General features: G+C 51.7%; 15 protein-coding genes across 18 annotated transcripts; 8 read left to right on the top strand and 7 right to left on the bottom strand.

The window, feature by feature from the left end:
* Positions 1–29,394: 29,394 nt before the first annotated feature.
* KRP23_10731 (Anaphase spindle elongation protein 1) lies at positions 29,395–31,723 on the bottom strand (the record flags this gene model as incomplete). Its single annotated transcript, XM_067881217.1, has 12 exons — positions 29,395–29,553; positions 29,633–29,772; positions 29,845–29,969; positions 30,041–30,081; positions 30,154–30,405; positions 30,476–30,544; positions 30,607–30,741; positions 30,819–30,932; positions 31,007–31,084; positions 31,150–31,236; positions 31,298–31,393; positions 31,454–31,723. 12 exons carry the CDS (start codon positions 31,721–31,723, stop codon positions 29,395–29,397), a joined length of 1,566 nt encoding a protein of 521 aa, XP_067741484.1.
* A 267-nt stretch (positions 31,724–31,990) lies between these two features.
* On the top strand, positions 31,991–32,848 carry KRP23_10730 (40S ribosomal protein SA; the record flags this gene model as incomplete). Its single annotated transcript, XM_067881216.1, has 1 exon — positions 31,991–32,848. The coding sequence occupies one exon, from the start codon at positions 31,991–31,993 to the stop codon at positions 32,846–32,848; it is 858 nt and encodes a 285-aa protein (XP_067741483.1).
* A 395-nt stretch (positions 32,849–33,243) lies between these two features.
* Positions 33,244–35,724, top strand: KRP23_10729 (uncharacterized protein; the record flags this gene model as incomplete). The annotated part of the gene is made up of 5 exons (XM_067881215.1): positions 33,244–33,734; positions 33,806–33,938; positions 34,008–35,405; positions 35,483–35,635; positions 35,704–35,724. 5 exons carry the CDS (start codon positions 33,244–33,246, stop codon positions 35,722–35,724), a joined length of 2,196 nt encoding a protein of 731 aa, XP_067741482.1.
* A 237-nt stretch (positions 35,725–35,961) lies between these two features.
* On the top strand, positions 35,962–37,263 carry KRP23_10728 (Twinfilin-1; the record flags this gene model as incomplete). The annotated part of the gene is made up of 5 exons (XM_067881213.1): positions 35,962–36,333; positions 36,404–36,622; positions 36,684–36,837; positions 36,907–37,025; positions 37,099–37,263. 5 exons carry the CDS (start codon positions 35,962–35,964, stop codon positions 37,261–37,263), a joined length of 1,029 nt encoding a protein of 342 aa, XP_067741481.1.
* A 201-nt stretch (positions 37,264–37,464) lies between these two features.
* Positions 37,465–38,271, bottom strand: KRP23_10727 (Signal recognition particle 19 kDa protein; the record flags this gene model as incomplete). The annotated part of the gene is made up of 1 exon (XM_067881212.1): positions 37,465–38,271. The coding sequence occupies one exon, from the start codon at positions 38,269–38,271 to the stop codon at positions 37,465–37,467; it is 807 nt and encodes a 268-aa protein (XP_067741480.1).
* A 344-nt stretch (positions 38,272–38,615) lies between these two features.
* On the top strand, positions 38,616–54,311 carry KRP23_10726 (Titin; the record flags this gene model as incomplete). 2 transcript variants are annotated; one of them, XM_067881211.1, is made up of 2 exons in its annotated part: positions 38,616–45,717; positions 46,678–54,311. In XM_067881211.1, 2 exons carry the CDS (start codon positions 38,616–38,618, stop codon positions 54,309–54,311), a joined length of 14,736 nt encoding a protein of 4,911 aa, XP_067741479.1. The 2 variants fall into 2 exon arrangements, with proteins under 2 accessions (XP_067741479.1, XP_067741478.1); XM_067881210.1 differs by lacking the exon at positions 38,616–45,717 and having other exon boundaries at positions 48,288–54,311.
* Positions 54,312–56,244: 1,933 nt separating this feature from the next.
* Positions 56,245–65,758, top strand: KRP23_10725 (the record flags this gene model as incomplete). 2 transcript variants are annotated; one of them, XM_067881209.1, is made up of 3 exons in its annotated part: positions 56,245–60,809; positions 61,791–62,654; positions 62,810–62,846. In XM_067881209.1, 3 exons carry the CDS (start codon positions 56,245–56,247, stop codon positions 62,844–62,846), a joined length of 5,466 nt encoding a protein of 1,821 aa, XP_067741477.1. The 2 variants fall into 2 exon arrangements, with proteins under 2 accessions (XP_067741477.1, XP_067741476.1); XM_067881208.1 differs by adding an exon at positions 65,726–65,758 and having other exon boundaries at positions 56,245–64,731.
* A 3,539-nt stretch (positions 65,759–69,297) lies between these two features.
* Positions 69,298–78,360, top strand: KRP23_10724 (Titin; the record flags this gene model as incomplete). Its single annotated transcript, XM_067881207.1, has 1 exon — positions 69,298–78,360. The coding sequence occupies one exon, from the start codon at positions 69,298–69,300 to the stop codon at positions 78,358–78,360; it is 9,063 nt and encodes a 3,020-aa protein (XP_067741475.1).
* Positions 78,361–78,433: 73 nt separating this feature from the next.
* On the bottom strand, positions 78,434–87,128 carry KRP23_10723 (Titin; the record flags this gene model as incomplete). 2 transcript variants are annotated; one of them, XM_067881205.1, is made up of 2 exons in its annotated part: positions 78,434–84,516; positions 84,596–87,128. In XM_067881205.1, the coding sequence occupies 2 exons, from the start codon at positions 87,126–87,128 to the stop codon at positions 78,434–78,436; spliced, it is 8,616 nt and encodes a 2,871-aa protein (XP_067741473.1). The 2 variants fall into 2 exon arrangements, with proteins under 2 accessions (XP_067741473.1, XP_067741474.1); XM_067881206.1 differs by having other exon boundaries at positions 84,596–85,259.
* A 3,908-nt stretch (positions 87,129–91,036) lies between these two features.
* Positions 91,037–100,556, bottom strand: KRP23_10722 (Titin; the record flags this gene model as incomplete). Its single annotated transcript, XM_067881204.1, has 2 exons — positions 91,037–91,069; positions 92,064–100,556. The coding sequence occupies 2 exons, from the start codon at positions 100,554–100,556 to the stop codon at positions 91,037–91,039; spliced, it is 8,526 nt and encodes a 2,841-aa protein (XP_067741472.1).
* A 12,928-nt stretch (positions 100,557–113,484) lies between these two features.
* KRP23_10721 (uncharacterized protein) lies at positions 113,485–113,955 on the bottom strand (the record flags this gene model as incomplete). Its single annotated transcript, XM_067881203.1, has 1 exon — positions 113,485–113,955. The coding sequence occupies one exon, from the start codon at positions 113,953–113,955 to the stop codon at positions 113,485–113,487; it is 471 nt and encodes a 156-aa protein (XP_067741471.1).
* A 1,707-nt stretch (positions 113,956–115,662) lies between these two features.
* On the bottom strand, positions 115,663–119,754 carry KRP23_10720 (Serine/threonine-protein kinase TIO; the record flags this gene model as incomplete). Its single annotated transcript, XM_067881202.1, has 2 exons — positions 115,663–119,538; positions 119,602–119,754. 2 exons carry the CDS (start codon positions 119,752–119,754, stop codon positions 115,663–115,665), a joined length of 4,029 nt encoding a protein of 1,342 aa, XP_067741470.1.
* Positions 119,755–123,028: 3,274 nt separating this feature from the next.
* On the top strand, positions 123,029–127,120 carry KRP23_10719 (Serine/threonine-protein kinase TIO; the record flags this gene model as incomplete). Its single annotated transcript, XM_067881201.1, has 2 exons — positions 123,029–123,181; positions 123,245–127,120. 2 exons carry the CDS (start codon positions 123,029–123,031, stop codon positions 127,118–127,120), a joined length of 4,029 nt encoding a protein of 1,342 aa, XP_067741469.1.
* A 1,707-nt stretch (positions 127,121–128,827) lies between these two features.
* Positions 128,828–130,123, top strand: KRP23_10718 (Rabankyrin-5; the record flags this gene model as incomplete). Its single annotated transcript, XM_067881199.1, has 1 exon — positions 128,828–130,123. The coding sequence occupies one exon, from the start codon at positions 128,828–128,830 to the stop codon at positions 130,121–130,123; it is 1,296 nt and encodes a 431-aa protein (XP_067741468.1).
* Positions 130,124–131,283: 1,160 nt separating this feature from the next.
* KRP23_10717 (Glyceraldehyde-3-phosphate dehydrogenase) lies at positions 131,284–131,757 on the bottom strand (the record flags this gene model as incomplete). Its single annotated transcript, XM_067881198.1, has 1 exon — positions 131,284–131,757. One exon carries the CDS (start codon positions 131,755–131,757, stop codon positions 131,284–131,286), a length of 474 nt encoding a protein of 157 aa, XP_067741467.1.
* Between the last annotated feature and the right edge of the window lie 10,289 nt (positions 131,758–142,046).

The following is a 142,046-nucleotide window of genomic DNA, read 5'->3' as shown; positions in this document are numbered from 1 at the left end:
GAATTAACAATGCTGAAAAGCAGGTTGGAGCGACAAGTTCTGAAACGAGAAAAATGTATTCCTCAACGACGGCACGAGCTTGGAGAGCGAAAAGCGGGCGTATTCACCGCGAATTAGCTGGCGTGGAACCTTGTTGGCGAAATAAATTAATGCTCCAGACCGCCGATCACCGGTGCTCAGAGAGAGCGGAGTTGAATCAGAGCTCCGCCCCTTGTCATCATCCGCACCAGCGCTTGCCTCCGCTTTGCGCTTGGACGCGGCCTTGTCTGATGCGTCGCCAAGGTTGTCTGAAGCTGCGTTGTCGATCTCCGCCGTCCGCTTCAGCTGAGTGTCTGCCGATTCCTCCATAACGACGTCTCCATCATGCGAAAGGTTGTCGGGAGCACCATCCGCTTCTTGCGATGCACTGGGCGTGGCTGAAGACATGAGCGCTGTGGCGTGACGCGGCCCAAGACGAAGGTTGCTCGATGCACGAGAAGATGTGTTGCCGATCAAGTGGAAAGTTGGAATGTGAGAATGGCTGTGGCAAAAGGTTGGCCGCAAAAATGAGTTTGAAGGTTTTGGACCCGGAGCGAAAGGGTGAGAAAGGTGCTGAGCCCGCGCAAGTTGCCGAGCAACGGTAAAACCACGTTCAGGCTCAAGCCTGCTCCTATCAGTTCCAGACATGGTGCCTCTCCTCGGAAAGTTCCTCTTTGACAGACCATGACCGGAAGGGACGGTTGACACGAGACTGAGTGCAATTTCTCGGTTGGAATCAATGGGTGACTAGTGACGTGGATATATGCTGATATTTGATTGGCTACTGAAATTTTTGAGTACTGGTTATGCGCATTGCGCATGTTGAATGTGGAATTCGGCTGTGTTCCGCGGAGCGGATGCGCTCAGGCTTTAAGATGGGCCCCCCAGATTTGGAAGGTCAGATTAGGCTCCAAACAGCCTGAAACTGGATCTATGTCTGAATCAACCCCGTCCTTAAGCGGGTTAACCCAATGGAGTTGAAAATGCCTATGTGAATGTATCACATATGGTGTCCCGCCTTGCCTAAAGCCTGAGCGTGTGAATGTCCGTGTACCCGGAGTGCACCGTAAGTCACCAGACGCCAGACAAACAAAAAGCCCGTTGAAGAAATGCCGTGTGGATACTCACAATGAAGTATGATTTTGGTCATGAGACCTTGATCACATTAGATGTCTGAACGCAGATGTCTGAACGCGGATGTCTGAACGCAGATGTCTGAACGCGGATGTCTGAACGCATGTATTATACGTGCTCAAGACTATCCTGTACTGTGAGGTCGTACACACTGGTTTCAGCTAAATGTCCAAGTTGAAGAACCCTGAGCGTGAGTCTGAAGTATCTACGTTCAAGAAATTGGAACCTGAAAATGATGTTCAAGGTCAAGTAACTTGAAAGTAGGTTTGAAGAACCCACGTTCAGACAACCCAGAACCCAATGCGAGGATTTGACTCCTTGAAGATGGAAAGTGAACCCACGAAGTGACAGCCAGTATACTCAAGTCAAGTCAAAGTCAGAAGGTCGCCAGGAAGAACACAGAAGAACACAGAAGAACACAGAAGAACACGGAAGAACACGGAAGAACACAGAAGAACACAGAAGAACGAAGACAGACAGATACCCTTTACGAAGAAGCTAGCGATGGCTAGCAAAGATAACAATCAGAGTTCGTTTAACCCCCTACTACGCAAGTCGCTCAAAGTAAGTGAGCTTCTGACAAGCAGGACACGGGTCCGCCGTTCAGTTAAGGGCAGTTCGGTGCGGGGCTCTCTACAAGATTCAAGCCCAGTTGCGAGGGGATCATTCACGTAAGTATTTGACGTGATCCTTGCATTCCCTATATTAGTTGGACCCGCTGCGCGTACGGTAAGGGCGGGGTTTTCATTTCATATTAACAAGGCCTTCTTGGGTGATAGTAGCAGTCATCCCCAGGAATATTTGATAGACTGCGTTTGAGATAGGATTGTATTGGTGTGTATTATTTCCCTCATCTGAGGGTGGTGCGCGTGTGAAGAAAAGGCTTCAGGATTGACCAGTATCCTGGATTCAGCCTTAGTTGACTGGTGTTCAGACCCACCGTTCAAGGGTCTATAAGAATAAGTAACGGCTGCGTGTTGTATATAACTCTGTATTTGTATTGGGTATCTGAAAGTGGTGTTTGTTCCGAGTTCTCGATACCGGTTCCAGACATTGGAGAAGTGCGTTCAGGAAGTGGACGTTACGCTCAGCATTTTCAAGGCCTATTTGTATTTGACAACTCATTGTGGTGATATATCCGGGCTTCCCCCGAAGCAATCGACGCCGATAGGGATTACACAAGGTGCCACGCCACTCTGAATCACGGTTTCAAGGAACCGCGTTCAGGGTTTACACCCCCCCAGGCTTAAGTTTCAGGACTAAGTCTAGGCTACCGCTATACACTTGGGCGAGAAAGTTTCATCGACTTCGTCACATCAGCGTGATCGTCCCAGTCGCTTTGATCTGATTCAGCCACGTAAGCACGGACACTTCGCATTACCGTTTGGACCGACCGCTCTTGCTGGCCGTTAGCTTGAGGTCGATATGCTAGGGTTGCTCGTTGCCTGCTACCCAGCATTTCCCGGAATCGAGTAAAAACTTCACTCATGAACCTTGGATCCTGGTCGTGCCTCAGCATTGAACTTGCTCCGAAACGCCTGAATACACATTCCTCGTAAGCCTCAGCAACTTCTTGGGCAGTGGTCGAACTCATGGGCTTGCACATCACGTAGCCTGAAAATGAATCCTGAAACAGGAGCAGAAAAGTATTCCCGCGTTCAGATTTGGGCATATGGGTAACAAAGTCCATTGACACTAGCTCAAACGGGCGCTGAGGTTCGATATTTCCAGGTGAAGGTCCAGAATTAGGAGGTCGTCCCTTGGCCGACGCACAATCAGTGCACTCTTTGACAAAAATCTCCACATCAGCGAACATACCTGGCCAATAAAACTCTGCACACAATCGTTGATACGTGCGAGTTATGCCTTGATGCCCACCTTGAAAATCCTCGTGCACATAGTGCAACATGTCTGGACGCAAGCTTTCAGGAACAACTAATCTCAGCTCAGACTCTCTGTTACGAGGGCGTCCCTTAGTTTCTGCAGCCAAGCGGTACAGCACTTCTCGTGAGTCCAGAACGTAGCAATCCGCATACTTGGCAAGTTTCTTGACCTCAGATCGGGAAAATTCATCCAACTCGCCTTTCAGATAGCTTTTTATCCGCTTGAAGAAAGCGTCACCATCTTGATGAGCCTTGATTCGGCGCCAACGTTCTGCCTGGTACTGCAGTGGTTCCAAAGGTTCAGCTGATCCTGATTGCTCGACCTGAGATCGCGTAAACGCTGCTAGAACCTTGGCCGCAGGAGGAAGAGGACTTGATTCAGATTCAAACTTCAAATCTTTATCTCCAGTCAGAGTCTCAGTCGGTTTCATGACTTGCTCAGGGATCTTTGATACCAATTGCAGATGGAGTCGTTCATCTTCGTCCTCAACTCGCCAAGACTCACCCAACATCAATGTTTTAGACGTCAGATAATCTGCTGCTTGATTGTAGAAGCGCTTGACGTGTACCAGTTGAACTGACTTGAACTTGGCTTTGAGGGCTTCGTATTCGGCAAGTCGGCGCTGAAGGTTCGGAGTATTACAATTTATCAGGCCCTGAGCTTGCTGAATCACAATTCTTGAATCACCAACTGCAATCAGGTTCTCAACGTTGCGAGACAATGCCAGTTTCAGGCCATTTATTAGCCCATGATACTCAGCATCATTCACAGTGACATCCTCCAAGATAAATCCTTGCGCATCCACTACTTCCCAGCCGGGCAGCTGCCACAAAACGCATCCACAGCTGCCTTGACGTGTTGACGTCTTAGCCGCACCATCGAAGCTCAGCACAATACCTTCATACTCAGCATCAAGCATTTCCACACTAACCGCAGGTTGTTGTTTAACATGTCCTTTGGCCGGTATCAATTCTTCTACCACAGCATCCAACTGTTCTCTCGGCGTGATACTCGCACTCAGAATAGCAGCTAAACCATCTTCATCTCGCTGAACCTTGTGTATTTCAAGCGACCATCGCGATAACTCCAACCCCCACTTCAGGTGTTTTCCTTCAGTTGAGCTTGAAGCTAACAACCATTTCAGGACCGAGTACCGTGTATAAATCTTCAGTGGAAAACCCGTCCCAAATATGAGTGGTCGGAACAACTGTAGCACTCTGAGAATCGCTAACACCTCCTTTTCAGGAAGCTGATACCGTATTTCAGACTCGTTCAGTATTCTCCTAGTGAAGCGCACAGGTTGGATCTTGCCATCGTGCATCTGGCCTAGTACAGCACATGCCGCCCAGGGATTCGCATGAGGAAGGATGATAAACGGCTTGGTCCGATCTGGATGTCGTAGCATAGGAGTCGACACAATTTTACGTTTCAGGATCTCAAACGCCGCTTTTGCATGTTCAAGGTCTCGGCCCGCTCTCACTTGTTCTTCGTTCAACTCATACAGCACAGCAGCCACCACAGGCAAGTCTTCAATGAACTTGTGGTAATAGTTCAAGCTTTCTAGGAAAGACTGAACTCCCTTCAACGTAGACGGAAACGGCAACTCCTGGACAGACTTCACAATCTTGGGTGTAGCTCGGATTCCTTCAGCGCTGATTTCATGTGACAGATACGGGATGCTCAACTTGCCAAACTCACTTTTCGGAAGGCTCACTGAGATGTTCCAATACCGCAATCTGAACAAAAGCGCGTTCAAGTCATCACACAATACATTCCAGGTTGGAGCACCATGTGCGATGTCATCAATATATGAGCTACGCCCAAGCACTGGACCCATCTGAGGAGGAGCCGGTATGTTACGTTTGAACACAGTCATCTGCTCCGTAAGAATTGGTAGTTCAACCTTGTCAAGTTCAGGACCTTCAGCACATGTGCGTTCAGGATCCTGAATCTTGTCCCGTTCAGCACTTGGAACGTTCAGGTTCAAAAACTGCAACACTTCTTGGTCAACCAAAGCTTCCTCTTCTGGAGGCAGGCGCACAAAACCCCACAAGCAATTGTTAATCACAGCTTGATACACTAGAGGTGCATTCTTGAGTCCGAAGGGCATTCGTATCCATTGAAAGTGTCCAAAAGGGCAAATGAACGCTGAGATCAATTTCGCGCGCTCAGTCATGAGTACAGCCCAGAAACCACTAGCCATGTCGAGACTCATAAACCACATCGCAGATTCAAAACCAATCAACAAATCATCGATCAGTGGCAGAGGGTATCGCGACAGCTTGATGAATTCGTTCACCAGGCGATAATCAATACACATCCTGATGTCCACTCCATTTTTCTTGAGAACAATCACGATCGGCGAACCCCAGTCTGACTCGGAATGCTCAATCAGACCCGTTTCAAGGAGTTTCTTGAGCAACTCGTACACCTTGATCAACAGATGTGGCGCAACTTGACGTGCACGTTGAGACACTGGGCGTGCATCTCCTACATCCAGATCACACACAACACCTCGCGCTGGAGCTGGAGCTGGAGCCGCATTTCCGTCTCCCAGAAAGATCTTCCGATGTCGTTTCAGGATTTCCCTCATCTTCATTTCCATCTCTGTAGTCGTGACTCCTGAGACGCCAACATCCGCATCTTCGATCTTGCATTCAGGGCTCAAATCTTGGACCTCAGGTAACATAATCAAATGTTCACGTAGCTGAGCCATAGCCTCACTACCTTCCCGGATATAGACAGGTGGTTCCAGATCCAATTCTTCAGCTGACACACGCATACACCTCGCATACTCCTCTTCTAGTTTCTGCACAGGCGTACTCGCAAATCCTTGAGCTGAGAAACCTTGAAACTCATCTTCAGACTGACCCTCCCTCAGGCTCTCATTTTGAGTGATATCTTCAGAAAGTGAAGGTTGTCCAGTGTCTTCCTCCATTACCAGCACTCGTTCGGAATCATCACACTCTTGAACGTCTGGTTCAGGGCCTTGGACATCAACTTCTTTCACCGCTGATTCAGTCTGCGTTTCAGCGTCCCTGGTCCTGGATTCACGCTTGGCTGGACAATATGCTCGTGAATTTTCTTCAGCAAACGTCACTCGAAGATTTTTCGGCCTGGGATTCGTGCGAACCATGTTCACCACAGCAGTCTCAGGGGTCGACCTCATCATGATCTTGGATGGCCACGGATACTCAGGGACCTGAGTGCTGGGGTTCTGCTTTCCAGTCACCAACTGCTCAAGACGCCGAGCACGCATCTGAGCTTGGGCAGATAAAGTGGTTTCATAAATCAATTGTTGCCACTCCTGATACTGCCTTTTTCCAGGTCGCACAAACCTTCCTGAGCGTGGGAAAAAACCATGTTCAACCACTCTTGCAATCGGTGTACAATTATCGATCCAGAGCATCTTGTCCGAGATATTCACCACCTTAACCGCAGTGACCCAAGACCTAGCCGCGTAAATGACCTGAGTCACCCACCGATCACCACGCCCAGCCCACACAAGTCCACGCTGAGGGTTCAATCGACCATAGTCAACACGAACCACTGCACTTTCACCTGGGCGTAGATACAGATTCTCTTTTGGACACACCGGCAAATCCGCGCCTATATAATCCTTGGGAGAAGTACCATACATCAGCACCGTCTCTTCATCTGGAAGTTGTAACAGTCCTTCTCGAATCGACAGCCTCACACCAGCGCTGAACATGAAATTCATGCCCAGCAACACATCCACTCCTTCACCAATATTCGCCACCCAAATTCGAAAAACATAAACCAACCTGGGGCCAAGAGTAATCTTGACCTCAGCATGAGCTGAAATATACGTCGGAACACCTCCCAGGCCTAAGACCTTCATCCGTTTGTGCGTCCAGAGCTTGAGCTTGAGCTTACGTGCAAAGTCAAAACTCAGCATGCTCACAGATGCACCGGTATCCAGGAGGATACTAGTCCGACAGTCATTCACGGCTCCATGAACCGTTGCAATCTCATGCGTGTCTTCAGGTTCATGATTCTCCCACCAACCATAGCGTTCTCCAGGCTTCAGCTGATATTCCACAGGAACTTCGACGTCAGCTAGGTCTGAACGCACAGGGTTGAAGGTTGAATCTTGAACTGCAGTCATACAGTGTTGGTTATCTTGATTCTTTTTCGATCTTGGGCCAACATACGCTAATACACACACATCTGGGGTTTTCTTGAGCCCGACACGTACTGGATCCCCATCCAGCGGGCTTAAAGGTTTAACGGCTTCTTCCCAGACGTATATGTGTCTTCACGTAGCTGGTCTTGAACTTGGTCTGGCAACTCCTTGAGCGTGCCTTGACGAGCATGTGCTTTCACAACTTGAAACGCCTTCCATTCTTCACACAGGATTCCACGGTGAAACTGGCCACAGTCAGGACACGGCGTTACTCGGCAGTTCTTCGCAGGATGACCAACTTCATGGCACTTATCACAAATGACTTCTGCCCAGCAGTACTCCTTCGAATGTCCATGGCGACCGCAACTCTCACAGGGTGGAAAATGTGGCGAATATCCTGAGTGTGCATTGTCTGAACGCACATTTTGCTGATTGTATCCAGGTCTCCATCCGCCATTCTCCATAGCTCGATAAACGACGTTTGAGACATCTTCCAGGCTAAGCATGGGTTGTGTTTCAGAGTTGACAGGTTCATTTTGCCGAACACCACGTCCCTTGGCAAGCACTACCTGTGCAGCAGGAACCGACATTTTCTCCTCCGTTTCAGATTCTTCAAACTGGACATGGTGAGATACCTCCAATTCTGATTCAGGATCAGCCTTGGTAACATACGTTCTGCCCATCTTCCGAGACTTGTATCGCGGTGATTGAGCGTTGTTATGATATTGCTGCTTGGCCGGTGGCGTGTCATATCCTTCTTCTCGCCAAATGTCCTCGCTACGTCTCAACGCATATTCCATCTCGCTCATGCTCTTGAATGTCTGGCCTTGCAACGCGGTCTTCAGCTGAGTGTCCTTCAACTTCTTAATGAAGCGACGAATGTGCCTCTCGCGAGACTTGGTGGTCTTCTGAAACTCCACCTCAGCCTTGACCGCAGCAGCGTTGAGCCGATAGAAAAACTTGAGCGCGGATTCTCCTGAACGCATCTTCATAGTGTAGTAGCGCTCCGAGTAAGAACCAGTTGTGCGGCAATACAAGGTCTTGAAACGGTGTGTCAACTTCTTCCAGTCATGACGAACATGGTTAGGCAGCTGGGCATACCAATCTCTGAGAGCTGATGACATTCTTCCTCTTAGCTGTCTGATCTTCATCTTGTCTGGCCACAAACCTTGATCCGCCATATCAGTGAAACGCTCCCACCACCCAACTCGGTCTTCGAGAGATGCATCTTCATCAAACTTCTCAACCGCATTGTAGTTAATATACGGTCGATAGGTCCAAATCGTTTGACCATCTTTACCCGTCGTGGACATAGTGGTAAGGTTTGGACCCGCCTCATCACTGGAGCTACTGTCTGAATCACTTGAGCTTGAATCATCATCATCTGAGCTCGACAAGTCTGAATCAGATTCATCTGGATCTGAAGATGGAGGATCTGCACCTTCCTTTTCCTTCAGCGGAGATTTCTTGAAACTCGTTTTCTTGACTGCACTTTTCTTGACCGCTGATTTCTTGGATGAAGTCTTCTTAGGCACAGATGACTTGGATTCCTTGCTGGAACCTTCCGCTTTGACGACTGAAGTGGTTGTGGTCAGTTGAGCCTTCGTCCCTTTCTTCTTTGACGGTACCGACTCTGTATCAGGACGCACGGCATCCTTGATTACGTCACTGACCACTGAACTCTTGGTTGCCGAATGGGGTTCAGCTGAGGGTTTCTCCATTACCGGGGTTGTCACTTCAGGGGATGTGGTCAGCTTACCAGCTTGAATCTGGGAGAGGACAGTTCGGAGATCGCGATTCTGGTCGGCCAAAAATTTCTGGCGATTCAGTGCGGACTCACGTTCTTGCTCTCGCTCCAGGTTCAAACGTTCCATGGCTTGCTGTACGCGTTCCAAGCGCGCATTCAGATTTTCATTCAATTCCTTGCCACGCTCAGCTCGCTCATTCTCCATGTGAACACGTTCAGCATCCACTTCGGTAAGACGTTGTTGCCAAGTCTGCTCCAAGTTGTGTTGAACAAGCTCCCGTTCACGCCTCAGCTGTTCAGCATTTTCAGCCTGCAAACGTTGGCGCTCAAGACGAGTGGTTTCCTCCAGCCGGGCAGCTCCTTCTTCATGAGATTCAGGCGCAGCTTCTTCCGTCTTGGGAGCAGGTCGTGCTAACGATTCTTCAGCTGCTTGAGCGCGACGTTCAGCCTCCATCCGAGCTTCTTCGATCTTCAGCAAAGCTTGTTCAGCGGCATGTCTTGCTTCCTCGGCGCGAGTTGTGCGTTCGTTCAGCGAACGAATCTCAAACGCAGCACCCTGAAGCTGTCGATCCATGTTGCGCTGCATTTCCAGCTGGGCTTTATACTGCCGATCGTGAAACGCTTCTTGCTGCTCCTTGAGTTGGGCAACTGCTTCCTGGTGCTGACGCATGATGTTCAGGGCGACTTGTGCCGCTCCGGATGAAGCTGAAGAGTGTGAACCTGACCGACGTGATCTGCTTGTGCAACTGGACTTCGTCCGCGTTGAACGTGCAGGTGCTCTAGCACTCAAACTTGATTCGCTTGGTGCCGAGCCTGAGCCTCCGTACTTGACCGTCGATCGCGCTTGAGAGTGTCTCGGTTGAGAAGCGGTTTCAGCATCCTGAGCGCCAGCACTCTCTGAATCAGCCATGTCGACATCATCTTGATCCACCGAGGCAGGTCGAGCTGGGATCACCGTACGCGTCACCAACGCTCCACCATCATATCCTGTACCTGGATACCCCTGAGACTGGATTGCCATCATCACTGGGACTGATCCTGAGTGAGACATATGCGCTGAGGCTGGGTGCCCCAACGACAACATGGATGAGCTGGACGAGCTGTCTCTGGATGTCTGCGTTCCTGGTGACGTGTCGTATGCGGTTCCACTTGAGGTGCCTGAAGGACCAATCACACTTGGGACAGAATCGGATATCCTGCTCGACGCGTTCAGAGTTCCTGAACTGTGGCTGGTCATCACTTGATCCTCAGTGTCAAATCCAACATCTCCGGCTGGACGCAATGAATGATCTGAAGGTGTCGAGATGCTGAGCGGACGAGGAGGTCTACGCTGAGGGCGCTTCGCTTCAGGTTCACTTTCAGGGGGACCCCGAGGACTTCTGAGCACTGTGATACCCGCGAGTCGACATAATGAAGCAAACGAATTCCCCAGCAGCTCTACTTCGTAATCCGACATCAATCGATCTTCACTTTCACCTTCCGCGTTCAGCTTCAAAATGGGTTCGTACTTGGTCGCATTCAAAACTTCAGACGGGTTGAGAACATCCGCGTTCGGGACAATCTTGAACGTCAAGCCAACAGTGAGTTGTTTCCACTCCAAGAGCTCGATCGTGATCAGCTGCTGAACTTCCTCAATCACCGAGCGAACGTATCCAACCTCAATCTGAGAGGCCCTAGTGCGATACCAATCTGGGACCACGTTGATGAACTCAAATCCAGCTTCAAAGAAGAGAGTTTGCACGAGAGCAGCACATTCACGTGGAGTCATCCTACTTGGAGAAACCGTGACCGCAGTCAGGTCTTCAGCAATTCCAAACGTCCTCCGCTCAGGGTTCAGCTCGACGATCCAGGCAGCATCCAGGTTTGGGAGAGCCATACGGTGCCGCAGGTAGTCAGACGTCCTCATCGCTGTTTCCAACCATACCGAGAAGTCCAGTGCAGGTGTTGGCCACTCGTATACCACATTCGGAGGAGTGACCAACCCTGAGCGCACTTGTTCCCAGCGATGTACTTGTCGCGCGATGAACTCCTTCGACGTGTCTTCGCCCCGTGCTGAATCAGGCTCTCTGGCCACCAACTCTGAGTTACTTTCCACATTCAAGCTTGAACGCGGATCCGCGTTCAGGTTCTGGTGCGCAGATTCTTCACTCAGTGTGCGTGTCGGTGCCGTTTCAGGCATGGGTGCTAAGTCGTGCGACGAGGGATCTTGAGACGCTGGTACTGGACGCAATGCGTCCCTGACATCCTTAGCTATCAATCGCTCCACAGGTGACTCTTCCTTGGCATGACTTTCTTCAGCAAGCTCTTCTTCTTCTTCAACCGGCAGCAGAGTGTCCGAAACTCGATCTGCTGCCGGGGTCTCAACCTCGTTGGCGCCTCCCACAGACGCCTGTGCAGTCTCCATTGCCTGAGACTGCTCCACCGAGATGCGTTGAGGCTTGACCTCTGACCGCTGGTTACCAGTACCAGCTTCCGCAGTCGACATTACGTCTTCCGCAGCTTCCGGTTCGATAACTGCTTGGTCTTTAGTTTCAGCCTTCTTCGCCTCTCGCTCTGCCTTCATTCGCGCACGTCGTTCTCGGGCGATTGTGTCCAAGTCCTTATGCTCTTCTGCAGGCAGTCCTTGCGCTCGGCGCGACACACGTGTTGCTTGTCCGCCGTCTCCACGTCCTCCTTTCAGTTTGCCTCGTCCTCCCGCCATTAGAGAGTAGTTAGAAGTTAACGAGACCCAACTAATCAATTCCTACTTAATATAAACAACTCCGGTGAAATCCCTGGTTCGAATCCGGGCACGCGCACCAGTTGTGACGAAGTCGATGAAACTTTCTCGCCCAAGTGTATAGCGGTAGCCTAGACTTAGTCCTGAAACTTAAGCCTGGGGGGTGTAAACCCTGAACGCGGTTCCTTGAAACCGTGATTCAGAGTGGCGTGGCACCTTGTGTAATCCCTATCGGCGTCGATTGCTTCGGGGGAAGCCCGGATATATCACCACAATGAGTTGTCAAATACAAATAGGCCTTGAAAATGCTGAGCGTAACGTCCACTTCCTGAACGCACTTCTCCAATGTCTGGAACCGGTATCGAGAACTCGGAACAAACACCACTTTCAGATACCCAATACAAATACAGAGTTATATACAACACGCAGCCGTTACTTATTCTTATAGACCCTTGAACGGTGGGTCTGAACACCAGTCAACTAAGGCTGAATCCAGGATACTGGTCAATCCTGAAGCCTTTTCTTCACACGCGCACCACCCTCAGATGAGGGAAATAATACACACCAATACAATCCTATCTCAAACGCAGTCTATCAAATATTCCTGGGGATGACTGCTACTATCACCCAAGAAGGCCTTGTTAATATGAAATGAAAACCCCGCCCTTACCGTACGCGCAGCGGGTCCAACTAATATAGGGAATGCAAGGATCACGTCAAATACTTACGTGAATGATCCCCTCGCAACTGGGCTTGAATCTTGTAGAGAGCCCCGCACCGAACTGCCCTTAACTGAACGGCGGACCCGTGTCCTGCTTGTCAGAAGCTCACTTACTTTGAGCGACTTGCGTAGTAGGGGGTTAAACGAACTCTGATTGTTATCTTTGCTAGCCATCGCTAGCTTCTTCGTAAAGGGTATCTGTCTGTCTTCGTTCTTCTGTGTTCTTCTGTGTTCTTCTGTGTTCTTCCGTGTTCTTCCGTGTTCTTCTGTGTTCTTCTGTGTTCTTCTGTGTTCTTCTGTGTTCTTCCTGGCGACCTTCTGACTTTGACTTGACTTGAGTATACTGGCTGTCACTTCGTGGGTTCACTTTCCATCTTCAAGGAGTCAAATCCTCGCATTGGGTTCTGGGTTGTCTGAACGTGGGTTCTTCAAACCTACTTTCAAGTTACTTGACCTTGAACATCATTTTCAGGTTCCAATTTCTTGAACGTAGATACTTCAGACTCACGCTCAGGGTTCTTCAACTTGGACATTTAGCTGAAACCAGTGTGTACGACCTCACAGTACAGGATAGTCTTGAGCACGTATAATACATGCGTTCAGACATCCGCGTTCAGACATCTGCGTTCAGACATCCGCGTTCAGACATCTGCGTTCAGACATCTGCGTTCAGACATCTGCGTTCAGACATCTAATGTGATCAAGGTCTCATGACCAAAATCATACTTCATTGTGAGTATCCACACGGCATTTCTTCAACGGGCTTTTTGTTTGTCTGGCGTCTGGTGACTTACGGTGCACTCCGGGTACACGGACATTCACACGCTCAGGCTTTAGGCAAGGCGGGACACCATATGTGATACATTCACATAGGCATTTTCAACTCCATTGGGTTAACCCGCTTAAGGACGGGGTTGATTCAGACATAGATCCAGTTTCAGGCTGTTTGGAGCCTAATCTGACCTTCCAAATCTGGGGGGCCCATCTTAAAGCCTGAGCGCATCCGCTCCGCGGAACACAGCCGAATTCCACATTCAACATGCGCAATGCGCATAACCAGTACTCAAAAATTTCAGTAGCCAATCAAATATCAGCATATATCCACGTCACTAGTCACCCATTGATTCCAACCGAGAAATTGCACTCAGTCTCGTGTCACTGAACGTTTGATGTTTGCCCTGAACACGTCTTTTGACGCCACCCGGTTAGATACACCATTTTACTTGGTGCATGGTTGGGATGCTCAAGGGACGGTGTCAGCAATGCTTGGACCCAAACCTTCAGGCGTTGTTGAACGTACCGCTTACGAATGGCGTCGGAAGTTACAACGTGACTATAGCTACGCCCAGGCCTGTGCCAAAGACCTTCAGATAAAGGCGAAACGACAGCGCTCAGTAGCTCAGACGGAGAAATGGAAGGAGTTGTCAGAGCGTCTCAAAGCCGGTTTCAAGGTTGGCGATGCTGTATGGCTATACATCCCCAAGGTGCAGACTGGTTTGAGCAGGAAGTTGGCTCATATGTGGCATGGTCCGTTCAGGATAGATGAGATGCATGATGATTTCAGAGTCAAGCTGAGAGTCACCAACACTGGATATCGGGTCAACCCTTGGGTGCATGTGAGTCGCCTGAAACCGAGAGCTTTGTTCCCGAAACGTCCAGTTGAAGCAATCGAGTTGGACGAGGATGATGATTTTGACACCGCTTTGTTACCCGAGGACAGCTGGGAGGCAGACAATCTGAACGACGAGTTTGAAGTTGAGAAAATTCTGGATCTGCGTTGGAATAAACGCACTCGAACTGCACGACGCACACGAGAGTATCTCGTGAAATGGAAGGGCTATGAAGAACCAGAATGGTTACCAGTTTCGCAACTGAGTTGTGGTGCTCTCCTGTATGAATTCAATCAAGGAGCTAGAGCGAGAGCTCGCTTCAGGACCATGCAGGCAGGAGATGATCATCCCAGAGCATAAAGTGCCCCGAGCACTTGTGCCTGGATGTAGACCGCTGACTTTGTGAAACGATTGAACCTGAAACGGATTTTCATATATGTACCCTGAAGTGATGAACATGCTGAACGTGAAAGTGAGAGAAACCTGAAACCGGAATTGAAGAACGGATGACTCTGGGGCAGTTGTGACTCAGACGCGATTTTTGAAGTGAGTGTGACTTAAAAGAAATGGAGTCCAGAATTAACAATGCTGAAAAGCAGGTTGGAGCGACAAGTTCTGAAACGAGAAAAATGTATTCCTCAACGACGGCACGAGCTTGGAGAGCGAAAAGCGGGCGTATTCACCGCGAATTAGCTGGCGTGGAACCTTGTTGGCGAAATAAATTAATGCTCCAGACCGCCGATCACCGGTGCTCAGAGAGAGCGGAGTTGAATCAGAGCTCCGCCCCTTGTCATCATCCGCACCAGCGCTTGCCTCCGCTTTGCGCTTGGACGCGGCCTTGTCTGATGCGTCGCCAAGGTTGTCTGAAGCTGCGTTGTCGATCTCCGCCGTCCGCTTCAGCTGAGTGTCTGCCGATTCCTCCATAACGACGTCTCCATCATGCGAAAGGTTGTCGGGAGCACCATCCGCTTCTTGCGATGCACTGGGCGTGGCTGAAGACATGAGCGCTGTGGCGTGACGCGGCCCAAGACGAAGGTTGCTCGATGCACGAGAAGATGTGTTGCCGATCAAGTGGAAAGTTGGAATGTGAGAATGGCTGTGGCAAAAGGTTGGCCGCAAAAATGAGTTTGAAGGTTTTGGACCCGGAGCGAAAGGGTGAGAAAGGTGCTGAGCCCGCGCAAGTTGCCGAGCAACGGTAAAACCACGTTCAGGCTCAAGCCTGCTCCTATCAGTTCCAGACATGGTGCCTCTCCTCGGAAAGTTCCTCTTTGACAGACCATGACCGGAAGGGACGGTTGACACGAGACTGAGTGCAATTTCTCGGTTGGAATCAATGGGTGACTAGTGACGTGGATATATGCTGATATTTGATTGGCTACTGAAATTTTTGAGTACTGGTTATGCGCATTGCGCATGTTGAATGTGGAATTCGGCTGTGTTCCGCGGAGCGGATGCGCTCAGGCTTTAAGATGGGCCCCCCAGATTTGGAAGGTCAGATTAGGCTCCAAACAGCCTGAAACTGGATCTATGTCTGAATCAACCCCGTCCTTAAGCGGGTTAACCCAATGGAGTTGAAAATGCCTATGTGAATGTATCACATATGGTGTCCCGCCTTGCCTAAAGCCTGAGCGTGTGAATGTCCGTGTACCCGGAGTGCACCGTAAGTCACCAGACGCCAGACAAACAAAAAGCCCGTTGAAGAAATGCCGTGTGGATACTCACAATGAAGTATGATTTTGGTCATGAGACCTTGATCACATTAGATGTCTGAACGCAGATGTCTGAACGCGGATGTCTGAACGCAGATGTCTGAACGCGGATGTCTGAACGCATGTATTATACGTGCTCAAGACTATCCTGTACTGTGAGGTCGTACACACTGGTTTCAGCTAAATGTCCAAGTTGAAGAACCCTGAGCGTGAGTCTGAAGTATCTACGTTCAAGAAATTGGAACCTGAAAATGATGTTCAAGGTCAAGTAACTTGAAAGTAGGTTTGAAGAACCCACGTTCAGACAACCCAGAACCCAATGCGAGGATTTGACTCCTTGAAGATGGAAAGTGAACCCACGAAGTGACAGCCAGTATACTCAAGTCAAGTCAAAGTCAGAAGGTCGCCAGGAAGAACACAGAAGAACACAGAAGAACACAGAAGAACACGGAAGAACACGGAAGAACACGGAAGAACACAGAAGAACACAGAAGAACACAGAAGAACGAAGACAGACAGATACCCTTTACGAAGAAGCTAGCGATGGCTAGCAAAGATAACAATCAGAGTTCGTTTAACCCCCTACTACGCAAGTCGCTCAAAGTAAGTGAGCTTCTGACAAGCAGGACACGGGTCCGCCGTTCAGTTAAGGGCAGTTCGGTGCGGGGCTCTCTACAAGATTCAAGCCCAGTTGCGAGGGGATCATTCACGTAAGTATTTGACGTGATCCTTGCATTCCCTATATTAGTTGGACCCGCTGCGCGTACGGTAAGGGCGGGGTTTTCATTTCATATTAACAAGGCCTTCTTGGGTGATAGTAGCAGTCATCCCCAGGAATATTTGATAGACTGCGTTTGAGATAGGATTGTATTGGTGTGTATTATTTCCCTCATCTGAGGGTGGTGCGCGTGTGAAGAAAAGGCTTCAGGATTGACCAGTATCCTGGATTCAGCCTTAGTTGACTGGTGTTCAGACCCACCGTTCAAGGGTCTATAAGAATAAGTAACGGCTGCGTGTTGTATATAACTCTGTATTTGTATTGGGTATCTGAAAGTGGTGTTTGTTCCGAGTTCTCGATACCGGTTCCAGACATTGGAGAAGTGCGTTCAGGAAGTGGACGTTACGCTCAGCATTTTCAAGGCCTATTTGTATTTGACAACTCATTGTGGTGATATATCCGGGCTTCCCCCGAAGCAATCGACGCCGATAGGGATTACACAAGGTGCCACGCCACTCTGAATCACGGTTTCAAGGAACCGCGTTCAGGGTTTACACCCCCCAGGCTTAAGTTTCAGGACTAAGTCTAGGCTACCGCTATACACTTGGGCGAGAAAGTTTCATCGACTTCGTCACACATTATTTCTCTTTAATATACATAGATTTTACTTCTAAGGAATGCAAAGGTAACCAAGCGAGCTTGGACACGTAGCTCAAGTGGCAAGAGCACCGCGTTTTGTGCGGATGGACACGGGTTCGATTCCCGTCGTGTCCATATTTTTTAGTTTAAAATGTAGCATTTTAATGCTAATTATAACCTGCTGCAGCAGTGCACTACCCTATTCATTGTACACTGCCGTTCGCTTAGGACATGAGCGATACGGTAGACCACTAGCAAAGCCTTCCCAGATGACCAAATAATACAGAGAGTTATACACAATATACAGCTGCTACTTATTCTTTTGGACCCTTGAGCAGTGGGTCCGTACACCAGTCTACTTGTGTTTCACCTGGAAGACTGGTCACTTCCAGATGCACCCTTGTTGCGCACCACTTCCAGTAAGGAGGATTTATAACTCCTTCCAGAAGATAACTTTCAAATATATCCAAAAGGAAAACCACTTCCGGATCACTCAATATACAGTCCTATCACACAGCAGTCTATTCGATCAAATTCCGGGGGGGTGACTACTAACAACCTCCTGAAACGGCAATTACTATGAAATGGGGGGTCTAGAGGACACACTCCCAACTGAAATATGAAATAGGACAGATTACGTACGGATGCGCGTCACTCGTTCACCGCCTAATTTGGTAAACGGCAATTACTATGAAATGGGGGTCTAGAGGACACTCCCAACTGAAATATGAAATAGGACAGATTACGTACGGATGCGCGTCACTCGTTCACCGCCTAATTTGGTCTTACGCCTTTCGGAGAGTTCCACGGCGGTCTTCGCGATCACGACGCGTCCAAACGCAGGCTGGGTAAACCCGGGTCCCCGGAAATCACGGCGGCTTGTCCGGCGTTATCCTAGCGTGCTTCCAGGCCAACTAATAAGGGCCCTGGAAAACACTTGCGCCCTTGGTGGCAAAACGAACTCTCTGTTATTTTTAGTCTCTGCTAGAAGTCTTCTGTCAAAGTCTCTGCTGGAAGTCTTCCACATGCACATTTGTCTTGGTTTCACTATAGGGTTCTTTGGCGTAATCAGCATCCGGGAGGCTGACACATCCTGGTCGCAAGCCGGCTCTTCGTGCATAACATATCCGGCTGGTCGTCTTGGTCGGTCGCTAATATCTTGGGCTTTGTATACTGGAAAATTGGAAAGGTCTTGGTGGGTACAAATCAGGAGCGTCTGGTCGGCCTCCGCACCCACAACGTCTGGATCATCTGCGAGTCACATCAGAAAGGAACTTTCGGAAGGCACACGTGACTTCCGGAAGTAACTCGACATTGGGGGGACTTCTGGAAGTCACTTGGTCTCAGTATGCTGTGAGAACTTGAACCAGTTCTCCGTTCATCCTCGTTCTTCCCTGTCGCGCGCACTTCTGGACCAATCATCACTGCGAGTGCTTCCATGGGAAATGGGAAACGACGCTCGGACATTTTACGTCCAGTCGCCACGTGTCAGTCAGCTGTAGTAAAAGGTAAAAAAAATCGTCCAATAGGGGTCAGAATCGACAGTTTGGCATTTTTCAATCCGTGGTATGTGCTCAATCTCTCGTAGGAAGATGCCTATCAAATCCAGCATGGATCTTGACTCTGCGGTCGTAGGATTTGCCCATACAACAACATGGTAAAGGAACACCTCAGGGAGGAGGATTTATTCTCGCTTGACCTGTGGCTCGAGCACGCCCCAAATTTTGAGAAGTGCTTTGGGGTGGTGAAGAAAACTGTTGTCGGCAAAGAACAGGGCTCTAAAATGAATGGATTCATAGAAATGACTGCAGCGCTAAAGAAAAACAGCAAAGGCCGTTTTAAACTAGCCGGGATAGAGCCACGGCTAGCTGCCAGCAGAGGTGCTGCTGCTCGTGGTGTGCATTTTGGCGACGTCGAATAGAATACTGCGTTGATGCAGTTGTCAAGGGCATGCAACGATCGCTTAGAGATCCGTGTGAGCTGCCTGGAGTCATCGGCCCTGAGCGTCATAAGAGCAGCGAAGCGATGGTCAGCATGGGGGGAGCTGAGGCGGAGTGAGAGGTATCAGCTGGACTCAACAGATAGATACGTCGCAAACAGGTCCTCAGCCGTTTCATTGTCTCCAGCAGAAGGTAGGCCGCATATGAGGCGAAGCGACTTGGCAGTTGGAGAGATTGAGCGATTTGGAGGGGACTGATGGCATGAGATCGCGTTTGAAGGAATCGCTATGGAAGGATTGTAGCTGTGTCCAGTTATGGCCAGTTATGTCAAGGTGTGTCCGGTTGTGTCCAGAAGACATCCACCTCCGGCCCGAAGTCGACCTGATGAGTATGGCGTAATCATTTATGCCGATCTGATCAAGATCGATATTGAGCAATCATTTCGATACGTGATCTGGTCCAGATCGACATGCGACAAACATTTCGATACGCGATCGGCAATCACAATTATAGTGGGTGCAATGGACCAATCTTTTCGACACGGTACCGCGATCTTGGTACATCAGACCAAGTTCAAGCTACGGTGTGCAATCAAGGGATGCGCAAGCGGGATAGGGAGAGACCTTTAGGGCCTTTACCTTTGGTTAAGAGATTCTGATTGCCTTGCAAAACACAAGTGACGTCCATACATCCCGGGGAAGGAATTACATTGGTCTACCCGACGAAGGACTCACCAAGTCAACCAAGGACACGACGCAGACCTGGACAGCTTGGACAGGGGGCGATCGCATTCTCTCATCTCAACTCAAGACCCCGCCAGAGGAGGCGGCAAGCAACGGAAAGGGCTATAGCAGCACAACCCCAAGGACACCCCCACATGATCGACTTGTCCCAAGACCCGATCACAAACAACCGACGACCGCGTGAAGAATACCCGCGTGGCCGTCACCCACCCATTCCCCGGAAGGAGCAGTCCAGCTCCAACTTCCGCCTTGGTCACCCACTGATGCCTTCAGTGAACACCGGAAGAGCGCAACCTGCCTCGTCGTCGGGTACACACGGTGACTACAAGGTTTTCTGATCACGCCTGATCAACGGAGTACTCCCTCCGATAGTCGGCAGTCTGGGCGTACCGCTGGCAAGTTCGGATCGCGTCATCGATTTTCGCGATCCCGCTCCGCCACACATAAAACGCTTGTAGATTCGACAGCAACGCCTTCCGCATTGAACGACGAGGCATCGCGCTCCGTACGGATTCTTGTCGCCTTTGCGCGTGTCAATACGAGTGAAAAACGTGGGGGTATTTTGACATTCACCAGTCCCCGAGCTGCTGGATATGGCGCTAGCCAAATACAGTGGTATATCGAGGAACAGGGACGGATTTGCTCGCCGGATACAATCGAAATCTGGGGCATTTCGGTCGACTCTAAAAACCCTAATGGTTGGCTCACAGCCAACCGGTACCACGTACCACGGACACTAAAGAGGGACATCCCGTAACTCTTTATGTAGCATGGGCACATGTCGGTGTACCCCGTTACACTCGTCTTACTGCGTACATGTATCAGGCTTCTACACTCTTGGAACACTAATACGGCCACTGTTTTGGCACAGATTCCCAAACGCGTTGAGAAAGAGCTGGCATGCGCTAACACCCGCGTTTTTGCACTTTACACCGTTCACTCTAATCAGTCATGCCATGACTAATAATGGTTTACGATGTTTGTCGGAAAAAGCTGAAGTTTTGATTTGATCTTGTGACTACAATACTGATAATTTATCTCACGTAAGATAGCGATTGGCTTCAGCTAGAATGGTAGCTTTAATAATATGTTGAGCTTGTTGGTTCTTCAATTGTTAGCTGTCAACTTACGGGCAGGCGAAAACGCGTTTCATATAAATCCCTAGTAATATCACTTTGAACAGGTGTCGTTTAATATAGGGTTTTGTATGGAGCCGAGGGGCGTATGTTGTGTCCAAGGTCTTTCTCAACGCGTTTGGGATCTGCGTCAAAACCGCACCTTAAACCTTATAAAAAAAATGATCAAGTCGTACGAGTGGCATAATTTATGTGTCCAGCTAATGTGGACGATGTTATTATAACTGGTACCGGGGGGCTCTGAAAGAGAAGGCAGTCTATTGAACTCTAATTAAATAGCTTCCTCAGATGCGTCTCACGCCAGCAGTATTCTCAGCACTAGCGCTGGTTAGTGGAGCCCACGACCGGGTACGCCATTGACGGCTAGCGACGCTTGTCTAACGTTACCTGCATGTATCTTCTGCAGCCTTGGACCTTGGACCTTGGGCTCGCGGGCTTCTGTTGAAATGTTCTTTTGCTCAAAGCTGTGTCTATATTGGCACAAGGCCAGAACACTCATATGTAGCGGGGGCTATGGCGACGGCACGCACAGTGGAAGCGGGGCCATACTCGCCAAGGTGGATCGGAAGGCTGGGAGATGCACAGTGATGTACATGAATACACAGGTAACGGGGCCAATCGAGTGGCACCCTTGCTAACGATCCACCTAGGGCTATTGAGGGGGCTCAAGAATTGCCAGCGGCACGGATGGGAACAGCCGCATGTGGTTGGAGACAATGAGTATGCTCTACGCCAGCACGCCACGAGGACACCGTCGAGGGCGAGACACCTACAAGGCCCGTACTGGAAGACCCGGCGGGTGGCTGACGTACTGGTCGTGGACAGCTGGACAACACAGATCCGGGACCACAACAGGACGGCTCACGAGTTACGGTCGGCCATTATGTGGCGCTAGGCAAGCTAAATGACCACGAAACGCATGGGGGTCCACCGACAGGGTTTACCGGGCTTGGACTCGTCTTGATTGGGCTGGGCGTGGACGATGGCGTCGATCGTGCTGCGGGCGTGTCCTGTGCTTTGATGCAGCTGGGTAATTCTCTCCCCTTTCTGATATCGCATGCGAATCTGGGACTTCTCTGATGGGGTTAATCGCGGACGGCGATTCTTGGGCAGCGTACTTTCGAGTTCTGTAGGCATTCGGTACGACGCGTCGTGATGCAAAAGTGTACATCCGAACGGTGGCGAGAGCGATGTTTTCCGGTACACCCGGGACTGGCCGAGGGGACGTTGGCACACTTGCGAGCGCGGTGAAGTACTGGGGGTGGGGATGAGTTTCTATCGGGAGTCTGGGGTGGGTGATGCGGGTGGAGTACTGGGCAAGTGGAATTTCTCCGAGTGGAGGAGGGACCACATTCTCCTGGTGCGCGTCGTGCAGTTCTCGCGTCTCAGACATCTTTTCCAGAAAATGACGTGCTAGGAAAAACGGAAGTGGAACGTGTTATTTTATATATTAACTATACGAGAACCACAGCCTCTCCAAAGCTTATAATAAAGATAAATTATGTCGAGCTCCGATCCTCCACGTTGCTTTTGTAATAATAATGCCTCGGAAAGTCCGATCCTCGACGCTGCTGTTTAAATGGCTCGGAAAGTCGCAAAGTGGGCAAATTATCCTCGAGTATAGGATAAGTTGCCCACTTTGAAATTTCCGAGCCAATTTAATTTAACCAATCAATGGCTCGGAAAGTTGGATCCTCCATGAAATTTAACCAATCATGGCTCGGAAAGTCCGATCCTCGACGCTGCTGTTTAACTGGCTTGGAACGTCGCAAAGTGGGCAACTTATCCTCGAGTCGAGGATAAGTTGCCCACTTTCGAATTCCCGAGCCAATTAATACAGCAAAAAAAAATGTTGGGCAGTGGGCAACTTATCCTCCACTGGAGTGTGAATTGCCCACTTTCGAATTTCCGAGCCAATTAAACAGCAAAAAAATCCGAAAGTGGGCAAAAATTCGACATCGTTTACCGCCAAAACCTGGATGGCGTACGTAACTAGAGGTAGAGTGTGGCAATAGTTACTGTACCTGAAACTATTGCCACACGGGGCAAAAATTCGACTCTGGCTAATTGACACGTCAACAGCGAAAAGGGGAGGTTAGGTGTACAAAACATATGGGTGAAGGAGTAGCGTAATCCTCAAAATCTTGACTGTGCCCTGGCATGCACCAGTGCAACATGGTATGCATTGGTGGAGTCCATACAGAGTGAGGGTGTAGTAAACAGCTGTCTGCAAAATGACATTACTGTTTTTTTACCTCAATTAAAAATAAATATACCAGTGCGCAGTAGTTCCCCGGCGTTGGTACGATTGTGGCGTTGTCGGCTCCAGCTACAAGTATTTTGCATTTAGTTTTGTCACTGCCGCTGTAGATGCTCTCGGTGAATGAAGTCAACGTAGTTTTTATAAAGACTACATTTAGTGCATGTGCATGCAGTGGGTATCGTCTGCAAGCAACTCTGGATAAAAACCCAGGCTCGCATAGGCCTTCCAAAATAGCAAAAAATCAATAGACAAGAAAGGAACCAGAAACGGTTGATTTGGTACGCTTTAGATTTCTAACGAAATCCTACACGCGACACGCTAGCACGAACTGCCTAACCCCTCAAAGCCCTCACAGGCGCAATGCTCGTCCAGACGATGCCAACCGAGTCGAGCTCCTTGCCGCAGGTTCCAAAGAAACCACCCAACTGGTAACCTTCGGGCGCGGTGTTCTTGGCAATATTCTTCGTGGGGTTTCCTCCTTCGATAAAGTTGCCCAGGTTGGTGGTAAAGCGGAGGTACTTGATGCGCGTGTGGTCGCCCTTCTCACCCCAGTGAGCCTCAATGCCCATGATGTACTCACCAGCGCTAAGCGTCAGCGTGTTCGGATCTCCACCCTTGCCGCCGTGGAACAAGTCCGTCTTCAACCCCGAGGGGTCAGTGACAGCAACACCAATGCCGTTGATGCGCTCGCCAGCTTGGATCGTGACGGATTGCACGGTTTGTCCGGGGGAAACCAAGTCGATGTCCGAGTATTTCGTGCCGTGAGGGCCGCCGAAAGTCTCACTCAGAAGAATGCCTTCGTCCGTAGCGACGGCGCCACGCGCGACTAGCGCCACCATTACCAGCACTTGACAGAAAAACCCGGTCATCCGCGCCATGATACTCTTGTTAGAAACGTTGGGAGAGACTTGTCGTCGAGGGGAGAAGTTCTGGAATGAAACGAGCACTCGCAGTGTATATCGCAGTACGGCATGCGCACCCACGCACAGCGCATGTACATAGGAGCTCACGGAAAAGACAGTTCCCAAACTCACATCACTGCGGATTTATCATTGGGACTAAGCGTGGATTCCGTTAGTTTCACGCCATGCGGTAATATGGAGTCCAGCAGAATTACGTGCACCAACCCCGACCAATCCGAAACTTTATCTTCAAGATAAAGTTTCGGATTGGCTGAGCGGTGCAGACAATCCTCTCCGTAGTAATCCCAGAACTCTCAACATGAATATGAAAGCGGTTCTCGAGAATTCGGGGACTGAAAGGAGAAGCGGTTCCTGATACAAACATTCCTCCCCAAAGAGAATGCGAAATGGGCAAAGTTTCTTATTGAGAAGGTGCTTCACTCGGGGAAAAGTCACAACTGCATAGCATGGATGAGCAGCTGCATTAGCTGTTCTTTTTCTTGATAGCTTCGCGCTCCAACTCCTCAGCAGCGCGTTCTGCACCGTTCTCTTCTTGTGTATTTGAACCAGCATCACCACCATCCCTGGTGTGGTGCCAGCACTCAGCAAGTATTTGATTGTTCCAGCTCCATGAGAGAATATACCCTGCGATAGAAATACCCTTAGACAGGCATAGAAGTGGGTCGCATTCACTACCGAGGGGAGGGGTTGCCTGTACAGTATTTGCGTTGCACATGATGGGGACCTTGCTGGCTTTTTGTTTACGAGCCTCCGGAGGACACATTTGAAGCGTAAACTTGGGCCGGGAAAATACCGTGACTGTATTAGGGACGGGATATAGCGTTCGCATAAACACAAACTGTATCTGTATTACAGCTAAACACTGTTTGGAAATTGTGTGGTATTAATACTAGTCGTGTATAGCTAATCCAGTTCTCCAATGATTCATCTCGAAACTCACTCTCGCCGAGCGAGACATGGTGACAGGTTTAGTATTGAACGAATCTTCAGCTTGCACGCGCACAATTTGTGCTGACAGCAAAACATATATTCCAAGTCTCCTAACGTGGACACTGAAGCTCCCAACATTCAAATGTCTTCCATGGTTGTGACTTCTACCGCCTTATCGTAGCACCAGCTTCAACAGCACATTTCAGGAAGTGCATGTGCTGTAGCGTGGTTCCCTGTTTCGATTTGCTTTTAAGTAGTGCTTTGCCTAACGACGAGTCTGCTCTGGATCTGATAAAGAGGTTGTATTGCCCCTTAGTGTCTGAGGTCGCTGCCCATTAAAGGAGAGGTAAGGTAAAGGATCTGGACGAGAGCTGATAACCGATCACTGAGCAGATCTTACCCTTTCTCTTGGTTGCGCATGCCTAGCCTACTGTAATGCGCATTGCCCCAGTAAAAATCAGCAACCGTCCAGGATCGGAAAGTCAAGAAAGTACGAGACCATGGAAGTTAACATCGCCTGAATCTTATAGTGTCACAGACCCGAATATGATCAATGTATGCTGGGTGGATCGTTTGAACGGCACGCGATGGTGCTGGTAGTGGCAGTTGCTAGACTTTGAGTTTCCATAATGCATTGCTATGAAAGTCACAACTACTACATACTGAACGACTGTGGAAACGTGTTTACGTATTGAAATTAACTATATTGTAGCAAATTTTGAAGAGAGGTGCGTCGTCGGACGAGGTGAACAAGATTTTCCGAGTCCTGAGAAATCAAATGTGGAACGAAGCGTGCAGTTTCAGAGGGAACTAGTTGTGTTCTGTTGTTGTAGGGAAAACACCTCGAGCGATAACCACGAGACAGCCATATATAGAAGCTACACGCAGGAACACTCTCTTTCTTCTCCCTCATAGTAAAAGGCTTCAAAGACCTCAACCACCACTCACTATCCTCGGACATTCAATGAGCACACTGTTGGCCGATCCATATGCACTCGTAGAAGCAATCTAAGTGGCCACAGAACGCACTCAGTGTCTTGTAGGGCAGAACCTTCAGCCAAGCCTCCTTGAGTGTCTGCTTGCCTTTGTCCATGATACGTACTTACTGTAGTAGTAGTATAACAAGCGACGCTATCATATTATTTTCAGAGCAAAAATACTATTACTACTGATTTGAATACGTAAAGCGCAATTATCACAATCTAAAACAATAATCTCAGTGCTTAAGGTTGACTTATGGAAATTCCTCGCGGTGTACATGCAGTAATATGCAGTCCTGCAGTGCATGTGCATGAATTGGCTAGGGTTGCTGCATACGTGCACGAACTTTATCTTCGAAATTTTATCTTGAAGATACATTTTCGGATTGGTTATGCTGTGATCCTTATTGTTTTTTGACTGCGGTCAGCGAATACTCAAACTTGAGGAGCTCGAATGTCCACAGCTTAGCTTTATATGTACGATGAAGTAAAATATATTAAAAAAAATTATGATCATTTTGTGTAGCAAGGCTACATGTAGTTCAGAGACCTCTGATAGAATAGGATTGCTACCTCTCCACACGGATGGACCTCCGGATCATATGCTGTTCGGGAAAAAGAGGTTATTTTGTCCGACCGCATGATCCTTTTGACTTTCCGATCCTGGACGGTTGCTGATTTTTACTGGGGCAATGCGCATTACAGTAGGCTAGGCATGCGCAACCAAGAGAAAGGGTAAGATCTGCTCAGTGATCGGTTATCAGCTCTCGTCCAGATCCTTTACCTTACCTCTCCTTTAATGGGCAGCGACCTCAGACACTAAGGGGCAATACAACCTCTTTATCAGATCCAGAGCAGACTCGTCGTTAGGCAAAGCACTACTTAAAAGCAAATCGAAACAGGGAACCACGCTACAGCACATGCACTTCCTGAAATGTGCTGTTGAAGCTGGTGCTACGATAAGGCGGTAGAAGTCACAACCATGGAAGACATTTGAATGTTGGGAGCTTCAGTGTCCACGTTAGGAGACTTGGAATATATGTTTTGCTGTCAGCACAAATTGTGCGCGTGCAAGCTGAAGATTCGTTCAATACTAAACCTGTCACCATGTCTCGCTCGGCGAGAGTGAGTTTCGAGATGAATCATTGGAGAACTGGATTAGCTATACACGACTAGTATTAATACCACACAATTTCCAAACAGTGTTTAGCTGTAATACAGATACAGTTTGTGTTTATGCGAACGCTATATCCCGTCCCTAATACAGTCACGGTATTTTCCCGGCCCAAGTTTACGCTTCAAATGTGTCCTCCGGAGGCTCGTAAACAAAAAGCCAGCAAGGTCCCCATCATGTGCAACGCAAATACTGTACAGGCAACCCCTCCCCTCGGTAGTGAATGCGACCCACTTCTATGCCTGTCTAAGGGTATTTCTATCGCAGGGTATATTCTCTCATGGAGCTGGAACAATCAAATACTTGCTGAGTGCTGGCACCACACCAGGGATGGTGGTGATGCTGGTTCAAATACACAAGAAGAGGACGGTGCAGAACGCGCTGCTGAGGAGTTGGAGCGCGAAGCTATCAAGAAAAAGAACAGCTAATGCAGCTGCTCATCCATGCTATGCAGTTGTGACTTTTCCCCGAGTGAAGCACCTTCTCAATAAGAAACTTTGCCCATTTCGCATTCTCTTTGGGGAGGAATGTTTGTATCAGGAACCGCTTCTCCTTTCAGTCCCCGAATTCTCGAGAACCGCTTTCATATTCATGTTGAGAGTTCTGGGATTACTACGGAGAGGATTGTCTGCACCGCTCAGCCAATCCGAAACTTTATCTTGAAGATAAAGTTTCGGATTGGTCGGGGTTGGTGCACGTAATTCTGCTGGACTCCATATTACCGCATGGCGTGAAACTAACGGAATCCACGCTTAGTCCCAATGATAAATCCGCAGTGATGTGAGTTTGGGAACTGTCTTTTCCGTGAGCTCCTATGTACATGCGCTGTGCGTGGGTGCGCATGCCGTACTGCGATATACACTGCGAGTGCTCGTTTCATTCCAGAACTTCTCCCCTCGACGACAAGTCTCTCCCAACGTTTCTAACAAGAGTATCATGGCGCGGATGACCGGGTTTTTCTGTCAAGTGCTGGTAATGGTGGCGCTAGTCGCGCGTGGCGCCGTCGCTACGGACGAAGGCATTCTTCTGAGTGAGACTTTCGGCGGCCCTCACGGCACGAAATACTCGGACATCGACTTGGTTTCCCCCGGACAAACCGTGCAATCCGTCACGATCCAAGCTGGCGAGCGCATCAACGGCATTGGTGTTGCTGTCACTGACCCCTCGGGGTTGAAGACGGACTTGTTCCACGGCGGCAAGGGTGGAGATCCGAACACGCTGACGCTTAGCGCTGGTGAGTACATCATGGGCATTGAGGCTCACTGGGGTGAGAAGGGCGACCACACGCGCATCAAGTACCTCCGCTTTACCACCAACCTGGGCAACTTTATCGAAGGAGGAAACCCCACGAAGAATATTGGCAAGGACACCGCGCCCGAAGGTTACCAGTTGGGTGGTTTCTTTGGAACCTGCGGCAAGGAGCTCGACTCGGTTGGCATCGTCTGGACGAGCATTGCGCCTGTGAGGGCTTTGAGGGGTTAGGCAGTTCGTGCTAGCGTGTCGGGGTGAGCTTTTGCTACATCAGTCGGGCCCTGTGAAGAGGGTCTACAGTGTGTCGATAGGTAGAGCTCGATCTTCGACAAAGAAAGCAGCACGACGTCAGCTTAATCGAACTAGTGAGTAGAGACATATTCAGCAGAAACGTCGACCTATGAGGTCATTCCTTGAACGCGATACATGCAGTAAAACAAAATCTACAAGCTTTGAGCCCATTGCACGCTCTGCATGTCTGAAAGAAGCGGCAGTCTGCGCTCTTCGTCGATAGCCCAGCATCGATTCGAACTAACAGGTGAATCGCGAAGGATAAGCACCCATGCCACTTGGTATCGTACTTGTCCTGCCGAACACCCCCACACTAGGCGAAGGCGTTCGAGGTCCATTAAGACGGGAAGATCGACCACTCCTCGTCGCTAGGTGATATCACTGTCCCTCACTGGGAAACGAAAAAGGGCAACCAATCACCAGCTTCAACAGTACCGATGGACCATTGGCAACGGTATTCCATGCAGAATCCCTGGAGCGAGCTCTACGAAGTACGTTTGCAAGAATGCTGCTGCCGAGAGCTGGGAGGTTTCTATGGTACGCGCCGGAGCGCTTCGGCGCAGGCGACGATTACATCGAGCAAATGTGGCACTTTTAGTCTTTCGAGATACGACTCACGCACTTCACTAGTACTAATAGCTCGAAGTATCATGGCTCTCATGCTGACCAACTCTACTGGTCGTAGAAGTCTTCATGGCTGTGGGCATGGCTCACTGGTTACGCTGATGGGCCGCGTTTTGAGAAGGTGCTGCGGATGAAGTTTCGCCAGCGAGGACGTTCGGGGGCTTGTGGGTCGGAGCGACGACGTTGGAGCTGTGTCTCCATGTCTGGAAGACGTGGAGGCCTGCGCTCCTCGATCGAATGTCGGTTCTGCTGCTGCGGTATAGCCCACGAAGTATCAAGTTTTCTGTCAGTATCATATGCAGCCGTCTTACTCGGAGGGTGCCCTACAAACCTGGTGGCGGCGTTGATCGTCAAAGCTGCCAGAGGAAGCTAGACTGTCTTGCAGCTGTGGTAGCGATGTCTGTTTGGTCTTCTTTTTCTCCTTCTCACACTCACGATCGTCCGAGCGCATGAGCTCCAAGTACGGCTGGTCTACAGACAAGCATTCGAAGTTGTTACTGGTAGACGACTTCAACAACAACTAGCTCTTGGTTTCTGCAATACCATTCCAGCAGAATATCACCCCTGTTTCCTTTTCCCACTTGGCAATGCGATTGTGAAGGATCGCCGTGTATTTTGGTAGCTCGCGCTCGATACGCATGCGCGTTTTCTCATCGGGCACACCGTGTCTGGACAGATAGACAACATACAAGATCAAAGTCTGTTGCAACATACACCAACCAGGTATCAATATGCATACTCTTCACGAGCCCGAAGTATCTCCTCGCGCTTGACAACATACTGCAGTGAACCATTAGAAAAAAGTCTCGATCAAGGTTCAACGACATGAATTATGTCGAATCACGGACGTACACTTGTGAGGACCCTCATGCCAAGTAGTTGTCGCTTCAATTTGTCAGCTTCTTTCGCGTGCGCGCGAAAAACCCGGTAGGAAAGTTCCGAGTCGGGCGTGTTCATCATCGCAGCGAAATACGCACGCTGATCGGAGCTGTAGCCTAGTTGGTTCCAGTGCTCTTCAACTGCCTTGCGCAGGTTTGTGACTTGGATAGTGATAGCAGCAAAACGCTTGTGGTGGCGTTGGAGCCTGGTTAGCTCCGCCTCACACTGCAGTCGATAGCAGGTCGTTAGTTTTCCGCAGCATCGATGAACCAGCAATCAATGGGGGCTAGTGTACCGAGGCAAGAGCAGCTTTGCCAACACCGTGGACAGTCTTTCGAAAGCGTTCTTGCTCTTCGTCCGGGACCTGCGTATGCATGGCAACAAATTGGCGGTGTGCAGTTGTTTAGGCTGGTTAGTCACACGTACCTGTAATTCACGCCAGAGGTCGTGAATTTGTCCAAGCATCTCCGCCAGACGTGCTTCCCGTTTAAACTTCCGCTCTCGGAGCTCGACAGTCCTCTGTGAGATTTTCTGGAGCATATCTGTAGATAAATCTCGTCTCTAGTCAACATGAATTGCGCACACAGTTGTAAGAGAACAAGCTGCATGAACCCGAAGCTTTCAAGCGTGACAACCACCTTCAACCGAGCATTTACATCTGGCGCGAAGATGCTATCAGGTTCAATCTGCAGTTCTCGGGCCAGTTGGACGCACTCGCTCACAGCCTCCAGAAATGCTGCTCTCCGCGTGTGCTGTTCACGCAAGCAATCGACGAAAGTTGGGCGTAGAACACCACGGTAGTTTGCAGCTAAGGAGGGGTTCTTACCACTTCACGTGACTTTCTGTCCACCATCTCCTGTAGAGAGGTTTTGTATTCTTCGCTGAGGGTGGACACGTCCGATGGCTGCCAGAGCATAATGGAAGGCATTAGAAAGGGCAACGAGCATACCCTCAAAGCACGCATCGCACCAAGATGGACGTGGTGCCCAGCTTCGTGTCCATGTGGCTCAAGTGCTCCCGAAGTTTGTCCACCTCGGCCACCCGACTGGTGCGAACCTGCTTTCAACCACGGCAATCAGCGTACAGACACAGCTTCCCACGGTGTCAACAACCCTACGCTGTCCAGGAATTTAAACTCCATCTCCAGCGCTGCGAGTCTGTCACGGAGCGCACCGCTGCAAAGCTGGTCTAACGACTGGATGCACCACGCCGACTGCAACGCCACAGCCAGTCAGAGACAATGCCTTGTTTACGCTGCTAACTGGAGCCGCACCTCGCTGCCGTGGAACTGGGCTTTGATGCTCTGTACCTCGTTCTCCAGCTCCTGCACGCGCGCCGTGGCGCGATCCACTTCGTTGCGCCACGTGGCTACTCTGGCCTGGCAGCTCTTGCGGACCGTGGCGAAGAGGATCTTCCTCTGCTGCACCTGCTCCTCCTCCGACAGCCCGAAGGTCTGCCACAGCCGCGTCAGCTGCGCCAGCGCGTCGGCCACCACAGGCTGCACGGCCAGCTCCACGTTGAAGTCGCGGCCGTTGGCCTCCATGCGGCCTCCTTTCTTTCCGACTAAGAGGCAAACTGAGCCGGAAAAGGCTCGGATGACACCAGAGGCAAGTACGTCAGCGTATCTGATAATGGCTACACTTGGTCATTTGTGTGCACCACATGTAGAAATGGGGTCCACACTATAATGCATGGGTACACGGGTACAATCGATTGGTGGTGGTCGAGCCTCCCGGTTCCCAATTGCTTGTGCAGCTCTCGGGCCGCACAATTCATCGCTCTTTGAGAAGAACAGGAATCTATCGCAACCATGGCTACCCAACGTGAGGAGGACATCAAGATGATGCTGGCCGCGCAGGTCCACATCGGCACGCGCAATGCCGACTCCAAGATGGCCGACTACATCTGGCGTCGCCGCAACGACGGCATCCACATCATCAACGTGGGCCAGACGTGGGAGAAGCTCATGCTTGCCGCGCGCGTGATCGTGGCCGTGGAGAACCCGGAGGACGTGATCGCCATCTCGGCTCGCCCGTACGGCCAGCGCGCCGTGCTCAAGTTCGCGCACCACACCGGCTGCCAGGCCATCGCCAGCCGCTTCACGCCCGGCACGTTCACCAACCAGATCACCAAGCAGTTCCGCGAGCCGCGCCTGCTGCTCATCACGGACCCGCGTACCGACTCGCAGGCCGTGCGTGAGTCGTCGTTCGTCAACGTGCCCGTGATCGCCTTCTGCGACTCGGACTCGCCCCTGCAGTTCGTGGACGTGGCCATCCCGGCCAACAACAAGGGCAAGCTGTCCATTGGCCTGCTCTACTGGCTGCTCGCCCGCGAGGTGCTGCGTCTGCGCGGCACCATCTCGCGTGCCCTGCCGTGGGACGTGGCTGTGGACCTGTTCCTGTACCGCGACCCGGAGGAGCTCAAGAAGGCCGAGGAGGCTCAGGCCACCGCCGCCGAGGAGGCCCAGGCCCGCGCTGGCTGGGGCGACGCGGCCCCGCAGACCCCTGCGGAGCCCGCTCTGTACGCTGCCGAGCCGGCTGCCCCTGCTGCCCCCACCGAGTGGACCTCGGCCGGCAACACGGAGTGGTCCGGTGAGGCCCCCGCTGTGCCGGCTGCCGCGTCGAACTGGGACGCCGCTGCCCCCGCCGCTGGCTCGGGCTGGGACTAAGCATCGGGCTGTTGCTCTGATGCTCTGCTCACTTGTCCAAGGGCCTCGTTCTTTTCGACGATGAAGTAGGTTTGAGGTGCTGTGCCTTCCGTCGCGCGGGCGTGGACGCATGGAATAGACGACGGTGTTATGCGATGGCACCCGGTTAATGCGACCAAATACTCCCGTCTCGACGGAGGCATGTCAATACACTCTCACGACAACTCAATCCTTTCGTCTCTTCAATCCGCCCTGCACAACGGCTTTGTCTAAAACTGACCATTCACGGTAATCTTATTTTACGTATTCTTACACCACGCTCAAGAAGGTGGAAGATCCACCATACAAACGTCAAGTGACAATTCGGCCGCGCCCAGTGGTGGGCCCAGTAGGGAAAAATCCGAGCCAACGATAAGATGAGCGAGGACGCGGCCGCCAAACCCGCGGAGTCCGCCCCCACGCCTGCGCCGCAGCCGGAGCCGCAGGTGACGGTGGACATCGCGGTCGCGCAGGCCGTCGACAACCAGGCCGCCACGCCCCGCAAGCGCCGCACGCCGAGCCCGAGCACGACCAAAAAGGTGCCGGCCGAGGGCGAAGACACCGAGTCGGAGCCCGAGAAGCAGCCCAAGAAGCGCGCCAAGACGGGCAAGAGGGGCCCTGGCCGCAGGAAGAAGGTGGTTGAGCCCGAGGCTGGCGACGAGCAGCAGCAGGCGGAGCGGAAGGTGGCGGCACTGGGCGACGACATCAAGCGTAGGTTCGGCCAGATCGTGTGGGCCAAGATGGGCGGCTACCCGTACTGGCCCTGCATCATCACAGATCCGCGTCTGCTGCCCAGCAAGCTGCAGGAGACGGCGCTCAAGGTGCTGGAGACCAAGTACCTCGTCTTCTTCTACGTGTCCAACAACTTGTGAGTGGATCAAGAATGTTGGTAGATGAGGTAGGAGACTGATGGTATTGCTGTCTGTGGGGTTGGTGCAGTGCGCCCGTTTCGTTTAAGATGATTGAGCCGTGGGACGACACGAAGCTCAACTACCGCGAGGGCCACCCGGAGAAGGACTCAAAGGCGCCCAAGCGTCGAGTGAAACTCATGGCGGCGATTGAAGTGGCGGATGTGAGACGGGCATTTTGGTGTTGTACACTTAGCAGAGATCTGATTAGCTTTTTGTGGTGTGGGATGCAGAAAGAGATCAAGCTGCCGATTGAGGAGCGCGCGGATGGCTTGCTCAAGCCTGACGAGAAGGTGGAGGCTGCGGAGAAAGAGGAGGCACCTGTACCTGTCAAGCGGAAGCCTGGCCGACCGCCGAAGAACAAGACTGCGGCTAATGCCGCGCCCAGTAAAACGCCGAAAAAGCGGGGACCAAAGCCGAAGAATCGTGTGAATCAAGCAGCAGATGAGAAGAACGGAAAGGGACGCGTTCCAGCGGCCACACAGGAAGAGGAGGAAGACACGGAGGGACCCACACTAAGCAAGGAAGAAATCAAGGCAAAAGTGGCGAGTCGCAAGACACCGAAGAAGAAGGGAGCTGATGACGGTCCCAATGCCGCGGGAGGTTCTGCTAAGAAAGCCCTTAAGCCGACTGCGAAGCATGGAAAGTCGAATGGATCTACTGAGATTGACAGCAAACGGAAGAAGGAGATCGAGCTTGTGGTGCCTCACAAATCGGTGAAGTCGGCCGATATTCGCGAAATGACCGAGGAGGCGGCGAAGAAAAAGCTGAGTGGCCCGAAGAGCAAGACAAAGGACAAGGGCGAGTACAAGGTCGGCGACCTTGCCTCGTGCGCGAGCAAAATGGCGCGGCTGCAAGCGAAAGAGTCGGCGCGGAATAACGATGAGCTAGTTGGCATGATGCAGGAATTGTTCAAGGAGACCCTCATGTATCGTTCAGACGTGGAGCGGTCGGGACTGGCTGCTGTTATTGCGATGTTGCGCAAAAACCTAAGCCCCACTGTGGCGCAGACGGCGAGCGCACTTCGCAAGCACATGATCAATATCCTGAGCAATGACACAGAGATTTCCCATCTGGGAAAGAAAGGTCACCAAAATGCAGAGGGTCATTCCAGCAAGAAGCGAAAGGCTGAAAACGGCAGTAGCCATGACACCGTCAAGTCGGACGAGCTCAAGCCAAAAACTGAGGCCTCTGCTGCTCCCGCAGACAGCAGCGACGGAAAAGATAACTTGGCAGCGAAGGAAACAGTTGCTTCGCCTCCAGCCAATGGTTCACCTACTAAGAAAGCAGTCGACGTGTCTTCAAAAGATGCCGCAGTAAAGACAAAGGAAAAGGAAACTCCTGATCAGACTGCAGAAAAAGAGGCAACAAAGGCTGCACCGTCGGAGGATGTGAGAGTGAAGACTGACGATGCCGCTGAGAAAACAGAAACAGCTACGGTGCCGGACAAGCGATCATCATCTCCGACAAAAGTGGAAGACAAACCTACTGACGCTGTAGCGAATGGCAAAGAGGACGTGTTTGAAGCGCCTGAGAACCTGGACAAGAACCGAAAGATTTTCGTCGACATGTTGAGCAAGATCCTGGACCACGAGGGGTCGAATCGTGCCGACCTGGCAAATGAGATCGATGTGCGTCGATATGTTTTCTTGATGGTGGGGGCGAGCAACAGAAACTCACGAATGTTGTGTTGCGAATACGTGTGCAGGCTGCTTTGTTCGAGCGCTTCAAGGAGAGCAATGACGACTACTTGACCCAAGCGCGGATCATCATCTTTGGCCTGAAGGAGAACGCCCCCATGCGGGAGCGACTCTACTCTGGCGCCTTGCACTGCTTGGAGTTTGCGTACGCCGACGATGCGGTAAGCCCTCTTGCAGTACCTACTGGAAGTGTCAGCGATTAACGTTTGTGTTTGCTTGTCTTGGGCAGTTTTTCAAGGTGACGGAGTGACGAGACACCGAGACACAAAGAGCCGTAGGACCTTACTCATTGTTCGTCTTCTGGCACTATCAGCCGACACTCGCGTTCGGAGAGCACCCAAATAGTCAGTTCGAACTTGTTTATCTTGTTTGAGTTTGTCTTCGCACAATAGTATTTTGACTTGACTTGTCCTCAGTATGCCGGTGAGCATGAAAAAAATCCTCATCGCCACAATCAGTTTGAAGCAGCTCCCCCTGATCTGATCCCATGGCCCGAGCCAACCTCCTGCTGAGCGCGGAACTTGAGCGCGCGTTCGCCGACGCGCAGAGCGGCAAGCTGCGCTACGTCAAAGTCTCGATCGATGACGAGTCGTTCGTGTTGAGCGGCTGTGGACCCGTGACGCCGGACCCGCGCGCCGACGTGGCGCAGCTCGTGGCGTCCTCGTTGACCGCGGAGCAGGCGGCGTTTGTGCTGCTGTGTCCCGACACGAACGTGGCGGCGCTGCGCTGGGTGCTGCTGGCCTTCGTGCCCGAGGGCGTGAGCGTGCGCGACCGCATGCTCTACTCGTCGTCGCGCGATTCGCTCAAGAAGCAGCTGGGACTCAACTACTTTTCGGGGGAATTCCACGCCACGGAGCTGGTGCGTGGACGGATTGTAGGGCGTGTGCAATGGAGAGGAGGCTGATAGTTTTGCAATGTTTTTTTTGCAGAGTGAAGTGACGTGGGAGAGTTTCCTGGAGGCGAGGAAGAAGCAGGCGGCGGATGCACCGCTGTCCGAGTCGGAGCGTCTGCTCAAGGAGGCGGCGATGCTAGAGCGCGATACCAATGTCAAGTCCAGTGCAATGGGTGTCGTGCCGTTTGAGATCACGCAGAACGTGCGGGACAAGCTGCGGCTGCTGCAGGACAACAAGTTTGACTGGATCGCGATGGTTTGTGGACTGGGGGTTGTTTTGGAGAGTTACATGTGCTGATGGTGTCTTCAACCTGCAGAAATTGAGTGAGGATAACGAGAGTGTGGAGGTCGTCAAGAGTCTCGAGAGTGTGGAGCTTATTGATGTACCGGACACGCTTGACCGTCGCAGTCCGAGCTTCGTGGCGTACCGTTACCGTGGACCAGTGGCTTCGGGTGCGACGTCGGCACTGAGTAAGTCGCAGCAAATAGTTTCTTGCATAAGGCAGGAGGTCGCTAACGACGTGGTTTTTGCCGCTGTAGTTTTCATGTACGTGTGCCCGGAAGACTCACCTGTGCGCCTGAAAATGGTGTACTCGACGTGCAAGGCGACGGTGCTCTCTGTCGCCAACGAAGAGCTCTCCATCAAGTTTGACTACACAGTGAGTAGTTATGCTTTCATGGCATCCAGCATGCTCTGCTTTGATCCTGACTGATGTCGTTTGTTTCGTGCAGATTGAGATCAACAACCCGTCCAGCGCAGCAGAAGACATTCGCTCCGTGTTGGCGCCTCCCAAGACGGAGGATGAGCTGAAGCCGCGCGAATTTGCACGCCCCGCTGCTCCTGGCGGCCGTGGACGTGGCCGAGGAAGAGGTCGTGGCCCTCCTGGAGCTCATTAAGTTAGCACCAACTTGACGCAGTAGACGTGACTATTGTCAACTAACCAAGATCGAAGCAGATAAATGCGAAGCGTGAACGGCACCGTATTCAACCTAATACCACAGGCTCTAGCCTGTCGTGTCGCCTGAGGTTGTCTCTACTCTTGCCATGGCCACGAGTCCAAGTCCAGCTCCTCTCCCTCAAGGCTTGTGTTGCTGCGTTTATCTCCTGCCTTTCTTCTTTCCCTTCTTCTTACCACCTCCAGAGGCCACCGTAACTGCTCCAGCAGCGGCCGCCGCCTTCTGCTTGGCCTCCTCGGCTTCCTTCTCCAGCCGCACCTTGCGGGACTGGAGTTTCGGCACCAGCTCCGCCATCTTGACCATGAGCACCTTCCGGCTCGGGATCTCTGGGTTCTCAGGCGTGCCGTCGGCCTTCAGCAGCCGCACCCGCACACGGCCGGACACGAGCCAGTCGCGTGGGTACTTCTTGGCCGGCTCCAGCACGTGCGGCAGCTTGAAGTACGTGCACACCTCCGACATCTCGTCAGCGACGGGGGTCTCGCATGCCTGCTCCTTGGAGATGCGCCGTCCTTGCTGCACCGTCTTCTTGCTGTCGATGTAGTTCGGGTAGAACGTGAAGAAAGTCGAGGTAGGGGCGCCCTCCGCCAGCCCGTAGGCGTAGATGATCTTGGGCCGCATGGGCTCCATGGACTCCATAGGCGGCATCATCCCCGGCATCCCCGGCATCCCTCCCATACCAGGCATTCCCGGCATGCCTGGCATCCCTCCCATAGGCGGCATTCCCCCCATTCCGGGCATGCCGCCCATTCCCTGCATCATCTCCATCATCTGGGACATATCCGGCATCCCGCCACCGCCACCGCCGCCCAACATGCCCATGAGGTCCGCGGGGTTGAACTGTCCCGGGTGGGGCCGCGTGCGGCTCGGCGTGGGCTGGTCCACGGGGATCGCATTCGAGTCGTAGCGCTCGCCCGCGACGTTGTTCTTGACGCGGCCCTTGCGCACCATCTTGGCTTGTGGTGGCGTGCACTTGGTTTGGGACACCATAGTCCCAAAATAAATAGTATCCATACATTTTCCACCAATCATCAGCCACTTTCTCAAGTTGCATTCCGCACACGGCATTTGCTGAGACTCCAGGTAAAGCGCCCCGCATACGGGAGCCATGGGAGCGTCTTCGCCGGCAAGACCGCGGCCATGCTAGCTCATTGACGACGGCTTCAGCACCGGGTGACTCGTCGTTGACGGATCCGCGCCCTTTCGCCAAGATTTCCCTGTCAAATCCCGACTCGACCGTGGCAAGCTAAAAGCGCAGCATGAGGTCTCGGCGTACACTGCACCGAGTGCGGAATATGTCGTGGACGCTTCTATTCGGGCTGCTGCTGCTGCTGGTTACCGTAGTGGGGGCGGCGTTCTTCACTCCGGAGGACGTCCCTGGTCCGCCCGAGAAGATCCTCGTGTCTCCAGCGAGCGACTCGTCCATGCGCGTGCAGTTCTCCCCGCCGCTCAACGTCAAGCCTGAAGGCGTCAATGGCGCGCCCGTGCTCGGCTACAAAGTGGACGTGGCGCGGCGCGTGGACGAGGTGCAGACGTTCTCGGTGGCGGCCAACGGGCCCATCCTCGCGGGGGCCTACAAGCTCCAGTTCGGCGCCCAGATGACGCCCTGCATCCCGTGGAACGCCAGCGACGTGGAGTTGGAGATGGCACTGGAAGAGCTGCCCACAGTGGACAGCGTCGGCGTCTCCAGGTCGGCCTACAGCGCCGCCAAGAACGGATACGTGTACACGATCACGTTCGACGGCGCGTACCTTGGGAACGGGAAGCAGACGGACACGCTGGATGGCGACACGACGGGGTGTCCAGGGACGCAGCCGCCAAACCGCGTGCTGTCGTTTGAGGGTCTTCGCGTCGCGACGGGCGTCCCCGGGTACTACCCTGAGGTCTGGGAGGTCGTGTCGACGAACACGGGGACACAAGTGCTGGGTGGCACGTTTGACTTGTCGGTGGGCTTTGAAGGGGACTGGGTGGCCACGCATCCAGCAATTACAGCTACGGTTGCAGCAGGGTCGAGAACGGCGAAAGCTTCCATGCTGGGGGTTGTGAACCGCGGAGACCGAGTGCGGATCGGAGGAGAAGAGTTTACGGTGCATACTACTGCACCGTTTACAGACTCCGAGCTGCCATTGGACTCCTACCACGTTCGTGGCGCGTCTGCTGTTGTTGTCGAAATTATGGATACGGCGCTGGGGAACGTTCAAGTCACCAAGACCTCGAACGACGTGGCTACTTCCAGCGACTTTAGCTCTAAACTTGCTGCCCGGCAGCAGGTTCGAATTGGGACCCAAGACGTAGAGGTGGCAAGTATTACCGCCAACACTATCACGCTCGTAAATGCGTGGACGGGTGCCTCTACACTGCACGTCACGGCATACGCACGCAAAAAGGCAACGCTCAGCGCGAACGCAGAGGCAGCCGACATGAAACGCGCGTTGGGTGCGTTACCTGGTGTTGGAACCATTGATGTTTCGCGTGTTGGCCCCACCAAATCGAACGGCTATCGCTGGTACGTAACGTTCGAGTCGCTCGATAGCGGGAACTGCCCCACATCTCCGTGCTTCCGTGTTGACAAAAAGACTGGGACCTCAAACTTCGTTGACGTGTATGGTGCCGCCTGTACAACCTGCACAGTGACGGCGTCTATCGTGGAAGATGAGTCCCGTCGAATGACTTTAAATGCGATCAAGGGAGATTTCGCAGCAACCGCGATTGTGGCTTCACGAGAGGTTGGTGGAGTTGTGGCTGAAGTGCAGTCGATCTCTACGGAGGCAACAACTGATGACATTAGCGGATCTTTTGCAGTCAGCTTTCAAGCCGTGGGTGGGGCGGTGATCAACTTTGACGACACCGCTGTCGACGTACGGACCAAGCTTCAGAGCCTTGCCACGGTTGGACGACTGAATGTGACCCGTGTGGATAATTCAGAGTTTGGCGCAACTTGGACCATCACTTTCCTGTCGAATTTGGGCGACTTGCCTTTGCTAGTTGTTGATGACGAAACGATGCTGAGAGGTACAGGTGTAAGTGTGGTGGTGCAAGAACTAGTGAAAGGTGTGGATGTTGCTTTCGAAACAATTATTGATGGGCTGGTGCCGGGTCAAGAATACTTTGTGCGGGCATACGCTCGAAACGAGAATGGCTACGGTACAAGCACGACAGAATTACAGCAGCGTGGGCGAGGTGCCTTACCACTCCTTGCGTCCGTGGCTACGTCCCCGGAGGCGCCAGGTATCACTGGGATGTGGCCTCTTTCTGGCTCGCAGATGGAGCTTCGTCTTTCGAGCCCAGTTGACCATGGTGACCCAGTGTCGAAGTATTTGTTCGAGTATGTGGTCGGGGATACGTTTGGAAAACCAGCAATCAAGAAACTTTATATCTACAATTCTCTTGAGAACGATATTGCCGGGACTTTTCGCCTGCAATACGGGGACGACGTGTCGTCAAAGTTGTCAGTGCATTCGACAGCCAGCACTCTCGAGAGCGCTCTGAACAGCCTTCCTAGCCTCCGCCCAGTTTCAGTCACGCGCGCGCTGTGCGTGCTGACAGGGCAGGAAGATATTTCCTTTTCCACAAATAACAACCGTCTCACAACGACGACACCGTTGACTGCCTCTCAGTGCAAGTTACTTTTGAAGAGTGTGCGCATAGACGTTGGAGGACACATATTTACTGTGCGAGTACAGCCTGCAGAAGGCAGCTCGTACATTGATGTGGAGCTGAGCCACGTCAAGCCAGATTTTACGGAGAAGTGGGCTGTACTTAAGCTGGATGGCTCAGGGAGCGAGCTTGGGCCGTATGGATATGCATGGACGATCTCGTTTGACAACGTCGCTGAAGATGTTGTGGACAGCAAATATCCTGGGCTACAACTGGTGTCTTCGCTGACCTCCGTCAAAACAGGTTCAGCCGCAGAGGTCACACATGGAATCGACGCAGATCAACATGCTGCTCCAGCTCAGCACTACGGGTACTTCGAGATCAACAACGACGAGCGAGTGTGTGATACGTATGTTGTCGGAGCACCGTCGTCTGTTCAGGTGGTTCGGTTGTTTGGTCCGACAACGGCTACAGGTGGCACCTTCACACTTAAGCTTGGAATCGAGACAACCGATTGCATCTCCCTAGGCAAGACGGGCACAGCGAGCACGATACAGAGCAAGCTGATTGCTCTTGACGTCGTGGACAAGGTGACTGTAGAGGAGGTACGCGCGTTCAAGGTGATATTATTGGCTGGGTCGGCGACGTCGAAGGTTACCGACTACGATAACACTGGCATGCTCACTGTTGCCAGCGCGCTTACGCAGAACCAAGTTGATGTGTTACCCAAAGACACTATCATACAAGTGAGCCGGAACCCCAACGACTTTTCCAGGCATTCTTGCGAGTTTACAGTTACCACTCCACCGGCACTGGGCACAACGAAGATTTCTGTTAGTCCAGCCGGATCCTGTGATTTCTTTACTGGTGAAGCTCGCTCTTTGAAAATCTTGGATTTCCACGACTACAACGTGCGTTTCTGGGGACACTATCCGACGGGCGAGTGGCCAACACTGCAATTCGATTCAGCGTCATTTGGAGCTGCCCCCTGTGATCCGTGGGTGCCAAGCCTGACCAACCTGCCAGTCTACGGACAAGTTCATACGGTCAAATACGAGGGCTCCTGTTCGAAAGGCCAAGCCGGAATACAGACCATTCTCGCAGATGCATCAAGTATCATCGGCGGGACGTTTACTTTGTCGTATCTGGGCGAGGTGACCTCGCCTCTGTCATTCAAGAACACAGGGGCGGCTGAAATGCGCGATGCAATTGACTCGATCACTGTCCCCGGTACTGTCAACGTGAGTGTAAGCCAGTATGGTGCCTACGGGAAGGCTTGGCATGTAACGTTTGCGCAAGAAGAAACTGGTCAAGATTCCATTTTCATCCAGCATGCGCGTTTAACCGGCCAAAACGCGCTGATTAGCGTTTATCCGACGGTCACAGTGTTCACTGACGCCAAGCAAGACGATATCAGCGGATCCTTCCGTATATGGTTTGGTGGAGAGACTACTGAGGCGATCGGGTTCTCTGCTACTCACATGAAGGTCACACAGGAATTGCAGAAACTCAGTGCCGTGGATTCGGTTCTGGCTCTTGGGGACAAAACTGCAGGTGATATCGGCGTCTACTCTTTAGAGCTCACTGCCGACGCCGTAGGGAGTAATCAAGTTTTGTCGAATATCCGACTTGGAGGAGTGACAATCGACCCCACTCGATTTCTGGCGATTGGTGAAACTTTGGTTGTGGACACGGACATCGGCGGTCCCCGAACGATTCAGTCGATGACTCCTTTGGATATTACGCTGACCACAGCATTTGCTGGGACAACTGCGCAGAACCTTGCTGTATTGGCTGGGTTGATTACGAAGCAAATAAAACCGTTGCCGGGATATGTCAGTATTACTCGATTAGCGCAAGTGGTTGCGGTGTCGAAGGACTCGAAAACGTTTGAGCTGCCTCGAGACCACGGATTTAGTGTGAATGGCGTATTTTTCGTTGGTGGTTCCAAGTTTAAGGTCATAACTGTTGCGGGAGCAATCGTTACAACCGACGTCGCATACGCGGGCGACAGTGTCGTATCGGCTAATCCAAAGGTGTACCTGTTCGATAACAAACTGCAAACAACAGAGGACCTGACCAGCCTCGTAACTGTAGGCGATGAGTTGTGGCTTCCTTCTGTGTCTGCTGACATGAGCAAATACACGATCGACGCCAAAGATCCAAGATACTTAACAGTGAAGAGCGGCAGCTTTTCAGACAGGATTGTGAGAACACGCGCCTACCACATCTCAAATGGGCGGAAATGGAATCTAGTATTCCGCTCGTACGATGGAAGTCTAGATACTATTGATGCAATTCCTGAGCATGACTGGCGAGGCACAGAAGCCCGTATTGGGACACGAAGTCCAAATGCCGCATTTCCGAATGTGGTTAATGTCGGGAATCCTGTCGCCACTCAAACTATTCTCCTGGAGGTGATTGACGCTTCTGCCGCGACAACGTATAGTTTGAGCTTTGCAAGCGAAGCGAGAGCCGGCATTCCATGGAGTACTCTAAACGGTGATCTTAAGACTGAACTGGAAAAGCTTGACAGTGTAGACGGTGTTAGTGTTACGTCAATAATGCGCAGCGGAACTGTCATTCATACCATTTCATTCTGGGGAAGCTATCCGATGAAAAAGATTCCGCTACTTGTAGCCACACCTGCTAGCGACAATTTAAAAGTGTATGTTCGTGGCAATGACGCCGTCGCAGTGACCAAGCAAAACAATCTCATCCTCGAAAGCAGTCAAACTTATGCGTTCCGCATTTTTGCTGAGAACGCCAAGGGCATAAGCGACTCGGTGTCGGTGTTCCAAGTACAGACGTCTACAAGTTCAGTGGTCCCGACGCCACCGACTGGAGTGGCTCTCGGAGAATTCCACGGATCCACGTGGTTATCGATTAACTATTGGGCCCCATTTTATTCAGGGGGTGCTCGAGTAACGATGTACCGGATTGAATGGGATTCATCGCCAAACTTTGACAGCTCCAGTATTGACTACGGTGCGGCAAGCATTCAAGAAAAAAAGGAGGTGCAGCACGTGACTACCAGCTACCGTAGCTCGGTGGGCGTGGGAGGCACCTTTACTCTTTCCTGGGGCGGCCACACAACTGCTGCTTTGCCATTCGACTGTAATGTTGCCGACATGACCGACGCCCTTGCTATCATCACTGATACGACTAACGTCGCGGTCGATCCCGTTAAAGTTACTCGTGCGCGTGTGTCATGGGGCTATGCTTGGAAAATCACATTTTCGCACAATCCTGGCGATTTGGCACCACTGGTTGCCGATGGAACACAACTAACTGGCGATTTTCCTCGAATCAGTGTTGTCGAAGCTGTACAGGGCTTCTGTGATCTAGCGATCGGTGATTTCACTCATGAAGTTCAAGAAGTGTTTACAGATGGGGTCTCGGTCGTGGATGGCGCGTTCACCTTAACGTTTGGAGACAAAACTACTGGGACGATCTCTGTCAGTGCGTCAGCACTGGAGATGCAAGCAGCTCTGCAAGCGATAACCACGCTATACTCTATCAAGGTGACGAAGGCCATAAGAAACAAGGACATCAATACGGCTATCTGGTCGGTCACGTTTGCGTACCTTCGAGGCGAGGAAATGGTTGGCGCAGGAAACATTTTTACAATGACCGTAGCTGATTCACAGCTATCGGGGACGAGTGCTGTTGTTCGCGTCGCGAACAAAGTGACAGGCTCAGACCCTTTCCGCTTTTATCTCACTGATCTACGACCAGGGGTAAAGTACTATGCTCACGTTATGGCTTACAATGCAGACGGCTTTGGGTCCGCTACATCACCTCTTTCCACTGCAGTCACCTGTGGCCAACCTCAGCCTCCTCAGTCTGTCATCGCTAGCGTGGTTGACGGTACGACATTAGCACTTGACTGGAGTGCGAGCACTGTGGACGGAGACGCGTGCCGTCTGGACAAATACAAAGTGGAATGGTTTCGCGCAGAAGGAACTCTAGAGCAGCAGATCATTACCACCTCTGCAGGAAAAGGCCTCCCAGAAATCCAGCGTCTGGTGGATTTCGCCGACTCAAGGACGCTAAGCGGATACTTCAAGTTGTCGTTTGGCAGGGAGGCGACCGAGAATCTCCAGTGGGATGCCGCGGCGGTTGGTTTGAACTCGGTGAAAGAGCGTTTAGAGCGGCTATCCACGATTGGCACTGTAGATGTTTCGAGACTAGAGTCCACACGCGTGTCCACGCTGTTTGTAACAGCGACCGGTAAAATAGTGATGCGCCACCCAACGTTGTCCACCTCCACAATGGACGAGACGAACCTTGCAAAAGACGACAAGATCTGGATCGCTGGGAACCAGCGCACGATTACAGCCACACCAACTGCTACTACCATCACAATTGACACAGATCTTGAAGTTACGATCCCAGTACCAGTCTTCAAGAGTGCCTATGGTTACGAGTGGAAAATTACCTTTTTGGCAGGCCACGTCGGCCCACAAGAACTCATCCAGGTATATCCGAGCGACAGTTGGACAGGGAATAACCCTGGTATCTTTGTCGACTCAATTCAGAAAGGATTGCAACCGATCAGCGGAACGTTTAGGGTCGCTTTTGCCAGTGGAGGAGTGTCGGATACGACTCGACCCTTGCCACACAACATTTCAGCGATCGATCTGCAAACTGCTCTCGAAAGTTTGGTTACGATCGGAGGGGTGAACGTTACCAAGACGACTAATGGATACGGATATAACTGGGTTATCACGTTTCTATCGGAATTCAAGAATGATGTTTCGCTTTTGAGTGTCGACGGAACGGAGCTTCAAGGACCAGGTGCACGGGTACTATCAGCGCAAACCCTTGGTGGGATTCAGCCGTCGTTTTATTGTGAGCAAAACGAAGTTCCGGGGAGTGCGGCTGAGGTTACGCTACCAGGAAAGCTACACTATGTTATTCCCAAGCTTAAGACAGGTCAGAAATACGCCATCCGGGTGCGAGCACACAACAGCGAAGGCTTTGGTTACGCAACAAGTATCAACCCTTCATTTCAAATTCCGCGATCAACGCCTTCCGTTCCCCAAGATGTCGAATTGCTCGTACTTTCTAGAAAGTATTTGAAGCTTCGCTGGAGTGCTCCTTTGAACGATGGCGGGACAGCAATCCTCGGCTACCGTATTCAATGGGACACATCAAGCACCTTCTCAAACGTGGATATCCCCAACTATGACTTCCAAACCGTGGTGGAAGTTGGCTCCACCAATACCGGCCCTTACTTCTATAATATCTTCACGCCGGTCATAACTACTTATTACGTTCGCGTTCTCGCTCTGAATGATCAAGGTGCTGGTTCGTACGTACTTCCAGTTCCGAAGTATGCTAGGCCAACGGATCGTACTCCCGGTAGGCCTGAGGATACCACAGCAACTGTTCTCTCGAGCTATGCTATTATGGTGGAATGGAAGCCGCCGTCGATTGACAAATATTACTATGGAGGAGATGGTGGAGTTTCTATTACCCAATATATGATCGAATGGGACACCTCCCCAGCATTTGACTCGCCTGCTTCATTTGGACTTGTGGATGAAACGAAACGCTCTTTCATGATAGGTGGAGACGACGCAATTACCGGGGTCCGTTCCGACATTTTAATTGCCAGTTCATCGTATAGCATCCGCGTCACGGCATTCAACGCCAAAGGTGCTGGTGCTCCTTGCCCAACTGTTCCGTCATCGGTAGTTGTCACGAATCAGTCTCCCAGCGCACCACAAAACTTCACTCTTAGTGTCATTTCAGCGACGTCCGTTAAAGCGGAGTGGATAAATCCGCTATTCGATGGTGGAGCAAGTCTGAAGTTTTATCAAATTGAGTGGGACGAGCAAGATGATTTTTCTAGTGGTCACAGTTCCAGTGCAACGATCTCGATTGTGCAGCCAGTTGCTCCCATTCCGGCCAACTCGTATGTGATCCCTAACCTTCTTGCTGGTAGCAACTACTACGTCCACGTCGCTGCTTTAACCGACATCGGCATTGGTGCGTTTACACCATCAGCTTCTATTGAACCAAGTGGCTCAGCTTTGGCCGTGCAAAACATTGATGCGGGGTATGCACTCTACGAGCGCGAAGTTCAAGAAATACGGCTCGCAGCGTCTCACATCACTGAGATCCAGGAGATCACGACTGAAGCTGCAAGCATACCAGAAGTTCAAACACTGCAAACGTACGCTTCTCCAGAGTTATGTCCTACTGGGGCGTGTATCACAGGTTCATTCGCTTTCCGCGTTCCTACGGTGCAGACAGTGACCATCTCTGCAGATGCTGCCATTACTGGCACGTTTACCTTGCTTTTTGAACGGGAGGTATCAGACAATGCGGGAGCGTTCACGAAAATCGGGGCTGTGACAGCTGCTATTAACTGGGACGCTGACGCAGGAACGGTGAAGGATAAATTGACCACAGTTGCAAACTCTGCTCTCGCTGCTACAGATATCGTCGTCACACGCGATGGCGATGCCTCGCCAGAGTTTGGCTACGGATATGTCTTCCAGGTCACTTTTATTGGCAATAGCGTTGCTGGTGAGACCTTATCGATGACGTGCACGCCCTCGTTCACGACTGTGGGGAACGTGGCTAGTAGGTGCTCTGTGGCGATGAACACGAACATGGCGATGGGGACAGATACGATGGTGCAGGAAGTGATCGTTACAGCAGAAAAGCCGTTAGTGGTGGGGTCGTATAAACTGGGGTTTGACCACCTTGGGTTGGAAAAAGATACTGCTTGTATCCCGTTCGATGCTTCGGCTGGTGACATGAAAACAAAACTCGAGGAACTGTCCAACATTGACCACGTATTTGTTACCCGGGAGGCATATGCTGATAAAGCAGCAATCGGGTTTGTCTACCGCATCTTTTTCCATGGCAATGGCGTGCGTACGGCCGTGAATAAACTGGAGGGGAAAAGCACAGGGTGCTCCAACTTCCAGACACAGGAGAACAACGTTTTGACAGAAGTCGGTGTAGTTGGTACCGTCGAGACATCTATAGTGGACAAGGGTGGCTTTGATGCTGGAAATACCTTTGTTGCTGCTGCTGCCAATGCTGTCACCAGCACCGCTGCTCAACTTAGTACAGATCTAAACCGGTTGCCAATTTTCGGGAATGTGCTGGTGACTCGATCCCTTGTGGACGATCAAGGAGGTTGCATTTGGACGGTGGCGTTCGAAGAGTCCGAGGGGAATTTACCTCAGTTCATCTGTGCTGTGGACGCGAATTTCAAAGCAGGAACCGTCTGCAAAACAGATACCCTCACTGATGGCAATGTTCTCAGCGGTAGTTTTTTTATCGGAGCGTCGTCGCCGATTCCGTTCAATGCAGACGCGGCACAAATCGAAAACGAGCTTGAAGCCATGGGCAACATTAACACTGTGCAAGTTAAGCGGTCGGCACCTTCGCCACAGTTTGGATATACGTGGACAGTTACATTCGTAGACTACGATGGTGATGCTCCTCCCTTACTCGTTACGAGTTCGCTGGTAGGAACGGGTAGTCGGATATCGGTGCGGGAGGTACGGAAGGGCAATGCGCTGAGTGGAACTTTCACTCTCTCCTACCTGACTGCAGTGACGGCACCGATCAAATGGAATGCGCTAGAGACGGCGGCAAAATCAACATCGGACGGCTCGTCGTTGCAAGAAAAGCTGGAAGCCCTGGACGTGGTTGGTAGAGTGAGCGTGCAGCGCTCAGGTCCTGGTCATGAGGGAGGATACTCTTGGTTGGTGACGTTCCTGGACAACGTCCTGAATTCGGGTGACTTGCCACTGCTGCAAGGCAATGCAAGTATGCTGACGGGTGAAGGTGCTGTTGTGTTCACCCGGGAGGTCACCAAGGGGTCGAATGCTGTGGGCGACCAGTTGTGGCTTTCCTTCGATCCGCCGGCATCGGATAATGGCAGTCCTATCACGAAGTACCAGGTTCGGTGGGATACGTCTTCCAAGTTCACAGCGAATCCTGCAGAGGTCTTTATCACGGACGCAGACGTCTTGTACAGGACGCAGCGCATTACAACCAGTGCTCCGAGTCTTGCGTGGTCGAGCAACATGATTCAGCCCACGGCTAGTGCGGTTCAAAAGCTGACGATCCTTGCTGCGGGGACGTTCACGTTGAAATTTCGTGGCGTGGATACTACAACGTTAACGGCTGGGCCGACGGGAGCTAGTACCATTGCCACCCTCGAATCGGCCCTGGAACAGCTATCTAGCGTCGGATCAGTCGATATCAGTTCGGCAGCGACAACGTTAGCTGTGACTGCCGAGTTCCAAATCACGTTCACGGCACAACCTGGCGCGCTGCCGTTACTGGTGCCGGATTCCAACACCATAGCGTCGGTCGGAGAAGTTCAAGCTGGTACGACCAACTTCCGCAAGGAGATAGTCGTTTTCTCGTGCACGGCGACCAAGGGAACGGTCAAGTTCACGTATAAGGGAGAGGATGACGACACGATCAAGTTTGATGCAAAGCTGGCAGATGTAGAAGCAGAGCTACTGGCATTCATCGGCGTCGAAGCGGATAGCATCAGCGTGTCGAGCGTGCCGGCGCAGACGATGCTGTGCAGCACTGCGAATCCAGCTGACATCATAATTGTATTCCATCGCGTGTACGGAGACATCAGTTTAGGCATCGCACAGGGGACTACAGATTCTGACGCCGTCATTACACCAAATACGGCCGCCTCTATCGACGGCGTGTACAACGACAACCCTGCGCTCACCATGAGTGGCACCTTGCAAGTGGGCTACCAGGGCCTGTACACTCGGCCTCTCAATGCTGAATCCAGCGCGGACCAGCTACGATACGCACTGGAGAACCTCGACACGATCCAAACGGTGGATGTCGCTCGTGACAGATCGTACCAAGCGCTATCAGGTAAGGTGGATGTGACTGAGGGCGAGATTTTCGTGACGTGCTCTGCTGGAGAAATGTGCAACTTCTACTCCGCAGCGTACGGACTTCCGGGCTATTTCATTCGAGTTGGTGGTGACTGGTACACTGTTCTTACTGATGGGAGTTCACCAGGGCTGCACAACACGCGGCTGTACCTTGGAGACTTGAGTGGCCGTGAAACCGGGTATAAGGGTTCGACCCAAATCTCTGTCACGGTTTATGAATGGACGAGGGGATACGTGTGGACTGTGGATATGTTGAGCGTGGCGTCGCCTCTTGGGTACTTGCGGGCCAAGGTTCCCCGGTTGTATCCGGCCGACTCAGTGGTTCAAATCTATGGCAGTGCGTGTACTAAATGCTACTATTTGCCGACGCAGACAACAAAGAAGCTGACAATGGGCCAGCAGTACAATATCGAAGTGTACGCCTACAATTTTAATGGAAAAGGAGCTGCGCCAGGAGGGGGTCCTATTACTGCTACGCCAATGCAAGTGCCTGGGCCACCTTCGAACGTGGATTTGTTGGTCGTCTCTGGACATGAGATCGAAGTGTTCATTTCGCCACCTGCGCTGGCGACGTCAAATATGAGTCCAGACTTCAACAAGGATATCTCATCGTACATTGTGCAATGGGACCTCGACTCAACGTTCAAGCACGGACTTTCGGTATGCAATGGATGCGTCACTTCACTGACGAACTTTATGTTAACGGTAACAACAGCACTTACGACGCTCTTGCCTGATGGCTCTAAGTTTACGATTTCTGAACTGGGCTGCGTGCTAGAGGTATCCCAGGTCTTAAGTACGACAGTAGTGCAAGTTGATGGGCACCATACCTGCGACAACTTCAATAGCCGCTCGTATTCCATCACGTACTACACTTTCCCGCCAGAAGAAATTGGTGGCGCACTTATCCAGGGCTCCCCGCCATTCCGTTACCTGATATCGAGCCTCGTCGTCGCAACAAAGTATTTTGTGCGAGTTGCCGCGGTAAATTCAGTACCAGTGCAGCAGATTGCGCCGAACGGTGTTCCTCCTGACAATCGACAGTGGAGTACGCCCTTGTCCGTGCTGACCAAGGATCGGGCACCCGATGCACCGTTATCAGTCGCTCTTTATCCATTTGCAGGCACCATATTGCAGCTCCAGATCCAACCATCGATTCGCGATGGAAAGGGGACACAAGGTGCTGCAATCTCTGCATTTTGGATTGATGTGGATACCGTCTCGACGTTTGATTCTGCCACTAAGAGCGCCCCTATCGAGGTGCTCGCTACTAGTGCCTTGATTCCTGAACTGTATACGGGTGGCCCACGGATTTATTACCTGACAGGGCTCACAACCGGAACGCGCTACTTTGCTCAGGTTAAGGTCAAGAACTCCATAGGGTATAGCCGCGCAACACTTGCACCTGCTCCAGTGGCGCCAATTCGGCATTCGGACGGGCCTATCAATGCGAAAGTAAGCACGGTAACGGTGTCACCGAATCCTATCGACTCGGCAACAGTGACATGGCAAAGACCTGCTTTCAATGGCGGTTTAGGTCTTACTAGCTACAAGATCGAGTGGTGGTGCGCCCAGTCCCGACCGGAAGTGCAAGTAGTTGAGCTGAAATGGAAGACGACGCCTACGAAGGCGCCCTTTTCATTGTTGTTTGGAGGTGGGGAGTCTGAGGATCTGGATATGGACAGCTCGCCGGAAAACCTACGCAGCGCGCTCATGAATATCGCAGCAGGAGGAATACTTACTATTGGCCACGTGGAAGTGTCTCGCACTACACTTAATAGTGGGCTCGGCTATCAGTGGACGATAACATTCGACAACGTGGACTTGAACGCTGGAAATCAACGTTTGCTCCAGATGGAGATAGGCACCGTGGTGGGCAGTCAAGACGTTTCCGGGAACGTATACGAACTTACATCTGGAATTAATGTTCCTGCTCTGCCAACGTTTCCGGGGAAGTCAGAAGTGCAAGTGTTAGTGACGTATCATGCTACTACAACTGTGGGAGGATTCTTCAGGCTTGGTTACAAGGGCTCAGCATGGACCAACTACTTACCTGCGACTATTAGTGCGGCCAACTTGAAACTAGCACTTGAAACTCTCCCAACGATTGGCGTTGTGAATGTAAACTTGGAGTTAATGGCGTCAGCAGGAAATGCTTTCGTTATCGGACAGGTTTGGACGATAACATTCATTTCGAATGTGGGCAACTTGCCTCCTCTTATTGTCGAGCCGTCGAAGCTCACGCCAGCAGATGCATTCCTAGGTGTAAAAGATGGCGACAACGCTGTCGATGGAAGTGGAGTGCTGTGCTTGCCTGGCGGCGACATCGCGTGTCCAGGCTCGTGGCCGGTCGGTATAGCAGGCTTGAGACAGCAGGCTCTCCCCCAAAAGTCTGTGGTGGAACTAGCTGTGGTTGGCGAAGCAGCGGTGGGCTACGCATTTTACGAAACGCTAGACGCAGCTACGTTGACGCACACGATCTCGCCCTTGATACCCGGGCAGGCCTACTTTGTCGCGGTGACAGCCAAGAATGCGCTCGGGTTGGGAATTCGTGCTCAAACATCACCTACAAGTGTGATACCACCGCTTCAAGTCCCGGGTCCGCCAACTAATGTGGCAGTGGATGTAAATCCCGGCGTAGCAACTCAGCTGGTGGCGACGTGGGGTGCGCCTACAAGTGACGGCGGCAATCCTGTTCGGATGTATCGAATCGAATATGATCCGTCACCATTGTTCACGAACCGAGGTCAGCAAGATGCTTGGTGCCCTGTAGCACCGACGACGGCAGTGTGGCGTGTACAAACGAAACGTACAAGTGCTGACACGACTGCTCCGATCGGTAGCGGCTACTTCACCTTGCAGCTCACGCGCCGCAACACGCCTGAACCTTCAGAGCCCATTCCATGGAATGCCGTGGCCACAACGCGTGAAGAGTTAGGCTCTGCTGTTGTGACGAATTCGAAGGTGTTTTGCACGGTTGCAAGCCCTACATGCACAAGCAAATCTGTATTTCCTTTCGGACGTCTCGAGAAATCGGGTTCAATGCAATCCAAGCTGAACTATTTCGCTAGTATCTCGGCTGGCGTGGATGTTGCGCGTAGCACTGTTGCGGCAACTGATGGGAGTTACACGTGGTCAATCACATTCCTTGACACTAAAGACGATTTTGCTCTGGCTGTAAAGGACGTCAAGTTAACGTGCAGTGATCCGTTGACATGTACGATGGGTACGTACGATGTCCTCGTCGCGAAGGTACGCTCTGGTGTGTTGCCTCCAAGCTGTGTAGGAAGTCGCATCGTGCCGTCGATAGGAGCACTGAACAAGGGCCAACTTTACAATCTGCGTGTGTCCGCATACAATGAGGTCGGCTTCGGTAAAGCAGGAGCTGCTCCGAATCCGCAGAAGCCAATGGTGGTACCAGGCCCGTCGACGGCAGTGACTTTAGAGGTGTACTCAGTATCTGAGCTCGTGGTGCTTTTTAGCCCTCCAGACGACAACGGTGGTGACACTGTTACTGCCTACGAGCTGCAGTGGGCCATTGATAGTGCCTTCACGATTCCAAGCTCAGTTATTGTGACCATCATGAGCGGAGTGCGGGCTCCATATCGACGTGTGATATCGTCTCTCACCAAAGGAACGCCTTACTTCGTACAAATTCGGGCCCGGAACTCTCAAGGTTTTGGTCAATTTCAGCTTTCGTCGCCCACGAAGATGCAGCCGTACACGACACCAAGTGCACCAACCCAAGTGGCTCTAGGAATTACCAGTGCGACGATGCTTACAGTTCGGTGGGCACCACCAAGCGACGACGGAGGCGACACTATCTCGGCGTACGTGGTGCAGTGGGATGTGGCGGCAGGTTTCGACTCGTTGGCCTTGACGATGGGCACGACTGTGACAGTGAACGACCCAGCACAGCGTTCGTACACCATTACGGGACTCACGCCGGGCACTCTCTACTACGTGCGCGTATTTGCCAAGAACCGCGGTGGCCAAGGTACCCCCCAGACATCAACTCCTGCGTCGCTGGTACCAGCCGTCACCGACCCGGGCAAGCCGAACACACTTACTATCGAGACCACCCTGGTTACAGGCGAGCTTCGTATCTCGTGGTTAGCCCCTCAAATTCCAGCTCATGGTTACCCTTGTGCTGGCACCCTGCAAGTTCCGGGGAGCTGCCCTGTCGTCGGCGCTACGAACATGGTGTTTGGAGGCGTCGACCTCAAAGAATATGTCGTTCAGTATTCTGAGATGAGCGATTTCAGAATCCCTACAGAGCAAACCACTACTGCGCTGACGGTACTGCTCACGGGATTGGACTCCAGCAAAACCTACTATGCACAAGTATACGCAGTCAACAGTCAAGGATTGAAGAGTGCTTTCTGCAAGCGCGCCAATACGCAAAGCCTGCTCTGTCCAGACCAACAAGTGCTGCTGGACAGTTCCGTCGTCACAGGAGACTTTGTGTACGCCCAGCCGCTGTAGGTACACGAGTAACGTAGAACCATTGTATGAAAAGCAAATGCATTGATTGATAAGCATTGAGCTACGCGTTCGTGTTCGTCTACTTTGGCGCAGCAGAGACGAAATCTCCTGTGACGACGCTACCGTCCTCCAGCACGAGGTGGTCTGGACAAAGTAGACTTTGAGCGTTCGCGCGCACGCAGAAGTCACTGTTGAGACCTTGACTATTCACTGTCAGCACCCGGACGTAGTACGGCTTGCCACTGTCGAGACCAGAGATGATCGTTGACGTCGTAGTGACACTGACTTCCTTTGCCAGGGAGAAATCGCTGGCGTCCGCGTATTGCACCAAGTAGCTCTCAAGACTGACACCTCCGTACACCATATCCAATCCATTTAAAACTGGACAGCTCTGAGGTGCTTGCAACGTCCCAGCACAAGGAATGCCATGAGCTGGTACACGCGGTGGCTGCCATACAACCTGCAATCTGCCGGTGGTGACCGTTGAAGTGTCAATCCAGCCAGAGACTATGGAGGCTCCAGCAGGTGTCCCAAACAGAGACTTCTACGTACAAGCTTGTGACCTGGGAGTCAACTTCTGTCCGAGAGCTCGCGTCTCCCGGGTCCAGCCACCGCAGCTGCCGAGCATCGGAATGGCGCGTCGTCTTGTGCTCTGCTGGACGCGGTGAGTGCAATTGACCCAGACAATGACGACAGAGAGGAGCTGCTCACGTGCTAATGTGGTGGTTGCGATGGAATGCGACGACGAGCAAGAGCCAACATCGCCTCCAACGTCTCTGTTGGACGGTGATGGACTCGGACGACGAAGAGCTGCCGGACGAGCAGGACAACGCGAGGCGGCGGTCGAGGCAGCTGAAGGTTGTGAGGAATCAGACGATCAAGGCCCTCATGGAGGCTCCACAAATCCTCAAACGTGCACCCCGACCCATAAATGGACGTACTGCTACGGCAACTTGGGCGATGGCGGTGCACGTGGTGACGGGATACCTGCCAAATTGGTCGGCGGGGGAACAAAGAGCGCTTTGTCGTTTCGATTAGAGCAAGCAAAGGCGAGAAAAATACAACCACATCCTACACATGAACAACGTACTTGTCCTCTCCCGGGGGGTTCATCGTTTCGTCCTCGTCCTCCCCAGGTACATGGAGGAAGCAGAACTCTTCGAGGCCCATTGAAGCACCCGTCCTTCTTCCCAGAGCAGCTCGAACTCGCGCTTGGTCGAATCAAGGTGAGCCTGAGCTCACATGACTCTGCGTGGCGGACTCCATCGAACACGACCGTGCTGTAGTTGCCCGTGCCTTGTAAAATAAACTCGCCGTTGACGATCGTCCAGGTGTTGTGGACCATGAAGCTGGCCACGTGTCTATAATAGTCTTGATCGGAATCCCCCCTCCTTGAATTTGCGTAGCCAAGTCATGCTTATTTTTTGGAGCGCGCTTTGCTCGTCGACGATCATGCGAGTGATGCAGCCTTCTGCAAGCGCCTCAGAATGGCCTCCCCAATGTGATCGTTCGTTATGGACATGTTGCAGATGTCCAGCGAACCCCCTGGTCTGGCGACCAATCCAAGGTAGTGCACGACCTTGTCTCCGGCATCGGTGTCTCGAGAATGCCAGGTCTCCTCCACCGATGCGGTTCAGAACATATTCGTTCCAGATTAAATAGTATTCACGCATCATCATAAGTGGATTTTAGCATTTGCCGAGAGTCAAGGTACTTATTTGTTAACTCGCCCCGCATACGGGAGCCATGGGAGCGTCTTCGCCGGCAAGACGGCGGTCATGCTAGCTCATTGACGACGGCTTCAGCACCGGGTGACTCGTCGTTGACGGATCCGCGCCCTTTCGCCAAGATTTCCCTGTCAAATCCCGACTCGACCGTGACAAGCTAAAAGCGCAGCATGAGGTCTCGGCGTACACTGCACCGAGTGCGGAATATGTCGTGGACGCTTCTATTCGGGCTGCTGCTGCTGGTTACCGTAGTGGGGGCGGCGTTCTTCACTCCGGAGGACGTCCCTGGTCCGCCCGAGAAGATCCTCGTGTCTCCAGCGAGCGACTCGTCCATGCGCGTGCAGTTCTCCCCGCCGCTCAACGTCAAGCCTGAAGGCGTCAATGGCGCGCCCGTGCTAGGCTACAAAGTGGACGTGGCGCGGCGCGTGGACGAGGTGCAGACGTTCTCGGTGGCGGCCAACGGGCCCATCCTCGCGGGGGCCTACAAGCTCCAGTTCGGCGCCCAGATGACGCCCTGCATCCCGTGGAACGCCAGCGACGTGGAGTTGGAGATGGCACTGGAAGAGCTGCCCACAGTGGACAGCGTCGGCGTCTCCAGGTCGGCCTATAGCGCCGCCAAGAACGGATACGTGTACACGATCACGTTCGACGGCGCGTACCTTGGGAACGGGAAGCAGACGGACACGCTGGATGGCGACACGACGGGGTGTCCAGGGACGCAGCCGCCAAACCGCGTGCTGTCGTTTGAGGGTCTTCGCGTCGCGACGGGCGTCCCCGGGTACTACCCTGAGGTCTGGGAGGTCGTGTCGACGAACACGGGGACACAAGTGCTGGGTGGCACGTTTGACTTGTCGGTGGGCTTTGAAGGGGACTGGGTGGCCACGCATCCAGCAATTACAGCTACGGTTGCAGCAGGGTCGAGAACGGCGAAAGCTTCCATGCTGGGGGTTGTGAACCGCGGAGACCGAGTGCGGATCGGAGGAGAAGAGTTTACGGTGCATACTACTGCACCGTTTACAGACTCCGAGCTGCCATTGGACTCCTACCACGTTCGTGGCGCGTCTGCTGTTGTTGTCGAAATTATGGATACGGCGCTGGGGAACGTTCAAGTCACCAAGACCTCGAACGACGTGGCTACTTCCAGCGACTTTAGCTCTAAACTTGCTGCCCGGCAGCAGGTTCGAATTGGGACCCAAGACGTAGAGGTGGCAAGTATTACCGCCAACACTATCACGCTCGTAAATGCGTGGACGGGTGCCTCTACACTGCACGTCACGGCATACGCACGCAAAAAGGCAACGTTCAGCGCGAACGCAGAGGCAGCCGACATGAAACGCGCGTTGGGTGCGTTACCTGGTGTTGGAACCATTGATGTTTCGCGTGTTGGCCCCACCAAATCGAACGGCTATCGCTGGTACGTAACGTTCGAGTCGCTCGATAGCGGGAACTGTCCCACATCTCCGTGCTTCCGTGTTGACAAAAAGACTGGGACCTCAAACTTCGTTGACGTGTATGGTGCCGCCTGTACAACCTGCACAGTGACGGCGTCTATCGTGGAAGATGAGTCCCGTCGAATGACTTTAAATGCGATCAAGGGAGATTTCGCAGCAACCGCGATTGTGGCTTCACGAGAGGTTGGTGGAGTTGTGGCTGAAGTGCAGTCGATCTCTACGGAGGCAACAACTGATGACATTAGCGGATCTTTTGCAGTCAGCTTTCAAACCGTGGGTGGGGCGGTGATCAACTTTGACGACACCGCTGTCGACGTACGGACCAAGCTTCAGAGCCTTGCCACGGTTGGACGACTGAATGTGACCCGTGTGGATAATTCAGAGTTTGGCGCAACTTGGACCATCACTTTCCTGTCGAATTTGGGCGACTTGCCTTTGCTAGTTGTTGATGACGAAACGATGCTGAGAGGTACAGGTGTAAGTGTGGTGGTGCAAGAACTAGTGAAAGGTGTGGATGTTGCTTTCGAAACAATTATTGATGGGCTGGTGCCGGGTCAAGAATACTTTGTGCGGGCATACGCTCGAAACGAGAATGGTTACGGTACAAGCACGACAGAATTGCAGCAGCGTGGGCGAGGTGCCTTACCACTCCTTGCGTCCGTGGCTACGTCCCCGGAGGCGCCAGGTATCACTGGGATGTGGCCTCTTTCTGGCTCGCAGATGGAGCTTCGTCTTTCGAGCCCAGTTGACCATGGTGACCCAGTGTCGAAGTATTTGTTCGAGTATGTGGTCGGGGATACGTTTGGAAAACCAGCAATCAAGAAACTTTATATCTACAATTCTCTTGAGAACGATATTGCCGGGACTTTTCGCCTGCAATACGGGGACGACGTGTCGTCAAAGTTGTCAGTGCATTCGACAGCCAGCACTCTCGAGAGCGCTCTGAACAGCCTTCCTAGCCTCCGCCCAGTTTCAGTCACGCGCGCGCTGTGCGTGCTGACAGGACAGGAAGATATTTCCTTTTCCACAAATAACAACCGTCTCACAACGACGACACCGTTGACTGCCTCTCAGTGCAAGTTACTTTTGAAGAGTGTGCGCATAGACGTTGGAGGACACATATTTACTGTGCGAGTACAGCCTGCAGAAGGCAGCTCGTACATTGATGTGGAGCTGAGCCACGTCAAGCCAGATTTTACGGAGAAGTGGGCTGTACTTAAGCTGGATGGCTCAGGGAGCGAGCTTGGGCCGTATGGATATGCGTGGACGATCTCGTTTGACAACGTCGCTGAAGATGTTGTGGACAGCAAATATCCTGGGCTACAACTGGTGTCTTCGCTGACCTCCGTCAAAACAGGTTCAGCCGCAGAGGTCACACATGGAATCGACGCAGATCAACATGCTGCTCCAGCTCAGCACTACGGGTACTTCGAGATCAACAACGACGAGCGAGTGTGTGATACGTATGTTGTCGGAGCACCGTCGTCTGTTCAGGTGGTTCGGTTGTTTGGTCCGACAACGGCTACAGGTGGCACCTTCACACTTAAGCTTGGAAGCGAGACAACCGATTGCATCTCCCTAGGCAAGACGGGCACAGCGAGCACGATACAGAGCAAGCTAATTGCTCTTGACGTCGTGGACAAGGTGATTGTAGAGGAGGTACGCGCGTTCAAGGTGACATTATTGGCTGGGTCGGCGACGTCGAAGGTTACCGACTACGATAACACTGGCATGCTCACTGTTGCCAGCGCGCTTACGCAGAACCAAGTTGATGTGTTACCCAAAGACACTATCATACAAGTGAGCCGGAACCCCAACGACTTTTCCAGGCATTCTTGCGAGTTTACAGTTACCACTCCACCGGCACTGGGCACAACGAAGATTTCTGTTAGTCCAGCCGGATCCTGTGATTTCTTTACTGGTGAAGCTCGCTCTTTGAAAATCTTGGATTTCCACGACTACAACGTGCGTTTCTGGGGACACTATCCGACGGGCGAGTGGCCAACACTGCAATTCGATTCAGCGTCATTTGGAGCTGCCCCCTGTGATCCGTGGGTGCCAAGCCTGACCAACCTGCCAGTCTACGGACAAGTCCATACGGTCAAATACGAGGGCTCCTGTTCGAAAGGCCAAGCTGGAATACAGACCATTCTCGCAGATGCATCAAGTACCATCGGCGGGACGTTTACTTTGTCGTATCTGGGCGAGGTGACCTCGCCTCTGTCATTCAAGAACACAGGGGCGGCTGAAATGCGCGATGCAATTGACTCGATCACTGTCCCCGGCACTGTCAACGTGAGTGTAAGCCAGTATGGTGCCTACGGGAAGGCTTGGCATGTAACGTTTGCGCAAGAAGAAACTGGTCAAGATTCCATTTTCATCCAGCATGCGCGTTTAACCGGCCAAAACGCGCTGATTAGCGTTTATCCGACGGTCACAGTGTTCACTGACGCCAAGCAAGACGATATCAGCGGATCCTTCCGTATATGGTTTGGTGGAGAGACTACTGAGGCGATCGGGTTCTCTGCTACTCACATGAAGGTCACACAGGAATTGCAGAAACTCAGTGCCGTGGATTCGGTTCTGGCTCTTGGGGACAAAACTGCAGGTGATATCGGCGTCTACTCTTTAGAGCTCACTGCCGACGCCGTAGGGAGTAATCAAGTTTTGTCGAATATCCGACTTGGAGGAGTGACAATCGACCCCACTCGATTTCTGGCGATTGGTGAAACTTTGGTTGTGGACACGGACATCGGCGGTCCCCGAACGATTCAGTCGATGACTCCTTTGGATATTACGCTGACCACAGCATTTGCTGGGACAACTGCGCAGAACCTTGCTGTATTGGCTGGGTTGATCACGAAGCAAATAAAACCGTTGCCGGGATATGTCAGTATTACTCGATTAACGCAAGTGGTTGCGGTGTCCAAGGGCTCGAACGAGTTTGAATTGCCTGCTGACCACGGAATCAAAGAGACTGATTATTTTTTCGTTGGCAGTACCAAATTCAAGGCTACAGTTGTGTCGGGAACAAAGATCACAACTGACGTCGCCTACGCTGGAGAAAATGTCGAGGCAGCGAGCCCTGAAGTGTACCTGTTCGACAACAAACTGCAAACAACAGAGGACCTGACCAGCCTCGTAACTGTAGGCGATGAGTTGTGGCTTCCTTCTATATCTGCTGACATGAACAAATACACGATCGACGCCAAAGATCCAAGATACTTAACAGTGAAGAGCGGCAGCTTTTCAGACAGCATTGTGAGAACACGCGCCTACCACATCTCAAATGGACGGAAATGGAATCTAGTATTCCGCTCGTACGATGGAAGTCTAGATACTATTGATGCAATTCCTGAGCATGACTGGCGAGGCACAGAAGCCCGTATTGGGACACGAAGCCCGAAGGCTATCGCTCCGAATGTGATCAACGTGGGAAATCCCGCGCCCATACAAACAATTCTTCTGGAGGTTACAGACACCACACAGCCAGCGACTTACACGCTCGGTTTTGCGGGTGAAACAACTATGCTTATCAGCTGGAATGCTAAAAACACGGATATAGAGAAGGAGCTCAAGCAACTTGGGAGCGTGGACGGTGTCCGTGTGAAGTCATTGGTAAGTGGTGGAACCACCGTTCTCACCGTTTCATTTTGGGGGGTGTATCCCATGAAAAAGCTGCCACTTCTTGAAGCCAAATCCACTACCATTAACTTGAAGGTGTATGTTCGCGGCAATGGTGCTGTTGCAGTGACTAAGCAAGACAACTTTATTCTCGAGAGCAGCCAAGCGTATGCGTTTCGTATTTTTGCTGAGAACTCGAAGGGCATAAGCGATTCAGTGTCCGTTTTTCAGGCTCAGACTTCCGCGAGCTCTGTGGTTCCAACCCCACCGACTGGAGTGTCTCTCGGGGAATTTCACGGCCCAACCTGGTTATCGATTAATTATTGGGCTCCATTTTACTCTGGAGGAGCAGATGTTACCATGTACCGAATCGAATGGGATTCCTCTCCGAACTTCGATAGCTCTAGCATCGACTATGGCGTTGCAAGTATTGAAGTAACCCCTGAAGTCCAGCAGGTGACCACCAGCTATCGTAGTTCAGTGGGTGCTGGGGGTACCTTCACCTTATCTTGGGGAGGCCGCACGACTTCTGCTCTACCTTTCGACTGTAGCGTTACAGCGATGACGGATGCACTCGCTATCATCACAGAAACATCGGGCGTCGCAGTTGATCCAGTGGAAGTCACGCGAACGGAAGTGTCGTGGGGTTATGCTTGGAAAATAACGTTTCTGCATAGCCCGGGCAACTTGGCCCCGCTCGTAGCTGATGGGGGAGAGCTAACAGGCGACTTTCCTCGCATCAACGTAGTCGAAGTAGAACAAGGTTCGCACGATTTGGCTATTGGCGATTTTACCCACGAAGTCCAGGAAGTTTACACCAGTAGTGGGGCTCTTCTGGGTGGCTCATTTACATTGACCTTTGGTGGCAAGACTACCGCGGCAATTTCTGCCAGTGCATCGGCGTTAGAGATGCAGGCCGCCTTGCAAGCGATAACCACGCTCTACTCTATCAAGGTCACAAAGGCCATACAGAGCACCTTGCTCAACACGGCTATTTGGTCTGTTACGTTCGCCTACCTTCGAGGAGAGGAAATGGTTGGCGCAGGAAACATTTTTACTATTGCCGTCGCAAAAGCCTCTCAACTTACGGGTACGAGTGCAACAGTGCGCGTTGCGAACAAGATTTCCGGATCGGACCCCTTCCGGTTTTCGCTGACTGGGCTTCGACCGGGTGTGAAGTACTATGCACACGTGATGGCTTACAATTCTGACGGGTTTGGGTCGGCGACGTCGCCGCTCGCTACTGCTGTTACTTGCGGCCAACCGGGACCCCCACGGACCGTCACAGCCACTGTCGTGGACGGAACAACACTGGCAGTTAGCTGGGCTGCAAGTACAGTGGACGGAGAATTGTGCAGTGTCGACAAATACAAGGTCGAGTGGTATCGTGCAGAAGGGATTCAACCGCAGCAAACCATTACAACCTCCGCGGGAAAGGGTCTCCCAGAGATTCAGCGCTTAGTGAACATTTTCGCCGACTCACGCAGCCGTAGTGGCTACTTTAAACTTTCTTTTGGTGGGGAGGCAACGGAAAACATCAGGTGGGATGCCAATGCAGTAGGTCTGAACTCGGTGAAGGAGCGCTTAGAGCGATTATCCACGCTTGGCACCGTAGATGTTTCGAAAACAGGCTCGAATCCTGTTGTTGGTGGCGTGCTTGTGGACGGGTTACTTGTGACTGCGACGGTGACAACAGTCACGCGCCATGCATCGTCAACTTCTACGATAGCTAGCATTCAACTGGCCATAGGTGACATCATCATCATTGCAGGGAGTCAACGTACAATCACAGCCGTAGCTGTAACGGGAAATGTGTTGACCATATCTATTGACCAAAACCTTGAAGCCCCGGATCCAGTGCCAGTATTCGAGAGCGCTTCCTACGCCGAGTGGAAAATCACCTTCTTGGCGGGCCACGTCGGACCGCAAGAACTTATTCAAGCATCCCCGAGTGATAGTTGGACGGGCAATAGTGCTGGCATTTACGTCGAAGCCGTTCAGAAAGGTCTTCAACCGATCAGTGGAACGTTCACAATCGCTTTTGCAAGCGGAGGAATATCCGATACTACCCCACCTTTACCACACAATGTTTCGGCCGCTGACATGCAGATTGCACTCGAAAGCTTAGTGACGATTGGAGCTGTGACGGTCACCCGATCTGCTAATGGATACGGCTACAATTGGGCTGTCGAATTCCTCTCAGAGTTCAAGAATGACGTATCGCTGTTGAGCGTCGATGGAACGGAACTCCAAGGGCCTGGTGCACGAATTCTTGTGGCGCTAACCCGTGACGGGGAACAGCCATCGTTTTATTGTGAACGAGACAGGGTTACGGGTGTCGCTGCAGAGATTGGAGTGCCTGGGCAGTTACGCTATACCATTGCAGGTTTGAAGACGGGTCAGACGTATGCCATTCGTGTGCGAGCGCATAACAAAGAAGGTTATGGTTACGCGGCAAGTATTATTCCTGCATTTCAAGTTCCGCGGACAACGCCTACCACGCCGCAGGCGGTTGAATTGATTTTTCTATCCAGTAGGCTTCTGAAAGTTAGATGGAGGGCCCCCGAAAGCAACGGAGGAACAACCATCACCTCGTATCGAATTCAGTGGGACACCTCTTTAGATTTCACGAGTCCAGCAAGTGGGGATCTTCGCGTAGCGCCAATTGATGTGGAACCATTCTACTTCAATATTCCAGTCTCGACGGTGACGAAATACTTCGCTCGCGTGTTTGCGGTGAATGCTCAAGGAGATGGCGCATTTGGGCTTTCGAGCCCAAGTAGTATCTTACCTTCTGATCGGACTCCTGGCCGACCTGAGGATGCTACCGCTATTGTCCTATCAAGCTATGCGATTTTAGTGGAGTGGAAACCATCTTCGACCGAAAAGGACTATTATGGGGGAGATGGTGGCCATCCCATTACGCAGTACATGATCGAGTGGGATCTCTCTCCTAACTTCGATTCCCCGGCAGCTTTTGGGTTCGTGTATGGAGCGAAGCGTTCGTACATCATTGGTGGGGATGATACGTTCACCGGAGTTCGGTCGGACCAACTAATCCCCGGTTCGTCATATAGCATCCGAGTTACTGCTTTCAATGCAAAAGGTGCCGGAGCTCCTCGGCTAACCGTTCCTTCATCCGTAATCGCCACAAATCAACCCCCAAGTGCACCGCAGATTTTGGAGCTATCCGTAATCACTGCAACGTCAGTGAAAGCGGACTGGACGGATCCACTTTATGACGGAGGAGCAAGTCTCGAATCCTACCAAATCGAGTGGGATGAACAAGACGATTTTTCCAGTGGGCAGAGCTCCAGCGCTACGATCCCGATTGTTCGAGAGATGCAGTCCGTGGTGCTGCAAAGTGATGTTGTGAATGCAGAGCAGTTCGTGGAGGCCACAGTGGAAGTGACTAACGAAGAGCAGGTCGTGCGAACGACTTTCACTGGTGTCGATGAAATTCAAGTCATAAAGACCACAAACAATGCGGTCGTGGACGAAGTTCAGACTGTGGTGACCTCCGCCACTGATCGAAATGAAGTTCAGGAGCTGAGGTTGGATGCGGATGATGTTGACGAGATCCAAGCGATCAGAACGACCGTTCCTGAAGCGCTTGAGGTACAAACGATAACAGTCGGTGTCGCTCGTGTGAACGAAATTCAAACGATAACCATCACGCTTCCAGGAGCTTTTGCCAATCCTGCAACTTCTATTGGGGGGACGCTCTTCTTCTCGTTTGATAGCAGTATTTGCACACATTGCGTGAACAAAATGTACCAGCGAACGGTCAACCTCGTACCGTCCCTCCAATCTGCGACTGGAGAATTGAATGCGCAGACTGCCTTGATTGACCTCGCCAACATCGACGCGGTCGTAGTCACAAGGTCAAAGAATGCAGCAGGACCAGACCTCACGTATGTGTACACAGTTACGTTTACTGGTCTGGAGGTAGCAGGAAACGTCCCTCTCCTCGCCATTGATGCCGCTGTCACAGTGAGCAATAACGCTGTGTCAGACATTCCAACACAAGCCATAGAAGTGACCGCCGGAAGCGAGGTGGCGTATTCCCCAGCAGCAATTTTTTCCGTGACATATACCTGTGAATCATATTCTGACCCATACGCGATCACGACTTTAAGCACCCCGTGCACTCCTAGTGCGAGTGCTCGTATTTGTGACGCCTGCGTTACTAGCTTCGACGGAACTACATTTACAGTGGCAACATCGATTTCTGTTCAAACGGGGGCGAAACTCCTTGCTGGAGTGTGCTCTTTTCAAGCGGACACGGTTACGTCGGGTACTACAACAACAATTACTGTAGCTGCGAATGATGTGGGTGTTTTTTGCAGCAAATTCACAGGCAAGTCCTTTGCTTTGTATAAAACGCCTCAGCAGTCGAGAGATGTTCCACTCAAGACTGCGGCGACAACGATTTCGGCTGGCAGCGTGGTGGAAGGTCTCTTGACTGGTGCGGTCGACTCTGTGACGATTGGCCGAAGTGAAAAGGTAGATGCAACCTTTGTAGGGTCCGTGTACACTGTTACGTTTCGAAAGCGTTCAGGAACATTGCCACTACTCTTGTGTACGGCTGCTGGATCGGTCTTGTGCACAGTGGGTCGAACGGCAGCCGGGGTGGGAAGTATGATCACTGGTACGTTTAAAGTCGGACTGGTTAGCGAAGCAGACGCGACACTTGTGGCTCCAACACCTATATACACAGCGAACATTCCCTGGGACGCATCAGAGGCAGATATGAAAAGCTATCTGGAAGCTGTAACGCAAAACACGAAGAATGTTTTTGGGACTGTGACTGTAAAGAGAACGGTGTATTCTCCAACAGGGAACAAATGGTCTGGAGGCTTCACGTGGCAGATCACATTTACCAGTCGAGGGTGGAATATTCCGAGAATGGTTGCGGACGCCTCGCTACTTAAGAGCTCCCATGACCCAACTAACGATATACCTGTATTGTCGGTTGAGGATGCCTTGAGCCGTGATGGTAACCAAGTCAGTGGAACAATGACGTTCAAGTTCGGAGATGTGTTATCGGCAGTCCCGTGCCGAGTTGGAGTGGATACTTCGCTACAGTTACTGGATACTCGTGTACGCGACACTGTACTTGAGAATTTCTTTAAAGTCAATCTGAAGATCCCAACCACAGAAATCATGCGTTCTGCAGCTACGCAAGCAAGAGGTTTTACTTGGACGATATCCTTTATCGATGCATCAACGGCAGGTGATATTGGTTTGCTTCAAATAAAATCATCACAACTTGCTGGCCAGAATCCCCAATTAGGAGTCTACGAGACTGTAAAGGGGAATCAGTTGGGCGGCAGCTTTCAGCTTAGCTTTAATGGTGAGACGACACAGCCGATTGGTTTTGCTGCGGAAGCATCCGAGATGGAAACGAAGCTGAATGAATTAGGCACGATCAAACCCAGTAGCGTGAAGGTTTCTCGTGGTCCACCTACATCAGATCAAGTTCTCGGTTATACTTGGTATGTCACGTTCTACTCGTCGAAGTGGGCAGATCCAACCAGCGATCATACTAATGGCATTGATGGCAACTGGAAAGGTTCACCAGCGGCATGGGATGACGTATGGGAATCGGGCTACTCGAAGGCATGGGGGCGCCAAGTTGGCCACACATTTCTTCTCAAATGTGTTACGGATGGCCTTACGACTACTGCCATCGATGGGAGCCAAAGCTGCTCGCCCAGTGTATCTATCATTGGGGTCGGTCCCATCAAAGGAACTTTTGCTGTTGGGGTAGACTCTCATAGTGTGGCGACGTACCCGCACATGGCTGTGAATTATGCAGCGATCAGTGATCCTATTCCACACAATGCATGGGCAACAAAGGAACAGAGTGGAAATACAGGGACATCAGTTGAAGAGATTCTCGAGAGAATGCGAAACATTGGCGACGTAGCTGTTACCAGAGGTGCTGCGGACAAGACGTCAGGCGGTTATGAATGGACTGTGACCTTCCTGAGGGATACCAGCGAGGCGACGAACCCTTGCGAGCAACTCGAAGAATCGGCTGGCTCACAACTTTGCAATTCCCCGGGAAATGTTCCTCTTATGAGTTTCGACAAAACGTTGCTCACGGGATCCAACTCACAGGGTACCGTCACAGAATTGCAAGCTGGGCAAATTCTCCGTGGTGATTTCACTGACTTTAGAGTGAAGGGTGACGCGGGAGTTGCGCAGCGATATAGCGTCAGCGTAATCTGCTCAAATGCTGTAGGTACGGCATGTACGGTGACGTCGTTCGCAGTCAAGTCCGGGGGAGATCTATTGCAGAAACAGCTTCTCGTCCAGGATCATATAACCATAGGGACATTCACGAGCTGCATTTTTGAAGTCACCGGCGTTACGACCTCTACTATTACCGTCCAGCAAGCCGACTGTGGTGCCATGGACATCACTAATACCGGTGCAACTGCATGGATGGGTCTATCTATCCGCTTGCCGTGGAACGCAGACGAAAGCGTCGTTCAGCGCGTGTTGGAGGCAGCAGCTACTGCTACTGGGCGCAAAGTGAGCGTTCAACGAACAGTTCACGGCAAGTACGGAGAAATGTCGTGGCTTGTTCGATTCATCTCCAACCCAACGTTCACACCACCAGGAGCTGGTGATCTACCCGATATCACGACTATATTTGTCCCTGAAGTTATCTCCAACTATGACGTGACTGTAACTCAGGTGGTACCTGGCTCTACAGGTTTAAGCGGGTCATTTTTGCTTGACTTTCACTCCTCCTCTTATGGTCCTCGTGAAATTTCCTTTGATGAAGACCCCGATCGGATGCAGCGGAAGATCAACGAAATGGACACAGTTGGACAAGTGACTGTGAAGCGATTCAAGTACCCGTCAACGACTACAGGGTGTGATGATGTTTCGTGCTATGGTGGTTGGGATGACAAGCCTGTTCAAATTGCAGGGACACGAGGAGGATATCGCTGGAGGATACGATTCATGAAAGCTACGGGCGACTACGAGGGCTTCGCATTTCCTCCAGGGAGTGGTAATGTTGCGTCGTTGTCAGTATCTGTAACCCCCACCTCCTCTCTGCTAGGTACTAGTGTGTCTGCTGATGTATTCACTATTACTCCGGGCTCATTGCCATTATCGGGGACCTTCAGCCTTAACACAACGAAGAGGCAAACACCTACACTTCAGTATTTTTCTGCGGCCGAATCAATGAAGCTCGGAATTGAAGCGATGGATTTATTTGGCGAGGTGGATGTCACGCGAGGTTTCTTAGTCACTCAAAAAATACCTGGCGCGACTGCAACGCTCGCGCTGGATGGCTCCACGGCAACAATTACGGGGGTCGATGATATTCGGCAATTTATTGCTCCGACCGATGTGATTCGCTTTGGGTCTACCTCTCCAAACAACTTACCTGGCTCCAACAACGACGCACCGTTTGCAGGCGCAATTGCAACCTCGCGAGTTGTTGCAACTGCCAACTCGCCCATAATGACTGCATCTAATGCTGCATCAACGAGATTGCTCTACCCCGGGATGCAGCTACGTATTGATGGTTTGAAGTATCAAGTCCAGCGGACAGGTCACGAAATCCAAACGATTGCTGTGACTAATCTACTTGGTTCATGGACATCAGCATACATTCCTAACACTTTCAAGCTCGAAATGACGCGAGGCGGCGTAACTAAACCTGCTACTGCGTGCCTTCAATTCAACGATGAAGCTACGAATGTTCAGGCCGCATTGTTTGGGCTATTGTATGCGTTCGATAATACCGCCAAGACGGAAGACGTCGTGGTTTCTCGAGTGGGGCCGATAACTACCTCCACCCGCAAAGGTTATGTATACTCTGTCTACTTTCTTGGTAATTCAGTGGCAGGTGATGTGGCACCCCTGAAGTTCTATGGCTGCGCTGGGATTGGTACGGTTACTGCTGATATTGGAGTTGTCACTCACGGTGGTAAGCTGCCACACCAACGTTTGATACTGGCAACGGATTCTGGACAAGTGGAAGATTCCCAGGGATACTACAAACTATCTCTCAACACTATAGATTATACAGGATGCATCAAATGGGGGGCTTCAGCCGCCGACGTGGAAACTGCTCTTGAGAAAACCTTGAATACTAATCTGATTGTGACAAGAACCGGAAGTGGAACCAGTCAAACGGAGCTACAACGTCTACGCATGACCGCCAATACAGAGGTTACGGGTACGGGCAGTCTGTTCCAAGTACAATTCACCCTCAACGGCCAGACTGCGGCCACAACATGCTTGAAGTATGGGATTTCGGCGGGCGATCTTGAAGTAGAACTCAATAAGCTGAATAGCTTGGGTGCCTTGAAAGCCGTCGGTGTGGATCACATTAATGTTACCCGAGAAGGGGACGGCCAAGCTACATGGGGCTATGGATACGAATACCTCGTCCATTTCCGAGGCCCGATCAGCGGAGGCTTTAGCAGCGTAATCGGAGATGTTCCTCAACTCGAAATTGGAAATGTAGGCAGAGGGGCTTGCTCTGCAGGGGCGATGAAGGACATTTACCCGGCACTGACCATGGAGACCGTCCGTCAAGGGTCTGCAGGTTTTGTGTACGATATTTTCTTTCTAGATTACAAAGCCACTCCGTACGTGAAGACCCTATCGCTAAAGCATGCCGATAATCCCGCTGATCCAGTCTGTTCGGTTGTGAAGCAAACTGGAGGAAGTGTGCGCAAGGTCTCCGTGGAAATGGTCGAGCTTGGCGGTAGCAGTGAGCGTCAAATAGTAAATGTTTTGGATACTAGGGTGACTGGCGCTTACGAGATCGAACTCGGAAGCCAGTCCTCATCTTGTCTTGCGTTTAATGCAGCAGCAAGTGATGTTGCGGCTGCACTTGTCGGACTCACGTCTGGTAGCGCTGGTGATGTTCTGGTCTCAAGCGATACAGATTTCATTGAGTCGCCGAATGGATTTATCTACACCATCACATTCGTGGGTGATTCCGTCACAGGAAATATTCCTTTGCTAGTAGCAGTGCAGAGCAGTGACGCGGCTTGTGCTAATGCAGTTGCAACTACAAATATTGTTGTGGAGAGTTTAGTGGATGGTGGTGCCGTCAGTGGAGAATTCGCTCTGACAATGCCTTATGACGGCGAAGCCCCCAATACACCGCACGTTGCTTACACCATGTCTCAACAGTTCAGCGTCGTGGATGAACAGTTTGAAATACAGCAGCTCATCATCTCAAACCCAAGCAACAATATCGCAGCATCAGCAAAGTATACGCTTACTGTGTTAGGAGTGAATACAGTTTCCATCCCGTGGAATGCGAGTGAAAGCGATCTACAGGACGCCCTTACCATCCCGAGTAAGGTGAATGACGGTGACATTGTGGTAACGCGACGAACCAATTCAGGTGTAGCTCCGCATGGATTCATTTACACCATCTACTTCAGTGGCCCGTCGGTGTCGGGCGATAAGGATGTCATACAAGCAGTTACAGCAACAGCCCCAGACATTGGGCCAGCCAACGTTTTAGTATCAACGCTACGAGATGGTGTCGCAAATGCAGCAACATTGACAACAAGCTCCATTCCACTCGCATTGCCCAATGATCCAAAGACGGCCTCTCAATTTTTATCAAGCACGGCAGAACAAAAGCTGGAAATTTACAAAGTGAACGGATATCTGTGGACAATCAAGTTCAAATCATCTCTTGGCAATATTCCGAAGCTAGGCAAGCAGATAGCGGCGCTATCTGGAGGAGCCATAACCATTTTCGATGATTTCATTCCAGGATCTGCGGCCAACTCGTTTGTAATTCCTGGTCTTCTCGCTGGTATCAATTACCATGTTCATGTTGCAGCCTTAACCGACATCGGCATTGGTGCGTTTACCCGCTCAGTTTCTATTGAACCAAGTGGCTCAGCTTTGGCCGTGCAAAACATTGATGCGGGGTATGCACTCTACGAGCGCGAAGTTCAAGAAATACGGCTCGCAGCGTCTCACATCACTGAGATCCAGGAGATCACGACTGAAGCTGCAAGCATACCAGAAGTTCAAACACTGCAAACGTACGCTTCTCCAGAGTTATGTCCTACTGGGGCGTGTATCACAGGTTCATTCGCTTTCCGCGTTCCTACGGTGCAGACAGTGACCATCTCTGCAGATGCTGCCATTACTGGCACGTTTACCTTGCTTTTTGAACGGGAGGTATCAGACAATGCGGGAGCGTTCACGAAAATCGGGGCTGTGACAGCTGCTATTAACTGGGACGCTGACGCAGGAACGGTGAAGGATAAATTGACCACAGTTGCAAACTCTGCTCTCGCTGCTACAGATATCGTCGTCACACGCGATGGCGATGCCTCGCCAGAGTTTGGCTACGGATATGTCTTCCAGGTCACTTTTATTGGCAATAGCGTTGCTGGTGAGACCTTATCGATGACGTGCACGCCCTCGTTCACGACTGTGGGGAACGTGGCTAGTAGGTGCTCTGTGGCGATGAACACGAACATGGCGATGGGGACAGATACGATGGTGCAGGAAGTGATCGTTACAGCAGAAAAGCCGTTAGTGGTGGGGTCGTATAAACTGGGGTTTGACCACCTTGGGTTGGAAAAAGATACTGCTTGTATCCCGTTCGATGCTTCAGCTGATGACATGAAAACAAAACTCGAGGAACTGTCCAACATTGACCACGTATTTGTTACCCGGGAGGCATATGCTGATAAAGCAGCAATCGGGTTTGTCTACCGCATCTTTTTCCATGGCAATGGCGTGCGTACGGCCGTGAATAAACTGGAGGGGAAAAGCACAGGGTGCTCCAACTTCCAGACACAGGAGAACAACGTTTTGACAGAAGTCGGTGTAGTTGGTACCATCGAGACATCTATAGTGGACAAGGGTGGCTTTGATGCTGGAAATACCTTTGTTGCTGCTGCTGCCGATGCTGTCACCAGCACCGCTGCTCAACTTAGTACAGATCTAAACCGGTTGCCAATTTTCGGGAATGTGCTGGTGACTCGATCCCTTGTGGACGATCAAGGAGGCTGCACTTGGACGGTGGCGTTCGAAGAGTCCGAGGGGAATTTACCTCAGTTCATCTGTGCTGTGGACGCGAATTTCAAAGCAGGAACCGTCTGCAAAACAGATACCCTCACTGATGGCAATGTTCTCAGCGGTAGTTTTTTTATCGGAGCGTCGTCGCCGATTCCGTTCAATGCAGACGCGGCACAAATCGAAAACGAGCTTGAAGCCATGGGCGACATTAACACTGTGCAAGTTAAGCGGTCGGCACCTTCGCCACAGTTTGGATATACGTGGACAATTACATTCGTAGACTACGATGGTGATGCTCCTCCCTTACTCGTTACGAGTTCGCTGGTAGGAACGGGTAGTCGGATATCGGTGCGGGAGGTACGGAAGGGCAATGCGCTGAGTGGAACTTTCACTCTCTCCTACCTGACTGCAGTGACGGCACCGATCAAATGGAATGCGCTAGAGACGGCGGCAAAATCAACATCGGACGGCTCGTCGTTGCAAGAAAAGCTGGAAGCCCTGGACGTGGTTGGTAGAGTGAGCGTGCAGCGTTCAGGTCCTGGTTATGAGGGAGGATACTCTTGGTTGGTGACGTTCCTGGACAACGTCCTGAATTCGGGTGACTTGCCACTGCTGCAAGGCAATGCAAGTATGCTGACGGGTGAAGGTGCTGTTGTGTTCACCCGGGAGGTCACCAAGGGGTCGAATGCTGTGGGCGACCAGTTGTGGCTTTCCTTCGATCCGCCGGCATCGGATAATGGCAGTCCTATCACGAAGTACCAGGTTCGGTGGGATACGTCTTCCAAGTTCACAGCGAATCCTGCAGAGGTCTTTATCACGGACGCAGACGTCTTGTACAGGACGCAGCGCATTACAACCAGTGCTCCGAGTCTTGCGTGGTCGAGCAACATGATTCAGCCCACGGCTAGTGCGGTTCAAAAGCTGACGATCCTTGCTGCGGGGACGTTCACGTTGAAATTTCGTGGCGTGGATACTACAACGTTAACGGCTGGGCCGACGGGAGCTAGTACCATTGCCACCCTCGAATCGGCCCTGGAACAGCTATCTAGCGTCGGATCAGTCGATATCAGTTCGGCAGCGACAACGTTAGCTGTGACTGCCGAGTTCCAAATCACGTTCACGGCACAACCTGGCGCGCTGCCGTTACTGGTGCCGGATTCCAACACCATAGCGTCGGTCAGAGAAGTTCAAGCTGGTACGACCAACTTCCGCAAGGAGATAGTCGTTTTCTCGTGCACGGCGACCAAGGGAACGGTCAAGTTCACGTATAAGGGAGAGGATGACGACACGATCAAGTTTGATGCAAAGCTGGCAGATGTAGAAGCAGAGCTACTGGCATTCATCGGCGTCGAAGCGGATAGCATCAGCGTGTCGAGCGTGCCGGCGCAGACGATGCTGTGCAGCACTGCGAATCCAGCTGACATCATAATTGTATTCCATCGCGTGTACGGAGACATCAGTTTAGGTATCGCACAGGGGACTACAGATTCTGACGCCGTCATTACACCAAATACGGCCGCCTCTATCGACGGCGTGTACAACGACAACCCTGCGCTCACCATGAGTGGCACCTTGCAAGTGGGCTACCAGGGCCTGTACACTCGGCCTCTCAATGCTGAATCCAGCGCGGACCAGCTACGATACGCACTGGAGGACCTCGACACGATCCAAACGGTGGGTGTCGCTCGTGACAGATCGTACCAAGCGCTATCAGGTAAGGTGGATGTGACTGAGGGCGAGATTTTCGTGACGTGCTCTGCTGGAGAAACGTGCAACTTCTACTCCGCAGCGTACGGACTTCCGGGCTATTTCATTCGAGTTGGTGGTGACTGGTACACTGTTCTTACTGATGGGAGTTCACCAGGGCTGCACAACACGCGGCTGTACCTTGGAGACTTGAGTGGCCGTGAAACCGGGTATAAGGGTTCGACCCAAATCTCTGTCACGGTTTATGAATGGACGAAGGGATACGTGTGGACTGTGGATATGTTGAGCGTGGCGTCGCCTCTTGGGTACTTACGGGCCAAGGTTCCCCGGTTGTATCCGGCCGACTCAGTGGTTCAAATCTATGGCAGTGCGTGTACTAAATGCTACTATTTGCCGACGCAGACAACAAAGAAGCTGACAATGGGTCAGCAGTACAATATCGAAGTGTACGCCTACAATTTTAATGGAAAAGAAGCTGCGCCAGGAGGGGGTCCTATTACTGCTACGCCAATGCAAGTGCCTGGGCCACCTTCCAACGTTAACCTTGCGGTTGTTTCTGGAAAAGAGATCGAGGTGTTCTTCTCGCCGCCGCCTTTGGGAGCGACAAACGTTAGCCCGAATTTTAACAACAACATTTCGTCGTATATTGTGCAATGGGACACCACCACCACCTTCAAACATGGTCGTCAAATTTGTGCGAGATGTGCAACAAAGTTAGATGGAATTTCGCTAACAGTCTCAGCATCACTCGCAAATTTAGTGACAGGCAGCACAAAATTTACGATCGCTGATGATACGTGCGTATTGGAGGTGGACAGCGTCGTAAGCGATCAGCTTGTCAAAGTAAAAACTGCTGCATGTGTAGACTTTAATGGACGGTCGGACGCTCTGTACTATTACACATATCCGCCGAGTATGATCTCCGGCTCAACCATCCAAGCTTCGCCGCCGTTCCGCTACGTTATCTCCAGTCTCGAAGCCACTACGACCTACTACGTAAGAGTCGCGGCCGTGAACTCGGTCCCGGTACAGCAGACTTCATTGAGCGGAGAACCTCCAAACAACCGACAATGGAGCTACTCTCTGACTGCGTCAACGGCGGATCGGGTACCAGATTCTCCCTTGTCTGTATTCCTGAACCCGTTCTCAGCTTCCACATTGGAGTTGCAGGTTCAATTGTCAACTCGGGACGGAAAGGGAACGAGTGGTACAGCTATAACATCTTTGTGGATCGACGTGGACACTGTCTCATCATTTGATTCAGCAACTAAGACTACACCTACTGAAGTAGCTAAGAGCTTGGTTCCTGAACTCTACAGTGGAGGACCACGCATTTATTACGTGACGGGGTTATCAACCGGTACGCGCTATTTCGTTCAGGTAAAGGCTGTCAACTCGATAGGGTACAGCCGCGCAACAATCGCCCCAACAGCTCAGACGCCAACAAGGCATCCAAACGGTCCTGCAAATGTCAAGGTGAGTACGCTGACTATTTCATCGACACCGATCAACTCGGCGACTGTGGCATGGCAAAAGCCTGCAGATAACGGAGGATTACCCGTCACAGGCTACAAGGTAGAATGGTGGCGTGGTGCTTCGCGCCCGGAGATTCAGACGATTGAGCTGAAGTGGGTAACACAGCCAACCGTAGCTCCGTTTAAGCTCGCATTTGGTGGTGTTACTATGGCGACTGCGTTGTCTATGGACGTCACGGCTGAAAACTTGCGTTTCGCGCTCATGAGTCTCATATCGGGCTCTAATATTCCGGTGGGGCACATTAAAGTCACTCGCGTCGCTGTTAACATCGTGCAAGGTTATCAATGGACGGTGACTTTTGATAACACAAACAAGAATGCTGGCAATCAGCCTCTGATCCAGTTTATTCAAGATCCGCTTGCCATTACTGGAGGGTCGGGGGTCTTCGGCCGAGTCTTTGAAGTGCAGCCGGGTATTGCTCTGCCAGCAGGGAACGTATTCCCAGGGAAACAAGAAGTCCAAGTACTGGTTACGTACGCTACCACAGCTGTCGGTGGATACTTCCGTTTGAGTTACAAAGGCTCAACCTGGACGAATTTCTTGTCTGCAACCGTGAGTGCAGCAGATTTTAAGCTGGCATTAGAAGCACTCCCAACTATTGGCGTTGTGACAGTGAACTCGGAGACGACGCAGCTAAGTGGAAACCCGTGGTTTGGAAGAGTATGGACTATCACGTTCGAATCGAATGTGGGCAATCTAGCCCCGCTTATTGTTGATTCGTCCAAGATCACACCTACTGGAGCTTTTGTTGGCATCAAGGATGGTGACAATGCTGTGGATTCGACTGGAGTGCTCAGCCTTTGGGGTGCTACGAGTGCATGTCCTGCTTCGTGCATTACTGCGCTTCAGAGTGTAAGGCAACAAGCAGCACCGACTAAATCGATCGCGCAACTTGCTACTCTAGGTGAAGCTGCGGTCGAATATGGCTACTACGAAACACTCGACGCGGGCACATTAAGTTATACTATTTCGAACCTGACACCAGGACTGTCGTATCTAGTGTCGGTCTCAGCCAAGAACGCGCAAGGGCTTAGCACGCGTACGCAATCTTCGCCAGTGAGTATCATACCGCCACTGCAAGTTCCTGGTCCACCGGTGAACGTAAGTGTCGATGTGAACCCAGGTGCATCTACACAGTTGCTGTCTAGTTGGACTGCACCTGCAAGTGATGGAGGCAGTCCTGTGTGGATGTATCGTGTCGAGTACGACGTGTCGTCGCTGTTTACCGATCGCGAGCAACAGGAGGAATGGTGTCCCGTGGCACTAACACCAGCGATTTGGAATATTCAATCGAAGCGCCTCACTGGCACAGACTCAATTTCTAACGGGTACTTTAAGCTGAAGCTCACGGGGAAGAATGCTGTTGAAGTATCGGATCCCATACCGTGGAATGCTGTGGCATTAGCTAAGGACGAGGCGAGCTCAGTTACGTCTTCGGCATCCGGGGTTTTCTGCACCAGTGCTAGTCCGACTTGCACTAGTAGTAATATCTTTCCATTTGATCAGCTCGAAAAGTCTGGATCGATGCAATCAAAGCTTGAACAGTTTACGCAGCTCACGAAAGGTATCGACGTCACTCGTAGCACTCAGGCTGCTGACGGAGGCTACACGTGGATGGTCACATTCTTGGATGGCGGACAAGACTTCCTCCTTTCAGTGGTGGATATGAATCTAGCGTGCACTGTCGCGTTGGCTAGCTGCACCGCTACCTACGATGTGGTCGTCTCCAACCCCAGGCCTGGTGTCATGCCATCAAATTGTTTGGGCAACCACGTTATTCCAGACGTCGGGGCACTGAACAAGGGTCAGTTGTATTACGTACGTGTCTTCGCGTACAACCAGGTAGGCTTCGGCGAGCCCAAGTTGGCTGCAGCACCTCAGAAGCCGATGATAGCTCCTGGTGCACCGACAGGCGTGACGCTCGCTGTGTGGACGGTGTCGGAGTTAGTTGTCCTGTTCAATCCTCCGGGTGATGATGGAGGGGATACCGTGACCGGATATGAATTGCAGTGGGCAACAGATACAGCCTTCACATCGCCGAGTTCTGCCGTCGTACAGTTAACTATAGGAATGAGCGCTCCATATCGACGCATCATTTCAGCGCTGACAAAGGGTACGCGCTACTATGCCCGCGTCCGTGCCCGTAATTCTCAAGGATTTGGTCAGTTCCAGGTATCTTCTCCCGCTTCCCAGCAGCCATACACGACACCGAGCTCTCCGACACAAGTGGTGCTAGGGGTGACAAGTGCAACAATGCTTACTGTGGGCTGGGCGCCACCTTTGGACGATGGCGGAGACGCTGTGTCGGGATATGTCGTTCAGTGGGATCTCTCTCCTAGTTTTGATTCCTTGGCTGTTGCAGCCAGCACCTCGGCAGTGATCAACGACGCAACTCAACGGTCGTACACTATCACATTATTGACACCCGGTACCAGCTACTACGTTCGTGTTTTCGCCAACAACCTCGGCGGCAAAGGCACCCCACAGATATCGACGCTGGCGTCGATGGTGCCAGCTACAACTCGTCCGGGCAGGCCAAACTCGCTGGCTATCGAGACCACCCTGGTTACAGGCGAGCTTCGTATCTCGTGGTTAGCCCCTCAAATTCCAGCTCATGGTTACCCTTGTGCTGGCACCCTGCAAGTTCCGGGGAGCTGCCCTGTCGTCGGCGCTACGAACATGGTGTTTGGAGGCGTCGACCTCAAAGAATATGTCGTTCAGTATTCTGAGATGAGCGATTTCAGAATCCCTACAGAGCAAACCACTACTGCGTTGACGGTACTGCTCACGGGATTGGACTCCAGCAAAACCTACTATGCACAAGTATACGCAGTCAACAGTCAAGGATTGAAGAGTGCTTTCTGCAAGCGCGCCAATACGCAAAGCCTGCTCTGTCCAGACCAACAAGTGCTGCTGGACAGTTCCGTCGTCACAGGAGACTTTGTGTACGCCCAGCCGCTGTAGGTACACGAGTAACGTAGAACCATTGTATGAAAAGCAAATGCATTGATTGGTAAGCATTGAGCTACGCGTTCGTCTACTTTGGCGCAGCAGAGACGAAATCTCCTGTGACGACGCTACCGTCCTCCAGCACGAGGTGGTCTGGACAAAGTAGACTTTGAGCGTTCGCGCGCACGCAGAAGTCACTGTTGAGACCTTGACTATTCACTGTCAGCACCCGGACGTAGTACGGCTTGCCACTGTCGAGACCAGAGATGATCGTTGACGTCGTAGTGACACTGACTTCCTTTGCCAGGGAGAAATCGCTGGCGTCCGCGTATTGCACCAAGTAGCTCTCAAGACTGACACCTCCGTACACCATATCCAATCCATTTAAAACTGGACAGCTCTGAGGTGCTTGCAACGTCCCAGCACAGGGAATGCCATGAGCTGGTACACGCGGTGGCTGCCATACAACCTGCAACTGGCCAATGGTAGCAGTGGAAACGACAGCCAGCGAGTTTGGCCTGCCCGGACGAGTTGTAGCTGGCACCATCGACGCCAGCGTCGATATCTGTGGGGTGCCTTTGCCGCCGAGGTTGTTGGCGAAAACACGAACGTAGTAGCTGGTACCGGGTGTCAATAATGTGATAGTGTACGACCGTTGAGTTGCGTCGTTGATCACTGCCGAGGTGCTGGCTGCAACAGCCAAGGAATCAAAACTAGGAGAGAGATCCCACTGAACGACATATCCCGACACAGCGTCTCCGCCATCGTCCAAAGGTGGCGCCCAGCCCACAGTAAGCATTGTTGCACTTGTCACCCCTAGCACCACTTGTGTCGGAGAGCTCGGTGTCGTGTATGGCTGCTGGGAAGCGGGAGAAGATACCTGGAACTGACCAAATCCTTGAGAATTACGGGCACGGACGCGGGCATAGTAGCGCGTACCCTTTGTCAGCGCTGAAATGATGCGTCGATATGGAGCGCTCATTCCTATAGTTAACTGTACGACGGCAGAACTCGGCGATGTGAAGGCTGTATCTGTTGCCCACTGCAATTCATATCCGGTCACGGTATCCCCTCCATCATCACCCGGAGGATTGAACAGGACAACTAACTCCGACACCGTCCACACAGCGAGCGTCACGCCTGTCGGTGCACCAGGAGCTATCATCGGCTTCTGAGGTGCTGCAGCCAACTTGGGCTCGCCGAAGCCTACCTGGTTGTACGCGAAGACACGTACGTAATACAACTGACCCTTGTTCAGTGCCCCGACGTCTGGAATAACGTGGTTGCCCAAACAATTTGATGGCATGACACCAGGCCTGGGGTTGGAGACGACCACATCGTAGGTAGCGGTGCAGCTAGCCAACGCGACAGTGCACGCTAGATTCATATCCACCACTGAAAGGAGGAAGTCTTGTCCGCCATCCAAGAATGTGACCATCCACGTGTAGCCTCCGTCAGCAGCCTGAGTGCTACGAGTGACGTCGATACCTTTCGTGAGCTGCGTAAACTGTTCAAGCTTTGATTGCATCGATCCAGACTTTTCGAGCTGATCAAATGGAAAGATATTACTACTAGTGCAAGTCGGACTAGCACTGGTGCAGAAAACCCCGGATGCCGAAGACGTAACTGAGCTCGCCTCGTCCTTAGCTAATGCCACAGCATTCCACGGTATGGGATCCGATACTTCAACAGCATTCTTCCCCGTGAGCTTCAGCTTAAAGTACCCGTTAGAAATTGAGTCTGTGCCAGTGAGGCGCTTCGATTGAATATTCCAAATCGCTGGTGTTAGTGCCACGGGACACCATTCCTCCTGTTGCTCGCGATCGGTAAACAGCGACGACACGTCGTACTCGACACGATACATCCACACAGGACTGCCTCCATCACTTGCAGGTGCAGTCCAACTAGACAGCAACTGTGTAGATGCACCTGGGTTCACATCGACACTTACGTTCACCGGTGGACCAGGAACTTGCAGTGGCGGTATGATACTCACTGGCGAAGATTGCGTACGCGTGCTAAGCCCTTGCGCGTTCTTGGCTGAGACCGACACTAGATACGACAGTCCTGGTGTCAGGTTCGAAATAGTATAACTTAATGTGCCCGCGTCGAGTGTTTCGTAGTAGCCATATTCGACCGCAGCTTCACCTAGAGTAGCAAGTTGCGCGATCGATTTAGTCGGTGCTGCTTGTTGCCTTACACTCTGAAGCGCAGTAATGCACGAAGCAGGACATGCACTCGTAGCACCCCAAAGGCTGAGCACTCCAGTCGAATCCACAGCATTGTCACCATCCTTGATGCCAACAAAAGCTCCAGTAGGTGTGATCTTGGACGAATCAACAATAAGCGGGGCTAGATTGCCCACATTCGATTCGAACGTGATAGTCCATACTCTTCCAAACCACGGGTTTCCACTTAGCTGCGTCGTCTCCGAGTTCACTGTCACAACGCCAATAGTTGGGAGTGCTTCTAATGCCAGCTTAAAATCTGCTGCACTCACGGTTGCAGACAAGAAATTCGTCCAGGTTGAGCCTTTGTAACTCAAACGGAAGTATCCACCGACAGCTGTGGTAGCGTACGTAACCAGTACTTGGACTTCTTGTTTCCCTGGGAATACGTTCCCTGCTGGCAGAGCAATACCCGGCTGCACTTCAAAGACTCGGCCGAAGACCCCCGACCCTCCAGTAATGGCAAGCGGATCTTGAATAAACTGGATCAGAGGCTGATTGCCAGCATTCTTGTTTGTGTTATCAAAAGTCACCGTCCATTGATAACCTTGCACGATGTTAACAGCGACGCGAGTGACTTTAATGTGCCCCACCGGAATATTAGAGCCCGATATGAGACTCATGAGCGCGAAACGCAAGTTTTCAGCCGTGACGTCCATAGACAACGCAGTCGCCATAGTAACACCACCAAATGCGAGCTTAAACGGAGCTACGGTTGGCTGTGTTACCCACTTCAGCTCAATCGTCTGAATCTCCGGGCGCGAAGCACCACGCCACCATTCTACCTTGTAGCCTGTGACGGGTAATCCTCCGTTATCTGCAGGCTTTTGCCATGCCACAGTCGCCGAGTTGATCGGTGTCGATGAAATAGTCAGCGTACTCACCTTGACATTTGCAGGACCGTTTGGATGCCTTGTTGGCGTCTGAGCTGTTGGGGCGATTGTTGCGCGGCTGTACCCTATCGAGTTGACAGCCTTTACCTGAACGAAATAGCGCGTACCGGTTGATAACCCCGTCACGTAATAAATGCGTGGTCCTCCACTGTAGAGTTCAGGAACCAAGCTCTTAGCTACTTCAGTAGGTGTAGTCTTAGTTGCTGAATCAAATGATGAGACAGTGTCCACGTCGATCCACAAAGATGTTATAGCTGTACCACTCGTTCCCTTTCCGTCCCGAGTTGACAATTGAACCTGCAACTCCAATGTGGAAGCTGAGAACGGGTTCAGGAATACAGACAAGGGAGAATCTGGTACCCGATCCGCCGTTGACGCAGTCAGAGAGTAGCTCCATTGTCGGTTGTTTGGAGGTTCTCCGCTCAATGAAGTCTGCTGTACCGGGACCGAGTTCACGGCCGCGACTCTTACGTAGTAGGTCGTAGTGGCTTCGAGACTGGAGATAACGTAGCGGAACGGCGGCGAAGCTTGGATGGTTGAGCCGGAGATCATACTCGGCGGATATGTGTAATAGTACAGAGCGTCCGACCGTCCATTAAAGTCTACACATGCAGCAGTTTTTACTTTGACAAGCTGATCGCTTACGACGCTGTCCACCTCCAATACGCACGTATCATCAGCGATCGTAAATTTTGTGCTGCCTGTCACTAAATTTGCGAGTGATGCTGAGACTGTTAGCGAAATTCCATCTAACTTTGTTGCACATCTCGCACAAATTTGACGACCATGTTTGAAGGTGGTGGTGGTGTCCCATTGCACAATATACGACGAAATGTTGTTGTTAAAATTCGGGCTAACGTTTGTCGCTCCCAAAGGCGGCGGCGAGAAGAACACCTCGATCTCTTTTCCAGAAACAACCGCAAGGTTAACGTTGGAAGGTGGCCCAGGCACTTGCATTGGCGTAGCAGTAATAGGACCCCCTCCTGGCGCAGCTTCTTTTCCATTAAAATTGTAGGCGTACACTTCGATATTGTACTGCTGACCCATTGTCAGCTTCTTTGTTGTCTGCGTCGGCAAATAGTAGCATTTAGTACACGCACTGCCATAGATTTGAACCACGGAGTCGGCCGGATACAACCGGGGAACCTTGGCCCGCAAGTACCCAAGAGGCGACGCCACGCTCAACATATCCACAGTCCACACGTATCCCTTCGTCCATTCATAAACCGTGACAGAGATTTGGGTCGAACCCTTATACCCGGTTTCACGGCCACTCAAGTCTCCAAGGTACAGCCGCGTGTTGTGCAGCCCTGGTGAACTCCCATCAGTAAGAACAGTGTACCAGTCACCACCAACTCGAATGAAATAGCCCGGAAGTCCGTACGCTGCGGAGTAGAAGTTGCACGTTTCTCCAGCAGAGCACGTCACGAAAATCTCGCCCTCAGTCACATCCACCTTACCTGATAGCGCTTGGTACGATCTGTCACGAGCGACACCCACCGTTTGGATCGTGTCGAGGTCCTCCAGTGCGTATCGTAGCTGGTCCGCGCTGGATTCAGCATTGAGAGGCCGAGTGTACAGGCCCTGGTAGCCCACTTGCAAGGTGCCACTCATGGTGAGCGCAGGGTTGTCGTTGTACACGCCGTCGATAGAGGCGGCCGTATTTGGTGTAATGACGGCGTCAGAATCTGTAGTCCCCTGTGCGATACCTAAACTGATGTCTCCGTACACGCGATGGAATACAATTATGATGTCAGCTGGATTCGCAGTGCTGCACAGCATCGTCTGCGCCGGCACGCTCGACACGCTGATGCTATCCGCTTCGACGCCGATGAATGCCAGTAGCTCTGCTTCTACATCTGCCAGCTTTGCATCAAACTTGATCGTGTCGTCATCCTCTCCCTTATACGTGAACTTGACCGTTCCCTTGGTCGCCGTGCACGAGAAAACGACTATCTCCTTGCGGAAGTTGGTCGTACCAGCTTGAACTTCTCTGACCGACGCTATGGTGTTGGAATCCGGCACCAGTAACGGCAGCGCGCCAGGTTGTGCCGTGAACGTGATTTGGAACTCGGCAGTCACAGCTAACGTTGTCGCTGCCGAACTGATATCGACTGATCCGACGCTAGATAGCTGTTCCAGGGCCGATTCGAGGGTGGCAATGGTACTAGCTCCCGTCGGCCCAGCCGTTAACGTTGTAGTATCCACGCCACGAAATTTCAACGTGAACGTCCCCGCAGCAAGGATCGTCAGCTTTTGAACCGCACTAGCCGTGGGCTGAATCATGTTGCTCGACCACGCAAGACTCGGAGCACTGGTTGTAATGCGCTGCGTCCTGTACAAGACGTCTGCGTCCGTGATAAAGACCTCTGCAGGATTCGCTGTGAACTTGGAAGACGTATCCCACCGAACCTGGTACTTCGTGATAGGACTGCCATTATCCGATGCCGGCGGATCGAAGGAAAGCCACAACTGGTCGCCCACAGCATTCGACCCCTTGGTGACCTCCCGGGTGAACACAACAGCACCTTCACCCGTCAGCATACTTGCATTGCCTTGCAGCAGTGGCAAGTCACCCGAATTCAGGACGTTGTCTAGGAACGTCACCAACCAAGAGTATCCTCCCTCATGACCAGGACCTGAGCGCTGCACGCTCACTCTACCAACCACGTCCAGGGCTTCCAGCTTTTCTTGCAACGACGAGCCGTCCGATGTTGATTTTGCCGCCGTCTCTAGCGCATTCCATTTGATCGGTGCCGTCACTGCAGTCAGGTAGGAGAGAGTGAAAGTTCCACTCAGCGCATTGCCCTTCCGTACCTCCCGCACCGATATCCGACTACCCGTTCCTACCAGCGAACTCGTAACGAGTAAGGGAGGAGCATCACCATCGTAGTCTACGAATGTAATTGTCCACGTATATCCAAACTGTGGCGAAGGTGCCGACCGCTTAACTTGCACAGTGTTAATGTCGCCCATGGCTTCAAGCTCGTTTTCGATTTGTGCCGCGTCTGCATTGAACGGAATCGGCGACGACGCTCCGATAAAAAAAACTACCGCTGAGAACATTGCCATCAGTGAGGGTATCTGTTTTGCAGACGGTTCCTGCTTTGAAATTCGCGTCCACAGCACAGATGAACTGAGGTAAATTCCCCTCGGACTCTTCGAACGCCACCGTCCAAATGCAACCTCCTTGATCGTCCACAAGGGATCGAGTCACCAGCACATTCCCGAAAATTGGCAGCCGGTTTAGATCTGTACTAAGTTGAGCAGCGGTGCTGGTGACAGCATTGGCAGCAGCAGCAACAAAGGTATTTCCAGCATCAAAGCCACCCTTGTCCACTATAGATGTCTCGACGGTACCAACTACACCGACTTCTGTCAAAACGTTGTTCTCCTGTGTCTGGAAGTTGGAGCACCCTGTGCTTTTCCCCTCCAGTTTATTCACGGCCGTACGCACGCCATTGCCATGGAAAAAGATGCGGTAGACAAACCCGATTGCTGCTTTATCAGCATATGCCTCCCGGGTAACAAATACGTGGTCAATGTTGGACAGTTCCTCGAGTTTTGTTTTCATGTCATCAGCTGAAGCATCGAACGGGATACAAGCAGTATCTTTTTCCAACCCAAGGTGGTCAAACCCCAGTTTATACGACCCCACCACTAACGGCTTTTCTGCTGTAACGATCACTTCCTGCACCATCGTATCTGTCCCCATCGCCATGTTCGTGTTCATCGCCACAGAGCACCTACTAGCCACGTTCCCCACAGTCGTGAACGAGGGCGTGCATGTCATTGATAAGGTCTCACCAGCAACGCTATTGCCAATAAAAGTGACCTGGAAGACATATCCGTAGCCAAACTCTGGCGAGGCATCGCCATCGCGTGTGACGACGATATCTGTAGCAGCGAGAGCAGAGTTTGCAACTGTGGTCAATTTATCCTTCACCGTTCCTGCGTCAGCGTCCCAGTTAATAGCAGCTGTCACAGCTCCGATTTTCGTGAACCCTCCCGCATTGTCTGATACCTCCCGTTCAAAAAGCAAGGTAAACGTGCCAGTAATGGCAGCATCTGCAGAGATGGTCACTGTCTGCACCGTAGGAACGCGGAAAGCGAATGAACCTGTGATACACGCCCCAGTAGGACATAACTCTGGAGAAGCGTACGTTTGCAGTGTTTGAACTTCTGGTATGCTTGCAGCTTCAGTCGTGATCTCCTGGATCTCAGTGATGTGAGACGCTGCGAGCCGTATTTCTTGAACTTCGCGCTCGTAGAGTGCATACCCCGCATCAATGTTTTGCACGGCCAAAGCTGAGCCACTTGGTTCAATAGAAGCTGATGGTGTAAACGCACCAATGCCGATGTCAGTTAAGGCTGCAACATGAACATGGTAATTGATACCAGCGAGAAGACCAGGAATTACAAACGAGTTGGCCGCAGATCCTGGAATGAAATCATCGAAAATGGTTATGGCTCCTCCAGATAGCGCCGCTATCTGCTTGCCTAGCTTCGGAATATTGCCAAGAGATGATTTGAACTTGATTGTCCACAGATATCCGTTCACTTTGTAAATTTCCAGCTTTTGTTCTGCCGTGCTTGATAAAAATTGAGAGGCCGTCTTTGGATCATTGGGCAATGCGAGTGGAATGGAGCTTGTTGTCAATGTTGCTGCGTTTGCGACACCATCTCGTACCGTTGATACTAAAACGTTGGCTGGCCCAATGTCTGGGGCTGTTGCTGTAACTGCTTGTATGACATCCTTATCGCCCGACACCGACGGGCCACTGAAGTAGATGGTGTAAATGAATCCATGCGGAGCTACACCTGAATTGGTTCGTCTCGTTACCACAATGTCACCGTCATTCACCTTACTCGGGATGGTAAGGGCGTCCTGTAGATCGCTTTCACTCGCATTCCACGGGATGGAAACTGTATTCACTCCTAACACAGTAAGCGTATACTTTGCTGATGCTGCGATATTGTTGCTTGGGTTTGAGATGATGAGCTGCTGTATTTCAAACTGTTCATCCACGACGCTGAACTGTTGAGACATGGTGTAAGCAACGTGCGGTGTATTGGGGGCTTCACCGTCGTAAGGCATTGTCAGAGCGAATTCTCCACTGACGGCACCACCATCCACTAAACTCTCCACAACAATATTTGTAGTTGCAACTGCATTAGCACAAGCCGCGTCACTGCTCTGCACTGCTACTAGCAAAGGAATATTTCCTGTGACGGAATCACCCACGAATGTGATGGTGTAGATAAATCCATTCGGCGACTCAATGAAATCTGTATCGCTTGAGACCAGAACATCACCAGCGCTACCAGACGTGAGTCCGACAAGTGCAGCCGCAACATCACTTGCTGCTGCATTAAACGCAAGACAAGATGAGGACTGGCTTCCGAGTTCGATCTCGTAAGCGCCAGTCACCCTAGTATCCAAAACATTTACTATTTGACGCTCACTGCTACCGCCAAGCTCGACCATTTCCACGGAGACCTTGCGCACACTTCCTCCAGTTTGCTTCACAACCGAACAGACTGGATCAGCGGGATTATCGGCATGCTTTAGCGATAGGGTCTTCACGTACGGAGTGGCTTTGTAATCTAGAAAGAAAATATCGTACACAAAACCTGCAGACCCTTGACGGACGGTCTCCATGGTCAGTGCCGGGTAAATGTCCTTCATCGCCCCTGCAGAGCAAGCCCCTCTGCCTACATTTCCAATTTCGAGTTGAGGAACATCTCCGATTACGCTGCTAAAGCCTCCGCTGATTGGGCCTCGGAAATGGACGAGGTATTCGTATCCATAGCCCCATGTAGCTTGGCCGTCCCCTTCTCGGGTAACATTAATGTGATCCACACCGACGGCTTTCAAGGCACCCAAGCTATTCAGCTTATTGAGTTCTACTTCAAGATCGCCTGCCGAAATCCCATACTTCAAGCATGTTGTGGCCGCAGTCTGGCCGTTGAGGGTGAATTGTACTTGGAACAGACTGCCTGTACCCGTAACCTCTGTATTGGCGGTCATGCGTAGACGTTGTAGCTCCGTTTGACTGGTTCCACTTCCGGTTCTTGTCACAATCAGATTAGTATTCAAGGTTTTCTCAAGAGCAGTTTCCACGTCGGCGGCTGAAGCCCCCCATTTGATGCATCCTGTATAATCTATAGTGTTGAGAGATAGTTTGTAGTATCCCTGGGAATCTTCCACTTGTCCAGAATCCGTTGCCAGTATCAAACGTTGGTGTGGCAGCTTACCACCGTGAGTGACAACTCCAATATCAGCAGTAACCGTACCAATCCCAGCGCAGCCATAGAACTTCAGGGGTGCCACATCACCTGCCACTGAATTACCAAGAAAGTAGACAGAGTATACATAACCTTTGCGGGTGGAGGTAGTTATCGGCCCCACTCGAGAAACCACGACGTCTTCCGTCTTGGCGGTATTATCGAACGCATACAATAGCCCAAACAATGCGGCCTGAACATTCGTAGCTTCATCGTTGAATTGAAGGCACGCAGTAGCAGGTTTAGTTACGCCGCCTCGCGTCATTTCGAGCTTGAAAGTGTTAGGAATGTATGCTGATGTCCATGAACCAAGTAGATTAGTCACAGCAATCGTTTGGATTTCGTGACCTGTCCGCTGGACTTGATACTTCAAACCATCAATACGTAGCTGCATCCCGGGGTAGAGCAATCTCGTTGATGCAGCATTAGATGCAGTCATTATGGGCGAGTTGGCAGTTGCAACAACTCGCGAGGTTGCAATTGCGCCTGCAAACGGTGCGTCGTTGTTGGAGCCAGGTAAGTTGTTTGGAGAGGTAGACCCAAAGCGAATCACATCGGTCGGAGCAATAAATTGCCGAATATCATCGACCCCCGTAATTGTTGCCGTGGAGCCATCCAGCGCGAGCGTTGCAGTCGCGCCAGGTATTTTTTGAGTGACTAAGAAACCTCGCGTGACATCCACCTCGCCAAATAAATCCATCGCTTCAATTCCGAGCTTCATTGATTCGGCCGCAGAAAAATACTGAAGTGTAGGTGTTTGCCTCTTCGTTGTGTTAAGGCTGAAGGTCCCCGATAATGGCAATGAGCCCGGAGTAATAGTGAATACATCAGCAGACACACTAGTACCTAGCAGAGAGGAGGTGGGGGTTACAGATACTGACAACGACGCAACATTACCACTCCCTGGAGGAAATGCGAAGCCCTCGTAGTCGCCCGTAGCTTTCATGAATCGTATCCTCCAGCGATATCCTCCTCGTGTCCCTGCAATTTGAACAGGCTTGTCATCCCAACCACCATAGCACGAAACATCATCACACCCTGTAGTCGTTGACGGGTACTTGAATCGCTTCACAGTCACTTGTCCAACTGTGTCCATTTCGTTGATCTTCCGCTGCATCCGATCGGGGTCTTCATCAAAGGAAATTTCACGAGGACCATAAGAGGAGGAGTGAAAGTCAAGCAAAAATGACCCGCTTAAACCTGTAGAGCCAGGTACCACCTGAGTTACAGTCACGTCATAGTTGGAGATAACTTCAGGGACAAATATAGTCGTGATATCGGGTAGATCACCAGCTCCTGGTGGTGTGAACGTTGGGTTGGAGATGAATCGAACAAGCCACGACATTTCTCCGTACTTGCCGTGAACTGTTCGTTGAACGCTCACTTTGCGCCCAGTAGCAGTAGCTGCTGCCTCCAACACGCGCTGAACGACGCTTTCGTCTGCGTTCCACGGCAAGCGGATAGATAGACCCATCCATGCAGTTGCACCGGTATTAGTGATGTCCATGGCACCACAGTCGGCTTGCTTGACGGTAATAGTAGAGGTCGTAACGCCGGTGACTTCAAAAATGCAGCTCGTGAATGTCCCTATGGTTATATGATCCTGGACGAGAAGCTGCTTCTGCAATAGATCTCCCCCGGACTTGACTGCGAACGACGTCACCGTACATGCCGTACCTACAGCATTTGAGCAGATTACGCTGACGCTATATCGCTGCGCAACTCCCGCGTCACCCTTCACTCTAAAGTCAGTGAAATCACCACGGAGAATTTGCCCAGCTTGCAATTCTGTGACGGTACCCTGTGAGTTGGATCCCGTGAGCAACGTTTTGTCGAAACTCATAAGAGGAACATTTCCCGGGGAATTGCAAAGTTGTGAGCCAGCCGATTCTTCGAGTTGCTCGCAAGGGTTCGTCGCCTCGCTGGTATCCCTCAGGAAGGTCACAGTCCATTCATAACCGCCTGACGTCTTGTCCGCAGCACCTCTGGTAACAGCTACGTCGCCAATGTTTCGCATTCTCTCGAGAATCTCTTCAACTGATGTCCCTGTATTTCCACTCTGTTCCTTTGTTGCCCATGCATTGTGTGGAATAGGATCACTGATCGCTGCATAATTCACAGCCATGTGCGGGTACGTCGCCACACTATGAGAGTCTACCCCAACAGCAAAAGTTCCTTTGATGGGACCGACCCCAATGATAGATACACTGGGCGAGCAGCTTGGATTCCCATCACTGGCAGTAGCCGTAAGGCCATCCGTAACACATTTGAGAAGAAATGTGTGGCCAACTTGGCGCCCCCATGCCTTCGAGTAGCCCGATTCCCATACGTCATCCCATGCCACTGGTGAACCTTTCCAGTTGCCATCAATGCCATTAGTATGATCGCTGGTTGGATCTGCCCACTTCGACGAGTAGAACGTGACATACCAAGTATAACCGAGAACTTGATCTGATGTAGGTGGACCACGAGAAACCTTCACGCTACTGGGTTTGATCGTGCCTAATTTATTCAGCTTCGTTTCCATCTCGGATGCTTCCGCAGCAAAACCAATCGGCTGTGTCTTCTCGCCATTAAAGCTAAGCTGAAAGCTGCCGCCCAACTGATTCCCCTTAACAGTCTCGTAGACTCCTAATTGGGGATTCTGGCCAGCAAGTTGTGATGATTTTATTTGAAGCAAACCAATATCACCTGCCGTTGATGCATCGATAAAGGATATCGTCCAAGTAAAACCTCTTGCTTGCGTAGCTGCAGAACGCATGATTTCTGTGGTTGGGATCTTCAGATTGACTTTAAAGAAATTCTCAAGTACAGTGTCGCGTACACGAGTATCCAGTAACTGTAGCGAAGTATCCACTCCAACTCGGCACGGGACTGCCGATAACACATCTCCGAACTTGAACGTCATTGTTCCACTGACTTGATTACCATCACGGCTCAAGGCATCCTCAACCGACAATACAGGTATATCGTTAGTTGGGTCATGGGAGCTCTTAAGTAGCGAGGCGTCCGCAACCATTCTCGGAATATTCCACCCTCGACTGGTAAATGTGATCTGCCACGTGAAGCCTCCAGACCATTTGTTCCCTGTTGGAGAATACACCGTTCTCTTTACAGTCACAGTCCCAAAAACATTCTTCGTGTTTTGCGTTACAGCTTCCAGATAGCTTTTCATATCTGCCTCTGATGCGTCCCAGGGAATGTTCGCTGTGTATATAGGTGTTGGAGCCACAAGTGTCGCGTCTGCTTCGCTAACCAGTCCGACTTTAAACGTACCAGTGATCATACTTCCCACCCCGGCTGCCGTTCGACCCACTGTGCACAAGACCGATCCAGCAGCCGTACACAAGAGTAGTGGCAATGTTCCTGAACGCTTTCGAAACGTAACAGTGTACACGGACCCTACAAAGGTTGCATCTACCTTTTCACTTCGGCCAATCGTCACAGAGTCGACCGCACCAGTCAAGAGACCTTCCACCACGCTGCCAGCCGAAATCGTTGTCGCCGCAGTCTTGAGTGGAATATCTCTCGACTGCTGAGGCGTTTTATACAAAGCAAAGGACTTGCCTGTGAATTTGCTGCAAAAAACACCCACATCATTCGCAGCTACAGTAATTGTTGTTGTAGTACCCGACGTAACCGTGTCCGCTTGAAAAGAGCACACTCCAGCAAGGAGTTTCGCCCCCGTTTGAACAGAAATCGATGTTGCCACTGTAAATGTAGTTCCGTCGAAGCTAGTAACGCAGGCGTCACAAATACGAGCACTCGCACTAGGAGTGCACGGGGTGCTTAAAGTCGTGATCGCGTATGAGTCAGAATATGATTCACAGGTATATGTCACGGAAAAAATTGCTGCTGGGGAATACGCCACCTCGCTTCCGGCGGTCACTTCTGTGGCTTGTGTTGGAATGTCTGACACAGCGTTATTGCTCACTGTGACAGCGGCATCAATGGCGAGGAGAGGGACGTTTCCTGCTACCTCCAGACCAGTAAACGTAACTGTGTACACATACGTGAGGTCTGGTCCTGCTGCATTCTTTGACCTTGTGACTACGACCGCGTCGATGTTGGCGAGGTCAATCAAGGCAGTCTGCGCATTCAATTCTCCAGTCGCAGATTGGAGGGACGGTACGAGGTTGACCGTTCGCTGGTACATTTTGTTCACGCAATGTGTGCAAATACTGCTATTAAACGAGAAGAAGAGCGTCCCCCCAATAGAAGTTGCAGGATTGGCAAAAGCTCCTGGAAGCGTGATGGTTATCGTTTGAATTTCGTTCACACGAGCGACACCGACTGTTATTGTTTGTACCTCAAGCGCTTCAGGAACGGTCGTTCTGATCGCTTGGATCTCGTCAACATCATCCGCATCCAACCTCAGCTCCTGAACTTCATTTCGATCAGTGGCGGAGGTCACCACAGTCTGAACTTCGTCCACGACCGCATTGTTTGTGGTCTTTATGACTTGAATTTCATCGACACCAGTGAAAGTCGTTCGCACGACCTGCTCTTCGTTAGTCACTTCCACTGTGGCCTCCACGAACTGCTCTGCATTCACAACATCACTTTGCAGCACCACGGACTGCATCTCTCGAACAATCGGGATCGTAGCGCTGGAGCTCTGCCCACTGGAAAAATCGTCTTGTTCATCCCACTCGATTTGGTAGGATTCGAGACTTGCTCCTCCGTCATAAAGTGGATCCGTCCAGTCCGCTTTCACTGACGTTGCAGTGATTACGGATAGCTCCAAAATCTGCGGTGCACTTGGGGGTTGATTTGTGACGATTACGACTGAAGGAACGGTTGGGCGAGGAGCACCGGCACCTTTTGCATTGAAAGCAGTAACTCGGATGCTATATGACGAACCGGGGATTAGTTGGTCCGACCGAACTCCGGTGAACGTATCATCCCCACCAATGATGTACGAACGCTTCGCTCCATACACGAACCCAAAAGCTGCCGGGGAATCGAAGTTAGGAGAGAGATCCCACTCGATCATGTACTGCGTAATGGGATGGCCACCATCTCCCCCATAATAGTCCTTTTCGGTCGAAGATGGTTTCCACTCCACTAAAATCGCATAGCTTGATAGGACAATAGCGGTAGCATCCTCAGGTCGGCCAGGAGTCCGATCAGAAGGTAAGATACTACTTGGGCTCGAAAGCCCAAATGCGCCATCTCCTTGAGCATTCACCGCAAACACGCGAGCGAAGTATTTCGTCACCGTCGAGACTGGAATATTGAAGTAGAATGGTTCCACATCAATTGGCGCTACGCGAAGATCCCCACTTGCTGGACTCGTGAAATCTAAAGAGGTGTCCCACTGAATTCGATACGAGGTGATGGTTGTTCCTCCGTTGCTTTCGGGGGCCCTCCATCTAACTTTCAGAAGCCTACTGGATAGAAAAATCAATTCAACCGCCTGCGGCGTGGTAGGCGTTGTCCGCGGAACTTGAAATGCAGGAATAATACTTGCCGCGTAACCATAACCTTCTTTGTTATGCGCTCGCACACGAATGGCATACGTCTGACCCGTCTTCAAACCTGCAATGGTATAGCGTAACTGCCCAGGCACTCCAATCTCTGCAGCGACACCCGTAACCCTGTCTCGTTCACAATAAAACGATGGCTGTTCCCCGTCACGGGTTAGCGCCACAAGAATTCGTGCACCAGGCCCTTGGAGTTCCGTTCCATCGACGCTCAACAGCGATACGTCATTCTTGAACTCTGAGAGGAATTCGACAGCCCAATTGTAGCCGTATCCATTAGCAGATCGGATGACCGTCACAGCTCCAATCGTCACTAAGCTTTCGAGTGCAATCTGCATGTCAGCGGCCGAAACATTGTGTGGTAAAGGTGGGGTAGTATCGGATATTCCTCCGCTTGCAAAAGCGATTGTGAACGTTCCACTGATCGGTTGAAGACCTTTCTGAACGGCTTCGACGTAAATGCCAGCACTATTGCCCGTCCAACTATCACTCGGGGATGCTTGAATAAGTTCTTGCGGTCCGACGTGGCCCGCCAAGAAGGTGATTTTCCACTCGGCGTAGGAAGCGCTCTCGAATACTGGCACTGGATCCGGGGCTTCAAGGTTTTGGTCAATAGATATGGTCAACACATTTCCCGTTACAGCTACGGCTGTGATTGTACGTTGACTCCCTGCAATGATGATGATGTCACCTATGGCCAGTTGAATGCTAGCTATCGTAGAAGTTGACGATGCATGGCGCGTGACTGTTGTCACCGTCGCAGTCACAAGTAACCCGTCCACAAGCACGCCACCAACAACAGGATTCGAGCCTGTTTTCGAAACATCTACGGTGCCAAGCGTGGATAATCGCTCTAAGCGCTCCTTCACCGAGTTCAGACCTACTGCATTGGCATCCCACCTGATGTTTTCCGTTGCCTCCCCACCAAAAGAAAGTTTAAAGTAGCCACTACGGCTGCGTGAGTCGGCGAAAATGTTCACTAAGCGCTGAATCTCTGGGAGACCCTTTCCCGCGGAGGTTGTAATGGTTTGCTGCGGTTGAATCCCTTCTGCACGATACCACTCGACCTTGTATTTGTCGACACTGCACAATTCTCCGTCCACTGTACTTGCAGCCCAGCTAACTGCCAGTGTTGTTCCGTCCACGACAGTGGCTGTGACGGTCCGTGGGGGTCCCGGTTGGCCGCAAGTAACAGCAGTAGCGAGCGGCGACGTCGCCGACCCAAACCCGTCAGAATTGTAAGCCATCACGTGTGCATAGTACTTCACACCCGGTCGAAGCCCAGTCAGCGAAAACCGGAAGGGGTCCGATCCGGAAATCTTGTTCGCAACGCGCACTGTTGCACTCGTACCCGTAAGTTGAGAGGCTTTTGCGACGGCAATAGTAAAAATGTTTCCTGCGCCAACCATTTCCTCTCCTCGAAGGTAGGCGAACGTAACAGACCAAATAGCCGTGTTGAGCAAGGTGCTCTGTATGGCCTTTGTGACCTTGATAGAGTAGAGCGTGGTTATCGCTTGCAAGGCGGCCTGCATCTCTAACGCCGATGCACTGGCAGAAATTGCCGCGGTAGTCTTGCCACCAAAGGTCAATGTAAATGAGCCACCCAGAAGAGCCCCACTACTGGTGTAAACTTCCTGGACTTCGTGGGTAAAATCGCCAATAGCCAAATCGTGCGAACCTTGTTCTACTTCGACTACGTTGATGCGAGGAAAGTCGCCTGTTAGCTCTCCCCCATCAGCTACGAGCGGGGCCAAGTTGCCCGGGCTATGCAGAAACGTTATTTTCCAAGCATAACCCCACGACACTTCCGTTCGCGTGACTTCCACTGGATCAACTGCGACGCCCGATGTTTCTGTGATGATAGCGAGTGCATCCGTCATCGCTGTAACGCTACAGTCGAAAGGTAGAGCAGAAGTCGTGCGGCCTCCCCAAGATAAGGTGAAGGTACCCCCAGCACCCACTGAACTACGATAGCTGGTGGTCACCTGCTGGACTTCAGGGGTTACTTCAATACTTGCAACGCCATAGTCGATGCTAGAGCTATCGAAGTTCGGAGAGGAATCCCATTCGATTCGGTACATGGTAACATCTGCTCCTCCAGAGTAAAATGGAGCCCAATAATTAATCGATAACCAGGTTGGGCCGTGAAATTCCCCGAGAGACACTCCAGTCGGTGGGGTTGGAACCACAGAGCTCGCGGAAGTCTGAGCCTGAAAAACGGACACTGAATCGCTTATGCCCTTCGAGTTCTCAGCAAAAATACGAAACGCATACGCTTGGCTGCTCTCGAGAATAAAGTTGTCTTGCTTAGTCACTGCAACAGCACCATTGCCGCGAACATACACCTTCAAGTTAATGGTAGTGGATTTGGCTTCAAGAAGTGGCAGCTTTTTCATGGGATACACCCCCCAAAATGAAACGGTGAGAACGGTGGTTCCACCACTTACCAATGACTTCACACGGACACCGTCCACGCTCCCAAGTTGCTTGAGCTCCTTCTCTATATCCGTGTTTTTAGCATTCCAGCTGATAAGCATAGTTGTTTCACCCGCAAAACCGAGCGTGTAAGTCGCTGGCTGTGTGGTGTCTGTAACCTCCAGAAGAATTGTTTGTATGGGCGCGGGATTTCCCACGTTGATCACATTCGGAGCGATAGCCTTCGGGCTTCGTGTCCCAATACGGGCTTCTGTGCCTCGCCAGTCATGCTCAGGAATTGCATCAATAGTGTCTAGACTTCCATCGTACGAGCGGAATACTAGATTCCATTTCCGCCCATTTGAGATGTGGTAGGCGCGTGTTCTCACAATGCTGTCTGAAAAGCTGCCGCTCTTCACTGTTAAGTATCTTGGATCTTTGGCGTCGATCGTGTATTTGTTCATGTCAGCAGATATAGAAGGAAGCCACAACTCATCGCCTACAGTTACGAGGCTGGTCAGGTCCTCTGTTGTTTGCAGTTTGTTGTCGAACAGGTACACTTCCGGGCTCGCTGCCTCGACATTTTCTCCAGCGTAGGCGACGTCAGTTGTGATCTTTGTTCCCGACACAACTGTAGCCTTGAATTTGGTACTGCCAACGAAAAAATAATCAGTCTCTTTGATTCCGTGGTCAGCAGGCAATTCAAACTCGTTCGAGCCCTTGGACACCGCAACCACTTGCGCTAATCGAGTAATACTGACATATCCCGGCAACGATTTTATTTGCTTCGTGATCAACCCAGCCAATACAGCAAGGTTCTGCGCAGTTGTCCCAGCAAATGCTGTGGTCAGCGTAATATTCAAAGGAGTCATCGACTGAATCGTTCGGGAGCCGCCGATGTCCGTGTCCACAACCAAAGTTTCACCAATCGCCAGAAATCGAGTGGGGTCGATTGTCACTCCTCCAAGTCGGATATTCGACAAAACTTGATTACTCCCTACGGCGTCGGCAGTGAGCTCTAAGGAGTAGACGCCGATATCACCTGCAGTTTTGTCCCCAAGAGCCAGAACCGAATCCACGGCACTGAGTTTCTGCAATTCCTGTGTGACCTTCATGTGAGTAGCAGAGAACCCGATCGCCTCAGTAGTCTCTCCACCAAACCATATACGGAAGGATCCGCTGATATCGTCTTGCCTGGCGTCAGTGAACACTGTGACCGTCGGATAAACGCTAATCAGCGCGTTTTGGCCGGTTAAACGCGCATGCTGGATGAAAATGGAATCTTGACCAGTTTCTTCTTGCGCAAACGTTACATGCCAAGCCTTCCCGTAGGCACCATACTGGCTTACACTCACGTTGACAGTGCCGGGGACAGTGATCGAGTCAATTGCATCGCGCATTTCAGCCGCCCCTGTGTTCTTGAATGACAGAGGCGAGGTCACCTCGCCCAGATACGACAAAGTAAACGTCCCGCCGATGGTACTTGATGCATCTGCGAGAATAGTCTGTATTCCGGCTTGGCCTTTCGAACAGGAGCCCTCGTATTTGACCGTATGGACTTGTCCGTAGACTGGCAGGTTGGTCAGGCTTGGCACCCACGGATCACAGGGGGCAGCTCCAAATGACGCTGAATCGAATTGCAGTGTTGGCCACTCGCCCGTCGGATAGTGTCCCCAGAAACGCACGTTGTAGTCGTGGAAATCCAAGATTTTCAAAGAGCGAGCTTCACCAGTAAAGAAATCACAGGATCCGGCTGGACTAACAGAAATCTTCGTTGTGCCCAGTGCCGGTGGAGTGGTAACTGTAAACTCGCAAGAATGCCTGGAAAAGTCGTTGGGGTTCCGGCTCACTTGTATGATAGTGTCTTTGGGTAACACATCAACTTGGTTCTGCGTAAGCGCGCTAGCAACAGTGAGCATGCCAGTGTTATCGTAGTCGGTAACCTTCGACGTCGCCGACCCAGCCAATAATATCACCTTGAACGCGCGTACCTCCTCTACAGTCACCTTGTCCACGACGTCAAGAGCAATCAGCTTGCTCTGTATCGTGCTCGCTGTGCCCGTCTTGCCTAGGGAGATGCAATCGGTTGTCTCGCTTCCAAGCTTAAGTGTGAAGGTGCCATCTGTAGCCGTTGTCGGACCAAACAACCGAACCACCTGAACAGACGACGGTGCTCCGACAACATACGTATCACACACTCGCTCGTCGTTGTTGATCTCGAAGTACCCGTAGTGCTGAGCTGGAGCAGCATGTTGATCTGCGTCGATTCCATGTGTGACCTCTGCGGCTGAACCTGTTTTGACGGAGGTCAGTGAAGACACCAGTTGTAGCCCAGGATATTTGCTGTCCACAACATCTTCAGCGACGTTGTCAAACGAGATCGTCCACGCATATCCATACGGCCCAAGCTCGCTCCCTGAGCCATCCAGCTTAAGTACAGCCCACTTCTCCGTAAAATCTGGCTTGACGTGGCTCAGCTCCACATCAATGTACGAGCTGCCTTCTGCAGGCTGTACTCGCACAGTAAATATGTGTCCTCCAACGTCTATGCGCACACTCTTCAAAAGTAACTTGCACTGAGAGGCAGTCAACGGTGTCGTCGTTGTGAGACGGTTGTTATTTGTGGAAAAGGAAATATCTTCCTGCCCTGTCAGCACGCACAGCGCGCGCGTGACTGAAACTGGGCGGAGGCTAGGAAGGCTGTTCAGAGCGCTCTCGAGAGTGCTGGCTGTCGAATGCACTGACAACTTTGACGACACGTCGTCCCCGTATTGCAGGCGAAAAGTCCCGGCAATATCGTTCTCAAGAGAATTGTAGATATAAAGTTTCTTGATTGCTGGTTTTCCAAACGTATCCCCGACCACATACTCGAACAAATACTTCGACACTGGGTCCCCATGGTCAACTGGGCTCGAAAGACGAAGCTCCATCTGCGAGCCAGAAAGAGGCCACATCCCAGTGATACCTGGCGCCTCCGGGGACGTAGCCACGGACGCAAGGAGTGGTAAGGCACCTCGCCCACGCTGCTGCAATTCTGTCGTGCTTATACCGTAACCATTCTCGTTTCGAGCGTATGCCCGCACAAAGTATTCTTGACCCGGCACCAGCCCATCAATAATTGTTTCGAAAGCAACATCCACACCTTTCACTAGTTCTTGCACCACCACACTTACACCTGTACCTCTCAGCATCGTTTCGTCATCAACAACTAGCAAAGGCAAGTCGCCCAAATTCGACAGGAAAGTGATGGTCCAAGTTGCGCCAAACTCTGAATTATCCACACGGGTCACATTCAGTCGTCCAACCGTGGCAAGGCTCTGAAGCTTGGTCCGTACGTCGACAGCGGTGTCGTCAAAGTTGATCACCGCCCCACCCACGGTTTGAAAGCTGACTGCAAAAGATCCGCTAATGTCATCAGTTGTTGCCTCCGTAGAGATCGACTGCACTTCAGCCACAACTCCACCAACCTCTCGTGAAGCCACAATCGCGGTTGCTGCGAAATCTCCCTTGATCGCATTTAAAGTCATTCGACGGGACTCATCTTCCACGATAGACGCCGTCACTGTGCAGGTTGTACAGGCGGCACCATACACGTCAACGAAGTTTGAGGTCCCAGTCTTTTTGTCAACACGGAAGCACGGAGATGTGGGGCAGTTCCCGCTATCGAGCGACTCGAACGTTACGTACCAGCGATAGCCGTTCGATTTGGTGGGGCCAACACGCGAAACATCAATGGTTCCAACACCAGGTAACGCACCCAACGCGCGTTTCATGTCGGCTGCCTCTGCGTTCGCGCTGAGCGTTGCCTTTTTGCGTGCGTATGCCGTGACGTGCAGTGTAGAGGCACCCGTCCACGCATTTACGAGCGTGATAGTGTTGGCGGTAATACTTGCCACCTCTACGTCTTGGGTCCCAATTCGAACCTGCTGCCGGGCAGCAAGTTTAGAGCTGAAGTCGCTGGAAGTAGCCACGTCGTTCGAGGTCTTGGTGACTTGAACGTTCCCCAGCGCCGTATCCATAATTTCGACAACAACAGCAGACGCGCCACGAACGTGGTAGGAGTCCAATGGCAGCTCGGAGTCTGTAAACGGTGCAGTAGTATGCACCGTAAACTCTTCTCCTCCGATCCGCACTCGGTCTCCGCGGTTCACAACCCCCAGCATGGAAGCTTTCGCCGTTCTCGACCCTGCTGCAACCGTAGCTGTAATTGCTGGATACGTGGCCACCCAGTCCCCTTCAAAGCCCACCGACAAGTCAAACGTGCCACCCAGCACTTGTGTCCCCGTGTTCGTCGACACGACCTCCCAGACCTCAGGGTAGTACCCGGGGACGCCCGTCGCGACGCGAAGACCCTCAAACGACAGCACGCGGTTTGGCGGCTGCGTCCCTGGACACCCCGTCGTGTCGCCATCCAGCGTGTCCGTCTGCTTCCCGTTCCCAAGGTACGCGCCGTCGAACGTGATCGTGTACACGTATCCGTTCTTGGCGGCGCTGTAGGCCGACCTGGAGACGCCGACGCTGTCCACTGTGGGCAGCTCTTCCAGTGCCATCTCCAACTCCACGTCGCTGGCGTTCCACGGGATGCAGGGCGTCATCTGGGCGCCGAACTGGAGCTTGTAGGCCCCCGCGAGGATGGGCCCGTTGGCCGCCACCGAGAACGTCTGCACCTCGTCCACGCGCCGCGCCACGTCCACTTTGTAGCCTAGCACGGGCGCGCCATTGACGCCTTCAGGCTTGACGTTGAGCGGCGGGGAGAACTGCACGCGCATGGACGAGTCGCTCGCTGGAGACACGAGGATCTTCTCGGGCGGACCAGGAACGTCCTCCGGAGTGAAGAACGCCGCCCCCACTACGGTAACCAGCAGCAGCAGCAGCAGCCCGAATAGAAGCGTCCACGACATATTCCGCACTCGGTGCAGTGTACGCCGAGACCTCATGCTGCGCTTTTAGCTTGTCACGGTCGAGTCGGGATTTGACAGGGAAATCTTGGCGAAAGGGCGCGGATCCGTCAACGACGAGTCACCCGGTGCTGAAGCCGTCGTCAATGAGCTAGCATGACCGCGGTCTTGCCGGCGAAGACGCTCCCATGGCTCCCGAATGCGGGGCGTGTGAATGCAACTTGAGCAAGTGGCTGATGATTGGTGGAAAATGTGTGGATACTATTTATTTTGGGACTATTGTGTCCCAAATATAGTGCACATTAATCACCATAACCTTTAGTAGATGCTACCAAGTCTCGTGGTATCGCATCATCGCGTCGGTAGCTGCCAGCTGCCCACCACGGTCTTCCCCGCCAAGAGGCTGCAGATGTCAGTGTCCGAGTAGTATGTCCGGGCTGCTGCGTCCTGCAGCCCGGCTGCCGTGGCGGTCCTCTCCGCAAAACCAAGTGTTCGCACACTTGTTAGACCACACAATTATAGCCTGTGGCTACCGGTATCGCTGACAGACTGGGACTCGGGCCGGTATTTTTGGTGACTCCAATCAGACTCTAAAATCAAAATTAACAAGGACCGGCGGTATATCGGTAGTTTTGATGAGGTCTACCAAAATCGCCGGTACATTACCGGTAAAAATCCAGGGTATCCCTCTACAAGAGCAATTATAATTTAGTTTAGTACAACGTAATGTGATATTTTAAGAAATCGAAACCGCTAATTGTTTGCAAATAAAACGAAATATTACAGATTTGGACGGAAAGAAATGTGACGCGCTAGGACACAAAAGAGTGGCATTTGTAGCCAACCTTGATATTTAACCAATCAGAAAACTAAATTTTAGAACGCATAGTAAAAACGATTTTAGTGAGACCGATCTCTTTCTCTATGCCATCAATGACGTCTCCAATTATTTCTGCCATATAAGCCCCAATTTTGGAGTCTTCTCCAGTGACACGACAGGTCCATAGCAACGCGGATTTGACAATCCACCGGACACGAGAGCGACAAAAGGCACCGTTTTTAGCTCAGCAACTACACTCTTTCTTTCTGCACGAAAGGTAAAATTGAGTAGGTCCCTTGCCAAGTCGTGAAGGTTTGGGATGACCACTATTGAGGAAAAGCAAGCGAATATCTGCCGGAATCCAGAGAGCTCGGCGATTCTGAACGCCACGGCCGTCGTATAGAAAACCATGGCTATAGCCATTTGACTGCGGCACTTCCCGGCTGTGGTAGATTCTGGCATCTCAGATGTTGTTGTCTCCACCGACATTGGCTCAACATTGCCCCCTTCAACGCTATCACGACGGGGGGCCTGCGATCTCCTTGAACTGATTAAAATGTGGCATTTTCGGACACTGTATCACACGCGAAGATTGCACCCGGTACACAGTCTTGTTGCAGTAGTTGCATGTCACATCCTTGTACTTCTACTTTTTGCGGCCTCAAACCGGGTGAGATCTTTCCACGGTGATACGTTTGATCCCCCCCCTGTCAGGAAGCACTACGGGATTGCCCCAAGCAAGAGCAGCAGCAGCAACATTTCTCGCCAGAAGTGTGCGGGAAGTTTGAACTTTGACGGAAACTTGGGGATGGCTGCACGGTGGTGCGAGCCACATATAAATTTTGTCTATTAAGATGCATAAGATGCAACGCATCAAACAACAGTAATGATGGTATATTCCAATATCCCCCCTCTCCATTATCTCCAAGAATTGTTTCCGCTGAGGAGGCACACCAAACCTTTGGATCATGAAAAAGCAATCAGGACATATTTCATACGTTTCCACGAGAAATTGCCATCTTTTCGAACATCGTCAACTTTCGACTTCAGCTTGTTTTCCACCAACAATTGAAACTGTGGTATTTTCGGCATTTTTTCTATGCGAGCGGCCTTCTTTGAAATGTCCTGGGCTCATATGTCCTACTGACAGCTCAAGGTTTTGCAATCTTGAGCTGTAGGTTTGTAAGCTCCCGTAAAACTCTCCTCCCCAAGCGCCTTAATCCTTCACTCGAAGAAGCCCTTTGGCGTATTCAAATAATTGTAGATGGTACGTAAAGCCAAAGACCCCCCAAGTCACATAGTAAACGTTGAGCCTCTCAGAGCTAAACGTAGCACGGCAGCTGTCGACCCGGTTCATCTTGTAAAACATATTGTCATTGCCAATATTGTGAAACTTGACTAGTTTCCTTAGCACGGTCCTGAACTTGTCGAAGTATGCCTTCGGATTTGTCAGGTTGAATGTTTTGCCTGCAGTTGATGGGCTCTGCAACCCACTCCCAGAAACGGGTCATGCTCCCCTTCACCGACGAAGCGCTAGGAGCATTGTGGCTGGGGCGAGATAGACCCGCAGTTTTCGGTCGGTACAACGGCTGCGATCGCTCGCGTGAGAAATCCATGTCGTTGGACGGCGCGTGCACAACATCAGCTTCTTCGGTAGGTCGCCTTGGATTGCTTAGGAAGGTACGTGCCACTCATCACTTCTGGACAAAGTCCATCAGACATGTGCTTCCATGTGACGTGCTTTTGTAGGGACTGCTTGGATGCGAAGAACTTGAGCCTGCGGCGCTGGCTGCACCACAACCAGTATTGTCCTCGGTGAGATCTGTTTCAACAGATTGCGAACAACCCTTACTTGCCGTCTCTTGTTGAGAGCTCTTGGAAGCGTTCGACAACACGCGCTCCGAAGCATCTTGCATGATTACCCCGGGAGCAATGTTCTGCAACTTGCCGCAGCTCAGTCGCCACCCGTGCGTCAATAGACCAACAACGAACAAAACCACACTAGCGTACCAACCCCAAGGTACCCAGTCCAGTACCAAGTTCAAAGTGCTGAAAGCGACTACTGCTGTAGCGAGGCTACACAGTCGGTTCACCTCCCACCTTAGTGGAACACGCACTAATGGATACATTCAGACTGACCACTCCACAGAGTGGTCCACATGCATAGCAAAGACATATGGCTGGTAGAAAGCAACATATTTCTACCAATAAGAGTTATTCATTAGATAGGGATTCTGCCAGCCATCCGATGGCAAAACTATTCATCAGAGATATCTGTTTTAGGAGGAAGCCCAGTTAACAATCAATTCAGTTCTCATTTTACACCAAAGCTATCGTTTAGTCCCTATATTTAGCTAAATTATGGGTTAAGTAGACCCATTACAACTGCCAGAACAGCTCCAGTAATACCACACATGATGAACCCCAATAGGCCGCAGCCAGCCATGGGTAAGGGCATCAGCAATAACAAGCTGATCAGCAGCAGTAAACGACTTGCACGACGGCCGCACTCCGACGCTAAACGGCGGCAACAGCCTCTCCCGAAGCCCACCCATAGCGCGTCCTGAGCAAAGAAGCAAATCCGGTAGAAATGCGCTGGAACACTCTCCACCAACGTCGAAGCATCCGTCCATAGCGTCCATAGTCGGTCTCCCTTTTTGGACTACACGTGCAAGGGAACAGCGAACAGCGCACTCCACAGCACGTACGCGTAGGTGGGCGCTTTCAGACGCCGCAGTTCACGATTACGGAGCACTTCTTGGCAGCACGAGATGAACTCGCAACACATGCCCCCATTCAAGTGCAGGTTTCAATCACAAAGGTCCAGAAGACGTTTCGCAGCGGGGACAAAAACACACATGCAACCACGCAGCAACCCCCCCCCCCCCCCCCCCCCCAATAGGCTGGAGCAAGGTCCACCCGACTGTGCATGTCTAGACTAACACCTTTTAGTCGATTCATCACCCGTCTGAGCGGTCCGCCATCAAGTTAGTTTTTAATGTCATCCAGGCTGCTGCTGTCCGTTCATCTTTCCAGGATAGATCAATCACGATCTTGTCACCCAGTGAGAGACACCAACCTCGCCTTATTGTCTCCATCATCAGGTTTCGACAGTTAGCTATGAGCGCAGTTCACTATAGAGTCGCCATGTAAAATCAGTGAGCAAGTCCTGTCAGTGAGTGGCTCAAGGACACTTTCTCTACAGTTTTACCTTTTGCATCGTACTTTGCAAACTTATTGCAGTGTTCAGCTCCCTGGGAGCGGCCCAAACCTCTCTTTCAGCTACAGGTTGTGAATCCAGCGGAAACATAAATACATCCTTTCCGAACTCACTTACCAGCTGAGAGTGTCCACGATAGGAAATTCCGGTGTGTCATAGAAGGCCAACCTGTTCAAACGCCTCAATGGACAGCTCGACCAAGAGGAAATCTCCAGTCCGACGAGGCCACCCCGGTCGCGTTGAAGAAAGCCAAATAAAAGTTCTGGCGGGAGATGCGGCACATGTTGTGGTCAATGAACGGTCAATCAGCCTTGAGGTCCTGGATGACATAGCCGAGATCGTATTTGATACCACGGGCAAGGCTTCATGTGTGCGAAGTACAGGGCTCGGAAAATAAAATATAATATTGAGCTGGTTTTTCCAAAACAAATAATACGTTATTGCAATACCAACGATAGTAATAATAATAATTGCCCAATTGGCATAAAATTGTTAGGGTCAGAACGGTATAGTGGGTTGGGAACAACCCTACCAATCCACTATGCATGGGTTCGAATTCCACACCTGTCGAGAAGCTGGTGGCTATCACTAGGATTTATGTTCCTGGCTAGGGTCCCCCGCCAATCCAAATGAGCCGGCGACGGTACGAGATAGTCCATCAGCGGATATGGGTTTTGGACTAAAATATTATAAACCTTTCATACTGCATATGAAGCTCAGAAATGTGTTATATTAGTTATAACAGCTATCGTAATGTTAAGCTCCGTAGATCTACTCTGCGTCTTGTGCATCCGTGTCGTCGTATCCCAGGAAAGTAGTGAAGTTCCAAAGCATGCGGTTTGCGCGTAAGAACACCAGCATCTCAAAGTTCGCAGGCAGCAGACTTGAACGGAGAGGGCTCAGCACCAACTTGCACTGAGAGAAGAGGCGTTCAAGTCGGCGGTATCATTCGAAGAATGTCGCTGTACTTGATCCCAGAAGAATGGCGAGAACGCTTTGCCTGGCGCAGCGTTTCAGTCGCAAAATCCACTTGTCTTTGGGGCTCGTTTGCTGTCGAATCGGTAACGACAAAGCGGGAAACAGACCCTTCTTCCTCAGCAGTCAGCACTCGGTCCGACAATAGCTTCACAACGGCTCGTTCAATGACCGGCGAGTGAACAATCTGAGCAGAAGAGCTGAGGTGATGCGAAGTCGCTGGAAACTTTGCCATGACAGCGTCGAAAAGGAGTCTCACATCAGCGAGGATTCTTTCCTCGGATTGACGCTTGACACAGACACTGTCCAGAGCTTCTAGCTTGTTGACAAGCTGCACGATCTGACGGTGGCTGCTGGGCCGAGGGACCAGATCTTCAACAGCCGCTACCATCTTGATATCGTCACGGATCTTCACGTAGCGAGCCAACATCTGATAAGTCGACGACCACCGAGTAGCGTTGGCTCTCAGCGGCTTGTAGTGCGTGTGGCGCGCAAGCTCCGCTGCATTATTCGGGTAGAGCAGCTGAATGCAGAGCGTCTGCACTTGATCGATGAGTGTTTTGTAATCTTCGAGGTACCGGCAGACCGCAAGGTTGAAGCGATGGCTAGCGCAGCCAACAAGAGGGACCTCCAGCCGAGTCGCAATAGCTTGGTTTGTAGCGCAGTTGTCCGCAACGACGAATATGATCATGGCGCTATCCTTGTTGTAGAGCTCGAGGACTGCATCGATCATTTCCAGGTGTGCTTCGGCACTTTGGCCATACTCCGCCGGGGAGATGGCGAGCATGACTTGTCGAAGAGTTCCATCTTGAACAAACACGCCGTAGATAGCGACGAAGTGCATCGTTCCGGACGTCCATCCGTCAAACATGAGACCAAATTGGTCATTAATGTCCACCGCAATCCTCACCCCAACCTTGCCAGCCACGTGATGCACCGTATCAATATCTTCGACGAGATTGGCTTCAGCGCTGCTAGCGATCGGGTCAGCGGGTCGTCTACCTCACTTAGCGCATGGTTTCGGACGACGATCCACTTCATCCACTTGAAGATCTCCATCGTCCGCTGGTCCACAAAGCCATGCGCTTCAAGCGATTGGCCGTGCGTTCGCTGGCTCGCGTCGTACGTCTCGGCGTAGCCGGGGTGCTTCGCTGCGAGATGGCTGATGAGGTTTGAGTAGCCAGTGCCAGCCGTCTGCTTGCGAACCTTGCCGCACTGCTTGCAGGAGAAATGATCATCGCCACAGTCCGCGAAGAAGAAGATTGAGATGGCACGGGAGTTGGACATTGCACTTGTCGAAACGGAGAATGAGCACGTTGGTAAGACTGCGCGAGGAGTCTGTGGGGCTAACTGGAGCCAGTCGTTTGGTCTTGTACTTCACCATCAGTCCACCAGCTTGGATCACTTCTTACGGTATGGTAAAAACTCAATAAACTTATTACGGGGGCAATTTCATATTTTACGGGGATCTGGATTTCCCAATAATAAATAACTCCGTCAATATAATACCAAAATTACTGAATTGTTATTATTTTTTCCGAGCCCTGGCGAAGTAGTGTGAGCACAAGGGCGCCGGATCACACTCGCTTCTTGAGCACTGGTCAGGCGAATGCAGCATCGTTGTTCGACTTCGTGATCGCCGACAAGACCCCCGTCGCTGTTCACGTGGTCTTGAGAATATTTACAATGAGGCGAACAGGTTGCAGGCGGCGCCGTACACGAGGGCATATTCATAAATGGGGGCTCGCATCTGGAACAACACCAAGATGTGCCCCGATATTTATTTAGCCACCTAGCGTTTTTGGCTAGTGAACCGACCCAAGATTTTGGAGTGGTCTCTGAACGCTCCTTTAGCACCGCCACCAGTGTTACCTAAATCGATGCTAGATACTTATAGTCTCGACCCATCAATGAGGTCCGGATTCATCACTCTACCATTGCCCCTGTCGACCAGCTTGCCTACCTCTTTTTAGTTCCGACTATTTCCTTCGATCTGGTTCAGCACAATATCTAACGAGGTCAAACCGCTTCTGGAATAATTTGAGATCAAATTTATACTTGAAAAATGTAAGCTTAATTTCGTAATTGCTTGCTTTATACTGTATAATATTTGTGTATAAAAATATCCCCGAAATACATAAAACATAAAAAAAATACCTCGTGTGAACCCACGGTCATTTATTGCATGTATACAGAATACAAGGCTTTATTTTGGTGCATTACTCTTCTCCCGCTGTCTCGCCAATGAGATTCTCGACAATGTCGTCGAAGTCACGAACGATCTCGTCAATCACTTGGAGCTCCTCTAGTCGCTCTACTATATCGTTTTGAGGGTCATCAGCGGTATGCGTCTTGTTGGAGTGAGTAAACCCACTAATAATGACCTGTTTACCGAGCTCCTTCCAAGCATTAGTGGCCCAACTAATAGCGTCTGATCGTGTAAGGGGGCAGAGCTGGGATTTTGAGCTCTTATCACCCGCGTTATAAACGCGCAATTGTCGTGACAGATGTTGCACCCAGCACTTTCTTAGCTTCTGCTTGAGTGGGAGAAACCACGAAATGTCGGCAGGTTGGCGCACAGACGTCAAGTCTGGTGGCACTTTCAGAAGGTGCACATTGAGTTGCTCAGCGTGTTGTTGGATTTCGTCAGTCCAGTGGGCTGAAAAATCTTCCCAAAGCAACAGGACAGGTGATGCCTCGTCTCTTCTCGCAAAATGACAGTCCAGGAAACGGACAGAGAAATTTGAATGCCACCAAGCGAGCTGTTGCCAAAGATTTGCGCGCCGTTTGTTGTTTGGTCAGTTTTCATGGTAGACCAAAGGGTGTCTCCGAATTCATACTGGACTATGTAATTGTGTGCAGCCTTCCCAGGGATTTTCGATGACTCGGTTTTCATAACGTAAAATTGATCGTACTGCTTGCCGCTGGAATACCCGAGAAACATGGCTGTAAAATGCTCTTTTTCCTTACCGCTGCACCGAACCCAGGTGGTTTCCTTCCCTTTTTGTTGACTGTTTGTTTGGGTAAGTATTTAAAGCAGTATTCAAAGCAAATATCACTTTGATCCGTGTTATAAACTTTTTCAACGCCAAGGCCTAGCTTGGTCTTTTTAACTTTGCGCCAAAAAGCATAATCTTCTTGCTTCATTGCCACAGGAGGTTTCTGCCCGTGTCGTGTTTTGGCACGAAGAGAAAGGCCATGGCGCGAAAGAAATCCCTGTTGCCAACTCCAGCTTCACTCAAAAATTCCTTTAGGTACTCTTTCATCTCTAGCGACCTCCTAGACTTGTAACTACACCATCAGCCTTGACACCGGGACACCTTCTCCACGTAAGGAATTGAACCATTCTACTAACCCTAGAGGATATGGTGGTGCCTGTGCCTCTCTTTCGCTCCAACTTCAGGCTCGCGGTTGAAGCAGATGCTGATATTTCCGTAATGTGCGCCTGTCTCGTAACCACTCGTAGCTTCGCTTGCGCTTGGTTTCACGTCAAATGGCTGTAAAACGTGTCGAGTGTAGATTGCATGTCGTTGTCTTCAAGAAAGTTTATTACATCCATTTTTTTAATATGGTTCGCACTCGCGTTTGTACGTGTTGGCTTTTCGCCCAGCGCCGCCTGGTGCCCGCTTTCGACCTCACCCCATGCTGAAGCAGCGTGGAGTAGGAAGAACGACGAATGTAAATGCCACGGTGTGTCTTGTTTGCTTGATGTTTCGCAGCACCTTTGTCCTATATCCAGCACTTCATCTGTGCTGGTGGGAGTAAAAATAGGTATGTCTGTGTCGACAAATGCTCAGCAGTGATCATTTTAGTTATAAATGCATTGCTTTCATTGGCTGTTCAACTGGCTAGTTCAACTGTCTGGATGTACAAAACGTCCTTTTGCACAAATGCTATACAGTAATATTATCTTATTGCGTGATTTTACCAATATTATTTACATTGTTGTTGTATAATCATAACTTATGATTGGTCTGGAATATGCATGAATCATTTCCATTCGCTAAAATCTGTAAGACCAAGCACATCACATGGATTTAGAGACTTTAGCCGCAATAGGGTTAAACGACAAAGGGTTTACCCGCCTTGCTTCATGAACCTGAAACGAAAAAGATGCTGGCGATTTCTTTAGTAAGTCCTGTACGGGATCCATAATTTGCTGTAGCTAGACCAACGTCCCTCGCTTTCACAAGGTGATGTACCCCCCCCCCCCCCCCCCCCCCATGGCTCGGTGCTGGGTTGACGAGAAATCGAGCTGCTCATGTACCCGCTTAAGACTCAGCGACGGCTAGGGTGCTCTTCTCACACTAAAACCTCGTTGTCCATCAGAAAGGAAGGGTACGAGCCGGTCAATGCCTTGTACGAGGGTGCCGACGCTTAACTCCGGCGGGAAGAATATATGGGACGCACTCAGGTATTCCCAAGTGCCAACGAGTTATCGTTGGTTTCTATCACACACACGGCCATTCTCTTTCCCTCTTCTCTTGGCCCTACCAGATAAACACTAGGTATACAAACTGCGTGTTCACTGACGTACAGCTCCTACCCTACCGAGCGAGACCAGACACCCCGGACACTTACCGAAGCCTGACTTGACGCTTGAGTGGTTGAGAGGAAAAGATGTTATGTTTGTTGTTGCCCAGTGGGTCAATCCTAATGCTATGCTTTCCTATGGTTCCTATACAAATCTCTAGAATAAACGAGTCCGTTATAGATCTTCTCCACAACCTACGAGGACTCAACAGTCACCGACGTTTCGGAACAGTCGAACGACGGCTCGGACTGACCGTCGGTTTTGGAGCCTCTAAGTACACTCTGTGTCTATAATTGCGGATCTCGTCCACTAAGTTCGGATCACGTACTTAGCTGTCTCGCTGATCACCATTCCTTGTCATGTCCAATTGTGACCAATCACCGGGCGGAGAAGCTCTTTATCTGTTTGACGAGGTTTCCCAACGCATTCTTCGCAGCAGCGCCAGCTTCCAACGGCAGGATCCACACTGCGGTGTATTCTTACTCCGCAACTGTCCCTATCACGAATCGAGTTGAGCACTAGTGAGCCTCGTGGTGCTTCATAATCGTTCCCGGCATGTCCACGTCTTCGCGGGCTTTGGTGGATACCCAGGCGACTGCAAAAAACAATGAGCGCGGATTCTTCGGCGCCCGCGGTACGCTGTCGTCTGCATCCTTGTTTGTGTGTTGACGGGGTTTGGCGCGCTCACGAGCTTGCCTCCGTCACTGTGCGCGTTCAAATCTCGTCCGCCGTGCCTGCGGCCTCCACTAGTCGTGCTACAGCTGCCGAGGTGTCGTCATCGGCTAGTGCCACACATTTATCGACTCCAATTGGCTCCCAAGCACCACCTGTTTCTCCGGTACCTTCTCGCGATGTGCATGGTGATTTGTATGCCGATCAGCTCACAAGTACACATGTTCTGACCGGATATAAATAGGTTCCGACGGCGAACGAGATTCCTGTATCGGAGGTTGGGACGGCGAATACTCCTCCTGCGCTTGCATCGCCACTCCGCGACGTTGGACCACGTGCTGCTGGTGGTACTCCACCGTATCTCCTACGGCGTCTTTCTCGGTGCTACCCTGAAACATGCTATGCGAGACATCGGCGAAGAAGTCTCGGAGCGGGGCGTCATCGTCGTGGATATCCAGGTCCTGGCTTTTGCTCGTTTTGTAACTCCTCTTCACGCTGGTCCGCCGCTTCGTGGTGATCGTACAGTAATGCCCCGAGTGCTGCAGGCGCGCTCCCTTTTCGAACTTGCTCAGGCAACGGTTTCCCAGCCGCCCAATGATTCTGCATCGGCCGAATTGGTTCGCGTTCGCTCCCTGCTGACAGCATCCGAGTCCTCGCTAGCAGCTGCACAGCGTTCTCTGACTTAGGAAATTTACATGCGAGGTAATGCTGAAGCGTTGGCCCATGCTGCAAACGAGGAGTTGGCCAAAAATCGATTTGACATCAAGCGCACCAAGGCATCTTCTCTGACGTAGCAACAGCAAATCACCACTCTTGAGGTGCCAATGGCTGTATATAGCGAGAACTATAAACGCTCGCCAAAGCTCGTTGAGCTTTCTCTAAGTAATTGCAAGACATTGGAGAATAATCTCTTTGTGATCGTGAAGTGTTCAATGCTTCGTTGGCTGCAAAAACGCATCAAGTGACTAAACTCCACAAGCTTTTGACTGCGTTGGACTCAACCGAGTGTTCGAAGACTCAGACATTTCGTCAGCAAAACGAAGACCTCCTCGAACGCAATCAGCGACTTCGGCAAACCAACAAGACCATGATGGCACAAGTGAATCTTAAAAATATAGATCCAGATGTCTACTGAAGGTTCGTAGTTCTGCAATACTTTTGTCTCGGGGTCTTATTGTCAGCTCATGAATCTTCTGTTTGATACATTTACCAGGATTGTTCACTGGAGAGCTGGATTGAAACGAGTTGAATCTCGACACGGACACTTAGAAGATCTTAAACAAAGTTTGGTGCACTGCCGATGCTGATCAGTCCTTAAAGTCGATCGGCGAGGATTTGACTTCGGCTGAATTCAAGTTTGCAATTGGTCGCTCACGATCTCGGTCGTTTTCGCGGAGCTCAAGTCTGTCAGATTAGGACTTAGATTCAGAAGCACCTCCTGTTGCATATTTTCCAGCTCCGCGGCCAAAATCTCGTAAGGGTTCTTAATCCACACGCGTCTCAGGTCCTACGAAATCGTCTTCACGCTCTGGCAATTCGTCCATGTCTACCAAGCGCTACATTCGCTCGACCTGGGGCGTTTAAGTGGTGGGCTTTAATTTTGAATCCTCGTAAGCCTTAGCCGCACACTGATGACGTTCAGATCTCGCTCACGAAGGTCTCCCTGAAAGCCATGGCTGATATCAGCAATCCTCGTCATTCGTGACAGCAGGTCCGTCAGCGGTTTCCTCAGCACGCGTGCTTATTCGGCACCACCAAGTTCGAACCTGAGTCCAACGTTGGGCAACGAGCCAAGCCTGCTGCTCGGCTTCTCGGCTTCTGGAGAAGTTTTCATGGTCACGACCCGCCAAAAGATGCAGCGCTTGGAGCCGCACTATGGGAGCGCGAACACTGGATTCCCATTAAGGCTTGGGAGCAGTACTTATGTGCTGCTCGTCGAAAAGTCGCGAAACAGACTTCCAAGGCTTGTACGTATTTCATGTGAACTGAGTGAGCTCGAGAAACTATGAAGCAAGCTCGTCCACGACCGGACCCTTTGTGCTGACTTCCGCCAACGTTTCCCACGGCAGGTTTGGCAATGACGCATTGGGTATAATGGTGCGAAGCATAAATTGGACTCTGACATCTAGTTCGAGCTCTCGTTGCTGCCACACCCAATCAAGTATTTGACGTGGGCTCCGCAGACTCCGGATTGGTTCTTGGAGATTAAGCAGCTCAATCGAGATGAGCCTTGGCACAACGGTTGGATGGATGTTTCTGCCGAGCCCCCATACAACACTGTAGCGGGGCTACACATTCGGTTCACCTCCTACCTTAGTGCAACATGCACTAAGGAATACATTCAGGTGACCACTTCACAGGGTGGTCCACATTCATAGCAAAAGGCATATGACTGGTAGAAAGTAACACCTTTCTACCAATGAGAGTCATTCAATAGATAGGGGTTCTGCCAGCCATCCAATGGCAGAACCTCTCATTAGAAATATCAGTTTTAGGAGGAAACCCCATTTACAATCAATACAGTTCTCATTTGGCACCAAAGCTATCGTTCGGTTCCTTTGTCTTAGTTTAAGTATACTTGCGGATACAAGTATACTGAACTTAAGTAAATTACTCCTACGCTTCCTCATACACGTGCGCACACGTGTAAGCTTAAGTAGTGGGTCTAAGCAGACCCATTACAAACTGCGTGTTCACTGACGTACAGCTCCTACCCTACCGAGCGAGACCAGACACCCCGGACACTTACCGAAGCCTGACTTGACTCTTGAGTGGCGTCGGGCGTCGTGGTGGACGGCCGCTGGATGCTGTTGTACGCGCGGCGGTAGCCGTCGTCCATGCGCATGAGCGCGTTGCCCATCTCGGTTGGGCGGCCGCCGCTGTTGGAGCCCGATGAGTCCTGGTTGGAGCCCCCGGGCTCGGCGTAGTGGCCGCCGGGCATGAGGCTGTCGCGGAAGTTGCTCTCGCGCATGTGGATCATCTGCTCCACGTCGAAGCTGCTGGCCTGCTGCACGCGGCGGTAGTCGGACGGCTGCTCGTCCTCGTCGCCCATCGAGTAGGCCTGGAAGCTGTTGCTGCTGGTGCTGCGGCTGTTGCTGCTGCTCGTGTGCGTCGCGAACTTGTCGGGCGACTGGGCCGCGTCGGCGCGCAGGTCGTCGATGTCCACTTCGTCGGCAGGCATGGCAGGCGAGGAAGAAGCGCGAATGGAGTGGCGCCGGTGAGAAGCGAAGGGTGCGCTCGAAAGTGCTCGAAACGACCGATGCAAGTCTAGCTGCTTACGCGCCGGGCCTCTACTTGACTTATGAGCGTCGTCCAGACGGCAGAGTCCGGACGGAAAGGAACGTCGACCACTTGACATCTGTATGCCGTAATTGGGCCATAGGGCCAGGGCCGCGGACCCATTCCGCGAAGCTCAATTTTCTGGCCGCGAGCATGAACACCGGATACTACTGTAGTGCCGAAGTACACGCATCCCGTAGCGGAGAAGGACCGTGGCAGCAATGCGCTGAGCAACTATCGACCAACGAACCGAATGAGTGATGTTCTGGGTTCATGTGTATCTGCCTTCGAGGCAATCCAACCGAGAGCTTCGATAACGGTAGCGCCGTCCGGATATAGTGCTTGCAACCTACCACATGCAACATCGTTGCCTCATCCTGGTTTCCTTCTGCCGCAGCAGCAACAAGTCGCAGCAGCATTTGCAACCCATTTCCGATGCCCATTTAGCCGATTTGGGCATCGTCGATTGGGCCCCGGTTTACGACAGTGGAACTCTCTTTGAAGTCCCACTGCGACTTTTGCTGTTATTTTGGCATACTGAAACCAAGTGCAGCCGTTCCACCGTACCTTGGCTAAATTTTCGCGCTCAGCCGCCAATCGGATCCCGCCCACGGTCACGACACCAAGGCGAAAATCACGCGCAAATGGCTTGCGCCTTCTTGCCGCGCGCTGCTCACCGCAAGTACTTGCATGCAACCGCAGCAAATGGGCCCCACCTGATACACGTACTCGAGTCGTATCACAGGCTGTGAGATCCGCTCAGCCGAGCCAATGCGATGCCTAATCCGCAGCGGCGTTTCTCCGCTTTGTAGCGAGCGAAACTTCCTGTCGTGGACAACGATTCGTTGGACACTTCGCACCCAGTGGCGGTGCGCTCCATGGCAGGTCGCCGCGGCTGAATGCAGTTGTTGTTGCTCACTATGACAGTGGTGGCCACGACCGAACTGCTGCATCGCGTGACGAGGAGAGCTTGGCCCGCCCCGCAGTTAGGGAAACCGCCTGACCAGCGCCGCGTTGCAGCGCACCACATGGGAGACTGCGGCGGAAGACGAGCACGAGCACGAGCACGAACAACGGGTGTCAAAAGTTCAGAATGGGTCGATCCTGAAGCGGCGAGATGTGATGGCTACACCTTGTGGATATTCGTCACGAGCTCGGGGTGGAATGGCAGCGATCCATGCAGAAGGAAGTGACTGGATTCCCATCGTGGGGCCTTCATGCCATGCATGCATCGCAGCGGTAGAGATACTTGGCTTGGGTTGCAGCTGTACCCAAGACAGGATGGTGTGCACCCCGGCACATTTCTGCTCGAACCGACTACACGCTCAACAACTAGCTACAGTATTAGGGCACAGCAAGCTGCTCACCTCGAATCGGCGGCGGCGTCTCTATCGTGCGTGGAGCTTTCTCCTTCTTCTATTGGCGTCGCCTCCGACGTTCATCATTCCGTGCACAGGTGAAGCAAGGATGAGGCCCCCATTGGAGGAGCTCCACAGCCACTTCGCCGATCAGCTGTCGCGGTCCTTCTGGCAAAATCCATTCCTGAAGTGACACAATGGTTCCGAGGCAACAACCAGAAGCGTATGTACGAGTAAAATGCATCTCGCTGTTACTCGTCCTGACCTTCCAGCGCCTCAATCTTGGCGAGGATCCGGCGGATATTCCGTCTCGAGACCTCGTCGGCCACCACCTCATCGTACAAATGTTCCAGCTCTTGGACAAACTGGGGCTCCGCTTCAGTTAGGAAGGTGAAGCACTCTGGGTAGACACAGAGGTTGCCCAAGGAGAAGAGCACAATTCGACGCGAAGGCGTGCTGGTCTCTGTCATGGCCAACTCGAACAGCTCCCATGGCGCTTGGTGCCTGCACAGGTCGCCACACAAAATGTCGGAGTTGCGCACGAGGTTGCCAAGTGCCCCACCGGCGTTGGAGCGGGTCTTGTCCTCGTCGTTGTGGAGGTTCTGGACCAAATAAGGGATCGCGGGTCGAAGTGCATCGTACAAGTCGCCGTTGTGGAAAGCCACATTCCCGATAGCGAAACATGCAAAGCGTCGGACATAATTGTCCGAGTCGGATAAGCCACGGATGATCCCTGAGAGAATTGTGTCGGGTTTACCGCTTTCAAGTGGCATAGTGAAATGCTGGTAAAATGTCGTGGAGTGGCGGCACAAGTTCCCGAGACAGTTGAGCGTTTTTGCTCTCACCATCGCCTCCGGGTGCTGCACGAGCTCGTAGAACTCGGAAAGAAGACCCGCCCGCAAGATGCACTCGTAGTTCGTCTGGGAGCTGCGTGCCAGCTGACTGACAATCAAGAGCGTGTCGATGATCAACGACGGTGAACAGCTACTTTCCAGCATCCCGCACTCCTTGATGACCAGCATCCCATCAGCCTCCACGAATTGAGAACCAAAGTGCGTGGAGCTCGTGACCAAGCGGGACAAGAAGCTGATCGGTAACTCGAGCACGGACGCCTCGAGATGCAGCTCTTTGGTCGAGAAGACAAACCGGAGGACGCCGAGGAGCTTCTGCACACATTTGGCGTCGTACAAAATCTCTTGCGTGTCTACCAAAAGCTCCTCCGACACGCTGTGCGCAAACGGGATACCGAGAACCTTCACGGTGGCGTGCACGAGCGCTTTGACAGCGTTGCTCCCGCCACCAACTACCTCCGGCCAGTGGAAAAGGTACTCAATGTGCTTGAGCTCCAGCAGGTTCACCAGGTGAAGCAAGAGATGTTCGTTCACGGCCACTTCCATCTGCGATTCGTTGCATTGCATCTCTCGTACGATTCGTAGGAGCTTGAGGAAGCAGAATAACCCCCACGGTGATAGCAGGTCAGCACCGCCATTTGCCAGCATACCATCGAAAACTCCCCACACGTGGTCATGCTCGAACACAGACATGAACATTTTCATCTCCTCGGACCGGTTTGCAGCTTCCCCGTCACCGCTTGATCGCGACTGCGCTGCAGCTTTCGAGGCTACACGCAGTAGAAAGACCACGCCCGAGTCCAATAGTCCTTGGGCTCGAATGTTGTAGCTCGTGAGCATCTGAGCCTTACTGCTGGTACCATCTTCACCCAATGTGTTACTACTGAAAAGACGGAAAATCGCATCAGACGAGCGCTGCGGAAGAGCGCCACGAACAACTAAACCCCACAACTCGGCATCTTGCGGCTCTAGCGAGGAAGGATCGCCGTCGCCACCAAGTGCAGACGCGTCAATATTGCACGTCTCAATAACCTCAGCAAAAAATGTGCTCAAAGCGCTAAGCAAAGCGGTGTCGTTCGCACCCTGGAGTAGTGGGAAGAGCGTCTGCGCACAACGCCAAATTTGACGCTTAGCGAGCACTCCGCGGCGTAGAATCACCGACAACAGCTCCGTTGCGAAGTATTGCTCGATCTGGTGCAAGCCTCCATACGTAATACCCCACTGCAGGATTGTGAAAATGTCGGTGTCACGGCGCTTCCGGAAAACAATCTTCGTCACTGCCAGCTTTCTGGATAGAGGGGCAGAAGACCGGCAGGCGTGCATCAGGATTTTCAAGATACAGCAGATTGTGAATTGGTCGGCGTCTTCTTCGCCTGCGTCGTCTTCTCCATCAGTCTCGCCACCGTTGCTCTGCTTGTCTCGTACCCGCTCGTTGACCTCGTCCCCAAGCAAGGCGATCAGCTCACTTACACCGCTACTGAGTAGCTGCGAACCGACTTCCGAATGAACCTTAACGCGGAGCTTGTACAGGTGTTTCACGTCTCGCAGACTGGAGCTGTCGATCGGAAGTACATCATCTCGAGCCAAAGTCAAGACCGGGAAAGACTGTAAGGGGCTCCAGCACTTTGCATCAGGCTGGACAAAGGCGGCCAGCGCGAATACTGCGTACAGACCCAAGTCTCGCCCGCCTTTTGAGATTCTACCCCCGGGAGATCGCGAAATCCCCGACGCGTGCAGGATTTCGCAAAGTGTTTGAATCACCCCCGACGGGTAGACAACTTCCAGCAATGTCGTCAAACTATGCGACCGATCGATCATGGACCCCAGCCATTTCAGCGCCTTTGCGTGAGACGCAGCTACAAACTCTTCTTTGCAAGCCAGCATGAGTGATATGACTTCGATATCACCCTTGCAAAACTCGCGATAGTTTTGTTGCCCGTCCAGATCGTTTTCAGACTCGATAGAGTTGACGATCGTCGTGCAAATCATGCAACAGCGTACTGCCTTGTAGACCACATCACTGGCTTGTTCATGGTTGACTTGTAAAGGACCGCTGGCGTCCACGAGGTGACCCAGAAAGCGGTGAATCTTCTCCTTCGCTTGAATCAAAGCACCAAGCTGGGTAAGCTGGTCGACATTCTTCAGTAGTAGCACCAACGAGCGGTACAACATATGCAGTAGCGAACCAATCTTCACGAGGATATCACTGGAGAGTTCGGGGACAGGGATCGATGGCAGCAGGCTAACAGCATTTGCAAATAGTGGAGCACTCACGAGCCCCGCATCGACAAGCTTCACGTCCATTTCTCCACTAATCCGATCCCAGACAGCCAGGAAACTTTCGAGAACCATCGAATGAACTGGCATAGTAGGCTGGGGACATGAAGTGTGTCCGCGATTGTTACTTTCGTCTGCAGGTGGCACTTGATCACTCTTTTTCGGGTCCTTTTCTTGAGGCGCTTCAGGACTGGACATTTGACGGCCGGTTTCCGGATCGCAAATCTTCCACTCGTCACATGATCGCAGACGCTCCACGCTTGGCTTGACCTTCTCCTCGCTTCCTCCTTCTGGAGAGCAGTGCAGCTCATTCTCTTCGAAAAACCGTGGTAAAGTGCGTACTTGGCGCTCAAGCTGAAGCCGCGCCTCCAGTTGCTCGGGTGTTTCCTGCACGAACGGGTGCTTAAGAATTTCAGGCCACTTCAGACGCTGGGCGGGGTCCTTGTTGAGCAATCCTCTAAGGAAGCTCTGGAAATCCTCTGACATGGTCGGCGGATACTTGACATCATCACGTACAATCATCTGAATCAACGACACAATGCGATCTGTGTAGAACGGAGGCTTCCCCACCGCGAGCTCATACAGAATCACACCCAGCGACCACAGATCCACCGTGTAGTTGTACGGCTTCTCCTGCACCAGTTCCGGAGCCATATACAGCGGCGTGCCCTTGATAGACCTCAACAAGCTTGAATCATGTGCAATGGCACGCGCGAATCCAAAGTCACACAACTTGATCTGCTGTTTGGAGCCGATGAGGATGTTCTGAGGCTTCATATCTCGATGGATAATGCGATTCGAGTGCAGCACATGCAGTGCCTGGATGAGTTGAATGGCAATTTTCTGGATCTCTTCTTCGGGGAGACTGTGCTCGTCCTCCAGCACTTGGAACAGCTCGCCTTGTGCGTACTCCGTCACCATACAGAACTCCCCGTCCGTTTCGAACGAGTCCATCATTGCAATGATGTTGCAATGGTTCAGCTGGCGTAGAATATTGATCTGTATTGGCATTGGCATCTTAGTTTTTAGTAGGCAGGACGCACTTTAGTATTGAAACCCTACTTCTTGGCGTAGATTTTCCAGATCCCGCGCGCTTTTGCCCTGCTTCGTCACGAACTTGAGTGCCACAATGTGCCCCGAGTACTTGCGACGGCCGCGATAGACCTTCCCGAAGGAGCCTTCCCCTATACGCTCCAAGATATGGTAGTTCTCCATGGCGGGCCTCGAGATCAATTACAGGAATGAAGTCCGAGAGTGACCGGGATTTGTAGCTTTCCTATGGATGATTTCTTCGATGGTTTCGTGTATTTCCAGACTATGATTAGGTTCGTGTCGTATTTTTTTGTAATTTTTTTATTAGACACGAAACCTGCATGTGTGGTGCACACAATTTCCGCCAATTTCACAAATCGCATGTTTTCTATTACTAGCATTCTATGGAGTACCAGAGTGAAAGCACAATACCACCATGCGCGCTGTTTCAAGAAGAAAGCACAAAGTAACACTTGATTAACAATCTATTAACCTCCACCTACAAAACAGCTGGTTGAGTTAGCATCTGCTCTGCGCGAGGGCCGCACCGGATAGATACGGGAAGTCTTCCCTCCCGCAGCAGCTTTTTCTTCTTCATACAACGCGGCTTGTAGTTGTTGTCACCTGCAATCATCCATAGAGCCCTGTAGACTCAAAAACGTTGCGTTTATCGTCCGCATTGGAAGCTCCCAATACGACTCCGTAACAGCCGCAATAAGTTCGTCCATCGTGCGCGCCGTATCCCAAACGGTCAAGTCTTCGGGAATACTCGCTTCAATGCCAAACGGGATCTGCAGCTTCAACGCTCAACGGAGTCCTAGAGCCCTATCCTAGGCTTTGAGGGTCTATCTGAGGATCTGCGCTGCTCGGACCTCGTTCGTAGGTTAGTAGTTTTACTAATCGCCTAATGCATTCAGTCTTCAACTTTCCAAGTAAAACTCATACGGCAGTGCGCGCTCCCCCGTAAGCGGTCGAGCTTGAATAGCCGAAACCAGCTCAAGATCATTGCAGTTGAGATCCGGGCTGTTCGGCGGCTGGTTGTGTAGGACCACGTTATAACCAGATGCAGCAGCAGCAGCTACGAACTCCGCGTCATCCGCAGCAATGTGCGCGGGTGGGTTGTCTTACTGGATGACAATGAGGTTGCCTCTCGCGCCATCAGTGGGTCCAGGCCAGCGCGCAACAGGAGGTTTGAATAAGCATAGCCCTGTATATCTTCTTGACCACCGAGATCTCCCTGGTGATGATCGTGCCTGCTGGGCGTCTGGCAGCAGACCGTTTAGCTGGCACATGCTCGACGAATGACCAGATGTCCAATTTCCCGTAAAGAGCTGTTGCGTGGCGGGGTCGTAACGGGGGCGGCCCACGGCAGATAGAAATATCACACGGATGATATAGCGCTTGTCGTGTAGACGCCGCACGGGGCGACTTCGTCCGGCAACAGCAAAAATCGTCGTGTCGACTGCGTAATGTAGAAAATCTTCTCATCTACAGGCACCGTATCCATCAAAAGCATTGAGCCCCGCTTGATATGTGAGAGAGCAAAACGCAAGCGCACAATTTTGCTAGTCTCCGTCAAAATGGGTTTGATAACATGCGAAGTCGACTTCGCCGCAGCTGCCGGAATAACGAGGTAGGCGGCATCCCGAACACGGCCGAAGTCGAGCGAACTGTGGATTGTTCTACGACGTCGACCCCACGCAGATACTCGAGAATCTGCGTGTGATCGGATGCTCGGCGACCACTACGACGGCTTCGAGAATGTGACGCAAAATACTCTGTGCTCACCGCTGTCGTCTTGACCCGACTTCAGAGGCGGGAGATTGTAGAGGGGATGGATGCCCTCTCCGGCTGCAACAGTAGAGAGGTCCCCGCGCTTGATGTGACCGTTGGAAGAGCGCAGCAGCAATCCTGCGAACACATGCTGCCGCTCGGCGTCGGTTAGCTTCGTCTTGCGGTTGGAGGGCTTGGCCTTGGTGATGGTGTGGTGGTGCTTGGGGAAGGGTGGGTGAAATATGTTGTGAGGGTTTATGTCCCAGTTGGATGAGACACATCGGCGCCAATAAATGGAAACCATGCCAGATCGCTGACGACGCCTCCTCCTCACTCGCGTGCTGTCTCTCCACGCGGATATTAGATACGGTGCCTGTAGATGAGAAGATTTTCTACATTACGCAGTCGACACGACGATTTTTGCTGTTGCCGGACGAAGTCGCCCCGTGCGGCGTCTACACGACAAGCGCTATATCATCCGTGTGATATTTCTATCTGCCGTGGGCCGCCCCCGTTACGACCCCGCCACGCAACAGCTCTTTACGGGAAATTGGACATCTGGTCATTCGTCGAGCATGTGCCAGCTAAACGGTCTGCTGCCAGACGCCCAGCAGGCACGATCATCACCAGGGAGATCTCGGTGGTCAAGAAGATATACAGGGCTATGCTTATTCAAACCTCCTGTTGCGCGCTGGCCTGGACCCACTGATGGCGCGAGAGGCAACCTCATTGTCATCCAGTAAGACAACCCACCCGCGCACATTGCTGCGGATGACGCGGAGTTCGTAGCTGCTGCTGCTGCATCTGGTTATAACGTGGTCCTACACAACCAGCCGCCGAACAGCCCGGATCTCAACTGCAATGATCTTGAGCTGGTTTCGGCTATTCAAGCTCGACCGCTTACGGGGGAGCGCGCACTGCCGTATGAGTTTTACTTGGAAAGTTGAAGACTGAATGCATTAGGCGATTAGTAAAACTACTAACCTACGAACGAGGTCCGAGCAGCGCAGATCCTCAGATAGACCCTCAAAGCCTAGGATAGGGCTCTAGGACTCCGTTGAGCGTTGAAGCTGCAGATCCCGTTTGGCATTGAAGCGAGTATTCCCGAAGACTTGACCGTTTGGGATACGGCGCGCACGATGGACGAACTTATTGCGGCTGTTACGGAGTCGTATTGGGAGCTTCCAATGCGGACGATAAACGCAACGTTTTTGAGTCTACAGGGCTCTATGGATGATTGCAGGTGACAACAACTACAAGCCGCGTTGTATGAAGAAGAAAAAGCTGCTGCGGGAGGGAAGACTTCCCGTATCTATCCGGTGCGGCCCTCGCGCAGAGCAGATGCTAACTCAACCAGCTGTTTTGTAGGTGGAGGTTAATAGATTGTTAATCAAGTGTTACTTTGTGCTTTCTTCTTGAAACAGCGCGCATGGTGGTATTGTGCTTTCACTCTGGTACTCCATAGAATGCTAGTAATAGAAAACATGCGATTTGTGAAATTGGCGGAAATTGTGTGCACCACACATGCAGGTTTCGTGTCTAATAAAAAAATTACAAAAAAATACGACACGAACCTAATCATAGTCTGGAAATACACGAAACCATCGAAGAAATCATCCATAGGAAAGCTACAAATCCCGGTCACTCTCGGACTTCATTCCTGTAATTGATCTCGAGGCCCGCCATGGAGAACTACCATATCTTGGAGCGTATAGGGGAAGGCTCCTTCGGGAAGGTCTATCGCGGCCGTCGCAAGTACTCGGGGCACATTGTGGCACTCAAGTTCGTGACGAAGCAGGGCAAAAGCGCGCGGGATCTGGAAAATCTACGCCAAGAAGTAGGGTTTCAATACTAAAGTGCGTCCTGCCTACTAAAAACTAAGATGCCAATGCCAATACAGATCAATATTCTACGCCAGCTGAACCATTGCAACATCATTGCAATGATGGACTCGTTCGAAACGGACGGGGAGTTCTGTATGGTGACGGAGTACGCACAAGGCGAGCTGTTCCAAGTGCTGGAGGACGAGCACAGTCTCCCCGAAGAAGAGATCCAGAAAATTGCCATTCAACTCATCCAGGCACTGCATGTGCTGCACTCGAATCGCATTATCCATCGAGATATGAAGCCTCAGAACATCCTCATCGGCTCCAAACAGCAGATCAAGTTGTGTGACTTTGGATTCGCGCGTGCCATTGCACATGATTCAAGCTTGTTGAGGTCTATCAAGGGCACGCCGCTGTATATGGCTCCGGAACTGGTGCAGGAGAAGCCGTACAACTACACGGTGGATCTGTGGTCGCTGGGTGTGATTCTGTATGAGCTCGCGGTGGGGAAGCCTCCGTTCTACACAGATCGCATTGTGTCGTTGATTCAGATGATTGTACGTGATGATGTCAAGTATCCGCCGACCATGTCAGAGGATTTCCAGAGCTTCCTTAGAGGATTGCTCAACAAGGACCCCGCCCAGCGTCTGAAGTGGCCTGAAATTCTTAAGCACCCGTTCGTGCAGGAAACACCCGAGCAACTGGAGGCGCGGCTTCAGCTTGAGCGCCAAGTACGCACTTTACCACGGTTTTTCGAAGAGAATGAGCTGCACTGCTCTCCAGAAGGAGGAAGCGAGGAGAAGGTCAAGCCAAGCGTGGAGCGTCTGCGATCATGTGACGAGTGGAAGATTTGCGATCCGGAAACCGGCCGTCAAATGTCCAGTCCTGAAGCGCCTCAAGAAAAGGACCCGAAAAAGAGTGATCAAGTGCCACCTGCAGACGAAAGTAACAATCGCGGACACACTTCATGTCCCCAGCCTACTATGCCAGTTCATTCGATGGTTCTCGAAAGTTTCCTGGCTGTCTGGGATCGGATTAGTGGAGAAATGGACGTGAAGCTTGTCGATGCGGGGCTCGTGAGTGCTCCACTATTTGCAAATGCTGTTAGCCTGCTGCCATCGATCCCTGTCCCCGAACTCTCCAGTGATATCCTCGTGAAGATTGGTTCGCTACTGCATATGTTGTACCGCTCGTTGGTGCTACTACTGAAGAATGTCGACCAGCTTACCCAGCTTGGTGCTTTGATTCAAGCGAAGGAGAAGATTCACCGCTTTCTGGGTCACCTCGTGGACGCCAGCGGTCCTTTACAAGTCAACCATGAACAAGCCAGTGATGTGGTCTACAAGGCAGTACGCTGTTGCATGATTTGCACGACGATCGTCAACTCTATCGAGTCTGAAAACGATCTGGACGGGCAACAAAACTATCGCGAGTTTTGCAAGGGTGATATCGAAGTCATATCACTCATGCTGGCTTGCAAAGAAGAGTTTGTAGCTGCGTCTCACGCAAAGGCGCTGAAATGGCTGGGGTCCATGATCGATCGGTCGCATAGTTTGACGACATTGCTGGAAGTTGTCTACCCGTCGGGGGTGATTCAAACACTTTGCGAAATCCTGCACGCGTCGGGGATTTCGCGATCTCCCGGGGGTAGAATCTCAAAAGGCGGGCGAGACTTGGGTCTGTACGCAGTATTCGCGCTGGCCGCCTTTGTCCAGCCTGATGCAAAGTGCTGGAGCCCCTTACAGTCTTTCCCGGTCTTGACTTTGGCTCGAGATGATGTACTTCCGATCGACAGCTCCAGTCTGCGAGACGTGAAACACCTGTACAAGCTCCGCGTTAAGGTTCATTCGGAAGTCGGTTCGCAGCTACTCAGTAGCGGTGTAAGTGAGCTGATCGCCTTGCTTGGGGACGAGGTCAACGAGCGGGTACGAGACAAGCAGAGCAACGGTGGCGAGACTGATGGAGAAGACGACGCAGGCGAAGAAGACGCCGACCAATTCACAATCTGCTGTATCTTGAAAATCCTGATGCACGCCTGCCGGTCTTCTGCCCCTCTATCCAGAAAGCTGGCAGTGACGAAGATTGTTTTCCGGAAGCGCCGTGACACCGACATTTTCACAATCCTGCAGTGGGGTATTACGTATGGAGGCTTGCACCAGATCGAGCAATACTTCGCAACGGAGCTGTTGTCGGTGATTCTACGCCGCGGAGTGCTCGCTAAGCGTCAAATTTGGCGTTGTGCGCAGACGCTCTTCCCACTACTCCAGGGTGCGAACGACACCGCTTTGCTTAGCGCTTTGAGCACATTTTTTGCTGAGGTTATTGAGACGTGCAATATTGACGCGTCTGCACTTGGTGGCGACGGCGATCCTTCCTCGCTAGAGCCGCAAGATGCCGAGTTGTGGGGTTTAGTTGTTCGTGGCGCTCTTCCGCAGCGCTCGTCTGATGCGATTTTCCGTCTTTTCAGTAGTAACACATTGGGTGAAGATGGTACCAGCAGTAAGGCTCAGATGCTCACGAGCTACAACATTCGAGCCCAAGGACTATTGGACTCGGGCGTGGTCTTTCTACTGCGTGTAGCCTCGAAAGCTGCAGCGCAGTCGCGATCAAGCGGTGACGGGGAAGCTGCAAACCGGTCCGAGGAGATGAAAATGTTCATGTCTGTGTTCGAGCATGACCACGTGTGGGGAGTTTTCGATGGTATGCTGGCAAATGGCGGTGCTGACCTGCTATCACCGTGGGGGTTATTCTGCTTCCTCAAGCTCCTACGAATCGTACGAGAGATGCAATGCAACGAATCGCAGATGGAAGTGGCCGTGAACGAACATCTCTTGCTTCACCTGGTGAACCTGCTGGAGCTCAAGCACATTGAGTACCTTTTCCACTGGCCGGAGGTAGTTGGTGGCGGGAGCAACGCTGTCAAAGCGCTCGTGCACGCCACCGTGAAGGTTCTCGGTATCCCGTTTGCGCACAGCGTGTCGGAGGAGCTTTTGGTAGACACGCAAGAGATTTTGTACGACGCCAAATGTGTGCAGAAGCTCCTCGGCGTCCTCCGGTTTGTCTTCTCGACCAAAGAGCTGCATCTCGAGGCGTCCGTGCTCGAGTTACCGATCAGCTTCTTGTCCCGCTTGGTCACGAGCTCCACGCACTTTGGTTCTCAATTCGTGGAGGCTGATGGGATGCTGGTCATCAAGGAGTGCGGGATGCTGGAAAGTAGCTGTTCACCGTCGTTGATCATCGACACGCTCTTGATTGTCAGTCAGCTGGCACGCAGCTCCCAGACGAACTACGAGTGCATCTTGCGGGCGGGTCTTCTTTCCGAGTTCTACGAGCTCGTGCAGCACCCGGAGGCGATGGTGAGAGCAAAAACGCTCAACTGTCTCGGGAACTTGTGCCGCCACTCCACGACATTTTACCAGCATTTCACTATGCCACTTGAAAGCGGTAAACCCGACACAATTCTCTCAGGGATCATCCGTGGCTTATCCGACTCGGACAATTATGTCCGACGCTTTGCATGTTTCGCTATCGGGAACGTGGCTTTCCACAATGGCGACTTGTACGATGCACTTCGACCCGCGATCCCTTATTTGGTCCAGAACCTCCACAACGACGAGGACAAGACCCGCTCCAACGCCGGTGGGGCACTTGGCAACCTCGTGCGCAACTCCGACATTTTGTGTGGCGACCTGTGCAGGCACCAAGCGCCATGGGAGCTGTTCGAGTTGGCCATGACAGAGACCAGCACGCCTTCGCGTCGAATTGTGTTCTTCTCCTTGGGCAACCTCTGTGTCTACCCAGAGTGCTTCACCTTCCTAACTGAAGCGGAGCCCCAGTTTGTCCAAGAGCTGGAACATTTGTACGATGAGGTGGTGGCCGACGAGGTCTCGAGACGGAATATCCGCCGGATCCTCGCCAAGATTGAGGCGCTGGAAGGTCAGGACGAGTAACAGCGAGATGCATTTTACTCGTACATACGCTTCTGGTTGTTGCCTCGGAACCATTGTGTCACTTCAGGAATGGATTTTGCCAGAAGGACCGCGACAGCTGATCGGCGAAGTGGCTGTGGAGCTCCTCCAATGGGGGCCTCATCCTTGCTTCACCTGTGCACGGAATGATGAACGTCGGAGGCGACGCCAATAGAAGAAGGAGAAAGCTCCACGCACGATAGAGACGCCGCCGCCGATTCGAGGTGAGCAGCTTGCTGTGCCCTAATACTGTAGCTAGTTGTTGAGCGTGTAGTCGGTTCGAGCAGAAATGTGCCGGGGTGCACACCATCCTGTCTTGGGTACAGCTGCAACCCAAGCCAAGTATCTCTACCGCTGCGATGCATGCATGGCATGAAGGCCCCACGATGGGAATCCAGTCACTTCCTTCTGCATGGATCGCTGCCATTCCACCCCGAGCTCGTGACGAATATCCACAAGGTGTAGCCATCACATCTCGCCGCTTCAGGATCGACCCATTCTGAACTTTTGACACCCGTTGTTCGTGCTCGTGCTCGTGCTCGTCTTCCGCCGCAGTCTCCCATGTGGTGCGCTGCAACGCGGCGCTGGTCAGGCGGTTTCCCTAACTGCGGGGCGGGCCAAGCTCTCCTCGTCACGCGATGCAGCAGTTCGGTCGTGGCCACCACTGTCATAGTGAGCAACAACAACTGCATTCAGCCGCGGCGACCTGCCATGGAGCGCACCGCCACTGGGTGCGAAGTGTCCAACGAATCGTTGTCCACGACAGGAAGTTTCGCTCGCTACAAAGCGGAGAAACGCCGCTGCGGATTAGGCATCGCATTGGCTCGGCTGAGCGGATCTCACAGCCTGTGATACGACTCGAGTACGTGTATCAGGTGGGGCCCATTTGCTGCGGTTGCATGCAAGTACTTGCGGTGAGCAGCGCGCGGCAAGAAGGCGCAAGCCATTTGCGCGTGATTTTCGCCTTGGTGTCGTGACCGTGGGCGGGATCCGATTGGCGGCTGAGCGCGAAAATTTAGCCAAGGTACGGTGGAACGGCTGCACTTGGTTTCAGTATGCCAAAATAACAGCAAAAGTCGCAGTGGGACTTCAAAGAGAGTTCCACTGTCGTAAACCGGGGCCCAATCGACGATGCCCAAATCGGCTAAATGGGCATCGGAAATGGGTTGCAAATGCTGCTGCGACTTGTTGCTGCTGCGGCAGAAGGAAACCAGGATGAGGCAACGATGTTGCATGTGGTAGGTTGCAAGCACTATATCCGGACGGCGCTACCGTTATCGAAGCTCTCGGTTGGATTGCCTCGAAGGCAGATACACATGAACCCAGAACATCACTCATTCGGTTCGTTGGTCGATAGTTGCTCAGCGCATTGCTGCCACGGTCCTTCTCCGCTACGGGATGCGTGTACTTCGGCACTACAGTAGTATCCGGTGTTCATGCTCGCGGCCAGAAAATTGAGCTTCGCGGAATGGGTCCGCGGCCCTGGCCCTATGGCCCAATTACGGCATACAGATGTCAAGTGGTCGACGTTCCTTTCCGTCCGGACTCTGCCGTCTGGACGACGCTCATAAGTCAAGTAGAGGCCCGGCGCGTAAGCAGCTAGACTTGCATCGGTCGTTTCGAGCACTTTCGAGCGCACCCTTCGCTTCTCACCAGCGCCACTCCATTCGCGCTTCTTCCTCGCCTGCCATGCCTGCCGACGAAGTGGACATCGATGACCTGCGCGCCGACGCGGCCCAGTCGCCCGACAAGTTCGCGACGCACACGAGCAGCAGCAACAGCCGCAGCACCAGCAGCAACAGCTTCCAGGCCTACTCGATGGGCGACGAGGACGAGCAGCCGTCCGACTACCGCCGCGTGCAGCAGGCCAGCAGCTTCGACGTGGAGCAGATGATCCACATGCGCGAGAGCAACTTCCGCGACAGCCTCATGCCCGGCGGCCACTACGCCGAGCCCGGGGGCTCCAACCAGGACTCATCGGGCTCCAACAGCGGCGGCCGCCCAACCGAGATGGGCAACGCGCTCATGCGCATGGACGACGGCTACCGCCGCGCGTACAACAGCAACCAGCGGCCGTCCACCACGACGCCCGACGGCCTCACGCCGCTACTGCAGGCCGCGCGCGCCGGGGACATTGTGCTCGTGAACGCGCTCGTGATCCAGGCCGGCACCGACATCCTGCGGCGAGACCCCATGTTCGGCCAGACGGCGTTGCACTTCGCCATCCGCGGCGGCCACCTCAACGTGGTGCAGGCGCTGCTCATGCCGCAGCTGCGCGGGTCTATCGTGAACGTGGCCGACAACCGCCGCAACACTGCGCTGCACCTGGCCGCGGCCAAGTCGCGCCGCATGACCAAGCTGCTGCTCGAGTGCGGCGCCGACGTCAACTTCCTCAACATGCGCAACCAGACGCCGCTGGGCGTGCACATCCTGACCGTCACGAGGGACGACCCGACCATGACGGAGATCCTGCTGCAGCACCGCGCGAACGCCAACGCGCCCGTGGACAAGTCGACGATCCTGCACGTGGCGCTGGACAAGTCGCTGCTGCAGATCGCCACGCGCCTCGTGCGCCACGGCGCGCGGCTCGACCTCAAGGACGAGTCGGGCAAGACGGTCTTTGACAAGGTGGATAAGGCCCAGCTCAAGATGCTCATGGCCAAGGTGGCCCACCCACCCGTGTGGGTACCCGACAGCGAGCGGCAGGAGTGCATGGAGTGCCGCAAGAAGTTCGGTAGTCTGGGCGCGCGCAGACACCACTGCCGCATGTGTGGCCGCGTGCTGTGCTCGGCCTGCTCGGCTTGTCATGTGCGCGCCAAGAAGCTGCCGTTCCCGGCGCGGCGCCGCGGCAAGAAGAACAAGGCCGAGAAGGCCTCGGCCAACACTCGAGTGTGCAATATGTGCTACGAGATCTGCACGGAGGGCGAGCTGCCGTCGAACAACAACGCCGGCTACGGCCTCCGAGCGCACAGTGAGACGGCATAACCTGGGACGCCCCCGCGAGCTTCTCCTTTTGCGCTGTCTCGCGTCCACGCTTTTGACCCGGACGGTGGCGCTGTTATTATAGAGGTAGGCAATTGACCCCCAAGGAGCTCTTCCAGACGAATGGAACACGCAGGAGACAGGTATATTTTTTTCCTTGATGTACGAGGTAGTACATGGCATGGCGATAAAGATCACTACACAACGAAACATTTCAGTATTCTACAGCCGCCGGCTTTGAGAAGTTCTCAATGAGAACGTGACGGACAGGCGAGAATCTGTCCAGCCCTCGAGTCTCGACGCTTCTTCGCAGCTGTCCCCCACTATCCGAAGGTTGCCGAAATGATATCCCAACCATGCAGAAAGTTCCGCCGGACAGTAAAAAGCTGGACATGTAGGATATCACAGGTGCTTCACAGCGCACGTGGCAAACAACGAGGCAAGAACCTCTTGTCAAGAAGCGCAGAGGAATCCACTGCAATTGGAGACATGTCCCTTCGACGGACGGCAGCGCCTTGTCTGCTTCAGCCGCGTCAGTTCCATGCAGCCGTCTGGCGAATGGCTTGGCACATTGTCTATCCGAGCTGCTTGCTCGTTGAGCACGCAGCGACAACAAAATAGCGGTCAAGGCATCTTTCTGCGGCAGCACGCGAGCTTTGATCTGAGCAACGGTCACCCTCCATTCGGCTCCGATGCAACCAAACAATACATGTGTTGGTGTCTGCAATATCTTGTGGAGTCTAGTCCCGGTCTTCCAAAATGCTGACATGTATCCGCAGCAAATGCGTAGTCATGCTTAAGCAGATGCTGTATGCTAGGCCTCGTTATCGTCGTCTTGAGTATAAAGTATAGTTTGGTGCCATACACAAACGCATACGTTGCTGCTAGCAACTTGTTTCAGTAAACGTTAGAGCTCGGATACACATACACAAGTGCTACTGCGTGCACAACATACCCAAAATACAACCACGAACCAGTGGTCTAACTACCTATCCAAGAAACCAATTAGCCACAACAGCTACATACCAAAGTACAATCGCAAAACCAACGTTTCATAGATGTGATCTAACTAACTATCCACGAAAACAAGTAGCTGCGAAAACCGAAACGAATACGAAGTAGTCGGCACCTACCTACAAGTATCCCCGCTACCTCTGACAAACTTAGTTGTCCATGGTGCTCATGTGCAGCACCAGGTCCACGAGGCGGTTCGAGTAGCCCCACTCGTTGTCGTACCAGGCCACAAGCTTCACGAAGTGGTCGTTCAGGGCGATGCACGCGTCCGCGTCGAACGTGCTCGAGTGCTTGTCGTGCAGGAAGTCGTTGGACACCACCTGGTCCTCCGTGTAGCCGAGGATGCCAGCCAGCTCGCCCTCCGAGGCAGCCTTCACGGCGGCCTTGATCGCGTCCATCGACGCGGCCTTCTCCAGGCGGCACGTCAGGTCCACCACCGACACGTCCGGCGTCGGCACACGGAACGCCATGCCCGTCAGCTTGCCGTTCAGCACCGGCAGCACCTTGCCCACGGCCTTGGCGGCGCCCGTCGACGACGGGATGATGTTCTGGCCGCAGCCGCGGCCGCCGCGCCAGTCCTTGCCGCCCTTGGCCGGCCCGTCCACAACCAAGTTTGCAATCATCGATCTATAATCTCTCTTTCTATCTATCATTAGATTGAAGCGGCTATCTAACCTTTATGACTATGCGCAGACATTGTATCTAAGAAAAAATGATTACAGGATGAGCTACCTTAGTGGAGTAGTGCCGGGAACGGCATCGATAGGATCTGCTCTCGTTCTCGGTGCTTCGGGTAATATTTCAGGCATTTCATCTCGAAGTGCTACTAACCTACTACTAGTAACTGGTACGCTACAAACAGCTTCTCAACCAAACATAACGTCTTTAGTCTCTCTAACCGGACTTACGATCGGTGGAAATTTATCAATAACCGGCGCTTCAAGCTATATCGATGCTCGGGAATATCGGCAGGGCGGCAATACCTACGATTTGACCATTCTTCAGAAGATAAGCGGAGTTACTTCTGGTACCGCAACGCCAAACAAATTCCTATTATGCGAATCGAGTTTAAATATATCAAATATCAATCAGTCATCAGCCACTACCCTCAGTTGTACGATCTTACGACAAAATGCGACGAATTACGATTTATCTAGCTTTTTGACGAGTATCCCGAGCTCGTTATCGTTAGCCTATATACAACTGGAAACATTGATTGTGCCGGCTTCATCAATGGTTTTTAGCATATGGCAACCAAGCAAATATAACAACAGTAGGAAGCCTGACAGAGCTAGGCATCCACTCCACACCAACGAATGAGTACTTTTCGATCACTGGTAGTGGTTTGGACTTTCTTGATGGTTCTTACACAAGAATGATGACTCTAACCGGGTCGAATGCGACTCCCGTCCAGCTCCAAATAGAAGTTCACAATGGGAGTAATTCCACGAGTAGCAACGCGTCATAGATCGGGAATCTCACGAACAACGACATCAGATTTGGGGTCAATAACTCGACTTCGATGATTCTAACTACGACAGGGCGTCTCGTAATTGGAACTACAACCCCTAGCGCTCCTATCCATGTCCCTGGCAGCAACACTTTTGTGTTTGGGGCGGGAGGATCGACAGTTTATCGTTTAAGGACAGATAACGGTGTTACCGAATCGAGTCTTGGCCCTATATCGTACAGCGTCGCCGGAATATTTGGAGGATATATCGCCGCCACAGTCATGGCTATCACGAGCGATCGCCGCTTGAAGAGAAACATTCAATCATGTCCGCTCGACCGCGTAAAGAGGCTCTATGATAGCTGTGAGGTTAAGCTATACGACTGGATCGAGTCGAACAACAAGCCTGGTCAAGAGGTTGGTTTGATCGCTCAGGATGTGGTCTCAGCTCATCTAACGGACCTAACGAGTGTGTTCTATCGCGATGATATTCAGTGTAACGCTGGCACGGGTACAGCCGGGGGTGCAGAGGAAGAAGTGACGTGCCCGAGGAGTGTACCAAAGACAGGGTACACTTGGGCGTCGAGAGGGCGTCGGAGGCGTCGGCGTTACGACGGCGAAGACGAGGCGGAGAAGACCGGTGAAGTGAGGCACTGAAGCACTCGAAGGTAAGTTGGAAATTGAAATTGAAATGGTTAGTTGTTTTTGTCTGTGGGCTGCAGGCTAGCTGCAGCCCCCTAGCTACTTGATTTCCTAATATGCATTTGACTATAGTGATTCTTGAGTCCTCCTGGAGTGAATCTTCAAGGGACGTTGCCTTTACGGCAGTTGGATGTTGAGGTAGCAGCTACTATAGTTAAGTCAAATATAAGTGTGAATGATGTTCCTTGAAGGTGCAATGCCTAGCATGCGCGAGCAAACAAGGAGCTTTGTGCGAGCAATCTTGCTCGTGCATGCGTGTGGCATGCGCTTCAATTGGCTTGTTGCCAATTGACGCTCGCCGTGTCACGGCTCGAACAGAGCTCGTGACGTCGGTGACGTTACATCCTCCCGGACTTGACTTCTCGTTGATGCTTCTTGAAGTCTTCAACGAGAACATGCCAATGCGAGACGTGCTTGATGACTTTTTCGCGCTCCCACGTAGATTCGTGGTCTGGCAATCCATGCCAATTGACGAGCCATTCGGGCTTGCGATTGAATTGGCGCTTGCGGAGTAATTTTTCCACGATGTACTTAGTTTCTCCCGAGTCGTCATCAATGATGATGCGCGATGCCTTTGGAATAGGACGAGTAGCGAATCGAGAAGGATTTTCCACATAGTGGCTGAGAACATCTATGTTGAACGTAGGGTTCAGAAAACGCATGCTGCGTGGAAGATTGAGCCGAGCGACATTCGGGTTGATCATACGCTCAATCGTATATACGGTCCAACTTTGCGTGCAGCAAGTTTTGCGCGTTTTCCCGCGATGTCTTTAGTCACGTGTCCGCTAGGAATGCGACGAGTGTCTAGCATGACCAAGTCACCAGCCTTGAACGTGATTGCTGTTCTCTTTTGATCATAATAGTTCTTGTGGAGAAGTGATCAGAAGTTTTTGGAGATGGATTGATCGTGTCCGACCAGGTGATGGGTCGATGGGTACGGATGGATGGCTTTGGACCTGGGATGGGCGGCATCAACGGTCGGACGACCGGATGGTGGATGTGAAGACCATCATTCCGATCTTGGCAGATTTGGATCGCGGTACCACATGTTGGGTACATGAGTTCAGATCAACCGATCGGATCAACATGGGTTCCGATCGACCGATCAGATTGACATGGGTACAAATCAGCCGATCAGATCAGCACGTACCACAAATACCGGCACATCGGAGGTCCAAGAATGTCAGCAATCATGAGATACGCAAGAGAGATGGGGGATAGGCACGTAGTTCTAAATGGATAAACAGAGAGAGATTTTCCTTGTAGCACGCAAGTGGTCTTCCGAATTCCGGGGAAGGAAGTATATTGGCCTACCCGACGACCGGACAACCACCTGAAGTGACTCAAGCGAGAACGCGGAAGCCCCTGGATAGCTTGGCCAGGTGCGCTCCCCTTCTCTCTCCAACTCATCAAGACCCCGCCATAGGAGGCGGCAAGCATCGAAAAGGACCCCGTAAAGGACACACCCCGTGATCGATCACACTACGATCGATCACCCCAACCGACTGCTGCGTGAAGCATATCCGCGTGGCAGCCAACCACCCCCCCATCCCTGAAGGGCCCTCAAGCCCCAGTTCTGCCCTGCTCACCACTGACTTCCCTCGCGTGATTACCGGAAGAGCGTAACCCGCCCAAGCCGTCGGGTACACAAGGTGAGCTGTAAGGTCAAGATCCGCCGGATCAACGGAGTACCCCCTCCGACAGTCGGCAGTCCGGGCAACCGTTGGTGAGTTGCGATCGCGTCAGCAATTTCGTGATCCCGCTCCACCACATTCTTCTGACGTTCTTGGGCCTTACGCAGTTGCGTTTTGGCTTGCTGGATGATCACTTGACGTTGCTCTTGGAATCGTTTGGCATATGCAGCGATGCCTTGTTGCATCTGAGTCACAATGGTTGGATTATTCAGTGGATCGATCGGATTACGCTCCTTACGACCCGTGTCCAGTTCGAATGGTGACATTCCGGTGGATGCGCTGACTAGCGTAGAGTGGGCATACTCAATAGTTCCCAAATGTTCCGACCAGTCACTACCATGGTACGATACCATGCAGCGAAGCGCGTCTTCTAGAATCAAGTTCTGACGTTCAGTCTGTCCGTCAGCCTGAGCGCGATAGGACGTTGTCATGTGGAGACTAATTCCCATTAGCTTAGTCAACGACGACCAACACTTAGATATGAGCTTGGAATCGCGATCACTGATGATGATCGATGGTAGGCCATGATGGCGTACGACACAATCGAAGAAATGATGCGCAGTCTTTTCAGCATCATCGGTAGTATTACACCCTCGATACTTGGGACGTTTCGACAGCTTGTCGACAACAGTCATGATAGCATCAAAACCTTTAGATTCTGGTAACCCAGTGACAAAATCCATAGAGACAACATTCCAGCATTCTTCTGGAATTGGAATAGGAATCATTTTTTCCATTTTTTCGGACATTGCTGCGTTTCCAACGAGTACAGGTTTCACAACTTTGCACGTAGTCATGGACGTCTTGAACCATTGTTGGCCAATAGTACCATTGCGCGATGCGAAGATAGGTACGATGCGTTCTTGGATGGGCATCAATGTTGGAGTCATGGAAACATTCTATGACTGATGATTTTGCGATGATTGTGGAACACACACACGCATCAAGGTCTTCTCAGTTTTAGTCTTGCGAAAAAGCAATCCATCTTCCTTGACATAAGGAGGCTTTGGTTTGCGGAATAATGCCTTGAAGTCTGGATCAGTACGGTATCCAGTGGCGAATTCACGGCGAACCGATTCTGACCAACCGAGCGAGCTTGAATTTTGAAATTGCTGCGTCACATTCATGGTATCGTACGAGTTGTTCGTAGCAGCAACTGTAACTGGCTCAGAGTAGTCAATAATAGCAGTGTGTATTGGCTTTTCCTCAAAAGCTTCTGACACACGAGGATCAACTTGAATTTCTCGAGTGAGACCAGCAGCCACATCCTCCGCGGCAACAGAGACTCGCGAGGATGGCGGTTCTAGTCCTGGAACCAGGTCCGAGTAATTAGCCACAACGCGATTGCCTACTCTGCGGAAGCGACCAAGATTACGACGTCGAGCAGCAGCACGTTGGCAATGTGGTGTGCATTGATGAAAGGACACCTGGTTGATGGACACATCCAAAGGTTGACGCGATAACGCATCGGCTACGACATTCAATTGTCCTTTCACATGGTGCAGGGTGAAGTTGAATTGAGAGAAGAATGTAAAAAAACGAGCCAATTTAGGCGATACTTTATGATGATGTAGAAGCCATTGACATGCACTATTGTCAGTGAAAACGTCAAACTCTCATAGAGATAATGACGTCATTTTTCCAAAGCAAGCTTTATAGCAAATAGCTCCTTTTCATGCGTCGGCCAATTGATCTCATGTGGTCCAAGCTTCTTCGAAAAGATGGCAATAGGATGATCTTGACCCGAGTAATTCTGAGAGAGAACTCCACCAACACAGAAGCCTGAAGCGTCTGTGGTAACGATGAAGCGTTTCTCATGATCCGGTAATTTCAACACGGGAGCTTTTTGTAGGGCAGACTTGATTTCCTCAAAGGAACGAGTCTGGTCAGATCCCCACTTCCACACATGTTCTTTCTTCACCAAAGATCCTAGTGGCAACGCCAGATTAGCGTAGTCACAAATGAAGCGGCGATAATATCCAGCTAAACCCAAGAAACTTTGTAATTGTATCTGGTAAGATGGCACAGGCCATTGATTAATAGCGTCTGTCTTGCGTGAATCAACAGCAAGACCCTTCCCAGAGATCGTGTGACCCAGGAATTGAACCTCAGATTGACCAAAATGGCATTTAGACTGATGGCAGAACAATTGTTCTTGACGCAAAACGTCAAAGAGCTGACGTAAATGTTCCACGTGTTCTTTCAGGCTAGCTGAGAACACACAAATGTCGTCCAAATAGACAACAATGAAATCGAATTTGGCGAAGAGAACTCACATCAGGCGCGACAAAATGCCAGGCATACCGGCCAATCTCATAGGGGCAACACACCACTGATAGGTCTCAGGGTGCGTGCGAAAGGCGGTATTCTTGCGGCTTTTTACGGCAATGCGCATTTGATGATAGCCTTGAGCCAAATCGAGAACAGAGAAGATGACACAACCACACATCTTATCGAATAATTCATCGATGCGAGGTAGTGGAATCTTTGGGACAATCGACGGAGAATTTACATAGCGATAGTCGATCACCCAACGTATTGGTAACGTAGCATTTCCAGAGCGAATCCACTCTGAACGCGTAAGATTTTGCCTGAGACTGGATTTTTCTTCGGGACACCAAACACATTGGAAACCCAAGGAGAATCGGAAACTTCGATCCAACCTTTCTTCAGCTTTTCGGTCACAAAGAGATCCAGTGCGTCCTGTTCAACCTTAGGCAGACGGAACGGTGCATGGTTGCTTGGTATAGCATCAGGCTTCATCGTGAGCTCGAAATCTACACGACGAGATGGAGGAAGTCCATCAGGAAGTACGTCAGGAAATACATCCTTGTACTCGTGAAGTAGAGAAGTGATCGACTGAGGAATTGACACAGTTGGCTGTGGGACAGCACAAACTTTGACGCGATACACTTCCTCATACTCTTTCTTATTGACTTTACGCTTGAAGTCGGCAGCGGCAATCTCCACTGTAGTCGCCAAGACTTTTGGTGGAGGTGGCGCATGAGAAGGGAACGAAATTGCATGCGATCGCCAGTTTATGGCAGGCTGGAACTTGGTAAACCAAGGTTTTCCCAAAATGACATCGTGGGCAGAACCCAGTGGCCATTCCATAACCGAGAGCTTGCGGAAGCGATAACGACCAAAAGCGATAGTGGCCGTTCCTTTCTTCACTGGTAGAACTACCATCAAAACGAGTCACTTGAGAAACTCCAGCAGTTTCCGTGTTAGCGACTAAGCCAGGACGGACAACCTTGCATGTGGCACCACTGTCGAACATTATCATGACAGGCTTGCCATCACAAGTTCTATGCTTGCGGATCGACTCGTTTTCACGATTGTCCGGCAACATAGTAGAGGCAGAAATTTCTTGCACTTCAACCACAGTTTCAACCTCTTCGTCTTCTGTACGACGATCTTGAGTGGTATTTCCAGAAGCATTCATGCTGCTAATGGCGGAACGTTGATGATTGCTGGAACGGGTATACTTCTCCTTGTTCATACGCTTGTAACACTGTTCAATAGTGTGTCCAAGCTTCTTGCAATAACGACATTTCTTCTTATTCGGAGACGAACGTCTGTTCCTGGTATTTCCAGAATCAATTTCCATAGGCTCTGATTCATTTTCTTGAACTCGAGCAGGTGCAGGTCGATGCTGCTGTTGAGCAGGTTGCTGTAGTTGCGACTGACCATCATCATGAGCAGCATGCAACGGGCGATAGCCTTTACCTTGAATGTGATGCGAACGAGCATATTCCAATGCAACTCGCATTGCGCGACCGACCGTATTGCAACGACGGTATTGAAGTTCTTCACGAGTTGGATTAACCAAACCACGTGTGAAGTAAGTGACCTTGTCAATTTCAGTCATGTCCGTGACTTGGACAATGATTGAACGAAAGCGAATGATGTACTCTTCCAGGTTCTGACAACGGTTTTGCTTCAAATTGTACAACTGATCACGAAGGCGTTCTTGTAAATCAGTCGGCGTAAACTCTTTCTTTAACCAGTCTTTTAATGCTGTAACCGTTTTGATATCCTTTTTACTGATCATGTACCATGCGGCAGCATTTCCTTTGAAGTTGGAGGTAATCATAGCCAGATAGCGAGAACTCTGGTCATCATCCTCCCAGGCCATACTTTTTGCTTTGAAGTACTGGTCTAATTGATCCCAATACAAATCAACAGATTCAGTGAACTTGCCATGGAACTCAGGCAGTCTCATACCTTCAACCTTGTTCCACGGTTATTCACCATTTCTGACATTCTGTGCTGCTCTTGTATAATTCTCTGTTGTTCTTGGACCATCTCCACTAACTGCTGAGTGATGGTCTCCATTGACCATCCTCCCGGATTTAACGAAGTCATGATGAAGAAGAAAGTACGGTTTTTTTTTTTTTAATCGAGGTTAAAACGAGTCCTTTTGTACGTTATTTCAGTGTACTTAAGGTGAAGCACTTGTGACTGAGTCGAAATGAGATTATCCTCGAGCACCAATCGAAGATCCTCCAGCCGGTTACGAAGATTGGCAGATTCTGCTTCTTTTATACGCGGACCGAAGAACTCTTTGATGAGTTCACCTTGGCGGAAGAGGGTCTCGTAGAATTCACTACAGAAGGTGTTTACGTCGTGTTCAGAGAGCACACGGTAAGCTTCTGAGTCCAGAAAATCAAAATAGGAATCCCAATCACGTTCCTTACGCTTAGGCATCCACTACTCAAGCCTACGGCGCTTTGTAGTTCTTTCTGTCACGTAACTCAAAACCTTGCGGTCGAGGTACGTGCAGAGAAGTTCAGAAAGTTCTCCAAGCGGCTGTAACAAGCGCTCGGACAGATGCTGCAAGATGTTTCTTGCGCGATGATCAGCGGCGTCCGGAATTAGATTTCGGAGGGCCTTAACGTAGCGAAAGTGTTTGTCAACACAGAATGCGAAAAAGCTACGAAGCGAAACAGCAGACTTGGCACGCTGTGCGTCGTTGAAAAGGTCACCAATGGAGTGACGGAACGTGTAATCACGCTCTTTCCTCTTGGGCATCAAAGCACTGCGATGAGGGTATGCAAGAACAGTACAGATCCGGCTCGAGACAATGGCTTATTGCGTCGAAGGGTGCGTTGATACTCCGCAATTCTCGAGGGGGGACAATACCCAGTTCCCAGGAGATGGAGGCAACCCCAGCACAACCAAAGTCAGACCAGACTCCAGTAAAGTCTCTTGCGAGGCAAGAAAACCAACGACACTCTCTCCGTAGGAGAGCCTTTCCAGGTGTCGTGCGGCGAAATTCGGCGTAAAAACGCAACCGGTCCCCCCAGACCAACAAGTGCTACCAACTGTAACGCTGGCACGGGTACAGCCGGGGTGCAGAGGAAGAAGTGACGTGCCCGAGGAGTGTATCAAAGACAGGGTACACTTGGGCGTCGAGAGGGTGTCGGAGGCGTCGGCGTTACGACGGCGAAGACGAGGCGGAGAAGACCGGTGAAGTGAGGCACTGAAGCACTCGAAGGTAAGTTGGAAAGTGAAATTGAAATGGTTAGTTGTTTTGTCTGTGGGCTGCAGGCTAGCTGCAGCCCCCTAGCTACTTGATTTCCTAATATGCATTTGACTATAGTGATTCTTGAGTCCTCCTGAGTGAATCTTCAAGGGACGTTGCCTTTACGGCAGTTGGATGTTGAGGTAGCAGCTACTATAGTTAAGTCAAATATAAGTGTGAATGATGTTCCTTGAAGGTGCAATGCCTAGCATGCGCGAGCAAACAAGGAGCTTTGTGCGAGCAATCTTGCTCGTGCATGCGTGTGGCATGCGCTTCAATTGGCTTGTTGCCAATTGACGCTCGCCGTGTCACGGCTCGAACAGAGCTCGTGACGTCGGTGACGTTACATTCAGGAAGGTGAAGATTCTGAGCTGGAGCCTGCCAATACGCAACTTAACGTGGACTATAGCAGAATATCAGCGTATAATATGAAAATAATTCAACATCTCTTGGATCGAATTGAGGAATTGGAGGCAAAGTTATCATCTCTAATATAGAGCAGAGCTTAGAGAACTTGTTCGAGAAGGTCTGCGACCCTTCGAACTTCGTTCTAGTAGACCAGAGCCCTAACAGACCATGGGTTGCGGACCAAGTAAAGAGCTAAAAACTATTTTAACTACTGATGAACCAGGTCAAATCGTTGGATCAACAATCATGCCCGCTGATCAGATCTTGACTTCGTCTAAGCTCTGCTCTATATCAAACGGACGATAATATCCTTGAACTCAGAATCCGAAATTAACCCTTGAGCCCGATGGTTTGTATCTTACAAGAGAAGAATTTTTTCTTAACGTGGACCGTACACGTTAAGAAAAGCTGTACTTGGTTTTTGTATGCGTTGCTACATATTTCAAGTCAACGAGGGGTAGGTGGCGTGTCCTTGCCCTCCTGCTAGGAAGCATAGATTTGGCATCGGGAAAGATCAGGATCAGTATTAGAGTTTGAGAGTAATGATGGGGTGCGCAATATCGCCTATTAGAATTGGCAGGTGAAAAACCGCCGCCACCCAATTCTTCCTCACTTTCAGATTCGCGGGCTAGCGCGCAGAACCCTCTCTGGATCGCAAAAATGGCGTTCCAAGAGCGATGGCGGGAACTCAAGAAGGCCGAATGAAACTGGAAGCGACCAACTGGCCTCTCGGACGACTTCATCTATCTCATGCCGGGCAAGCCGAACAAGGACGTCCGCGGCGTGGACTACTTTGTCGGCGAGAACGAGCTGATGCACTACCTGGACCAACTTGACCTCGGTAAGTGTAGCTGTGTTGATAACCAATGCTATTACTAACGCTGGCTGGCTGCAGCTGAACTTGCCGCAGAGATGGCAGCGACGGGGCGGCAAATAAATAAGGCTTCAACAATCGAGCACGCAGGTGTGGTTTGCTTACGATGTATGTTACAGCTTTGTTTTTTATCTAATCTTGTATTATTCCTTATCATACAGTAACACCTGTAATGGAGAGCCCGCAAAGCCAACCTCAGCCGTCGGTTGCCATTGAGACTTCTGGACCAGCTCAAACGCCGCATTCTCATTCGAAAG

This window comes from Phytophthora ramorum (genome assembly GCF_020800215.1).
Source record: "Phytophthora ramorum isolate Pr-102 chromosome Unknown Phyram_PR-102_s0010, whole genome shotgun sequence".
NCBI classification, from domain to species: Eukaryota; Oomycota; class Peronosporomycetes; order Peronosporales; family Peronosporaceae; genus Phytophthora; species Phytophthora ramorum.
Note: the sequence above shows the minus strand (reverse complement) of the source record. Positions and strands in the feature narration are given on the sequence as shown.